The 144,179-nt window shown below is 38.6% G+C and overlaps 6 protein-coding genes and 1 long non-coding RNA gene across 8 annotated transcripts in view; 6 read left to right on the top strand and 1 right to left on the bottom strand.

The window, feature by feature from the left end:
* abhd12 (abhydrolase domain containing 12, lysophospholipase) overlaps window positions 1–23,708 on the top strand; it is a 35,416-nt gene extending 11,708 nt beyond the window's left edge. The window contains exons 2-13 of the mRNA XM_053510083.1: window positions 12,551–12,672; window positions 14,182–14,287; window positions 15,352–15,471; window positions 15,657–15,687; window positions 16,474–16,519; window positions 16,703–16,832; window positions 17,280–17,317; window positions 17,864–17,943; window positions 18,588–18,670; window positions 20,690–20,768; window positions 21,030–21,157; window positions 22,397–23,708. Of these exons, the coding sequence (XP_053366058.1) occupies window positions 12,551–12,672; window positions 14,182–14,287; window positions 15,352–15,471; window positions 15,657–15,687; window positions 16,474–16,519; window positions 16,703–16,832; window positions 17,280–17,317; window positions 17,864–17,943; window positions 18,588–18,670; window positions 20,690–20,768; window positions 21,030–21,157; window positions 22,397–22,430 (997 nt within the window). The 3' untranslated portion in view covers window positions 22,431–23,708. The remainder of the gene's footprint in view (window positions 1–12,550; window positions 12,673–14,181; window positions 14,288–15,351; window positions 15,472–15,656; window positions 15,688–16,473; window positions 16,520–16,702; window positions 16,833–17,279; window positions 17,318–17,863; window positions 17,944–18,587; window positions 18,671–20,689; window positions 20,769–21,029; window positions 21,158–22,396) is intronic.
* A 4,516-nt stretch (window positions 23,709–28,224) lies between these two features.
* Window positions 28,225–45,622, top strand: LOC128535714 (lysophosphatidylserine lipase ABHD12-like). The gene is made up of 12 exons (XM_053509761.1): window positions 28,225–28,265; window positions 32,155–32,258; window positions 33,523–33,622; window positions 35,581–35,700; window positions 39,475–39,505; window positions 40,179–40,224; window positions 40,815–40,944; window positions 41,715–41,752; window positions 44,319–44,410; window positions 44,612–44,691; window positions 44,961–45,039; window positions 45,491–45,622. The coding sequence occupies exons 1-12, from the start codon at window positions 28,225–28,227 to the stop codon at window positions 45,620–45,622; spliced, it is 993 nt and encodes a 330-aa protein (XP_053365736.1).
* An 18,788-nt stretch (window positions 45,623–64,410) lies between these two features.
* Window positions 64,411–75,892, top strand: LOC128536273 (lysophosphatidylserine lipase ABHD12-like). Its single transcript, XM_053510468.1, has 13 exons — window positions 64,411–64,659; window positions 65,542–65,669; window positions 66,319–66,421; window positions 68,328–68,447; window positions 68,578–68,608; window positions 68,790–68,835; window positions 70,243–70,372; window positions 70,650–70,687; window positions 70,785–70,855; window positions 71,356–71,420; window positions 72,918–72,996; window positions 73,238–73,365; window positions 74,055–75,892. The coding sequence occupies exons 1-13, from the start codon at window positions 64,511–64,513 to the stop codon at window positions 74,110–74,112; spliced, it is 1,146 nt and encodes a 381-aa protein (XP_053366443.1). The 5' UTR covers window positions 64,411–64,510; the 3' UTR covers window positions 74,113–75,892.
* Window positions 75,893–82,899: 7,007 nt separating this feature from the next.
* LOC128535713 (lysophosphatidylserine lipase ABHD12-like) lies at window positions 82,900–94,395 on the top strand. Its single transcript, XM_053509760.1, has 8 exons — window positions 82,900–83,088; window positions 87,584–87,702; window positions 89,031–89,130; window positions 90,396–90,515; window positions 91,924–91,954; window positions 92,756–92,801; window positions 93,406–93,535; window positions 94,338–94,395. The coding sequence occupies exons 1-8, from the start codon at window positions 83,069–83,071 to the stop codon at window positions 94,393–94,395; spliced, it is 624 nt and encodes a 207-aa protein (XP_053365735.1). The 5' UTR covers window positions 82,900–83,068.
* A 2,079-nt stretch (window positions 94,396–96,474) lies between these two features.
* LOC128536056 (uncharacterized) lies at window positions 96,475–97,188 on the top strand. Its single transcript, XR_008361869.1, has 3 exons — window positions 96,475–96,556; window positions 96,778–96,857; window positions 97,110–97,188. It is a non-coding gene; the product is annotated as an uncharacterized LOC128536056 (long non-coding RNA).
* A 7,890-nt stretch (window positions 97,189–105,078) lies between these two features.
* On the bottom strand, window positions 105,079–122,729 carry rlf (RLF zinc finger). 2 transcript variants are annotated; one of them, XM_053509779.1, is made up of 8 exons: window positions 122,490–122,729; window positions 115,843–115,997; window positions 115,050–115,131; window positions 111,753–111,888; window positions 111,157–111,359; window positions 110,244–110,380; window positions 109,978–110,119; window positions 105,079–109,892 (listed from the first exon to the last, which is right to left on the bottom strand). In XM_053509779.1, the coding sequence occupies exons 1-8, from the start codon at window positions 122,664–122,666 to the stop codon at window positions 105,315–105,317; spliced, it is 5,610 nt and encodes a 1,869-aa protein (XP_053365754.1). In that variant the 5' UTR covers window positions 122,667–122,729; the 3' UTR covers window positions 105,079–105,314. The 2 variants fall into 2 exon arrangements, with proteins under 2 accessions (XP_053365754.1, XP_053365755.1); XM_053509780.1 differs by lacking the exon at window positions 122,490–122,729 and having other exon boundaries at window positions 115,050–115,167; window positions 115,843–115,959.
* A 3,284-nt stretch (window positions 122,730–126,013) lies between these two features.
* LOC128535489 (phospholipase B1, membrane-associated-like) lies at window positions 126,014–142,727 on the top strand. Its single transcript, XM_053509413.1, has 16 exons — window positions 126,014–126,164; window positions 126,651–126,712; window positions 128,146–128,236; window positions 129,442–129,500; window positions 131,018–131,085; window positions 131,847–131,890; window positions 131,996–132,116; window positions 133,733–133,784; window positions 133,915–133,995; window positions 135,820–135,885; window positions 137,512–137,603; window positions 137,731–137,812; window positions 139,427–139,528; window positions 141,424–141,519; window positions 142,141–142,212; window positions 142,308–142,727. The coding sequence occupies exons 1-16, from the start codon at window positions 126,110–126,112 to the stop codon at window positions 142,422–142,424; spliced, it is 1,260 nt and encodes a 419-aa protein (XP_053365388.1). The 5' UTR covers window positions 126,014–126,109; the 3' UTR covers window positions 142,425–142,727.
* The last annotated feature ends 1,452 nt before the right edge of the window (window positions 142,728–144,179 follow it).

Here is a 144,179-nt window from a genome sequence, read left to right as displayed (position 1 = left end):
TTTTTTTTTAAACACCAAGCAATGAATTCTGTTAACATCCACTTCGGTTGTCTTTTACTGCAGTCACGCATGGTGCTGAGCTTCTTTTAAAAATGTACCAAATTGTTTCCACTCCTAAAGTTTCTGCCCCCTTTTTGATACAGTAGGTCAGACCTTTCAGCTGAACGATGGAGAGCTTTACTTGCATTAACACCTCCATGGACTATTACGAGCCAAAAGCAAAATCTCTAGAAATCCACGCCAGACATTGTGTTTTAGTGATCTGTCAGAAAATAACAAAAAATAAAAATAAAAATAGGGCCATAAAACTGTAATTAGAGTCACTTTGTATAAATGAATGGCTAAATGGTGATGCAATATATTTGTTAAAACTTTTAAATTAAAGTTGAAAGTCCACATTTCAGTTACATCTTGATTGCTTCTTTTCAAATTATAGTGATGGTGTAAAGAGGCAAAAAGTATTTAAAAAAATTGTCCTTGTTTAAATACATGTAGACCAGCCTATACTGTATAAACACACACGCACACACACACCTACTATTTCCACCTTAGGCAATGATTCCTGAAAAAATAAAAAATAAATCTATATGGAAAATAGGTCTACATCTTAGCCCATTTTCAACATTAGCAGGTCTGGTGATATATATATATATATATATATATATATATATATATATATATATATATATATATACAGTGTATATAATATATATTATAATTTAATAGGCAGATCTCGTACTAATGAGGAATGACTTCTGTGTGGCTATTTAACTACATGTCCACATACAGTAAAGCCTTGTTCACACGGGCGTTAAAATCAAGCGTTTTTCATGCGTTCGTAGCGTCCGGTGAGCGCGGATCAAGCGCAGAGTGTTTTCTACACATGGAAGTCGATAAGAGTGTTCACACGGGCTTTGGTGATGTGCGTTTGTCCAGCTGCGCGTTTATACGGCATTAAAAAAACGTTGCATGCAGCTTTTTCTTGCCGTTCAAAACCTAACGAACGCAAGGAAACCACTTCTAGTTCGTTTTCTTCACGTTCATTTTTTACGCTTCGGAGGACCGGATATATCCCATGATCCTCCATGCTATACATAGGGAAATGCGGAAAAGGACAAAATTGAAAAAATTAATTGTTGAAAAACTTTAATTTTCGCATTTCTTCATATACCACAAAAAAAAAAAAAATTTATCCGACGTTGTGCTGACAGAGAGTGAACCCAGTAGTGGCGGGCTTTCATATCCAGTTCCCGACACACTGCCCCCACAGGTTAACACACAAACTACAATTTGGGCTGCAGGCTGACGTTAGACAGAGACAAACGAACGCCGGTGTAGAAGTAAATCGATCGCCACTACAAAACACAACATAAACGTCTAGAACGTTCAGAGCACGTTCGTTTATCCAAAAACTTAACGTCCGTGTGAACAAGGCCTAAGTCCCCTACATACAAACATTTCAGTTATGACATTTTAAAGATACAAACATGCAAAAGTTTACGGATGTTCAATCGCGGAAGTTAGATCACATGTCTGGCATACATTGTCACGTGCGTGCAGCGTGCATCCCAGGATGTTGTGATGCGATGAAGCTGGTACTGCTAAGACACGCCAAGCCATGGAGACAAAATTAAAAATAATTTAGACAGTGGCTCAAGGTGAAAAGATGGCAGACATTGCTCATTCTTTTAGCGTGAAACGTTCGGCCCTGGGCACGATTCTAAATAACACTGTACTGTAATATACACTGTGTATAGACAACTATGTTGGTATTCTAGAACCTAGACAGTATTTGTTGAACTTACGAACAGATTTGAACTTCGGGACTTACTGTAGTTTATGACACAGCTGACATAATGAAGTTCAGTGATATCTGACACCTTGAGAGGTTTTAATTTTGTATACTTTTGTCTTAAACCTAAAGAGGATTTCTTTTACAGTAGGTCCATATTTATATTTTAGAGTACTACATCATATTTTACAAGTAAGTACTTCACTGATCACAAAGCCATTTCAAACAATGTAATACTTGCACAGGGTCTAACCTAGATAGCAGTAATGTTTTACAATGTAGAATATATATGTACAGTATCTATTTTTCTGTTATTATTTCTAAATGGTTTAAACACGGATTCCAGAGCAAGAGCCACTGGTTGTTGCTTTTGTTCTGTGGCGTGAGGACACGAAGCTCTTCGCCGCTGCACGCTGAGTCACCCTCCATCTCCCCGGAGTGAATCCCAGACCTTTGAGACGTCTCCGTGTTACAGATTTAGCATCTTATTTCAGTTCTTCTTATTCCAGTGAGGACGCTCAGGCAGTGATTGTTCACGACGGGTGCAGCTTTTAAAAAAGCTACAGCAGGAAGGAGAAAGGAGTTTAACTCCCGTTTGACATAGAGATTGTACGTTGTGTGTTTAAATATGGTCTTTAAATTCCCGTATTTCATATTTACAGAGGTGACATTAACCGAAAGGTTATGGTAGTTCCAGCAGTCAGCAGCGAGACGGAAATGCCATTCAGCCTTGAATGCATGTTTTTGAAATGGCCAGGAAATCAGAGTACCAGGAGGAGACACAACATGCACCAGGAAAACAGACTAACTCTACACACTCAGACCAGAGGCAAGATACAAACCCCCATCCCTGGAGGTCTGAGCTGACAGTGCTAACAACAAAGCCACTTTGCCACCAGCATTCATTTGCTGAAGGTCATTTGGCATCTAAAAATATATCATGTGTTCAGCAGAGAATTCTGAACATCGCAGAAATTCACTTATTGTACGATAACAGCCTGTAAATACCGTACATTTGGGCAGAGAGGTTGCTTAACAGGATCAGATTTTAATGCTTAAGGCTGTAAAAACAGATTAGTATAATAAACTCTACATACAGAGGAACCTCGGATTACAAGTAACACGGTTTGCGAGTGTTCTGCAAGACGAGCAAAGATTTTTAATAAATTGTGACTTGGAAAACAAGCAAGCCTTGGTTTACGAGTACCGAGTATCATGTATCACGCATGTGCTTCTTGTTTTGACGCCAAGCGTCACGTGATCACAACAAAGCAGACGTTTTTTCTCTCTCGCGCGCTGCATGTGCTGTTTATTATAAAACGTGTGTGTGTGCACGTGTAAAGCAAAAGCAAGTGTCATCAGAGAGGTTAAAGATCCATTTTCTCTCGCTCTGTATCAGCCTGTCACACACACACACACACACACACACACACACACACACACACACAATCTCTGCTCTACACAGAAACACTGCTCTGTCGTGATTCTTTTTAAAGGTAAAGTTCTGGTTAATTTGTTTTACTTTACAGCAGTGATTCCATTAGTATGCGGTCACATGAGTGTCATTAGCAATGTTCCTTGTTAACTTTCCTGATAAAAGTCTTTCCGTTAGTGTGTGTGTGTGTGTGTGTGTGTGTATGTGTGTGTGTGTAAAACTTAAATAAGAGAGGAGGAGGGATTACCGTGTAAGATGAGAAGGGGGAGAGGGGGAGGGGCTGATGCATCCTCTTCTTTTACTTTAGCTTCACACACACACACACACACACACACACACACACACACACACACACACACTCACAGCGCCTGTGCGCATAAAAGGAACCAATTATCTATCTGGAATTTTTTTAAAGGTAAAGTGCAGGTTAATTTGTTTTATTTTTAAGTGTTTTGAAATACAAACCCGCTTCCAGAACGAATCATGCTTGTAATCCAAGGTTCCACTGTACTGTGGTATCCGTATGCCTGTAAATGCAGTCATGATACGTCAGAACACTCATTAACAAACTATATCAAACTATATGGCATTTCTGGACGGATTACAGTCCACTATACTGAGTAGAGAGCAGCTGCCTGCCAAAACCCACACGTTAAACCAATCGCTGAAGCACTTTCAGCAAGAAAACACATCTGATAAAGTTATGTCATCTTATGTCAGGCTGTCAGCTGCGCCCTCGTGACTACGACCGCATCACAGCCGCGCTGATATTCAGCACAACAGCACTGTTATGTGATATTGCTTAATTGACGCACAGAAGTTATGCTTGGTAGTGTAGGGTTTGGGATGTATTTATATTCAGAGATGAGTCCATGACTTGCGAGCTGGGATTGCTTTAGATGACATAAAAAAATTTAACTGGAAATAGTTTGTATTTTCACTAGCCAACATTTGAGAATCTCTTGTAGATTTGGAACACTGGCAGTTCATCATGTTTGTGATTTACAGGATATCTTCAGGGAAGAGCAGATGAAGAAACAGAGGACGTTAAAGGTGTCCTAAAGGGTTCTGAGTCAGCTGACTGGTCATTCCAGTCTACTGTGTGTGTGTGTTTGTGTGTGTAAGGGACAGAGACGGAGAAAGAGAGACTGGTTATATTACCGCAGCGTTGTATTGCGAATCAGAGCACTAACTCACTCGGGCGCATCTGTCAAAACAGATCTAGCAGCGTGCACTGAGCTCAGAGAAACTCTGATTTAGTTTTTTAAAATCTAATTTTTAGACTCACGCTGCAAAGTAACGTGGTACACCTGTTTATTTTATGACTTCATAATATCTTATGCTTAAACTAATACACTTAATGGACTTCATGCTTAATGCTTAACTAATAAATTGAAATGAAATACACACAACAACAAATTACAAGAATGAAATATGGCCCTTATAGTCAACAAAGGGTATATAACAAAGTATAAAGATGAAATGTAGTTATTGACCAAATACTTATTTTCCACCATAATTTGCAAATAAATTCTTAATGTGATTTTCTGGATTTTTTTTTCTTATTTTGTCCCTCATAGTTGAGGTATACCCATGATGAAAATTACAGGCTTCTCTGTATGTAAAGAAGCACTTGTTTTTTTTTTTTTTTTTTTTTTTACATAAAAAAGGTTTTGCATGCATGAAAAAAGCAGCAGGTGCAACAAATTCCTCTGAAGGACCGCATCTGGTTCTGCAGGATGTTCAGTAAAGCGTATTTCCTTATAATAATGCTCACATTGCGACTGAGATTATATTTTAAGTAAAAAGTTGTCACACACAATTATTGGCTTTAATTCATTAATTGCCGTTAACATTGAAATCTTTTAAAGCAGGTCATCGTTGTGTATAAGCATTAAACAGTAAAATTCATACTAAGACATTTTTTACACAATGACGTACAGCCAGTGCAGTGTTCAGCTCAGCACACACTCCGAGAAAACTAAAGAGGGGTATGCGGGCCATGTTTTTTTTCTGCTTTAAGCCCAGCTTCTGGCACTGGGGTTATGCAAGATTATAAATGATATGTACAAGGTCAAAGCATGACTTTTGATTGTGCAGAATAAAAGAACACAGTTATGAGAGTTAAACTCACTATATAATCCCCTTTTACACTAATGCTCTTATCCCAGTGTTCTACTAGTGCTTGGACACCATCAAGGTAGAACATTTTCTCAGTACGCCAGAACCATGATCGGACTGGCTGCCTGATTCACTTGCGTACAGTTCCCCCAGACAGATTTGTCTCTTGTCCGTCGGTTTTCAAGGATCAGGTGTTCCACTCGCTGAATGTTCACCAGAACGACTGCAGCGGGCTCCGAACCATCTCGGCTGGGATCCTCATTCACAGACGTACAGCCTTCTTTAAAAACGTTTGCACCGTATTGCACAAATATTTTACAGTCTTATTATTTACAAGAAATTTAATCACAAGTCCCAGTTTGACTTGAACACCTCTTGTAAGGAGCTTGTACACTAAATGAGGGAAAAACATAAGGAATCAGATTTGGCAAATCAGATTTAATGAGTTGCATGTCCCATTTTAATACAAAAATAATTAGAAAAGATTAGAGAAAATTTCTGTTTTGTTTTTGTTCCGTTGTTATTCAGAACTTCTTTTTTTTTCCCCCATATGATCTGAGCTTTCTTTTTGAACCCAGAGACACGGGAAGACCGAGACACAGACTTAACGCTCTTGTTAAAGAGAGAAATGAAGTGAGAGACAAAAGTGAGTCACTTTGAGATTTGAGATTGTTGGGATAGATGCCCATGTCTGAGAGGGGAGTCATTTAGGAACATAGTGATTCACATCACCTTCATTTCAGTTTTTAAGAGTAAACTGTGTGTCAAAACACACATTTGCGTACACGCTGTTCTAGCAGTAATTACCGGATTATCTCATAGACCCGCTAACATTTTTAAGACCCATAAAATGCTTTCGGGATTGTCATGGTCTGAAATAAATGTGACACAGTCGAGGAAAAGTTACATCTTTGTTTTAGAATGCACATGACTTCGCACGGCATTGCACAGAACTGGAAATATTGCTGTTCTACCGCTGTCCTCTGTGAACTCGGATTAAAGTCTGAGTGCTCGGCGCCACTTTGCAGAATCTGTTCCTCTATGTTTGCGTCTTTTTTACATTTCAACCACACTTCTTCCTCAAACATCATAACGAGCCCTAGTCATGTGACCAAGTGCGTCTTTTGGAAATGTTTGTAAGATATTTGCATTTGAGAAAACATTACCAAAAGACGTACTTATAGTATTCGCATGACTAACGTAACCACAAGTGCCACGTCTACTCTAGGTTTTGTTGTGCAGCTTGAACAGCTACTTATTTCAGCTGAACGTCCATTAGTTATTATAAATCTCAGATTTATTTTGAGCATCATATCCGTTCAGCACTAAAAATTAGCATGTGAATGTGACAAACCTCTTAAATCCAACTCCATTCAAAACTTTAGATCTCTAGTGTGAGTTTATCTGATATCAGAAATCGTCAGGTATATTGAGTAATATATCATGACCGTGTCAGTGGAGACTTGTATAGTCTTACAGTCATGTGATCAGTAAAGGTGTGTTGGGTCTACAGCGATTTGCTTGGCAGAGAACGTGATGAGATCGGCATGAAATCTATCTTTGCTTCATTTTATACTGGAAATGTTTCATGCCATTCTCTTGTTCTTGGCACATGGATTTTTTTTTATTTTTTATTTTTTTTATGCTTTGTCACTTGAAGTGAAACAAAGCATAATTTTTTGACTAGAAATACAGCACGAACATCTCTGTTAGAAACTGCATTACCTGCATAACTGGAGTTTCTGCTTCAAGGTGAAGACTTTGCACGTTCACATTAGGCATGATTGATTGCCGATTCCTTCCCCCTCCACACTCCCCACTCCCCCAGTTGCCAGCGTTCACATTATGTTTTTTCTCTGTTCTCGTGAACGCTTGCTATTTTCACTCTCCAGTACAGCAGGTGGCAGTATGCACGTGGGTGTGGTTTGCGAGCAGCCATTAAACACAAAGAGAAGACGAGAACCTTCAATTCTTCACGCTATGCCTAATAGTATTTAAATTTCAGGAAAAAAATAAAGTAAACCGCTCTCCCGTGCCTGTATCAGCTTTGGCTGTGTACGTCGGTTTTTTAGAGAAGATTGGCTTCCATAGCGGACTTGATTCGTGCCTGATTGTTCTTGAGAACACCTCTTCAAATGGATTTGTTCACAGTTCCCAAACGTGGAACGATGGTGTTCTCACTGATCAAAATGAACCAGACTTTGGGGTCAAGTTTTCTCAAAAACAATCCCGGGGCTCTGATGTGAAAACACCCTTGGAGACGTTCTGAAAACTGTGTAAACCTCCTAAGGCATTCACAAGTGTACACTTTCAAACCTGATCCTTAAAAATCCATGGATAACCTGTCTCCAACTTGTGGAAGAGATGCATCTGTCTGTGTGAACTCTACACACAGTCATTCACCAGCAGCACTTGCATGTTACAGGAACTCGCCTGGAAGTTATTGCCACATCCGCCGTACAGTCCTGACTACGGCTGTAGCTATCGAATATTTTAGTAATCGAGTATTCTAACAAAAATGTTATCGATTAATCGAGTAATCGGATAAAATGTACTTTGGCTTAAGTAAACAGCAATGTAAAATATATAAGACAAACATAGATTAATTGGTTTTCTTTTTAGAAAAATCTACATTTATTTTTTTAAAAACATACAGCATTTTATCAAAAATAAACATTGTCATTATTCACAATACAAGGAATAGTTTAAAGTTGAATGAGATGGATTAAGTGCATTACAGTGCCAGACATTCTTATTTTAAAGCCTTTTCTCAGATGCAAAAACTAAAAAAAAAGGTATTTCAACTGACTTTAAGTATCAAAAAAACTAAGGCACACATTAAAATAAATAATTATACAAAAACACTAAGTTGTGCAACTTAACTTTCAAAACTAAAAGTTTCTAAATCTACGCATAACATAAGCCTTTACTGACAATTTTTGTTGTTTTCTCTTGCTGGTTTTTTCTCGCTTATATTTTTATCGCTCCCTTCCATTTTGCAGCCCGCAGCAGAACGCTCCATTAAATCAATACACAGCTAACTGTTTACATCTCTTTCCGTTTTTTGGGTGACGTAATCGCTTCTTCTTCATCTGTATTTACATTTACATTTAGGCATTTGGCAGACGCTCTTATCCAGAGCGACTTACATTTTTTATCTCATTATACATCTGAGCAGTTGAGGGTTAAGAGCCTTGCTCAAGGGCCCAACAGTGGCAACTTGGTGGTTATGGGGTTTGAATCTGGATCTTCCAAACCAAGTAGTCCAATGCCTTAACCACTGAGCTACCCCTGACCATTTACTGGTGGCCAAACAATTAATTGCGGAAAAACATAACGCAAGCTTTTAAAATTAATTAAAAGAAGCTTTGAGGCAGAAGATCATTATTTGTCATTAGATTACTCGAGGAATTGTTTCAGGTCCTAGTCCTGACCTTGCACCAAGACATTTCCACATGTTTGGTCAAACATTAAAGGAGTTCCTGGGAGGCCGGCGTTTCGGACGTGAATCAGACAGACAGTCTCATCATGGCCCCGGCGAACTGAGAAAACTTTCTACTTTGATGGTGTCCAAGCACTAGTGAAACACTGGGATAAGTGCATTAGTGTAGAGGAGATTATATAGAGAAATAAAGGGAGTTATTCTACAGAATCAAAAGTCCAGGTTTGACTTAAACGCCTTGTACGCACGATACAGAACAACAAAGCCGTAAGAGTAGCCACTTTCCTGTTTTCACTGGGAATATATTATGAAGTCAGGATGGATTTACAGACTTGACGCACAAAAATACAAAACAGTTTGATGTATGCTGCTTCTTGTGTGTTTGTGTGTGTGTGTTTTTATTACACAAGTGCTGCTCTTTGATCGTGTGTATTGCTGTTGCCAAACCCTAACAGTTTCCAAGATACCAGATCTTCACATCCCAGCTAATATTCCAACCAGCCGTCACTATATCTGCTACAGAGTTTTATTTCGATACGATTTTCTGAATTGTCGCATCATTTTTAAGACAGAAAACCTACACAATCAAGTCGAGACGTGCATAGGTTTGTGTCTTTTCATGTTGTGTTTTTGTTCACATCAGGATTTGAAAAAATCGACAGAGGATTTTTGTGATGTGTCAGCATGAGTGTAGTCAAACCGTGATTTTCTTTTAAAGTGTGTAAGCTGTTTGCTGAACGCACCCTTGCAGGTCACATGATCACGGAGCTGGGCTCTGATGTAATCTTGGATTTTGGTTTAGTACTCTCATCGAGCCGTCAGATCGAGCAAATGACACTCGGTGGGACGCTGTAGCTTTTTAACATCTCAGTCTGGAATTTGATCTCTCTCTCACTCACACACACACACACACACACACACACACACACACACATGCAAAATGTTCCAGCACACTGTGTATGTGCTGCAGTACTTAATTGAATTCTCATTATTCAATAGAGTAACTTCAGTGTATCGTATTAGAACTTTATTACATTACCACACACACATACACACATGCATTAGTGTTGTATTGAACTGATATCAGTGATACTACAGTGTAAAGAAACACTCAGTCTAGCCTTGCAGCTTGAAAACATACAGTTTCTGCAAAATAAACTGGATGTAAAATAAGAGAAAACATCAAAGGGCTGAGATTATGAGCGATGTTTAACATCAATAAATTATGCCAAAAATGTTGCCTTTTTTTGTTGTTGTTTTTTTTGGTATAGTGTGTGTATTAAAATTAGTCGAATGCTGTTTAAAGCTGATTATTTATGTAATATAATGTGTGTAGTTGCAGGTTTGTACTGTAAATCAGTGTTTTTAATGATACAAGCATTGTAGAAAAATATCTCTACTATTTATTTAAATGAGGGCCGTTCAAGTCCATTCAAATGAGGAACTCAATTCTGAAGGTAAAAACTATCTCAGGAAACTTAGGGCACAAGGCGGTTGTACACCCTGGACAGGGTGCCAATCCATCACAGGGCACACACACACATATACAGTACATACAATCATACACTCATTTACATACTATAGGCAATTTGGGAACGGCAGTTAGTCTAATCTGCAGTGTAAGAGGAAACCTGGGTACCCGGAGGAAACCTACCATGCACGGGGAGAACATGCACACATGCAAACTCCATGCAAACCTGGCCAGGCATCGAACATGGACCCTTGGTGTGCAAGGCGACAGTGCTAAACACTACACCACCGTGCCGCCTAAAAACTGCCTTTATTTCTCTATATAATCCCCCGCTACACCAGTGTTGCACTAGTGCTTGGACACTATCAAGGTAGACATTTTTGTCAGTATGCCAAAACCATGATCAGACTGCCTGAAACGCTGGCCTCCCAGGAACTCCTTTAATGGCTCAAACATGGTGAACTGGCCTGGACCCTGCAGTTTCATTCCAACTCCCATTAGAAACAGAGTTACTTGTGTAACTGGTTTTTCTGCTTCAGGGTGTGGAAGCTTGATGAACCTGGTGCACTGTTCAGAAGTGCCAGTCAGGGTGTGAAAGTGTGATCTGAAAACTATGTAAACTACTTAAGCCATTCACAGCGTAGGTTGTCGATACAATTAGATTAGATTTTTTTGGCACTGCAATTTTCGATGTTGTTCAATAGCACTAATATGTATTCATTTGTATAAATAACCTCTATAAAAAAATTCTTTTTTTTTTTCCTTGACTTATGAAAACTGGGACTTGTCATGAAATTTCTTGCGAATGAAAAAAAAATCAAATTGATTGGCATTTACCGTGTGACATCATGAGACACTTAGTCACAGTAAAAGATCAGAATGGTGCAAAGGTTTTAAAAAGGGTCATGCGCCCATGAATGGTTCTAAAACCACTTCAGTCGTTCCCGTGAATATTCAGCGAGTAGAACGCTTGACCCTTGATGGTACCACTTGTACATTACTGGAACTCAGCTGGGAGTTATTTTCACATCCCCAGTAAAGTCTTGACCTCTCTCCAAGCCAACTCTTCCAAGTTTGGAACTCCTGGCAGGCCAGCGCATCAGAAGTGAATCAGAGCTCTGGCGTACTGATTACTCTCAGAACTTTTCCGTTATACTGCACAATCAGAGTTTGAATCAATCTCTATTGCTCTGTCACTCCTAAGGGGGACCTTTTTGGAGAGGAAATGAAGACAATAGTTCAAGAATTTTCCACAATCTTTGGGAAACTTCAGCAATTGATTTCGTTCCTGTTATTACTAACATTCTAACATTACAGCAGATGCAGTTCCTCACCAGATGGTTTTGGTTTTTTATTGCGGGGCTTAAACACGCGCACACACACTCGCTCACTCTCTCTCTCAATCACATACTAGGGGCAATTTGGAAATCTAAGTAACTTAGAAAAACCCATTAAGCTTGGGGAGAACATGCAAACTCTGCACACACAAACAGGATTCAAACCCTCTCACCCTGGAGGTGTGCGTCCCCAGTGCTGAACACAAAACCATCGTTCTGCTAAGAATTGACAACCGTATATAGTCAATTAAACATGTTTTATGCTGCGTATCTGCCATGCAAGTTACCGTGCATGACTGTGCGGACATATTACAGCTAGAACTACCATCAGAGCTGCTTTCTCGGAAAATATATCCACCCCCTGTAGCCAATCAGAATTAAGAATTCAGCAGCACAGTGAAGGATATAGGACACTTACAAAAAAATAATAATAATAAAAAAAACTACAAAGGGCTTTAATAAATCTTTAAAACAGGATTACACCAAAACATATTTCATATTCTTGGTATAATTTCATCATGTGTAAGTTGGCTGTGTGTCTTGCGAGTAGAAAAATCTATATATTCAGGAAGCGTGCAGTAACCGATCCTGTCTAGCGAGAGCTGAGAGCGGAAACGGACTCCTCGGCCCTCGTGACTGTCACCCTGGACTCCTTCATGTAATCGCTCTCTCCCTCTCTCGCTCTCTCGCTTTCTCTCTCATGTTACTAAACATAGATGATTCCTGCTTACAGTGCGCTTTTCTCACCTTCTCCTGTGATCTCTCGTATCATAATTGGATGACCTTAATTTCACATTTACACAAAACAGCAGTGTGTTTGTGTGTGTGTGCGAGAAAGAGGGAGTGTTGATGGTGTTAGTGATGTACAAAATATATGTGACAAGTATATGATTGTGTGTGTGTGTGTGTGTGTGTGTGTGTGTGTGTGTGTGTGTGTGTGTGTGATTTGCAGGGGTGGTTTGATGTGGAGGTTGAGGAGGATCTTCTTCTGGGTTTTGGGGATCTACGTGGCTATTCCATTCATCGTCAAGCTCTGTCCTTCCATCCAGGCCAAGCTGGTCTTTTTAAACTTTGGTGAGTAATTACATTTATTAAGCCTTAATAAATCAAAAATTATATATAGCTGTGTTTATAATATAATTTATTATAATAGTTCATATCTTCAGTAAGTCCTATCTAATGCATAAAATGAAGAGGTATAATTGAATTCGATTTGTGAACGCTTATGAATATGAACATTTTATTTATGTATCTTTCAAATGAGAAAAGTATTGGCACCTTAAGGAAAAAAACGAATTGCTACAATGGATTCAGGAATTAAGCTTAAATATGTTTCACCTGATGTGATTATATGTAAGGGGGAAAGAAAATGACCCAATTTGTAAGCTAGCTTATAGTACTGTTGAGCAGATCTCCAACACTGTAAAATGAAACTAAATCAGCTTTAACTTGAACTTGTTGCAAAGTCCTTCAGCTGTCACCTGTTGTTATCACAACCGTTTTTAATAGTGTTATAATTATATGTAAATATCACCCAGCCCTACACCTCCTTCAGGTACCTTCCAGTCAGAGATGGGGTACAGCAGTACCTCTGCATATGAATTTAATCTGTTTTAATAGTTCTTACAGTAAGGTTTCGTATTGTAAAACACATTTTTCCATAGGAAATAATGTAAATGCAGATAATTTGATCCAACCCCCCAAATATATTACCAATATTACCAATTTCCAACACTATAATCATGGAAATGGAGTAAAAAATTACATAAATAGACATTAAACCTCACTTAACCTTAATTTATCATTTCTCTTGGCACCACATACATTAATAACTAAACTGAAAGTGTCTCTCTTTTCTTCTTGCTATCGTCCCTGCTAAAATTCTCGAGAGTCATGGTGTTACATCTTTACTAAATCTTGCACAAAATGCGAAAACCCCACAAAAAAGAAACGTAAATTTCCTTCGCTTGGGTTTCCACTGACGCAAACAAGATTTAAACGGCTTACACGGCTTATTTGCCGTACGCGCAACTTAGCTGGCTCAGTTTGGTCACTCGTATGCCGAAAATGCGTCCACATGGAGAGCAACCTGATCTCAGAAGAGAAACTCAGACCCTGGACCTGTCCAGATAGCAACAATATTATCTTCAACATCATTCTGTACTTTTTTTTTTTGATTATGTGTCATTTACTAATAGAAAATAAACAAGTAAATACTTGACTGTATAAGTGGTCAGTCAATGTGTAGTGTAGAAGTGAAAGTGTGTGTGTGTGCATGTTTTCACAGGAAGCTTAGGACATGTGAATGTCTTCTTCTTAGTACTTCTGTTTTGCTGTAATTAGGTTGAGGTGATAAGGTTTTTTTTTGTTATTATTATTATCATCATTATTATCATTATTATTGCTAAAACCTCAAGGGTCCAAATTTTGACATTTCTCTTATCTGTTTTTGATGGGGATTTTCTGGCCACTCACACCAAAAATACTCAAAAATGTTTAAAGACAGTCTTTTAACTCGGCATCCTGTTCTTCACTGTTTCCCGCAACGCTTAGCCTCAATCCACTTTCTTATCTTCTTTTCAGTGAGGGTGCCGTATTTTATCGATCTCAAGAAGCCGCTCGATCAGGGCCTGAACCACACACGCAACTTCTACCTTCAGCCAGAGGAAGGCGTCAATATCGGAGTGTGGTAAGAGCGCCGTCATGCACAAACAAGCTGCATCATCACATTCAGCTCGTCATGTGCTTCGTGCTGTTTTTACACGTTTCTTTTCAGAGAAGACCGATCCTGAGAGTAACTGCAGTACACTCGTACACGATATTAGCTGTTAATCATTTACACATTATCTCTGTACTGATATTTCCTAATCTTACATTATGGAGATGTGCAATGCAACAAAACAACGCATGTATTGTGTTTAAATAATAAACTGATCTCTCAGAGTTTTCTGCGAGACAAAGAGACACCGACTATAGAAGTGTTGCCATATAAGGAATGAGGAGGAAGAGAGAGACGTGCAAAAGTTAACACATTCAAAGGAAAATGTCAGAAAAACCTAAAAAGTTCGTAACAATATATTCGCAGTGTGATAGTTTTGTGTATGACATGCAATATGTAAATTTTTTCAATAACAATCTGATGTCTCGATAAATGTGTCTTTTTTTTTAACCGGTTCACCAGTTTTCCTTCCTTGGACCACTTTTGGTATGTGGATGGAATATATTAGGCTGCAAGTGGCCGTGACGTTGATGTGTTGGAGGCACCAAAAATTTGATTTTGCATAAGGAGTTTTTCGATTTGTGATTGCTAGAGGACTGGATTAAAGCAACTCCAAAACTGCAGCTTTTGTTGAATGTTCCTGGTCTGCAGTGGTCAGGATCTACCAAAAGTGCTCCAAGGGAGGAAAACCAGTGAAGGCTCACTGATGCACATGGGGATTGAAAACTGGCCCTTGTAGTCCGATCCAATAGAAGCGATACTGTAGCTCAAACTACTGAAAAGGTTAATGCTGGTTCTGATAGAAAGGTGTCGAAGACACAGTCCTTCACTGTTTTGGTGGCAAAGGGGGGGACCTACTCAATATTAGTCAGATGATCATAATATTGTGGCTGATCTGTGTATGCTAATGTTACGTCAAAATTACTCATAAATGTTGAGAAACACCCTGGCATCTTGTGACCTAAGAGATGTTTGCTCAAAATGTGTCAGGGGTATAAGGAAGTACATCTTGTTTCTCTCTCTCTCTCTCTCAGGCACACAGTACCAGCACTGCTCTGGAAGGAGGCGCAGGAAAAAGAAGGAAGCTGGTACGAGAGCCAACTCCAGTCCACTCATCCTGTAATGCTCTATTTGCACGGCAATGCAGGGACCAGGTATACAAACACACATAGACACATGATTGTCCTACTATCCTTGTGAGAACCTTGCTTTCATGAAAATCTAACGCAAACAAGCCAAATATCCACAGAGTGTTTCAGATATTCCTATCCCATTTTAATCAGTCTTATTTTATCTTATGTGTATAATATTATCTCACTTGGTTATGGGTGTGTTTCAGGGGAGGAGACCACAGAGTGCAGCTCTATAAGGTAAAACACCTGACACACTCGCACCATTAACTACACATCAGGACTGTGTTGGTCTTTGTCTGTGAAACATCTGGGCAGTGTGCATGTGGCAGGTGGATCTCTGGAAACTTTACAGGGTTGAATGTGTTTCGTCTTTGTCCTTTGTTTAAGAACTATGGGCCAAACACGTGAGATGTTCCCGAGCCAGTATCCAAATCCAGGGCAAATAAAATAGTTTTCTTCTTTAAAGATTAATTCAGACTGTACAAGTACAAAATAAATAAGAAGAATATTCACATAAATCATGAGTGATACTTTTAGTATGCTAATTAGGTCCAACTTTACTTCCGTGGCACTGAGGTCACATGACCTAAAGCCAACTTGCAAAAAAAAAAAATAATAATTCACTTGTTTGGGTTTACGACATCTTGTTTGTTTTGACACCTTGTCACATGACCGTTGTATTTGCTTGCACATTAATATTCATTTGCATCTGCCAATTATGGGCGTGTTCACAGGCTCAGCCTCATCTGTGTTTCATTATTTTCATGTCTATACCTGCTTTAGTGACGTCAAAAAAATTCTTTATTTTTAAAAAACATGCTTACACATGTACTGTACTATACACAAATATGTTTACACTGTAGATCTTTACATTTAAGTAAGAAAAAATATATGATTTTGAAAACATGAATTAAATGACTTGAAGGCTAGCAAAATTATTTTATTATTTTTATAACAATTAAACATTTCTATAAATTGCATGTGAATTATCCATCTCTCTCATCTCTCTGTTTTGTCTTTCAGGTCCTTAGTTCATTAGGCTACCATGTAGTCACATTCGATTATAGAGGTAAGTAACTTTCTGCTTTTCTATGAACCTTGTCTAAAACTCAATTTATTCTACAATGTAAATAAATTTGCAAAATTAAAGAAAGATTATACCGCTTATGATTGCGTTATTGTTATACACTTACCTCTTATACGGTATGTATGTAGTGATATACTGTATGAACACATCCTATGTGTGTATCAGGATGGGGGGATTCAGAGGGCAGCCCTTCTGAGAGAGGGATGACGCAGGACGCACTCTTCCTCTACCAGTGGCTGAAACAGAGGATCGGCAACAATCCGCTCTACATCTGGGGCCACTCTCTGGGAACCGGGTGGGTCCCGCTGTTCTGTTACAGGACCCTGGAGCGATCCAGAGGTGTTCTGTCCAGCCATGGCTGTCGAACACTCCATCATTTAGATTTGGACCATTTAAAAGATGCTTTTATCCAGAGCAGCTTACAGATCCGCTCTCATGCTGGTACAAATACTGTATACGAGGGTTTAAGGATATAGTTAGAGATGTGTCAGTACAACAAGAATTCATTGTTTATGCTGTTTTAATGGTAAAAAATCTTAGTGTTAATGCTTTCAGGTATGTTTTTTTGTGCATGTTTTCATTTCTCATAAAAACAAAGCCCATAAACTAAACATCACCGATCAGGTTTTATGCGAGAGAGAATCGGTGGATTTTACAGCACAAAAATGTATATAAGTGTTTAAATAAAAGCATAATAAAAGGACAACGATAATTGTAACTGTGTTTATTTCTGTTTTTCCAGAGTGGCTACTAACTTAGCCAGGCGTCTGTGTGACAGAGGTGAGTGTGTGCAGATGTAATGAAACACATTCTAACAGGGCTGCATGGCGAAAATGCTGGGTTAAATATGTAGGTGAACCAGACGCAGATCAGAGTGGAAGTGATATTCTGGTTAAAAGATACTAAAAGATGATGAAAGTTTTCTATTTAGCTTGGTTCATTCAATCAGTGTAATGTTTGTATCATAGTTCAGCAGATCTTAAATTTCTAAGAATGAACCCGACACTTTGTCCATGAAACCAAGTTTAAGATAAATTAAATTAAAGCTGATCAGACATAACATTACAACGTGTAGGTTCCCCTTGTGCCACCAGGGCGGCTGCGGATGGGGTGTAATATGGGAACCTACACATTGTAACGTTATGTCCGACTATGGTATACATCTACCTCTACTTTCATCCGTCTCTATAATCCTACAGTTTTTTTTTTCTCTTTTTTTTTATGGAAATGTGTACAGACAGTTGCACCCTGTGTGTGTGCGTTTATTCTTGATGTAAAAGATTAATGATTTCATTCTGAAGCTGTGCTCACCTGCTGTGGTTACAGGTACGCCACCTGACGCTGTTATCCTGGAGTCTCCTTTTACCAACATCAGAGAGGAGGCGAAGAGCCATCCCTTCTCCATGGTGAGCCCATATCATATAGCACAGTGTGTGTACAAGAGGGTAGAAGAAGGATAGTCATGTAAAAGGGGTGTTCAAGTCAAACCCCACTTTTGATTGTGCAGGCAGAATACCACTTCTCTATATAATCCCTTGGGTCCCTAAGGTTTTCTCAGTACGCCAGAGCCAGGATCGGACTGCCTACTTTACACCTGAAACGCTGGCCTCCCAGAAATCCTTTAAAGGCCCACACATGTGGAAATACAGTAACTGGGAGTGAGATCAGGACTGTATATAACTCCTAGCCGAGTTCCTGTAACATGCAAGTGGTCTTTGTGAATGATTGGTGGAATGATCAGGTTCAACTTTGACTTTTGATCAGGTCCCAATTTGACTTGAAGACCCCTCATTGAAAAAAAAAAATAAATAAAAATCTTACACCATTTCCACATTTCTGAACCGCTTTTGTTTATATAGCCTTTCTGACACACCCAAAAAAGAATCAATAATAGTGTGTGACTACATTTATTAATTACTGTGGTTTGACCAATCCTTAGAGAAATGAACAATTAATGAGAATCGTCATCATTACTATATTTGTGTATGTGAGAAAAGGAAATTATACTGTATTGGGGTTTTTAATTGGTATTGCATGTGTAATGTTGTAGGTTTACAGGTATCTTCCAGGCTTCGACTGGTTCTTTTTGGACTCCATCACTGCCAACGACATCCGATTTCACAGCGATGAGAAGTAAGAGTTTGTGCTCGTCTCGGTTTCTCTCACTCTAACACCCAGATTTACTGTATGACTGCGTTGTCATTAATATACTGTAGCTGTGATCTCTAGAGCTGTGACTCATATGTAGATTTTTGTGCATTGTGATTTTTATTTTAAATTAAAATCAGTAGCATTAATGTTTATTGTATGATTTCTCTCAAGCAGCTACTAAACCTCTTACAGGTTTTAAAATACTTAAAAACAAACAAAAAAATGTAATAAGCATTGATCTGCTGTTGTCTCATACAAAGTGGTAATCCTTTTTTTTTTCTTTCCCTTCACCACACATCACATTTGTTAAATTTAAAAAACTCTAAAGTAGAACTCAAAAGTAGAAGAAGAGGAAGAAGCGATATGCTCCTAATTTCCTTATCTTTTTTTTTTTTTGCAAAAAACTGTTATATATTTTTTTATTGATCTATTTTACAGCATTAAACATTTAGATAATTCAAAAATCGAGACCCGTTTCTCAATTAAAACACTGATGCGCTGATCCACTTAATTAAATCGAGCCGTAAAATATTTAAATAAACTCAATAATCGATTCAATCGGAGAGCTTTAATGATCTCTTGTGTCTTATGAGCATTTATTTTTGTGACCCTGCGAGTCTCCTAGATTTTCACAGTCTGTAATTCCTTAATGAGGAACCACATTACTTAGATCAGATTCCAAAAAGTGTGCTAATCCTGAATCCTTTTAACATAACTGATAAAAAAGACCTTAGGTGACATTGTTTATGCAAAGGTATTTGATGCGAAGCTTAGATTGTTCATATAGATGTATATTATACAGTATATTACGTACTATAAATAACACCTAATAGAGTAAGAGTTTGGAGCAAGTACTGTAGAGCTGCAATAGATCAGATATTGATTAAGTTGTTTTGGCTATTAAACACATCAAAGCTGAAATCTGAATATTAAAAGAATTAAAAGAATATAAAAATGTTAAATATTAAAAGAGCTCAGGTTTTCATCCAGGCTGCTGATTATTAATATAACTGTAGCTGAGTAATACTGGCTTGTGCATCACTGACCAGTGTTATTTATAGACTATGTAATGTTCTGCATTAAGAGAAGGCGATCTGACTCATACTCGAACACTGGACACACACACACACACACGGTTCTGCAGAACACAGCTTTTGCAAAGGCGTAGCAGCAGAATTCTGAGCATTTTGTTTCCATGGTTGAGAATGGAAGAATGCAGGCACTCAATCACTCATGCAATTTAAGATTAAAATTCAATTATTTGCCACATGTACCTTACAGCACAGTGAAATGATTCCTTCACATATCCCAGGTAAAAGATTGCGGTCAGAGCGCAGGATCAGCCAGGATACAGCGCCCCCTGGAGGAGACAGGGTTAAGGACCTTGCTCAAAGGTTCGGATCAGTAACTCAGAGCCTCGACCTTTTGAGCCACCACTCTGCAATCACACTGCTGTACTATTCAGATTATATTATAAATTATATTGCGGTAGTAATACAAAATATTTTTTTAAATGGTAAAAAATAGTAATAAAAGTAAAGCTTTTATTATCTAGTTTCAGTTCTTATGTATTATTAGCCTATAAAAAATGACCAGCCTAATATCTTTTAGCATTTAAGCAGCAAACCATCATCACGTCTTGTTGAAGAAAAGTGCAAAATCGCTTTTGGCACATGTTTACATAAATAATGAAATTCCACCGTTTGATTTGCAAAACATAAAATTCTGTATGTGAGCGTCAACACCCCCAGTTATGGCAGCCATTAAATAAGGAAAAAAAAATAATAATAAAAAAGTGGGGGGATAAAATAGCAAAGAATGAATACGCACACCATTAGTTAAGGTTTTTAACTTTACAAGTTTTTAATATAACAGTGATGCCATCTTGGGATCTCTGACTTACTTTTAAAATGATCGCAGGCTGTGTTTTAGGAAATCTGTGCCTGATCATTCTTTTTTCTTCTTCTTCTTCTTCTTTTTCTTCTTTTGTTCGTCCTGTAGTGTAAATCATTTATCCTGTCCACTCCTGATTCTACATGCTGAAGACGATCCTGTCGTCCCCTTCCACTTAGGAAACAAGGTAAGAAGGAGATGACGGTAACACAGTGATATTTTCATAACTGATCCAGTTAATCAGTAGCCTGAAGATCAGAGCTGGGCTTTTTATTATATACTAATTAACTATAATTATTGTTAGCTTGGTGTACATGGAATGATGTGTAACACAGTTACTCAGTCGTCAATATCTAACTTACATTAACTGCTTTGTGTTTCCTGCTCTATTGTGACGCTTCCTGCTGCACACCTCCTCTCTCTCTAATGCCTTTGTCCTGTCCTTCAGCTGTACAACATCGCATCTCAGTCTAAGAGCCTGACTGGACATAAGTTGCAGTTTATTTCCTTCCCCAGCACTCATGGCTACAGGCACAAGTTTATCTACCGCAGCCCCCAGCTGCCTCACATACTCAGGTAAGCGAAAGACAAAACAAGGAAGAGATCTACGTAGGTTATGTAAAGCAAGAAATAGACAGTTTAAGCCAAAGAGAGAGAGAGAGAGAGAGGGGGGGGGGAGATAGGATGAGAGCAAGAGACTGACTGAAAGAGTTGCAAATAGAGACAGATAACGAGTTGAAAAACATCGAGATGGAAACAGAAATAGAGAGACACAGAGACAGAAGGGGGAGAGAGGCAGAGACAAAATGTATGTGAGTGAAAGAAATAGAGATATTATGTACATGTATGTATATTAGTGATGGCTTATTTATGAACGATTCGTTCTTTTTGAACGTGACTCAGAAGAACGAGTATCTCAGAGAGTGATTCGTTCATTTTCTACTGGAAATGAGTAGTTACAGTACCTCTGAGTTTTTTGGTCCAGATCGTTCGTTCTTTTGTCACGTAACCCCCATAGACGCTATGCAGTGCGATAGATTCAAAAGAATGAACGACTCGGACTAGAAGATATGAGAGGTGAGCTGCTCATTCTGTTTATCATAATATGTCCTTAGCTACATTGTCATATTTCAATTACTGGAACTATAGCCAAACTTGAACTAAATGGAAAAAAAAAAAAAAAAAAAAAAGATTTGTTCATTTTGATGAACAAGATTCAAAGAACCATTAAAATGATTCAAACTTCCCATCACTTATGTATAAATGCTTTTTTTATGTTCACGAGAGTCACTTTATCTTTGACTAAATATCTTTTACTCTTTTATTTCATATACTGTACATTTATTTATTATTACTCTTTCTATAATTTTTTTTTTTTTTTACTATTCACTTCCGTTATTTCACGTTGCTTATTTCTAAAACAAATGTAAATATTTGTCATATCAATAAAGCACCTTTGAATCTTTAATCTTGAGTCTAGGGAGACCTGGAGAGAGAAGACACGCAGTGAGAGAGAGAAATAGGGACAGAACTAGGGAGACCGAGGGTGAAAAAAGAAAGTTTTTCCAGTGAGAGACAGAAATTGAGAAAGACAGTGTAAATGACAGACAGAAAGATGGAGACAGAAAGAGAAACAAGGAGGAAAGAGAGAGAGAGAGATGGGGAATTCAGCAGTGAGTGATTTCTATTTGAATCGGTAAGTTGGACCATGGATGGATAAGTGTAAGAATGATGTTAAATAGATAGAATTAAGATAATTGCAAATGACGATGTAATCCTTTCTCTCTCTCTCTCTCTCTCTCTCTCTCTCCCTAGTGATTTTCTCAGCACGACTCATTCACACGTATAGTTGCAAGCTCTACCAGATCGCCCTCTCTTCCCCTCTTTCTCATACACACATCCTTCTGTGTCTGCACTCTACATGTACACACACACATGCACACACATACCCATGCATCATACACATTTTACCTCTGCATTCAATACTTCATTAATCGACCTGAAGAACAGCGAACAGCAGGTGAGAGGAAGAGAAGAAGAGAGGAAAGGCTGCTTGAGCACAACGTATGCAAAGAGATATGCAAACCTGCACTGAACAGAAACCGTGTGTTTGTGAGACACACACACACACACACACACACACACACACACAGTAGTGTAAATGATCATGTAATGGATGTGATGACGATATCATTCCCCTCTGCGGAAGCTGCTACACTACTCACATCATCACATGTAGAGTCTCCTGGACCTTTTATCTATTTGGTGTTAACGATTATCAAGTCAAGTTTAAAGCAAAGTAAACAGTTGGTTAGTATTAAAGAAAAAAATCACTATGATACATATAGATATTTTTTATCAATTAGAAATATTTATTTATTAATAAATATAAGAAAAAGAATATTTTTTAAAAAAGTCAACTTATTCTGTTTTAGATGACAATCTTGAAATTGGCAAAACTCATCTTTGACTTTTGTTTTAGTTTAAACGTGAGTGACATATTTCTCTGATTATATCGATTTTTATGTAAATATATTCTATGATAATCTACCGTAACACATTCCAAAAACTTGAATATTTAATAATATCTCATTTCTAAAAACGAGATTATTTCAACTCTTATAATTAACATGCAAATACATAAAAGTTGTTTTCCAGCAAATGGAGATTTACTGGACAGAATAACAATAATAATAATCTTCATCAATATCCAAGCCAATAATAATTATATTTACCAAAATATCATTAATGTATCTATATGCAGTATATGTATGAATCTATTGGGTCAGTTATTGGGAGGTGTTTAATTCCACGTCCTCTGAAATCACAAAGTATAAAAGTGGTAATACATGGGGTAATATTTATTTATGAGTAATCACATGGTTTAAAATTAGCACTATACGGATACAGTATATAACAGTTACACTATATATATATATATAGTGTAAAATTTATCTTAAAAACGAGCTTCCTACGTACAAGGGGCGTTCAAGTATAACTGGGACTTGTAATGACATTTCTGGTTAATGAATGTGTAAAAGCGATAGACTTTTAAAGAAGACTTCAAGCACTGTACGGTGATGAGACTCTTGGTCGCAGTAAAACATTTAAACGATAAAAAAAAAAAGTATTTTAAAAAGGTGTGAATGACGATCTGTGAATGACGATCCCGGCCAAGGTGGCTCTGAGCCCACAGCAGTCTTTACTGTGCACATTTAACGAGCGGAATCTGATCGTTGAAAAATTTACGGATAACTTGTCGCTAACTTGTAGAATGGATTAATCTTTCTGTAAAAACTGTACATACAATCATTCAACAAAACCACTTGCACATTACAGGAACCAGGCTGGGAGTATTTGCCACAACCCCAGTACGATCCTGACCTCACTCCACATGTTTGGGCCATTAAAGGAGTTCCTGGGAGGCCAGCGTATTAAATGTGAAGTCCGATCATGGCTCTGGCGCACTGAAAAAACTTTGATGGAATCCAAACACTAGTTAAACACTGGGATAAGTGCATTAGTGTAGCAGAGGATTGTAAAGAGAAATGAAACAGTTTTTAACTTTTATAACTTTGTTCTGTTATTCTGCACAATCAAAGGTCCCGGTTTAACTTGAACGCCCCTCGTATTTCATTAGCTACCGCTAAAGCGAAGCTACTACACCCATGCAGACTGCAATACGCTCGTTTTATTGATCAATCAACGTCTCTTGGTGTGTAGAGCAGTAATGTACTGTACTGGTTTTTTAGGAGAGGGAAAATGTACTCTGGGAGTCTGGGTGTGTTATAAACCGTAGGTCAATGAAATGTTCTGAATGTAGGATCATGCTGTATGTATCCTTTTTTAATTTTTTTATTTAACACAGTATGTACATGGATGATCAGGGGTTAGCTAACATGCTACTTTACATGTTGCTGAAGTCCTTTGCGCTTCGATTTGTTGAGCAGCGTTAGCGTTTCTATTAAGCCCTGCTATGCACTTCCACAGTAGAGGAATTACTCAAAAGTTACATAACAATGTGAGCTAAATGCCTGACAAGTAGAACATGAACGGGACTGTATGAAGCATACTTGTATGTGGGTGTGTGTGTGTGTACGCATGTTAGCTTTAGTGTTACTAGCCAGTGTGTCCCCTAGCCTCAAAGTCCATGTCCTCCACATACAGTATGACACGTGCATCACAAAAGCTAGAGTTCTTGTTATGATGTCTATTCTGGAGCTAGCTCATGGTGTGTGTGTGTGAGAGAGAGAGAGAGAAAATACCCAGGTTATTAAAGAAACCTGATCTGTAGCTTTATGCATTCTGCTTTATATTTTGTTCTGTATCAAAACTAATGCATCGTCCTGGGAATGGCGCCATATCAACGGATCATCAAAACTGCCTGGTTAAAGGAATCCCTGCAGTCAAGAACATTTAGCAAAGTGTCTGATTATCTAATAGAACTCTAGCATTTGGGACGCAGCCTGTTTCTCGTTTTTTTTCCCTTCCCTTTCTTTCCTAAGTGAGTGACCAAAGCCTTGAATATATCAACTGAAACTTTTTTCTTTAACTTGGTGTGGTATTAGACGCATGTTACTTTCTCAATCCATCACGATTATTTAATACAAGGTTTAAATAAATGATTTCAGTTTATTTCCTGTAATTTCTATTGACATTATGTTAAGAAAGTCTGAGCTTTCTGCTCGAATTCCCTTCAGCTGCCTTCGTCAAAGACCAAACACGACCTTCGAGCGTATCTTCAGTCTGTTTTAAATACTTTTATGAAATGTGTTGTTATTTAAAGTTAGTACTTTTTCTTTTCTTTTCTTGCAAAGTACCACGTGGTTTACAGATTTGTGTTGTTTTTAAGCTGCTAAACTTAACACTGTGTACTACTAGACTCACAACACGATTAGGTACAGTTTATGTTTGTACATAATAAAGGATTGAACTCACACCTGACTGGAGTTTTCACTACAGCTAGAGAGTCCCTGCTGGAAAACCGAGGTGTATTGGGGCAATTGATTGATTTGTAGAATTACAGTACTGTACAAAAGTCTTGAGCATGTTTTACTGCGGCAGTCTGTAAAATGCATAAAGATTTAACCATTTAAAAATTTGTTGTTTTTTGTAACAAACTCAGCAGCAACCTTATTTTCCTCTCTCATCTGTTCCAACCATTCAGCCTTTAGCATCCGTTTCTCACTGGTTCATGCTTAGAACTATTTCTAAATAGCATTTAAAATATGTAGACAGTCTGGACCCCCCTCATCATCTATATCGTGGGGGCCTGGAGCTTACAAGCAGTTTGGTCACGCCAGTCAGTCTAATCTGCATGGCCCGGTTTCTCGATAACGCATACTTTTCGCGCGCTAAGAAGACTCTTAAGATATATCTTACGTTAAGTGATAACTTTTCTAAGTGTATTTCTCGAGCTGTCCCTTAGGAGTCTTTTTAAGTCGCCGCCTCTTACGTCCGACGTTACAAGGCGCTGTCCACAGTGACGGTCCTGAATTAGCTGACATCGGTTGCTCAGGAATCGATTTTTGATTTCTTTTGCATGACAGCGTTAAGAAAGACGGCACTTTCTATGCAAATTAAACATGGCACCAAATTCTTTTAATAATGTTTATTTCGACATGGGTTTACTTATCAATAGCATGCCATAACAGACAAAGATATAAATGAAATCACCAAACTGTCGCTAATAGTTTCATGTAACCTTCGGCGGTGAAACGAACCGGGTATACAATCATAGTTGATTGACAAACAGCTGACAACACTCTTCACCAGCTTCTGAAACAGTGTAAAGCATGTCAGTGGTTGGGGTTGTATAGCGCACTATGGAATAAATACGATGAGATGACAGAGTAGAGGTTTAATACCCCTACAGTATCTCATCTACACGGTTTCACGCGGTGGCCGTAAGTACGGTTCATGATTCAGCGCGAGTTTTGGTGCCGTGGTTACGTTTCTATTTTACCACGCAAAAATATTAAACATGTTTCACATGCGGAAGCTCGCGGACCTTGCAGATCGAACGTCGGGCGGGCACTCGAGGTGGCTCACGGTGCCTAATACCCCTATCTCACCTGTGCGGCTTGACTCACGGTGAGATGCGATGTTAGACACTGTGAGCTGCCGCGATTGCCCGCGAATGTGTGCAATTTGAGGATTGAGCACATTAAAGGATATAGGCGCTCACTGTTTTGTTTCAAACATTGAACCACTGTAACCTGCATGGAAACAAATAACTGGTAAAAACTATACTATTATTATTATTATTATTATTATACAGTCTTTTATTAGCAATTCCTTCCTCCCCCCTCTCTCTATCTCACACACACACACACACACGTAAGTGACCTCCAACCTAGCAAGGATGAAGTTCTGCACAAAACTCATAGTCTACTATTAAATGTTTTTAAGTTTAACTGCAATAATTTGAGCATTTGCACAGTGTTAGCCTACAAATTTTCCAGATAGCTTACTATTTAGTAAAGATGTGGGCTACACTTAACATTTTCATTGTTAATTCCATGGGCTATCATCATTCTGCGTGTGTGTAGGCTTACGAGTGTCTACCTAGAAATTTGATAGTCAGCCATGTCATTTATATAACTCCAGGGGTTTATTTGTTGTACTGCGTGAAGATTTCGATCAATCGTGACAGACATAAGACCACTCGTTAATTTGATGAGGCTGGCAATGTACCTAATTGGCAGACGGTTCATTTGCGAGTAGCAGCTACAGTAGGTAGGCTAGTGGTGCAGGTTGTCGACAAACACTCAAATGCACGAGTGACACACACACCACAAAAAGCCCTCTGTCTTCCCTACATAAATGTCCCTCCCACTCTGCCAACAGTTCGGCTACTTCTTACAGGTGTTCCGGGAAATTCAGTTTCCCCGGGCGCGCGCAGTGCTCGCGCAGATTCGAATCACGACGTCACTCGCTACGTTTCCCATACCTAAATTGAAAGACTGTTTTTTTAAACATTTTGTGCATATTGTGTTACCTGTGCCCCATGTATACATGTCTTTGAGGCTATTTCAGACATCCCTGATACTTCCACAGCTAGTAGGGAGGGGGAAACCGATTTTCCTGATGATCAGGAAAATATGTTTCCCATACTTCAATTGAAAGACAGTGTTTTTTTAAAAAAAACACGTAGGGAAACTGAATTTCCCGGAACACCTGTTGGAGCTATATATCCCTTTTAGCCACGCCCATGACTCGAACACGCGAGGATGACGTCAGTAACCCGAGCCAACGCAGTAGAATGTTTAGAAAGAAATATTTGTAATATAGATATTTTACAGGAAAAGAATGGAATTTTAATATGAAGGATTATGTTGGCTGCTTTACTAAAATGCATTAGAAAGAACAATAGCGTTTAATAATAGCCTGTTATGATTCCGATAGAGGTCGTAACATAGCCTTTAAACAGGCAACTTGTGCAACCAATCATGAAGAGCTTTCGGCACGCCCCTTACCTTTCGACACGCCCCAACCCTTCGACACGCCCATTACTCCGAGCTGCAGCTATCCCTGTCTCAGAAATTTTCGTTTCAGTTTTTATCTGGACAGTTGGTTTCCATTTTTAACATTGCCTTACTGGTGTCGGTAAGTGGCTCATTTCCTGTACTTCCTGGTCGTACATGGGATTGCTAGAGGTCGTTTATTCAGCATCTGGGAACAGGTATGTACGTTTAGTAGTACATTTCATTGTCCTCTGTGGTATGCATATGTTTAATTTGTTTCATTTTGACCATTAGGAACTATAGGTCACAGTGGGTGCTTTGGACTAATGCATGATCGCTGCTGCTTTGCCTGAATGTTGCTTGGCCTGATCACTGCTTCATTTTGTTTTTGCGTTATTTTTGTTTTGCTTTACTGTCATTGGACAAATATATGCCATATAATTGCCTCACTGCTGTGTCATGTAACTGTTGCTTTTCATGGGAGTTGTTTGTCCCTTTCTCTCCGTCTCTCTCCGTTCTATTTTGTTGGTTGTACGTTTTATTTTAATGATTATAGGTACAGTACCAAATCTTGTAGAGCTGTGAGCTAAAGGTGGTGGCAGTGCGACGTGTTGGAGTTGTTTTCCCTTTTCCGCGTGCGTCTTGATTGTCACAGTGAATTGTGTGTGGATGTGATTCACGTGTGTTTGGGGTGACTCTTGCTTGGACATTCATCCCCTTCCTGTCTTTCATAGTCTGCTTATCCTTTGGTAAGCACCAGATGTTTATCACTCTTGGATTAGCATATCCTTGATGTTGCCAAACTAAAACTACTTTTTAGTATTGTTATACATAACGTTTGAACGACTACATTGTGTATGATTGTCTGTAAGAAAATAAAGATTTATGTACGAAATCTATGCCTTTTGCATGCTCAGTGAACGTACCTGGGTGCCTTAGTTATTTAATAATTAGGGTTGTTTATTTCCTTGGGTGCAATTCCCAAGGTGGCGTAATGGGCTACAGTTGTTAACATCTGGGAATCGGCAAAGTTCGAGCCAGCCCCCTACCACTCGCCACACCACAAACAGAACTTTTAGCCTTTGCTAAGCCATTTCCAAGAAGAGTTTATAGATGGTTTATTCAGTTTATGGAATGACTGTACCAATATTCTCATCTATGGAAATTATTCTTAGCACTATATACTATAATCATATAAACCTATTTTGGTTCAACATGTATTAGGAATATGTGGTAATTTATTAGCTGTAAACCCATTCAAAACTGTTTCAGAAATGAACTTAAAGCATCAAATTAATATCTTTTCTTACCGCTGGTGTGACACCCTCAGTGCCAAATGCATTAATATGGAGAACTGTAAACTGCTGTTAGCAGTGGGTGTGGCTAAAACACCTTCATGCATAATGAGTGTATGCCTCAAGCAGTTATCGCACAGACAAAGGCTAAATTCCAAAATGGCTCTACTTCATACATAGTGCACTAGGTGGGGTAGAAAAGACATTACATCATTACTATGTAGGGTACTAGATGGAAGCTGTTTGGGCAGAGACCTGTGACATAAAACAAACTCTGGAGGAACCTGTTGATCTGTGAGACCTGGGCAGAGTTTTGCATCAGAATCGCCATCTGTACACCCTGATTCATTGTTTTCATCCACTAATTGGTATCATCCTTTCATCTTTATTTTTTCCGCCTTTGGGCCTCTCCACTCATTTCAGCGACGAGAAGGCAGTAATTTGCCCTCTGCCTCTGATGAGCATGAACACTTTAAAACAGACACACTGCTGAACCTAGGGGACGAATCTGAAAGACAGGGGAGAAGGTGACAAAGAAAATGAGAGTCATTTGGCAAAAATGCAAAAGGTAAGACATGCACGATCCAGACCACAACTCGATTAATCTCTATGCTGACTATTGGTGTGTGACTGGATGTCTGATTGTATCAAATGTGTCTATTATTGAACTTTTGTCAGACAGTAATAAATATTCGGCTTTTTAAACCCTTATCCTAGCTCTAGTGTTTTGATTTGGATTTTTATGAAACAGAATCAGCAGGTTCTGACAGAGCACTGTGAGGACTTGTAATCCTGTTAATCTCATTTGGTTTAGCAAATTGATTTCTATTAGTCATGAACAACTGGAAGGCTTGTGCAACTCAAACGCAGACCCACTCATGTGTATTGTTGGTGTCTTTATATCTTTTCAGTGAAAGTTCTTGTTCAAAACAAAATGCACTGTCAGAACAAAAACTAGTAATGAGTACAAACTATGGCTATTAACCATTAGTTACTAATAATTGTAGAGAAGAAGTAAATTAAGCTATAAGTATTATGAATACATTGTTAATACTTTCTTCACTTTTGTTAAGTGAGCTGGAGGAATTGATTGCAGGAGAAATGAGTCGGCCTCACCTGTTTCAATAAATCGTCCGGAAGCACAATGATGGAAAATGGCTGTCCAAAAAAGTTCACAGTCCAATACAGAGTAATTCCATCTCAAATCAACCAGTGGAAGAGAAATTTTCCACCATCACTTCTCACCAATTGTTGGTGTTGGCATGAGAACAAAAAAAAAAACAATTTTTTTGTCACAACTCCCGCACGTTAAAAATGGCTGCCATCTTGATTTTTGGCCTCGACGCACTTCAAGACGTGCCACGCCCCCTTTTTGAAACTCCCCTTTCCTTGATAACTCACTTGTCATATGGAATCAGAATTTGGCTATCTCTTGTGGTTATGGAGATAAATATGAAAAAAACATTTTTTGGGGTACCCCTTTTTAACCCTCCAAAACCCAAGATCTGTACGTATATGTTACTCAAAAAATTTGAGGGTACTTCACATCACCTCATCTTGAAAATAAAAAAAAGGGTGTTCTGGGGGGTCGAAAAGGGGTACCCTCCAAAAATGTTTTTAAGAAATATCTTCATAACCACAAGAGATAGCCAAATTCTGATTGCTGAAATTCTGATTGGCGAAAAATCCGCCAAACAAGTTAGTTCATGTCATGACTTACTGTACGGCATATTTAAACAACCGTTTTTTAAACTGTGCACAGAGAGGTCAAGTAACGAAGTACAAATACTTCGTTACCTTACTTAAGTAGAAATTTTGGGTATCTATACTTTACTGGAGTAATTATTTTTTAGCCGACTTTTTACTTTTACTCCTTACATTTTCACGCAATTTTCTGTACTTTCTACTCCTTACATTTTAAAAATAGCCCCGTTACTCCTATTTTATTTCAGCTTGTCATTTAAGAAACAAAAAAAAAACAACACCTGGATAAATCGTGCCATTCGGAAGGAGCGAATTTGATTGTGGTTGGATGAGAAGTATAAACATACCATTCCGACACCCTGTTGGTTGGTATGCGATCCATCCCACCTGCACATGACGTCACGTCACACATTCCAGCAAAGACGTTTGAATAAAATAGCGTTTTCGGGTTGATAAGGTTGTGATAAGTAGACGAAGATGTCCGTGATAGAGACTCAAGATTCGAGCGAAATGTCACAACCAAGCACCAGCGAGGAAGGTAACAGCACCAGGAAGGTAACATACTGTAATATATATATAGAATTATTTATTAATTTTTTTTTGATTAATCAATTGGAATAGTCATTCATTCTGACAGCACTAATGTTTATTGGAACTAATTAGAGCGGCGACTACAACAGTACAGTACTCTGGTATAATTGATTTTCTTCTTGAATTCCAGACATCACGGTTAAAGGCTTTTCTTATTATAACAAGTGGATGTTTAACACTTACAAAGGCTTTAAATAAATACTTCTTATTCATTGCATCTCATACTTTGTAATAAGACAGAACATGTAGATCATTAACAAGAGGCCTGTAGCTTTAATTTAAGACCATAATTGCAACTTACAGTGGTGTTTGTATGTGTGTCAGATACTTTGCCTGGTATGAGTTATTCTCTAGTGTGTTTTTTCGGTTACATATGCAATTAAAGGATACAGGGTAGTTACTGATGCTGTCTCATGAGAGCTGAGAGCAGAAACCGACTCCTCTGGCATTGTGACTTTCACCCTAGAATTTTTAACCTTCTGCATTCTCATTTGATCTCTCTCTCTGTCTCTCTTAGGTGGTGCTTGATGCACTGGAAGTGGATGTTTATTGGGTTCATTGTTGTTCAACTCGTCATCAAGCTCTGTTCTTTGATCCTGGTCACCGTGGTCTTTGACAATAGTAAATAATTCCATTTATTTAGTCTTTCTAAACCAACAATTAGACAAAGCTATATTCATTTACTTCAATAATATAGCTTAGCTTTAATAACATAGCATTCAGTAAGTAAATTCTAATCCGAATTCTAATCTAAAAAAATAATTAACCTACAGTAGCAACTGCTGTAGGCTACAAATTAAAGAGGAAAGGCAGCTGAAATATAGCCGGGCACGGTGGCTTAGGGTAAGCCAGTGTCCTGGTTCTATTCCTGCCTCGGGTTTGCATGTTCTCCCCGTGCTTGGTAGGTTTCCTCCGGGTACTTCGGTTTTCTCCCACAGTCCAAAGATATGCAGATTAGGCTAATGGGTGTTTACAAATTGCTCATACTGTGTGAGTGTGCATATGTGTGTGCCATGCGATGGATTGGCACAATGTCCATGGTGTACCCCACCTCATGCAACTTCCCTGGGAAAGGCTCCAGGCCTCCCGCAACACTGTATACAGGATAAAGTGGTATAGGCAATAAGTAAGTGTGCTTAAATTCCACTTACTGTAGCATAAAGCATGTCTTTGGACTGTGGAGGAAACCCATCAAGCATGGAGAGAACATGCAAACTCCATGCACACAGAGGCAAGACAGGAATGAAACCCTCGACCCTGGAAATGTGAGGCTACAGCGCAAACCACTAAACCAGCACGGTGTCATAATTAATTTTTAGAAAAGTAAATATTTGCTTGTGTGAGCCACAGTCTAGCTGATGCAACCTTTAGTAAGACGTGAAAGTGTGTGTGTGTGTGTGTGTGTGTGTATGTCATTACAGGAAGAATGTCTTCTACTCGACTAATTTGTCAGTTTGACACTTCAGGTTAATCAGGTTGAGGTCACAAGGTTTTTATTGTTAAAACCTCATGAGACTGACTGTCATTTCTCTGATCTGTCTTTGATTCAGAATAAAAACAAACACTCTGAGTGCAACCAAAAACTTGTACCAAAAATAGTTAAATGTTAAAAGACTGCGAGAAAGTGGAGTGTGAATGTCCTTATTTGTACAGTATATATTTTTTAATCCTAGTTAAATTTATTTTCTATCGTATTTCTTTTTAAGTAAGAAATTTTATCTGTAAGCTTTTATTTTTTAAGGTCACTGGCGGTCGTATAAGCAGTTGACTGCATATCGAACTGTTTATAATAGTGTATGTGACAAATAAAATTTTAATTTAAAAAAAATTTCCTTCTGTGTTACACGGGTTGTATCAATGTTTTAATCTGTGCATCTTTTTTTAGGTCCAGATTTTATCGATCTTAAGAAGCCGCTCGATCAAGGCCTGAATCACACACACAACTTCTACCTTCAGCCAGAAGAAGGCGTCAGGATCGGAGTGTGGTAAGAGCGCTGTCATAAGAAGACTGATTCTAAGAATAACTGCAGTACACTCATACACAATATTAGCATGTTAATGCTAATAGGATTGATTTCTCAGAATCCTGCATTATACAAATAAATAGCCTAGACGTGAGCGACTGAAGCAACCCCAGATCATAACACTGCCTCCAGAGGCTTGTACAGTGGACACTATGCATGATGGGTGCACTTCATTCGCTTCCCTTCTTACCCTGACACGCCCATCATTTTGGAATAGGATAAATCTGGACTCATCAGGTCACATGACCTTTTCCTATCAGTTCAAAGTCCAATTTCTAGCAAACTGAAGCCCTTTTACAGATAAGTCTTACTAACAAGTGGTTTTCTTATGGACACAGATGTTTAATTCCAATTTTTTTTCTTTTTTCCAACCACATTTCCTCCACGATGCATACAGGTCAGCACCATCCTTTCAGATTATGATTATGTTGGGAGGTTCTTAATCCAATTCCAGTAGTTATAATGGCTCCTTTGTTTGACTCTTTAAGCCAAGGAGTGTGTGTAGAAGTAGAATTCAAATACAGTACCGAATTTCTCACATACAGTAATACGCGATATGCTGTGAAATGCTTATATGACAACCCGTGACCTTAAATTTAAAACCAATTAACAAGAAATACAAAATAAATAGCTTAAACTATAAGAAAATCGAACAAAATATAAAAATTTTCAAAAAATATATAAGAAATATGAAAACCTCTGTACAAAAGACAAAATAGAAAATAAAAAAAAATTAATGGAAATGACCAGAAAGTGTGCAAATGTGCATGTATGTGCAAATGTGCAATGTCCATAAATGAGTAAACAGATGAATAATGTCCATAAGTGTCCATTTCTGTGCGGTGTGCAAAAACATAGAGATGATTAGTCCTGTGTATTGATCTGGTTTAAAGACCGTGCAGGAAGTAGCTCCTCCTCAGTATTGGCCTTCAAGGAGCGGAATCGCTTTTCTGAACGCAACAGAGAGAACAGTCCATTGCTGGGGTGGCTGAGGTCAGGGGTAGCTCAGTGGTTAAGGCATTGGACTACGGTTCGGAAGATCCCAGGTTCAAAACCCACAACCACCAAGTTGCCACTGTTGGGCCCTTAGAGCAAGGCCCTTAACCCTGGGGCGTTGGCTAAGACATGTCCACCCATCCTTACTGCCTGTGGTCTGCCAGTTAGGAAATTAGAGAGCCACTGGCACAGAGATGAGCCGAGTCCCGGGTGCTCCAGCTTGATGTGTGATGACTGTGTTTCCCGGTGCAGGCGTTGTCTTCCTGTCTGCAGCCATTAGCGCTGCTAGCATTAGCATCACTAGCACCTTTAGCTGCAGCCTCGGGGCGAGGTTGGAAGGTGTTCAGCTCATCTGCCAGAGACATGTCTGCGTTTGTCATGGTCCGTTATTGTTCTTAGTCCCTGCCACAGGCTCCTAGAGTCACTCTGTTGCTACCTCCCATAGCGCTGCTTCGCCTCTTTCACTGCCTTCCGGACGTTGTATGACGCAGCCTTGTACAGGTCCATGCCCCCTGGCACAAGTCTAGCGTTAAAGGCAGCTGTGCGAGATCTCAGAGCAGCCACCAATACAAACTAAATGTCTTTATATTTTAGGCCGAGCTGATAGTAAAACTCAGTAATTCTCCCTTACCGGTCAAAAATCAAGTTTGGCATTACTGCCACGTACTGAACTAAATCGGTAATGCTAAAGAGTCAAGTTTTGCGAGGTCCCTTTTTTTCCCACCCATGTGTCATGTCCCGGTTTTTTTTTGTTTTTTCCTTAGATTTTTTTCCCCACCCATATGCCTCAAGGGGCTCCAGATAAACGAGAAGAAGAACTTAAGACAAAAAAGAAGAATTACAACTGTTTACTGTGTTAAATGTTTAAGGAAAAATATCCTTTTGTATCTCTCGCTCTCTCTTGCCCTCTATCTCTCTCTAAGGCACACAGTACCAGACCTCTTGTGGAATGAGGCACAGGGGAAAGAAGGAAACTGGTACCAGAGCAAACTCAACTCCTCTCATCCTGTCATACTCTATCTGCATAGCAATGGAGGGAATAGGTATACACACACACATACACATACACACTGGCCCACAGCAGCCCACCACATCATACAATTTTATGGGCCTATTGTGGAGATTTATTTTTAACACAACTTGCTACAGTAGTATAAAAATGTAACGCGATACAGAAATAAATGCTTTTTAAACATACTTCGAATGATATAGGGGCCAGGGGTAGCTCAGTGGTTAAGGCATTGGACTACGGTTCGGAAGATCCCAGGTTCAAACCCCACAACCACCAAGTGGCCACTGTTGGGCCCTTGAGCAAGTCACTCTTGATAAGAGCGTCTGCCAAATGCCTAAATGTAAATGTAATATCACTGAACATATATGCAGTCATATTTGTAAAACAAAAGGAAGAACATTAAGACAAACAACATATAAAGACAATTCTTTAGCAGGTCAGGAGGAATCATCTTGATGCAGTCAGTGTAAGATACACCACTTATAAGTGTAAGCTGCAAGTGCAGCAGGTCAGTGATGATGAACCAGTGCCTGCTGATGATAACACAACACCTCTCCCCTTCTCTGCCAGAGTGAAAATGATGCCAATCAAACTGAACAGGTAATCTGGAATAAAATCAGTAGCAGCAATAGCTCATGCTAGTAATTATTATTGTAGACAATATTAATTCAAAATTATATTTTCTATAATAAATAAATAATATTGACCATAATAATAATTAAAACAAGTAACTATTTTACTAGCCCAAGCTAATGATGCCACTGATTTTATTCCAGTTTATCTGTTCAGTTGATTGCTATCCTTTTCACTCGCCTCGGGTATAAAAGGGGAGAGGTGTTGGTCAACATCATCACTGACCCTGAGGCTGCTGGATCCAGACTTGCTATCCCTAACCATAATATTAGAGCTGTCAGAGCCTGCGGTACTGCAATTTCCCCTCATGCCAAAGAAATAATGTGCTAATTTGAAGAATTTCACAACATCTGCTTTTAAAGATTGTTTCTTCTTTTTGCGTAAATTTTCAGTTCCACTTTTTCTTTTTTTCATCCATGGTCATTATTCATTCTTTGCTCAGAAAAATTAGGTATCAAAAAGGATCCATATCCTTTGGTGGATCCTCAGAGCCAACAATAGCATTCAGCACAAAACCTTTATCAGCCTTTTTCAGCATCACAAAATTATAATACAAAACATAAGGTAAAAGTAAAGGAGTTCTCCCCTCCTCACGCGCACACCTCCGCAGCGCACATTTCGCAGCCACTCTAAAAGGGCAACATACTGTACATACATAATGTGGTATACAACATAGTAATGGCCTTTACAAAACACAAACTCTTTGTCAGTGGTGCCTGTACAATCGACGCACTCAACTATCTGCAGCAAAGAGAGATGCAATATTATGGTTTCCGTCATATTTTACATATATTTACGTACTAACTGGGCCGGCCCACATTGGTTAGCGGCCCACCGCGAAAAAGCCCGGTGCTCCAAATGGCCAGTCCGCCACTATATATATATACACACATATATACACACACATGTCCTTGAGCGAATACTTGGTCCTTACCAGTACAGTGGAACCTTGAATTAATAGCATAATTTGTTCTGGAAGCGTGCTTGTATTCCAAAAACACTTGTAAACCACATTTAATTTTCCCAAAAGAAATGATGGAAACTCAAACAATTCGTTTTACAGCCCAAAAAAATAAATATATAAAAATACATAATACAAAATATTAAGTAAAAAAAAAAAAAATTAACCTGCACTTCACCTAAAAAAAGTTTTTAAAAATCCCGACAGATAAGTGTTTCCGTTTAGGCGCTGTGTGTTTGTGTATGTGTGTAAAGCTAAAGTAAGAGGAGACTCTTACTTTTAGCCCCTCCTGTCTCCCCCTTCTCATCTTAGACAGTAATTCAATTAAATTTTATTTGTATAGCGCTTTTAACTATTTTTATTGTCGTAAAGCACCTTTAAACAATCAATAGAATTATGTAAGTTTGTATGGAATGTGTATGAATCAAAATGGTCAGATAGTCCCTGATGAGCAAGCCGAGGACTACAGTGGCAAGGAAATCTTTTTTAAAGAGTATGCATAATGATTTACAGTTTTTGGCGCTGCAATTACGTTTTCATCTTTCCGCGCGAAAACCATGTTTAAACATGTTTAATTTTTTTGGAGCTTCAAATGTAAGACTAGAATCTATAATCACACCGAGGTCTTTCACTGTTGCACTTAGTGGAACAGAAAGGCCATCTAAAGTTACAGTGTGATCTAAAATCTTGCTTCTTGCCGCATGCGGTCCTATGACTAGAACTTCTGTCTTATCAGGATTAGGCAAAAGGAAGTTAATTAACATCCAGTCTTTAATATCCTTTACGCATTGCTTAACTTTAGCAAGCTGGTTTTTCTCATCTGGTTTTGCTGAGACGTATAACTGTGTGTCATTAGCATAACAATGAAAACTATTACCATGCTTATGGATTATGTTGCTCAAAGGAAGCATGTAAAGGGAGAAAAGCAGTAGCCCTAAAACCGAACCTTGTGGATCACCAAACTCCGCTAGAGAACATGCAGAATAATCACCATTTATATCTACATACTGATAACGATCAGTCAAATAGGATCTGAGCCAGGAGAGGGCTGTTCCCTTAATTCCTACCACATTTTTTAATCTGTAAAGGAGAATACATGATCAATGGTGTCAAAAGCTGCACTAAGGTCAAGTAACACAAGCATAGTGATGCAACCCTGGTCAGAGGCCAATAAGAGGTAATTTAATACTTTAACGAGTGCTGTCTCTGTGCTGTGATGAGGCCTAAATCCTGACTGATACAGTTCATTTATGCCATTTCTATGTAGATATGAGCATAGCTGCTCTGCTACTATCTTTTCACAGTAAACTTTTCTCCTCTCTTATTTGAATTTTACACACACACATTAAAGGAAAGACTATTTTGTCGGAAAAATTTGCAAGGAACATTGCTAATGACACTCGTGTGAGCACATACTAAGGGAATCACTGCTGCAAAGTAAAACAGACAAACAGATAAACCTGCACTTTACCTTTGAAAAGAATCGCGACAGAGCAGTGTTTCTGTTTAGAGCAGAGTGTGTGTGCGCGTAATTTCACACTGGTTCACAAACTCACTCTCTCTCTCTCTCTCTCTCTCTCTCTCTCTCTCTCGCCTTTAGTGTGTGTGTGTGTGGCACCCCCTCTCTGCTTCACACACACTAAAGGCGGGAGAAAGAATGTGTGTGAACCGGCATGGTGTCAAATTACGCGCACGCACACATAACGGCAGGTTGTGGGAAAAAATGGTTAACCTCTCTAATGAGACTTTCTTTTGCTTTACACGTGCACACACGTGTGTTATAAGAAATAGTACCTGCGCGCTGTACACATGCGCTTACAAACAAAATAAAATATGTTTTACACACGTGGTCACAGTGTTACAGTAAACAGTACACTCGTGCACGGATGTTGATTATACCAGTAAGAGACCCAGCAGGGGAGACAATTACCCATAATTCCGCAGCACAAAAGAGAGAAAAACGTTGGCTCAGTTGTGATCACATGATGCTCGGCGTCATGCATCACGCATGCGTGATGCATGATACTCGGTACTCGTGAACCAAGACTTGCTCTTTTTTCAAGTAAAAATTGATTAAAAATCTTTGCTCGTCTTGCGGAACACTCACAAACCGCGTTACTCGCAATCCGAGGTTTTACTGTACCAGCCAAGCATTTTGTTCATGTCTTATCCTCTGTATATAATATTATCTCGCTCATGGGTGTGTTTCAGAGGATCTGACATCCGAGTGAAGATTTATAAGGTAAAACACCTGACACACTCACACCACCACCTACACCTCAGTACTGTTGTTGTTGTTGTTGTTTTAACCAGAAAAGAATTGCCAGTGAATAGTTTTCCTGCCTATTTTTTTTATACTGAGGAGTGTTTATGTAGGCACGTAATTTTTTTTTAAAATGCATGTGATTTGAGGCTGAGCTCTAATTGGATTTTTTTAAATCATCCTTGGGGCGCAGCACTGTGCGCCCTGAACCCCTTCCATTTTTGTTCTTAGCGAATCAGTATTGTTTTTAAATATTTGGGCTCATGTGATTGGACCATTCTCAGCGAGTCTTATTAACGGTCAGCAGATTGTTAGTTAATGTATTGAATAGTGATTGATGTGGAAGCCAGCTTAATATGAGAGAAAATTCTGTAATTTCTTTGCTAAAATACCCCTTTTCAAGACGATCAGGAGAAGAAGAAAAATAGTTAAAGAGCTTGGACCAGATCAACCTGATCTTCTAATTAAGCAGCAGTCAAAAGATCACGGCCGAGCTTACACTCTGTGCTTTTTCAGCACTTCTTTTGGCTATTTACAGGCGATTATTAAAAAATTTTATTTTAATTTTGTTCGCGACCCGCAAAATTTTTTTGCACCAGTCACCACTGGGACTGAACCATTTATCGTTGTTTTTTAATTCTTTTTTTCTCAGGTCTTTAGTTCCTTAGGCTACCATGTAGTAGCTGTTGATTATAGAGGTAAGCAGCTTCCTTTTCTACATTTGTCTGAGATTAATTTTATCCTACAATGTAAAAAAGAATGTAAAATGAAAGAAAGATTATAGTGCTTACAGATGTTAGGTTTTAATTGTGGCACTGTGGCTTGGTGGTTATGACTGTCGCCTTGCACCTTCAGGGGCTGGAGTCGATTCCCACCACGGCTTTGCGTACATGAAGTGTGCATGTTCTCCCCATGCTTGGTGGGTTTCCTCCCATTGTCCAAAGACATTCAGATTAGGCTAATTGGTGTTCCCAGATTGGACATAGTGTGTGTATAATAATTATCCCAGTTAGAGATTTGGGGCCAGAGCGCAGGGTCAGTCAGGATACAGCGGCCACCAGAGCAGACAGGGTTAAGAGCTTTGCTCAAGAGTTCAACAATGGATTAACCGATTTTGTGTCTGCCCTGATATGGATTGACACCCCATCCAGAGTGCATTTCATTGGCTTTTTACGTGTACTTTGCGCAATGACAATAAAGTTTAATCTAATCTAATTGAATTAAATAATTCTGCAATTACTTTTTTATGTCTGGTGATGTGTAAACTGTGGCTTTGTGTGTGTATCAGGATGGGGGGATTCAGAGGGAAGCTCTTCTGAGAGCGGGTTGACACAGGATGCACTCTACCTCTATGAGTGGCTGAAAAAGAGGATGGACAACAACTCTCTCTACATCTGGGGCCACTGTCTGGGAACTGGGTGGGTCTCGCTCTCCTGTTAATTAAAGGACCCTGGAAGCTTCCAGAAGTTTAAACATGGCTGGCAAACACTGGCTGAGTAACTTTTGTTGTCCATATTCATAATGCATGTTCTCCCTGTGTCCAAGAAAACTGTCTGCAGATAACACAGGCTATAATTACGTTGACATTCCTCATGGTTTATTCACTCTTAAGGTTATTTATTCTGACAGGGTCATGGGGGCCTGGAGCCTATCCCATTAGACTTGGGGCACGAGGCAGGGTACATCCTGGACAGAGTGCCAATTCCTCACACATGCACGCACATGCTCATTTACACACTATGGGCAATTTAGGAATGCCAATTAGCCTCATCTGCATGTCTTTGGACTATGGGAGGAAACCCACCAAGCATGGAAAGAACATGCAAACGCCATGCACAAAGACTCTGAGGCGGAAATCAAACTTTGTAGGTGCAAAGCGACAGTGATAACCACTGTGCCACCATGGCACGCCTTATTCATTATCAATGCTGTTGAAATGAGAGTTAGGAGAGCCATAGTGTTAATGCTTTTAGTTATCATTGTACTTTGCAGCATTTTTGTAAAACTTTTCATATCTAGTTCACAATCATGCCCTAATAGTTCATTTGCAAATTCAAAAGACAATAACATCAACTTCAGATACTGAACAGGTCTGATTAGAGCACCTATTAGAGCATAAATGTAAAGAAATGTTTAAATGGGGACAAAGATGATTGTAACTAAGAGTGTGTTTATTTCATTTTTCCAGAGTGGCCACTAACTTAGCCAAGTATCTGTGTGACAGAGGTAAGTGTGTGCATATGTGATAAAACTAACTGTAACACAGTCTAAAGACTGTTTAACCACGTAGTGGGAATGTTGGATTATTGTGTAAATAAGTGTTGACTGTCCAGAATGCCAAACGGAGTGTAATTGATATTTTGGTGAAAGGTACAAACAGGATTCCTGATGCATCCTAAAAAACCTGGAAAGAAATATTGGCCAGATTTTATTATTAAGCTTTTGAAGCACAGCACTTTTCTCTATATTATATTATTGTACTTACATTAATATACTTACATTAATATACTTATAATAAACACAATTCTAATTATATTCATGTAAGTATTATATTATAGCAAGGAAAAAAAAAAACATAAAGTGTACTACTACTGGAATTTGAGAATCACGTCACAAAAATGCAGAACTTTTTTTTTTTTTGGTCACAGAAACAACCGAAAACAATAATAAAAGCCTACGATCTTAGGGTGATTTCTTTGCTTATTTAACCCATTTTTTGTTAGTTTTTTTTTTTTTTTTTTGCTCTGTTATGTTTGTATAGTTGGCTAAAATTAAATAAAATTCTGTTCATTGGTACACCAAAGAGTAGTTAGTCTAACGACGTGAATCTCACGAGGGGCAGTAGCGCGCGAAAATGCTTTGCACTGTTTAGAACGGGCAGATCCGCGGGCTGCTACACCACGGTACTGAGTTCTGAACCGGTAAAGGCGCTGCGATTTATAGACGCGGTTGCTAGGCAACGCCGCCGCAAGGCAATCATTCTGTACGCCGCACCTGGCGCGTGTTTATTTAAGGGTCCTAATACGTCGGCACTTCGTTCGGCGATCATTTAGGTAGCACCGATAAGGTCTCGGTAACGGCATAAGCCCCGAGACCAAGAGCATATAGTTTTTGTTTTAGTTTTCAGAGCCCTGTCAGTTCTCACGTAGACAGCGGGGCTCTGTTTATTTTGTGTTTTCAGTTTTCTTTTATTTCCTTTTAAGTTTCTAATTAATAATCCTACGCTGTCTCCAAACGGAAAGGTCTTCCCGTGCGCATTACAAGCACTTTCACAAACTTCTTTTTCATTCGCCCCCTCTAAAGCCCTGTGTCAGGGCTCTTATAAACATAACTCCATACCGGTCTCTCCATACCGCACCACGTAACAAGTTAGTTGTTAATTTTCTTTTACTTGGTCTTACTCTTAACATACGGGTAGATGAAGTGGAGGGTTAGTAGATTAGATGTCTAAAATGGGCAATTAATAGAAATATCAAATAATCCAAAGGGGGCGCAGTTGAGCTGTTCTTTGACTGGAAAAATATGTGCATTAAAATAAACATCCTAATGAAATTTCTTTGTTTTTTCAATCCCTGTTAAACAATTAATTATTTGCTTCTTTGGACAAAATCATCAGCTTTTGTCTTTGGTGTGGGAAACCTAGAATCCATAATATCTTATTACAGAGATTTAAACTCAGTGCTGTATCTCTTTTTGAAGCTTTTTAGTTTTCCATAACATCAAAATTTTCAAAGAATTATGTATGACATAGTAGTCAATCTCTTATATACCCAAAATACATTAAATATATTTATCTATAAATCATTATCCTTTTTAAAATGTATAAAGATTTGCATGCCTTTCCAACAAGCATTTGAATGATGGCTGTAAAAAAAAAACATGCAATATTGTTTGCCTCTCTGAATTATGAAACATGTCAATATTTAATGTAAATCTTCGGAGTATCCTCCTCAACAGGGTAAACACGATGTAAAATCTTAAAGAATACTTTTTTCACTTTATTATTAATGCAATATAGAATATGACAATCTTTTTTCTACTGTAAATCACTCACAATAGAAGCTTAAAGGAATTTTGCTTCAGGAGTTCAGTGCAAGCAGCTCCTTATATAAGTTTCATATGTACTGTATTGCTAAGAATATTAATGTAATAAAAATGAACATTGATCGTTAGCTTACGGCTTCTCTACATATCCTTCACCTAAGATAACACAATTCTACAAACTGTCGATGAGTTGGTTTCATTTTGGCTCTTGAGTAAAAGTTCCACCTCGGTTGTCATTAAACGCCTGCCACATGTGTCGGGAGAGGTCGGGAGAGTAAGTGGGATGAGGCAGAATTTTGTACCCAAAGCCAACCAGTTTATCATGAACCTTCTTCACATTGTTTCCCTTCAACTGCAGGAAACAAATAACAACATACACTTGGTTTGACCCTGGCTAGTGGCATATTGTGGCATCATGCGGAACTATACCATGTTTTTTTTTTTTTATAAGATAATACGATAATGCAAATGTTATGACCTCCCCCAAGTTATAGCTATACTATCACATCACTTAAACTCTAGAATTCTGGGAGTGAAAAAGGAATAAGTGGTAGCAATCAGGGTAAATATATGTACAGAATGCAAGAAAATGACATCCTCAAACCATTAGGGGGATCCGGGAACATTCAGCATTAGTGTAAAAAACAATAACCTATTTGTCATACTATGTTGCACACTGTGTGTAGTTTCTTGATGAGGAAGATTATTGGTTTCATTCTTAAGCTGCACTCACCTGCTGTGGTTACAGGAACACCACCTGGCGCCGTTATCCTGGAGGCTCCTTTTACCAACATCAGAGAGGAGGCCAAGAGCTTTATCTTCCCCACGGTAAGCACTTATGTAGTGCATACATTGTGTGCATGTCTTTGTAATGAGGGTACAAGAATATTTTGTTCTGCTTAAGTGTTCAATTATACTGTAGGGCAGAAGAAATGTGAAATTTATGCAAATATAATCATCATGATATTGCATTTGTGTATGTGAAAGAAGTTAACTTTATTGTATTAGATGGTAATTGGGATTTCATGCATAATGTTGCAGAATGTCGCCGATCTGCTAGTTTTCGACTGGTTCATCAGGGCCATCACTCCCAATGACCTCCGATTTCCCAGTGATGAGAAGTAAGTGTTTGTGCAAGTGTAATCACTCCAGCTGTGATCTCCAGCATCTGGTTAACAAGTCATATTTATTACTCTGTTGGTCAGCATGTAAATATTAATAAGGAACCACATTATACCGTCAAAGTTCAGTGACGGACAACCACAAAGTTTGTCAAAAACGGATTTTGCTAAAATCTCATGACGTTTAACTTACACATTTATATTAACCTTTAAAAAAAACCAAGCAATCTGTGCTTAATCTTTTTTTTTTTCTTTTTCTTCTCACTAAGTTTGAATCATATCTCATGTCCACTCCTAATTCTTCATGCTGAAGACGATACTATCGTCCCCATTAAGTTTGGAGAAAAGGTAGGAAAGAGATGATGGTACCGGTTTTGTTTTTTCCAAATACACTTGATCCAGATAACCAGGAACCTGAAGAACAGAACTGGGATCCAGGGGACATTCAGCATTAGTGCACAGAACAATAACCTCTTTGTCATACTATGTACTGAAAATGTGGAAAATACTGGAAAAAGATTCCAAGAAAGGAAAGGGAACCCTGAATAAGACATACGAATACAAATTGTAGAGTATACAAATTGTAAGACAAATTACAGACATCTACATCTAACGTTACACACATCCAATGTAGTCCTACAATTTTATATATGTACAGACAGTTGTCAGATTGTTACATACTTTAGGGAGTGGAATGGTGTGTATCTACCTTACATTAACTGCTCTGTCTTTATTGTTCTACTGTGTTGTTCCTGTTGCACACATCATCTCTTACATGCTATTTTCCCCTTTCCTTTAGCTGTACAACATAGCAGCCCAGTCTAAGAGCCTGAATGGACACAAGGTGTGTTTTTGTACCTTCAACAGGATTCAGGGCTACAATCATATATACATCCACAGGAGCCCACAGCTGCCTCACATACTCGGGTAAGTAAAAGTGTGTGTGTGTGAGAGAGAGAGAGAGAGCGCGCAAAAAAAGAGTGACCTTTAAATAGAAAAAGAGACAGAGATAAAATGATAGATAAAGAGAGAGACTAAGAAACAGAACTAAAGAGATGATAATGGGTCAGTGAGTTAGATCAAGGTGTCGCGGAAAGGATGAAGATGTACAGACACATGATGGCATGAAAGAAGTAGATAATAAATAGAATGAAAAATGAATTTTGAAAAAATATGAAAGTGATGTTACAGTGGCTAACTGGTTAGCACTGTCAACTTGCACCTCCAGGGTCTGGGTTCGATTCAGATGGAATTCAGTGTTCTCCCCGTGCCTGGTGGGTTTCCTCCAGGTACACCGGTTTCCTCCCACAGTCCAAAGGCGTGTAGATTAGGCTAATTAGCATTGCCAAATTGCCCGTAGTGTGTGAATGAGCATGTGTGTGTGTGTCTGTGTGTGTGCCCTGTGCTGGATTGGTCACCTGTGCAGGGTATAACCTGCCTCATGCCCTAAGTCTCCTGGCATAGGCTCCAGGCCTCCGCGATAATATTAGTATAAAGTGGTATAGACAGTGAGTGAGTGAGTAAGTGAGAGTGAGTTGTTACACAGTTAAGTAGAAAGAATTATGATAGTATTGATTGATGAGTAGATCGATAAAATGAAGGTGATGGCCAAAGACAATCGTATTATTCTTACCTCTCTTTGCCTCTTTCTCTTTAGTGATTTTCTCAACATGAAACAGAAACCGTGTCCTTGTGAGACACACACTGCATGGTAGTGAACGTGACCATCCAATGGATTTGATGAACATGAAGTAGAGTCTCCTCAACCTTTTTTCTTGAAATTTGTAAATTTGAATATCATCTTTGAATTTAGTTTTACTAAATTGAAACTAATGTATGTGATGTATTCCAAACTAATGTATGTGATGTATTCCAAACAATCAGTAAAATTTCTAAAATGAGATTGTCAACTCCTATAATCAATATACAAATAGATAAAACTTGTGTGCAACAATAATTGGAGTCTTCACAAATATCTAGGTCAATAATATTAATATTTTTTGGTTTAAACTCTGCATTAAACAGATTTATAGCAGTTCAGTGTTTCCTGAAACAATATTTGAAGCACGATGCCAAGAGGATGATGAGGGTTTGCACATACAAGACTTTTGCTTGATTAGTGTACTACAGATATGTTGATTTGGACAGGCCAAGCCTTTTATTCAGTAATTGTTTTTTGATCAGCACTTATTAAAATAAAAAAATCTACTGTCGTTCATTGTCATGATATTATAAGTTGCACAAATAAAAGAACAGTTTTAAATTGGTAATGTATAATATAAACCAAGCAGAATTACCTAGAACAAAATGTTTGCTGCTTACAATTAATTTTGGACTTAATTTGAAGACACCTATCTTGCTTTTATTTCAATTTCAATTTTTTATTTGTATAGCGCTTTTAAAAATTGACATTGCCGCAAAGCAACTTTACACAGTTGAAAGAATTTATAAGTTTGTATAAGGTGTGAATTTGTATGAATCAAAATGATAAGGCGGTCTCTGATGAGCAAGCCGGGGATAACGACGACAGTGGCAAGGAAAATTATTGAGCCGCTTTGGGGTGTTTTGGAGGAGTGAGTCAAGAAACATTTTCCTCCACCAGCATCACTTAGTGACCTGGCCACTATTCTGCAAGAAGAATGTATTCTGTGCACGACTTGTATCTGTCATTCCCAAGACGATTTGATGCTGTATTGGCCGCAAAAGGAGGCCCTGCACCATACTAATGAGTTATTGTGGTCTAAAACCAGGTGTCTGTTTCATTGTCCAACCCCTGTGTATATATATATATATATATATATATATATACACACACACACACACACACACACACATACACACACATATATAGTAAATGCAATAAAGTTACCAGAAGTTCTCCAGCATGCTTAGTAAAATCTAACAGCTGTTTTCTTATAAAACTGCACAAATCTGTCTAAAACTCCTGATTTTAAGCAATGTGTTTTCACTCCAAAATATTGGAGTTTATTTCTAACTCTTTATTGCTCTTTATAGAAGTTTTTTTTATGCAGAAATGTTTTCAAAAGCATCTTTTGCTTATGCCATATTTTTGTATGCGCCCAGGAATTTTGCACAATACTATAAGTAAACTAGTTGTTAGGTTTTACTAGACATGATAAACATATACAGTTGTGTTTAAAATAATAGTGTGTCGAAAAAAGTGAGTAAAGCTTCATATCCATATAGTAAATTATAATTTAAATCACATAAATGCATTGGATACCCTGCAGGTTCTATTCTGAATCACAACATGAAGAAAAATGTGCTAAATGGATTATTAGTTTACAGAAAGTTAAGAAAAACAAATATTAGTCTGTTTAAAAAATATAGCAGTGTGGAGTTCATCTTTACAAAGTGATGAATTTACATTTAAACAAAAATGCTTAAAGTTTAATCTTTCTTGTGCATCTCTGAACTAATATTTAGTTGTATAACCATGTTTGGGGGTCACCTGACAAACTGTCTGTGGCCCCTAGACCCAAAAAAGACAAAAAAGCTTGCTTTCATCAGTCCACAAAATATTGCACCATTTTCTCTTTAGGCCAGTCAATGTGTTCTTTGGCGAACTGTAACCTCTTCAGCACATGTCTTTTTTTCAACAATGAGACTTCTTGTTGATAGCTTGGCTCCATCAGTGCTCAGACTGTCCGCAAAATGGAGGAGATGCACTGCAGTACTTCAAGCAGCTGGTGGCCACACCAGATACTGACTGGTACTTTTGATTTTGAGCCTCCCTTTATTCAGGGACACATTGTGAAACATTTTTAGTTTATGTCTTATGGTGTTGACTCTTTTACAAATATAATTACACATTAAGTTTACTGAAAGTAAAAACAGTTGAAAGTCAGAGGAAGTTTCTTTTTTTGCTGAGTATATATATATATATATAAAATCATCATCATCAATTATCACCACCTGCCTGAGTCCTGGTGGTGCCAATTCCTGGAGGACCTGTGCAGGGGGCCAGGGGTAGCTCAGTGGTTAAGGCATTGGACTACGGTTCGGAAGATCCCAGGTTCAAACCCCGCAACCACCAAGTTGCCACTGTTGGGCCCTTGAGCAACCTCAACCCTCAACCGCTCAGATGTGTAATGAGATTGAAAAATGTAAGTCGCTCTGGATAAGAGCGTCTGCCAAATGCTTAAATGTAAATGTAAATGCATGAGAACATGGTTGAGTTCCATCCTGTTAAAAGAACTTTCTGATCATAGGGTCTGGGGTTCAGGCTCCAGCAGCACCAGGCTACCAATGGCAAGCCCTTAATCTCTGGGGCACTGTATCTTGTGGTGTAAGGTACTTGTGATTAATAATTGAATATTGATCTTAATATCTACAGGATGGTCGTTTAAGAAATTAGTAGCTACTTATTTTTTTTTATTTTGGCCAGGCAAAGTACATTATTACATAAGAACAATCAGAGGTCATGAGGGGGAAAAACAGCACCAACTCCACATTTACCCCTCATTAAGAAATCCAGAGGCTATAATTATAAAAATGTAAAACGACCCCAACCCTCGTTACACATGTCCAGGCATGCATTTGCAACCAGATTGTGAACCAGGTATGTACAAGGTACAGAACCAGGTATGTACAAGATGGCGCCAGTGAGAATGGCTGCCATCGCTCAGTGTCCTCCTCAACTTTGCGTTTTTCTTATGTTTGCCATGTAATTTTTTTGTTTTTTTTGCAACCTGCAACTCTCTCATCTCCTATGACAGACAAACTCTCCTGGACATTTTACATAATTCGCAATCTGGAACTTCACAGACCGAATTTTTCTGTGAACGGAGGTGACTTACCTTGGCTACCTGGGCAGAAGAAACGCCAGAAAAGGGGGAAAAGAGCCGGGATCCTGGTCAGCCTGAGGAATAGACAACACCGTGCCCCGCTTCTCAGCATTCTTCTAGCGAACATCTAGTCTTTGGAAAACAAGCTGGATGAACTAAGAGCCAGGATAACCTTTCATAGGGACATTAAGTACTGCAACGTCTTTGTTTTTATAGAGAAATGGCTGGACCCTTCTGTCCCCGACTCGGCCATTGTCCCTGAGGAACTCTCAATTCACCGCCGGGATAGAACAATAGACTCGGGTAAATGCAGGGGAGGTGGCGTGTGTGTAATGACCAACAAATTGTGGTGTACTGATGTACAGAAATTTTAATCGGGGTCCTCTCCTAATCTTGAACATCTCATGATCAGATGCAGACCTTTTTACCTGCCCAGGGAGTTTTCAGCAATATTCTGTACCGCTGTTTATTTCCCCCCCCCCACGCTGACATCACACGCGCACTGGATAAACTGTTTGATGTTATCGACCGGCAGGGAAACCTTACACCCGGAGGCTGCTTTCATCGTGGCTGGCGATTTTAATAAATCCAACATGAAGAAAGTTCTGCCAAAGTTTTACCAGCACGTAAACTTTCCAGTGCGCGGTGAGAACATCTTGGACCATGTTTACACGCCGTACACACATGCTTACAAAGCCCACCCCGACCGGCCTTCGGCAAATCAGATCACTCCTCAGTCCTGCTGCTGCCAGCTTATAGGCAGAAGCTGAAATGCGAGCAGCCTATGACGCATTTAGTTCAGCACTGGACCGACCAATCAGACAGCGCCCTGCGTCACTGCTTTGACATCACGGACTGGGAAGTTTTCTGGACTGCCGCTGACAAGAACATCAACAACTACGCTGAATACGTAACGGACTTCATTCAGGCTTCTGAACTGTTAACATTCTTCACACACCAATATACACTCACCACAACTACTGGACTCTTAACAATGTCACTTTAACACTAGAAGCGCCGAGCAGCGGTCATTTGACCAAGTACCCCTGTCTGCAGCCTGCAGATCGGGGCGGGGCTGAATCCAGGGCGGGGCTGCACCTGCAGCCACACCCACATAGATTCTCATTGGTTGTAAATAAATTAATGACATTGACGCAACGTTTCTCCCACAATTCAATTCAATTCAATTCAATTTTATTTGTATAGCGCTTTTAGCAATTTTCATTGCCGCAAAGCAGCTTTACATAGTCAAAAGAATTATTTAGGTTTGTATGAAATGTGAATTTGTATGAATCAAAATGGTCAGTTTGTCCCTGGTGAGCAAGCCGAGGGCGACAGTGGCAAGGAAAAACTCCCTGAGATGGTAATAGGAAGAAACCTTGAGAGGAACCAGACTCAACAGGGAACCCATCCTCATTTGGGTGAAACAGAAAGCAGTAAATGATCTGCATTTATACAGTGTGTAGGGTGGGAGGCAGTTCAGCTATAATAGCTGATGTTAATTGATGTTAATATGGAGTCCAGGTAGTTATTGAAGACCCAGGTAGACTTGTAAGAAGTTCCAGTCATGAACTATCGAACTGTCAAGTCCCCAGAGAAACAGTTGCCAACACCAGTCAAGGCCAGAACCATTTTCTAGGTAGAGAGAATCATTCCCAGACACCAGACGCATCCCAGAGAGACACACGGGGCATCCATGTGACGAGATCTTCAGCCAGAAGCGGGGCACCAGGATGGGTCAGACAGGTCCGGAGGGCAGAGGGAGTCTGGATCACTGGCAGCTCAGGAACGACATGTGTAGCTCGACAGAGAGAGAGAGAAAGAGTGAAAGGGGGGGACAGGAGGAGAGAGGAAAAAGAAAGAGGGGGGAAAGAGAAGAAGAGGAGAGATAGCAGTTAGGTATGGTCACAGTCACACAATGTATAATGTGAATGTATATTACCTGTAGAGTGCAAGCAGAGACTCCGGCAGGACTAACTATGACAGCATAACTAAAAGGGAGAGCCAGAAGGAAACACAAACATGAGGGCTTCCTGACATGTAAAGCAAACAATCACCTCACCGTCATCAAACCTGAGTGATCAATGAGAGTGAGGAAGACAGCATCCAAACATACCAGTTCACCATAATACTCTACGTCCATGAGTCCCCCAGATCTGCTCCTTTACCTAAGGCTAATCTATTTATAAAAATGCTCGGCTAAATAAATAGGTTTTTAGCCTGGACTTAAACACTGAGACTGTGTCTGAGTCCCGAACACTATTTGGAAGACTATTCCATAACTTTGGGGCTTTGTAAGAAAAAGCTCTGCCCCCAGCTGTATTTTCAATAATACGCGCTACTGACAAGCAGCCTGCATCCTTTGATCGAAGTAGGCGTGGCGGATCGTAAGACACTAGCAGTTCGCTCAGGTACTGCGGCGCGAGACCATTTAATGCTTTATATGTCAAGAGTAGTATTTTAAAATCAATGCGAAATTTCACAGGGAGCCAATGGAGTGAAGATAAGATAGGGGTGATGTGCTCATATCTTCTGGTTCTGGTGAGGACTCTCGCTGCTGCATTCTGGACTAGCTGAAGCTTATTTATGCATCTAGCTGAACAACCAGACAGTAAGGCATTACAATAGTCCAACCTAGAGGTGATAAAAGCATGAACTAGTTTTTCTGCGTCATTTAGCGACAATAAATTTCTTATTCTGGCAATATTTCTGAGGTGAAAGAATGCTATCCTGGTAATATTATCTACATGTGCTTCAAATGAAAGGCTGGAATCAATAATCACACCAAGGTCTTTCACTGTTGCATTTGATGGAACAGAAAGGCCATCTAAAGTTACGGTGTGATCTAAAATTTTACTCCTAGCTGTATGCGGTCCTATGACTAGAACTTCTGTCTTATCCGGATTTAGCAGAAGGAAGTTAATTAGCATCCAATTTCTTATGTCCTGCACACATTGCTCAATTTTAGTAAGCTGTTTTTTCTCATCAGGTTTTGCTGAGACATATAACTGTGTATCGTCAGCATAACAATGAAAACTAATACCATGCTTACGGATTATGTTGCCCAGAGGAAGCATGTAAAGGGAAAAAAGCAGTGGACCTAAAACTGAACCCTGCGGAACGCCAAACTCCACTAGAGAACATGCAAAAATAATCACCATTTAAGTCTACATACTGATAACGATGGGTCAGATAGGATCTGAGCCAGGAGAGGGCTGTACCCTTAATTCCCACTACATTTTCTAATCTGTGAAGAAGAATAGCGTGATCAACAGTGTCAAAAGCTGCACTGAGGTCAAGTAATACAAGCATAGTTACACAACCCTGATCAGAGGCCAATAGAATGTCATTTACTACTTTAACGAGCGCTGTCTCTGTACTGTGATGAGGCCTAAATCCTGACTGATACAGTTCATGTATGCCATTTCTATGTATATATGAGCATAGCTGCTCTGCTACTATCTTTTCCAGGATCTTAGAGATAAAGGGGAGGTTTGATATTGGTCTGTAACTGGACAGCTGACAGGGGTCGAGGTCAGGTTTCTTAATTATTGGTTTGATAACTGCTAATTTAAAAGATTTTGGAACATATCCAATGCTGAGTGAAGAATTAATTATTCTCAACAGGGGTTCTATTATTGCTGGTACTATCTGTTTAAGAAAATGTGTCGGTACAGGATCTAATATACAGGTTGATGAATTTGAAGAAGAGATGAGTGAAATTAGTTCATTCTCTTCAAGGGGAGTAAAGTATTCTAGGTTCTGGTCTGACATGGCTAGATTAACATCTGCATCAATTACATTGTTCGGTTTCAAAACCTCAATTTTATGCCTAATATTTACAATTTTATTATTAAAAAAGTTCATGAAGTCCTCACTATTGCATGATGTTGTTGTGGAGATTTCTGCAGTGGTCTTATTTCTGGTTAATTTGGCTACAGCATTAAATAAGAATCTAGGATTATTTTTGTTATTTTCTATAAGAGTGGAGAAATATGTTGATCTAGCTACACTAAGAGCTTTTCTATAGTTCAGGATGCTCTCCTTCCATGCTATTTGAAATACTAGTAATTTAGTTTGATGCCATTTACGTTCTAATTTCCGAGCGGTCTGTTTTAAAGTGCGCGTGTGATCGTTATACCAGGGAGCAAGTTTTTTATCTCTAATAATTTTTCTTTTGACTGGAGCTACATTATCTAGGGTATAGCGAAATGTCGACTCTAAATATTTAGTCGCCTGATCGAGTTCTGTGGGGTCAGACGGTGATCTAATCGAAGTTGGGAACTCTGGGAGATTACTGATAAAACTCTGTTTGGTAGTTGATGTGAATGTACGTTTCATACGGTAGCGCGGCGCTGTGTGTACATTATTATTGTGACACACTTGAATTGAGACAAGATAGTGATCTGAGATAACTTCAGATAGTGGTATTGTGAATAAATTTCTTATACTTAATCCAAATAATATTATTAAATCTAAAGTGTGACCTGCTTTATGAGTGGGTCCTACTACACACTGATTTCCTGAGTCCAGTATAGACATAAATGCAGTTCTCAGAGGGTCTTCTGGGTTTTCAAAATGAATATTAAAATCTCCAGCAATTAACACTTTGTCTACAGAAACGACTAGGTTTGAGAGGAAATCTGCAAATTCACTAAGAAATTCCGAGTACGGCCCTGGAGGTCTGTAAATGACAATTAGCGGGATCGACTGAGCTGACTTAATATAGTTAAATACACTTATGTTACTATAAAGAATTTCAAATGAATTAAATTTGTGTCCGTGTTTTTGTACAATAGTCAAATTATCATTGTGAATAACTGCGACGCCTCCTCCTCTACCAGTTAACCGAGGCTGGTGTATGTAGCTGTATCCAGGAGGACTAGCTTCATTTAGAGCTACATACTCATCCTGTTTAATCCAGGTTTCTGTTAAACAGAGTATATCAAACTCCTGATCTGTGATAATTTCATTAACTATAACTGCTTTAGATGCGAGAGATCTAATATTTAACAGTCCTAGCTTCAGATCAGAGGTGCCGGCTGCGCATTCAGTCTGATCCAAGTTTGTGGTCTTTATGCTAATTAAATTACTAAAACAGACTTTCTGAGTCTTTCTAAATTTGATTTTAGCTCGGGGAACAGACACAGTCTCAATAGAGTGAACCCTGAGTGACGACTCTATGCAGCTAGCAGACGGTTGGTTTAGCCTGTCTGTCTGCTCCCTGGCCTGGGCTCTGGATTGTCACCGATTAACTAGGCCTCTTCTGAGACTATGAGCTATACTACAAGCAATGAGAGCAGCACCTTCCCGAGTGGGATGGACACCGTCCCGCCCTAACAGGCCAGCTTTGCCCTCAAAGGTCTTCCAATTATCAATAAAGCCCACGTTGTTTTCGGAGCACCACCTGGACATCCAGCGGTTCAGCGACCATAACCTGCTGTAAGTTATGTCACCACGTCTCATTGGGATGGGACCAGAGCATACTACTCCATCGGACATCGCCTTCGCTAATTTAAACACCTCTATAAAGTTATTCTTACTAACCTCTGACTGACGAAGGCGTATATCGTTAGCTCCAGCATGTACCACTATCTTGGAGAACCTGTGCTGTCCTAGAGCCCTAAGATTACCTGCTATGTCCGGTGCTCTGGCTCCCGGGATACACCTAACCACTGCCGCTGGCGCCCCTAAAGGTCTAGCTAATTTCACGTGTCTCAGTATAGAGTCTCCTATAACCAGAGCTCTTTCAGGTTTCTCAGTGGGTGCATCACTGAGGAGAGCAAACCTGTTGGACACGTGAAGCGCAGAAGAGGTGTGCTCCGGTGGGCTAGCCTTAGCGTTAGCTTTGGCTGAACGAGTATGCCGCCGAGTCGTCACCCACTCGCCCCGCTGTGAGGGCTCTAATGCCGGAGTCGGGGGCTGGTTATCTCCGCCTGCGGCACCCAGACTGTCCGCTACAGGAATAACACTGCTCTTACACTCTCTAACCCTCTCTAAAGTCTGGATGCGCTCCTCTAACGCTGATATCTTCTCCGTCAGAGTGCTCACTAACACACACCTATCACAAATAAAATTACCAATAACGACGGAGGAAGAATGTCTAAACATCCTGCACTTTACACACTGAACGAGCTGAATATTGTTTGGAGCTGAATTCCGTTTGTTGTTTTTAGAAAAAGAAACTCGCGTGTTCTCCAAAAAGCGCAGAAAAAGGCGAAGCCAAATAGTGAGAGATGTAAAAACTAGTTGCTATTAATATTATTATTGTATAAATGGAAAAAGTATGTAATTTAAACGCTAACACAAACGCAAACTTTCGCGGCAACGATACGAAAACAGGAAGCTACGTCACAACTCCTCTCATTGGTGGCAAAGTGATGACGTTGGAACTTCCAGTTCTTTGCTGCATGTTAAATAGGTGCACCGGGTACATTTTATGACTAAATTGTTAATTTAAAGTGCATCGTTAGTACGTAAAGTAAGTTTTTGTGTGTGTGCTTTTTAATGCATTTAAGATGATGCGTCTTCCCCAGTGCATGCGTGGTATGTCATGGATATAGTTTCCATCTATAACTGTTAGTAATTCATGCATATATATATACAATTTGCCGCCTGTCGCGGATGATGTTTCACTGTAAACGAGCCTCGATGTAATAAGTGTGTATCTTTATTACAACAGTATCTGTAAAGGGACTAACATTACTGAGTTCGTTTAAATGTATTTTTTTCCTTAGTAAATTAACTTAAATGGTTTAATTTTTAATGTTGTGATTTGGTTGACATCCCCATTAATATTTCCTGTGCACCACATTTTCTATTTTGTTTAACTTACACTACACTACCCCTCAATTCTCTTTGTTTTGTTTACATAACCCAAGGGCTCTTTTAAGAGCCATTTTCTTCGCAAACATGCATAAAACAGTGTTAAGCAAAGGGCAGTGTGAGCAGTATTTAAAAGACTGCTGCACCAATTGCCCTTTCTGCCCATACACCAGTATGCCACAGTTGGTGTACTACCACATAAAAAACCATTTCCAGTTGGCAGTGCACCATAATGCTGAGTTAAACAATTTTGCTTTTGTCACTTTAGTTTGTTTACTATGGTACCAAACCGGGCAGTAATGCTTTGTGCATGATTATGTATGTCTGAATTTGTAATGGAGTGTTTGTTTTATTTTAAGGCATTATATTGGCCGATGATTGGTGCAGCCCTACTTCATTGATTAAGGACCTTTCATTTAAACGCAAATAAATTTGCTTGTTATTTGACTGTCCACAGGCCAGAGTGAAAGACAAATTAAGTTTAGTATAGGCAATTATCTACAAATATATAGTAATGACTATTGTTTTTGTTTTGTATTTATATTATATCATCATAAAATGCAGTTTGAAATGTCGGGCAAAATCCCACTTTCTCTGCTGCTATTGTTCATTGACTGTGTTAACTCGGGCAAATTTACTAAAGCACATTGGCAGCCATTCTTCCACATCACCCCATCCTCAGTCGTCCTCCGTCCAGCAAACTCAGCCTCAGTTGTCCTGCGTCCAGCAAACTCAGCCTCAGTCGTCCTGCGTACAGCAGACTCAGCCTCATTCGTCCTGCGTCCAGCAGACTCAGCCTCAGTCGTCCTGCGTCCAGCAGACTCAGCCTCAGGCGTCCTGCGTCCAGCAGACTCATTCCTCCCAAAATGCTCAGCAAGAAGGACTGTAACTTGCAGCCAATGTAATGTAACCTTGCTGGCCAAGAATCTACAAACTCATATAAGGCGGCATCATACTGACAAAGAAAATGCAATTACACCTGAGAGGCACTTTCAATCTCAGTGCATTGATGAAAAGATTGGCCTTTTTGCAGTTGAAAAGGCTTTCCATGGTCAAGCAACACCCATACATGTCATAAAAAATACTTGGGGGCCAAACTATCATTCAGCTTGCGAAAATGATCAGTGTGTTTTAAATTCAGAGTTCGCGCACAACGCTGGGATCCTACCTTTCGAGTGCTGCCATCTCCAATCACTAACTTTCTGTAAAAAAGTTGACAAAACCAAAGTTGCACTATCAGAGAACAGTCTCTCACAGCTGGTGCAGGAGAAGTGGTTTGGAAAAGCAAGAAAAGCCCAACTGTTACTGTTGCAACAAGAGGCAAATACTGCAGAGACACCTTTGTCTTTCCAGGTCACTTGTGGAAGTTCATCAACAAAGTACTTCATTTCGGTCTTTGAACCAACAATGTCCTATTACAGCAGAATGGGAAGGGTGATGGTGGCTTATGATAAAAAGAAAAACAACTGGCATTGTTCTTGTGCCCGACCTCGGCAGTCATGCATACACAAAGCGACAGCAAAATGGCATCTTTTCCAGACGATGCAACAACTCTTCAAGAGAGTAAAGAGTTCAGAGGTCCTTAACATTGTCCATAAATCTGATGAGACCCACAGTCAGGATGTGTCATATCCCCCAAACTCTTCTGTTGTTAAAAAGATGATGGAATATTTGCTTGAAAATAAGAAAATTCCAGTGGAAATTTCACAGGACATCCTGCAAATGCCACACATTTCCAAAACATCTAGTGCCTGAGGAAGTTGAATGCAGATTATGCAAGGGAGTTTTGGGTGAGCCAGTAATGATAACTTGCCGGGCGAAGATAGTCACTTTTCACGGAGTGATTCGGGGTATGTCTTTTTTTAATTAATATTGCTTGGATAAATATTTTAAATGTTATTGTTTTGATAGATAATTTATTTATCAGTAAATAATTGTTTTCTCAGGTGTTGTCACGATTCCTCAATCGGTATGTGTGTGTGCGTGGCATAATTGCAGGAGGCGAGCTGGCGGTTCAATCAAGGTTTTTATTAACAAGGCAAAACACAAAACAAAACCTAAGCTCCTTTCTTTAGAGCACGTTGTGAAGCTTTAATATAAACCTTAACGAAAATCAACACCGACATTAGATCCTCGCCACCGTCCTGCCAGACCTCCTCGGCCCGAGCCTCTTGGCCGGTGCTTGGGACCTTGTATCTCCCCGCTGCCTCACATTTAAATGGCGTCCTTACCAACTTTGTCGCGCCCTTATCTCTCTCTGCTCCTCGTTGTCTTCCAGCCAGTCCGCCGGTTCGGCTTGCCTGCAGCCTTCCCAGCTCTGCCACAGCTCTCTCTCTCCTTCCTCCAGTCTGTGTCCTGCCAGAGAGTCCTTGTTAGCACCAAGCTATTAAGTATTGTTTGAGTTTGTTTGTTCTTTTGTTTGTTGGAGTCTTTACGTATACTTTTCTGTTTACCATCATTAAAAGACTCTTTTTTTGATTACACAACCCCTCTGCCTCTATGCCTGCTTTCTCTGCCCACGGCGATCAACACCTGCCACTACACCCAGTTCGTGACAGAATGCTCGACCAACCAAGGCATAGCAGAGGGGGCTGGGACTTCAAAGCTGCATCTTCGAGCCTCACGTGGAGGCCACAGATGCAGCGTCTTCGAGCCTCACGTGGAGCCACAGCTGCAGCGTCTTCGAGCCTCACGTGGAGGCCACAGCTGCAGCGTCTTCGAGCCTCACGTAGAGGCCACAGCTGCAGCAGCCACCGAGCGCCTCACGGGGAGGTCCCAGCAGCGTCTTGGAGCCTCACGGGGAGGTCCCAGCAGCACCAGCGAGCCTCTTGTGGAGGCCCCCACCTTTTACCCCCACCTTCGTCCAGTAGCCCTTATTCAAGGCTCGGCTCCTTCGGAGCGACATCCCAGCACTGCGTCCACCTGTACTGTAAGGGTCCACCACCAGAGGTCACTGTTTTTTATTTTGTAGTTTTTGTTGGCTGACTCAGTTTCCCAGCAGGCACCTCGGTCAGATAGTGCAAGTGCACACCTGAGCCGAGGTAGCCATTAAGCCATCTATAAATAACTGTTTAGTCTGGGAAACTGGGTCGAGCATTTTTGGTATCACCACTGTCATTTGTGTGGGCATTTTGTTTTAATTTGTTTTTGTTCTTTGTTTAGTTTATATTTTGATTTAAGTTGTGTTGACTTGGGCTCTCTTATTGGCAATGTTTCTGTGTATGTTCTGTGTTAGTGGAGCTGATTCAGTCCTGTCCTAAATTTATGTAAGTACTGTGGTTGTTGTCTTCCTGTGTTCCTGTGTCAGGTAAGTAGTTAGGTGTGTGTTTGGCTAGGAGTGTGCTTAGCTAAAATCTATGTTGAGTTACAGTAACTAGCATGCTTCTAGCCATAGCCCCTTTGTGTCTCTAGCTGTTCTGTGTTTCCTATCCCTCTAGTGCCCCAGTGCGATTAGCCTTAGAGTGCCGCCTCGCCTAGCCTTAGAGTGCCGCCTCGCCTAGCCTTAGAGTGCCGCCAAGCTTGTTAGTGCCGCCTCTCTTAGCCTTGGAGTGCCGCCTCGCCTAGCCTGGGAGGGCCGCCTCGCCTAGCCACTGGGTATATATAAAGAACAATTCTATTGATCTTAACAGCTTCTTTAATACTCAAGTTTTTGAGTATGGGAGTTTGGCGTGATTTTGGCCATCGTTAATGTACTATTGTGGGATAAAACACAAATTACTATGAAAAAAGTCCAATATATTACATTTTTGTGAGTCTCCCTCACGCCTACGTAATTTATCCGTAACATTTTTGTCCCAACAATTTTTATCACCATTCCGGTTTCCTCTCACAGTTCACATTCCATTTATTATTCTTAAATTCCAATTTTTTTCCAATACAATGTATGAAAGAAAACCAGAGTATCCAGAGGAAACCCAACAAACACAGGGAGAACCTGCAAACACCTCACACACAGACCTCACACCCGAGATAAGATTTGCTCCACCCCATTATTATTTCCAAGTGAGTAAAAATTACATCATACTTTATTTGTTTATATTTTACATTTAAGGTTTTGCAACATTCCCGAGGAAGAGTTGGCTCATGTTATTACGTGTATCATAACAGGTGTTGCCTCGCCAGACTTGCTGTTTCTGTGTTGGAGTTTATAAGATGACAAATCCAACTTGTCATGTAACAAAGACACTGCAAAGAACAAACATCTTTCCTGGGGATTTCCCCATAAATTAATTAAAATCATTACATGTTATTACTTTGTTTTTTGTTTGTTTTTGCAATACACTTACAGGTTTTAATGGATTTTGTGAAGTGTTTAATAAACAAATCCCTGTGAATCCATGAGTACGCTATAAAATAATAAGGTATAATAATGACCGCTTTGATATATTGTGCGACGATGTGCTTAAACCCAATGTGCTTAAGCCAATAATGCACAATTAATCAATTATAATTTGTTTCTTTAATAAACACACCCGAGATTAAACATTCACAGTAACAATGACTTGACTGACACAGCCACCAGACTACACTGTAGGATATTTTGTTCAACCCGGGAGTTCATTTTCCTCTCTGTAATGGAAAGTGGTCCAGGGCCTGATCATGATGCTCCCTCCTCCATAGTTCACCGTTAGGATTCTGTTTTAATATCAGTAAACTTTGCCCTTTTTCGCCATACATCCTGCAGAGTATTCTTCCCAAACATTTCGACTTTTGTTACTTCAGTCCAGAAACCATTTTCTCAGTAGTTTTGCAGTTTGCCAAGGTGTTGTTTCGGAAACTGTTTGTACAGTACAGTATGTGTGTAGCAATGATTTTTAAAAAGCAGCTTCTGTTCAATGACGTACAGTATGTACAGTATGGTAGACACATGAACAGAGACGGTTACCAGTTCCAGTGATGTGTTTAAGCCTTTTCTATTCTTTACCTCATTGAGGATTGTGTGTTGTACCTTTAGCGTCATCTTGGCTGAGCATTTCTAATAAGAGTAGCCACTGTCTCCATTTATTGACAATTTGACTGACTGTCCAATGATGGACATCTAAACCTTCCCAGCCTTATGCAGATCAACTACTCATGATCGTATGTTTTTATAGATCAAATTTTTTGCAAGGCATGAAGGTTCACATCAGCAGATGCAACTTATGAACAGCAAAATTAAAATGTTTGAGTGTCTTTTATCAATCAAAGTAGCTCCAAATTACACGAATCTCATTTTATTAATTGGACTCAAGGTGTGCGAGCTATTAACTCCAATCAGAGTGTTTAATGGGTGGGTTCCATAAAAGCATGAAAAATTATACATTTTTATCAGCTTAAGCAAATTGTGTTTGTCTATTACTGTGTTTGTCTATTATGTTATGGCAAAGTAATGAAGAAAACTGGTTCATTCCAATTTGGGAACGCCAATTAGCCTAACCTGCATATCTTTGGACTGTGGTAGGAAACCGGAGTACCCTGAGGAAACCCACCTAGCACAGAGAGAACATGCAATCTCCATGAGCACAGAGATGGGAATTGAGCCTGGCCAGGATTCGAACCTGGACCCTGGAAGATTTAATTTTATTTGTATAGCGCTTTTAACAACTGACATTGTCGCTAAGCAGCTTTAAACAATCAAAATAATTATTTAAGTTTGTATGAAGTGTGAATGTGTATGAAACTAAATGATAAGACTGTCACTGATGAGCAAGCCGAAGACGACGCCGACAGTGGCAAGGAAAAACTCCCTGAGATAGTAATAGGAAGAAACCTTGAGAGGAACCAGACTCAACAGGGAACCCATTCTCATCTATGTGAGGGCAGAACTTCACCAATCTAGAATCACAGTACAAAATGATGAAATTCTGCCCTCTAGTGGATTGAAAATATTACAGCAATACAATGTATACAATATGTACACGGTTTGATAAATGTTTGATCTAGTGAATGAAAACAATGTATACAATGTGTATACAGTTTAAAAGATGTTTGATTCATAAGCTGTTTCGGTTTAATAAATGCATAAAATACTCTTCTGAAATCACGACCAATCTAGAATCACAGTAAAAAATGGTAAAATACTAGTGCCCTAATTCACGCCCTCTAGTGGATGAAAATAGCACAGCAATACTAGAGAGTAAAATTTCACCAATTTGGAAACACAGTACAAAATGGTGAAATTCTGCCCTCTAGTGGATTGAAAACAGCACAGCAATACAATGTATACAATATGTATACGGTTTGGTAAATGTTTGATCTAGTGGATGAAAACAATGTATACAATATGTAACCAGTTTGATAAATCTAAAATCTCAGTACAAAATTGTGAAAGTCTGCCCTCTAGTGGAATAGCACAGCAATGCAATGTAGAAAAAATACAGTGACAAGTAGCCTTGTTGTGCTTACATTGTTTTTGACTTGTCGACACTTAAAAAAAATAATATAAATTACTTTTTTTATCACAATATGCACACTTATGCAATAAAAGATTTAGATAAAAGAACATTTAATTTTGATGGTTTTGCTTAAAGGATGCACTTTAATATTTAGGCTTGCTAAAGTAATATTTGCAAAAGAAATTTAAGCAGGGTGATTACACTACCATGCCTGTGAAATGTGTCACTGTGTTGTGTACAATGGCATGAGAGTCATGTGTGGGAATGCATTGCCCTGGGCAAGCCTGGTTCTTCAAGCGGGATTTCAATTGTTTTTAAAGGTAAAGTGCAGGTTAATTTGTTTTATTTTTACATTATAGTATCATTATAGATGTTCCTTGTTAATTTTTCCAATAAAACAGTGTTTCTGTTAGTGTGTGTGTGTGTGTGTGTGTGTGTGTGTGTGTGTGTGTGTGTGTGTGTGTGTGTGAAACTCAAATAAGAGAGGAGGAAGAGTACTGTGTAAAATGAGAAGAGGAAGAGGGGAGGGTCTTATTCCTCCTCTCCTCTTACTTTAGCTTCACACATACACACATACACAGCGCCTGTGTGCACAAACACTAATAGAAACACTTATCTGTCGGGATATATTATTTTTACTTTATCTTTTGTATTAATTATTTTCATGTCTTTTTTTTTTTTTAGGGGGGGGGGGGGGGAATAATCTGAGTGTCCATTATTTCTTATGGGGAAATTCTAGTACTGGTGACTAGATCTGAGAAAGTTTGTTTTAATTTGTTTGTTTACTTGCATTAAGTTGCAGGTCTTCTCTGTGGTTCGCCTACAGCGGAAGGGAATCACGACATTGCTGATTGGTTAATGTGCTGTTGTTGGGATGACGACTTTCGGAGGATGCCCTTCAGTGACGCGTTGGTTGCTTGGTTACCGATAGTGGAGCTCTTGAAGAGTGGATGACTCGATCGCTTGGTGGTGTGAGCACAGATCGGAGCGCAAGGGCGAAAGAGTGATGGCGGAGAGCACCTGCAAGGGCGATGACGAAGGAGGACAATGGTGAAAGAGTGACAAACCTGTTCAAACCTTGAGGTTTTAACCCCTTTAGAGTCGGTCTGTCCCATGGGTGCTTTTCCCAATTAGATGATGTGGCGGGGCTTAGCCACGTCCCGCACGGTTCCCTTTCCGTGCATACATTAGCCCAATGTTTGGCCTGTCAGGTGGGGAACATCTTGCTGAGGACTTTTATAAAGTATATTCTCATGAGCCCTGTTCACGCTACTAACTTTTCATACACAACAATGTTCTTTAAATAAAACAAGCTTGCATTCAAAACCAAACATCCCATATCTTGCATACTCATTAATACCCCCCCCCCCCTCCCTAAGTGAACAGTGAAACTGTTGCAAATCCCTTGATTGTTCAACAGTTTGCTGATTTACTGTTTGTTGGCTGTGGTTAACCCTAGCTATGTGGACTTCCCTTTTTTTAAGTGTTTTTTTTGTGTTTTTTGCAATGTGTAATAAAGAGATAAGGTTGTTAATATGGTGCCACACGCACTATGAGAGGCTTTTAGATCATGTGGGGTACTAGCATAGTGATATGGAAGCTGTTAGGGCACAGAAATGTGACGTGAAAAAACAATCTTGTTGCTGTGTCAGATCAGTGTTATAAACCTGGGCGGAGTTTTGGGTCATAATCATCATGAGTACATACGGAAATCCGATGCAGCCTGTTTATTTTTTTCATGTCAATAACTGGTCATACTAATCATCCTAGTTTCATCTTTTGAGCATCAGGTTCTCTTCTGTGATTTCAGCAATGCCAATGCAGGGTTACTTGCCCCCTGGCTTTAATGAGCATGAACACTCTGAAACAGTCAGGCTGCTGAACGTGGCTGGGACGGATCTAGAAGACAATAGAGGCAATGACACAAAGACGGAGAAAGCTAAGAGACAAAAATGCGGAAGGTAAGACATGCATAACGCAGCCCACAATTCGATTAATCGCCCAATTATTCGATGCAGTGCTGCGCCTGATGCCTTTAAACAGTCATGATGTATAACTAGAGTGTGACTAAGTGTCGGATTATATAAAAATTTTGCCTTCTGAGCCTGCATGTTGTTAGTTTTAATATGAGTGAAGACCAGATGGTGTGTCTGCCACTCCTTAATACACTTACAAACTGACTGCACCACAAATCAGACATCTTAGATCAGACATCTTAGGTCAGACATTTTAAATAAGAACAAAGAAGGATGTTGCCTAAATATCTGTCCAGACACAGGCTATAGAAATTATTGTCACATACAGTAAGGAACAAGTAAAAGTTTGGAAGGATTTGATACTGTCTGTTGGAGATGTGTGAATACAATACTGCATCAATTCAATTCAATTCAATTTTATTTGTATAGCGCTTTTAGCAATTTTCATTGCCGCAAAGCAGCTTTACATAGTCGAAAGAATTATTTAAGTTTGTATGAAATGTGAATTTGTATGAATCAAAATGGTCAGTTTGTCCCTGGTGAGCAAGCCGAGGGCGACAGTTGTGCATCAAGTAAAAAAAACAACTATAGAACGATAGTGGTAAAATCAGACAAAAAGCCTTCAAATCGCTCGGGAGGGAGAATGGACTGTGGAGCAGTGTTGTGGTTGGTCCTACAGTGATATGCTTTGCAGACAAGTGAACCGGACTGGAATTTCCTGTCTCTGGTAGAAACAGCTATAACTGTATAATCGGCATACTGTATCTGCTCAAGTGTAGAAACCCCCCTCTTTAGCACCCCGCCCAGAAAAGCACCATTCTGCTTTTACTTTTCTCTGCCGTTGACTCTCTCTCTCTCTCTCTTTAGGTGTGATTGTCAGTGTGTGGTCATTTGGGTGTTGGTGTTCACTGTTCTGTTTTTGGTGTTCATTGCTTTTAAACTCGTCATCAAGTTTGGTCCTTTGATCCTGGTCGACAAGGTCTTTAGCAACAATGGTAAATAATTCCATTTATTTAGTCTTTCCTAACCAACAATTAGATGAAGCTTCATTTATAATTTAATTTACTGAAATAATTCATATCTTCAGTAAGTAAATTCTTATCTGAATTCTAATATAATAAAATCGAATCTAAAAATCTAAATAGGAAAGGCAGCTTTAATATATTTCACATGATGTGATTATACATTTGGGAAAAAAAAAAACACAATTTATAGGGTAGACTGTGATACCATTCATCAGATCTCCATCTATAAAAAAATGAAACTAAATCAGCTTTAATTTGAACTTGTTAATTAATAAAACTTGACATAAGCTTTAGCTGTGTGCTTCTGCATCTCCTTCCAGTGTCACCTGTTATTATATTTTTTTAAATAGTGTTATAATTATTTGTAACACTACACCTACTTTGGGTACATCATAGTCTGACCCGCAGTAACTGCAGAGTTTCATGTTATCCTCAGGTCCGTGTGAATTTTCTCCAGCTTCTCCAGTTTCCTCCTTTCTCCCCAAAACATATAAGGCAGAGGACTGGCAACACTAAATCATTAAAATGAAACTGAGGATAAAGTGCTTACTGAAAAGGAAACATGGCTTGCCACAATGTTTAGAATTAATTAGTCCATCTTTTTTTTTTTTTTTTTAAGTTTTTCGAGATTCTGTCAATCTTAAGAAGCCGCTCGATCAAGGCCTGAACCACACACGCAACTTCTACCTTCAGCCAGAGGGAAGCGACAGTATCGGAGTGTGGTAAGACCGCCGTCATGCACAAACAAGCTGCATCGTCACTTTCAGTGCTTCATTTTTACTCTTTTATTTTGCAGTCTGTACAGGTCGTGTAAAGGAATCCTATACTGCAGTACACTTATATACTATATTAGCTGTTAATCATTAACACATTATTTCAGTTGTGATATCTCTGAATCCTGCACTATGCAAATTAACGAAACACACTGACATCTTATTATGTGTTTTGATTAACCATTTAATATAAGATTATATATTATATTTATTTAAATAAATATTTTAGATTATCAAATATTATATATTATATTTTAATAAATCTTTAAGATTACTTGATTAACCATTATATGTCCTTGATGACGTGCACATCACTCTGGGATAGGCTCAATCTGGACTCATCAGACTGCATGACATTTTTCTATCTCTCCAAAGTCCATTCTCACTAGCAAACTGAAGACTTTTTTTTTTCTGATGAGCCTCAGTAACAAGTGGTTTTCTTATGGACACACAGCACAGAGTTACTAGTCATGCTGTGTATGTGGAAATGCTATGGGAGTATAACAGTGCCAAAATCCTCAATTCCTTGGTGAAAAAATATTGACATTGTTAAATTGCTCACTCACTCTTCGTCGTCTATACCGCTTTATCCTGTATTCAGGGTTACACACTACGGGCAATGTGGGAACGCCAGTTATCCCAATCTGCATGTCTTTGGTCTGTGGGAGGAAACCCACAAAGTACGGGGAGAACAAACTCCATGCACACAGAGATGGGAATCGAGCCTGGCCGGTAATTAAACCCGGACCCTGGAGATGCAAGGCAATAGTGCTTGTCACTAGACCGCCGTGCCGACCCTGCTAAACTGCTGTTCAAAAGATTTTTTTTGTAGTGTTAAGAATATCATCTTCATTATTTTTCAACCTTACAAATTCAGGCTGCCAGAGTTCAGGTATAAAAATTCAGATCCTCACATCCAGGATATCACAGGAAGAGCAATGGATTGCCAATTGCTGGGGTCAAGGCAAATAATAAATGACTCCATACTAAATATAAACCTTAAACTAAAATGTTGTAGAGCAACTGCCTTGCATAAAATGTACAAAAAAAATCTTAGTATCTTGAGTGTCGTTATAAAAATTTAAATCAGAATGTCATTAAAACTTTGGACTATCTGAATTTGTTTTTCTTTACTGCAAAGCTGTTACTATTACATTGGCTCTTTCTGTGATATCCTGGATGATATTTTTAACACTAGTAAATATTTTCAGCTGTTTAGTAAGGTCAGTATTTTTAAATGCAGAGTTTTTAAATGCTTGACTTACATTTTCATTTGTATTATATTATACTGTACAATCACAATAAATTGCAGTGCCAAAAATTACAAGCATTCTTAATTTCCATTCAAAAATGCAGTGCAGAAAAAAATAAAACATTTTCATTGCAACAAGTTTTTGTTCAGTTCATGTAATTCAACATGCTATTTTGCTTTGAGGCATTTTGGTACTGTTATTTTTCAATAAAATGTTCTTACCTTCACTATTAAACAAAGCCTTGATTTTGACTGTAATTATACAAAATGAAATGTTTAAGCAAATGTATTCCTCATTTAATGCAGGTCAGTAAATTGTCTAAAGTGTCTTTTTTTTTTTTTTTTTTTTTTGGCCAGGCAGTGTACTTGAAAGTAAAAGTAAAATGTTATTTTAATAAAGTTCTAAATCTGATTAAATGATAATAGTATGCATTTTCACTATCATCACAATGACACTGTTTTTGTTTAATTCATTTTGTTGTGGATTTAACAAAAGTTGATAGAACACAATGATTAACATTTGCATCTGGTGACTTTTATCTTCTTCACGCACTTTGACTCTCTGTCTCTCTTTGTTTTTCTCTCTCTCTCTCTCTCTCTCAGGCACACAGTACCAGATCTGCTATGGAAGGAGGCACAAGGAAAAGAAGGAAGCTGGTATGAGAGCCAACTTCAGGCCCCTCACCCTGTTATGCTCTATCTGCATGGCAAAGGAGGGACCAGGTATATACACACACACACACACACACACACTTCAGATATTACTGTCATGTTTAGAATATTTTGTGTTTTACTGTGTGTGTGTGTGTGTGTGTGTGTAATATTGTCTCACTTGGTCACTGGTGTGTTTTAGAGTATCTGATGACCGAGTGCAGCTCTATAAGGTAAAACACCTGACATACTGTACTTACACCACAATATACCCCACAGTACTGTAACCCCGTGTTCTGCCTTTCTTTGAAACATTTGGTGGTGGTATGAATTTTTTGGTATGAAAGCTATTTTTTGTAAAAGGATACTGAATACTGAATTATCTCTTGCTCACCTCTTGGTTCTGTCTTCCAGGTACTTAGTTCATTCGGCTACCAAGTAGTCGCATTCGATTATAGAGGTAATTAACTTTCTTTTTCTGCTTTACAGTAAATGTTGTCTAAAATTAATTTTATTCTATAAAGTAAGTAAATGCATAAAATGAAAATATACACTTACCTAAAGGATTATTAGAAACACCACACTAATACGGGGTTTGACCCCCTTTCGCCTTCACAACTGCCTTAATTCTACGTGGCATTGATTCAACAAGGTGCTGAAAGCATTCTTTAGAAATGTTGGCCCTGATTGATAGGATAGCATCTTGCAGTTGATGAAGATTTGTGGGATGCACATCCAAGGGCACGAAGCTCCCGTTCCACCACATCCCAAAGATGCTCTATTGGGTTGACATCTGGTGACTGTGGGGGCCATTTTAGTACAGTGAACTCATTGTCATGTTCAAGAAACCAATTTGAAATGATTCGAGCTTTGTGACATGGTGCATTATCCTGCTGGAAATATCCATCAAAGGATGGGTACATGGTGGTCATAAAGGAATGGACATGGTCAGAAACAATGCTCAGGTAGCCCGTGGCATTTAAACGATGCCCAAAGTGTGCCAAGAAAACATCCCCCACACCATTACACCACCACCACCAGCCTGCACAGTGGTAACAAGTCATGATGGATCCAAGTTCTCATTCTGTTTATGCCAAATTCTGACTCTACCATTTGAATGTCTGAACAGAAATTGAGACTCATTAGACCAGGCAACATTTTTCCAGTCTTCAACTGTCCAATTTTGGTGAGCTCGTGCAAATTGTAGCCTCTTTTTTCTATTTGTAGTGGAGATGAGTGGTACCCGGTGGGGTCTTCTGCTGTTGTAGCCCATCCGCCTCAAGGTTGTGCGTCTTGTGGCTACACAAATGCTTTGCTGCATACCTCGGTTGTAACGAGTGGTTATTTCAGTCAAAGTTGCTCTTCTATCAGCTTGAATCAGTTGGCCCATTCTCCTCTGACCTCTAGCATCAACAAGGCATTTTCACCCACAGGACTGCCGCATACTGGATGTTTTTCCCTTTTCACACCATTCTTTCTAAACCCTAGAAATAGTTGTGCGTAAAAATCCCAGTAACTGAGCAGATTGTGAAATACTCAGACCGGCCCGTCTGGCACCAACAACCATGCCACGCTCAAAATTGCTTAAATCACTTTTCTTTCCCATTCTGACATTCAGTTTGGAGTTCAGGAGATTGTCTTGACCAGGACCACACCCCTAAATGCATTGAAGCAACTATCATGTGATTGGTTGATTAGATAATTGCATTAATGAGAAATTGAACAGGTGTTCCTAATAATCATTTAGGTGAGTGTATAGTGCTGATGAAAACAATATTGTTCCTAATACTTTTTAAATCATTTTCATAGTGCCATTTGTAAACCCATGGTGTGTGTGTGTGTGTGTGTGTGTGTGTGTGTGTATCAGGATGGGGAGATTCAGATGGCAACCCTTCTGAGAGCGGAATGATGCAGGATTCACTCTTCCTCTACCAGTGGCTGAAAAACAAGACTGGCAACAATTCACTGTACATCTGGGGACACTCTCTGGGAAGCGGGTACGTTTCCCTTTTCTGTTAAAGAATCCTAAAATCCTCCAGAATTTTTATCTAAACGTCTGCAAAACATACTCTAATTTATATTTACACACAGAGCTTTGTAGCCTTCATCAGAAATATATATTAATACAAATAGATCAAGGTCTAAGAAAATAATTAAGCTTTTGTTCGCTACATTGGCCTCATAAATTACAACACATGAATGTAGATGGAAGCATAATAGAAGGACAAAGATGATTGTACCTGACAGTGTGTGTGTTCCTTTTTGTTTTTTCAGAGCGGCCACTAACTTAGCCAGACGTCTGTGTGATAACGGTGAGTGTGTGTATATGTGATAAAACTAATTGTAATATGGTGGATTTATTTTTCTGTGTGGAAGATTAATGGTTTCGTTTTAAATCTGTGGTTACAGGAACACCACCTGACGCTGTTATCCTGGAGTCTCCTTTTACCAACATCAGAGAGGAGATTAACAGATACACAGTGAGCCCATTTCATATAGTACAGTGTGTGCATGTGTGTGTACAAGAGGGAACGCAAGTAAGTAGTTATTAGGTAAGTAAGTCAGATGGTCTGTAAGGTAAAGTAAATGAGTAAAGTAAGTAATTTATTGTTTTTAAATTTATTCCTGTTGTATTCCAGTAAAGTGTGTCCTATAAGTCAACCCCTAAAGGTTTACGTTCTATAAATACCGAAACTGTAGTCTGAACTGTGCTATATGAATTTAAAATCCACATTTGAAATCCATGACGTACATCCTACACCCATTGTCTAGAAAACTATGCATCAATGAGACCACCATTAGAAGAACCTTTTGAACAAAAAAAAAACTAAATAGTAATGTGACACATTGTGACTGGCCTGAAAAAAATGTGAAATCTAGGGAATATCATCAATATTTTACTGTATTTGTGTACGTGAGTAAAGGTAATTGTCCAGTATTGGATTGTAATTGACACTTAATGCATACTGTAATGTTTTAGGGAGTCCCCAACTGTTTAATCAGGATCATCACTCCCAATGACTTCCAATTTCCCAGCGATGAGAAGTAAGTGTTTACCCAAGCGTAATCAGCTGTGAACTTTTGCATCTTAAGTCATTTTTATCACTGTGTTGGCCTTGTAGAATTTACCAGCATGCAACTCTAATAAATAAATAGTACTATTATTCTACTATTTTATTATGCATTCTATAAATATTTCACTTTCGTCAAGCTTACAGTAATGCAGAAACGCATTCTCATTCATTCTCTATACCGCTTATCCTTTATACCGCTCGTGTGAACTCGTGAGAGCCATGGCAGGGTACATCCTGAACGGTGTGTCAATAAATTGCAGGACACACACACACACACATCCTGTGGGGGATTTGGGAACACAAGTTAACCTACTCTGGATGTCTTTGGACTGGTGCCCAGAGGAAATCCACTAAGAACAGGGAGAACATGCAAACTCCAAACATACAGACTGGAGACGGGAATCAAACCCTCGATCGAGGCCACAGTGCTAACCATTCTATATAAAGTACATTAACATGGCATTTCTAATATTTTTTTATCCAGATGCTATTTGTCCTTAGGCAATAATGCTATTTGCACTCTGAATGAATTTCACCCATGCGTACATACAGCGTTGCCAAAAGTATTTGATTTGATTTATTTTTATTTATTTATTCATTTATTTTGCATATGTGCCATACTTAGAGACTTGTAGTTTTGGAGTGGCCTAGTCAAAGTCCTGGCTTAAATCCAATTTAGATGACGTGAAACATGGTGTTCATGCTCAAAATCCTTTCAATGTGGCTAAATTACAACATAATTCCTCCACGGCGATGTGAAAGACTCACTGCCAGTTATCGAAAAAACACTTAATTGCAGTTGTTGCTGCCAAGGGTGGCACAATCAGTTATTAGGTTTAGGGGCAATTACTTTTTCACATAGAGCCAGGAAGATTTGACCAGCTTTTTTCCTTTAAATCTTTTACAAACTGCAGTTTGTATTTGCTCAGGTTATCTTTTTGTAATAGAATTTTTTTTTTATCATCTTAATCATTTAAGAGTGACAAATGTGCAATATATATCAGGAAAATACTTTTTTACAGCACTGTAATATCTCTTACCCTAACCTTGTATATTTTGGACGAGTTTCAAATATACAAACAATGAGAAAGCATAGCAGTGTTGGAAGGGGGCCCTTTTGGTTTAGTCACACAAAACAAACTAATAATAAAAAAAAAAATGTCCAGTTCCGAAAAAAATTAAACCAACAAGTAAGTGCCAAAATATGCAGTTCCTTGAATGTCCACTGGGGGCTGGTTTTAAATCGAGTCAATCACCATAGTAACCACAAGAAATGTAAGAGTTGATGCGGGGCGACCTGTAGGGTATGAATGATGGAGTAAATCAAATGCATTAGAACATAAATTAACATTAGTCCCCATAACAATTTGGCTAAGCTAAAGCTAAGTTCATTAAATTTTAACACCTATTGATCCTGCTAAAAAAATATATACCTGACCCTTTTATTCCACTCTCATTCCTCCTGTAGTATAAAGCATATCTCCTGTCCAGTCCTGATCCTCCATGCTGAAGATGATGATCTCGTCCCCTTTGAGTTTGGAAAGAAAGTAAGAAAGAGACAGTCATAACACAGTTTCTTTAGTCCAACTCTAACACACCTGATCCAGATACAGAACAGAGATAGACTTTTTATTACCGTGATAAATTGTTACAGTATGTTCCCTGTGGAATACAATGATGTGTGTGTTCTCAGTAGTCCACATTAGTTATTTTTTATTAACTAATTTAATTAACTGCCCTGTCTTTATTTCACTGTGGCTTCTTCTCTCAAATGCTTTTTTCTTTCAGCTGTATGATATAGCAGCTGCGTCTACGAGCCGGAAAGGACACAAGGTGTGCTTTCATCCCTTCCCCAGCAATGAGGGCTATGGGCATAGGTTCATCTACCGCAGCCCCCAGCTGCATCAGATAGTCAGGTAAAAACTGTGTGTGTGTGAGAGAGAGAAAGAGACCGTAACAAACAGAGAGAGGCGGAGGGAGGGACAGAGACAGAAGACATTAAAACATATAGCGAGAGATTGTGTGTGTGAGAGAGAGAGAGAGAGAGAGAGAGAGAGAGAGAAAACCCAGCAATGACACCAAGTTATAATTGAGTCAGTGAGTTAAACCAACCTGCTTCTAAAAGGATGAATATATAAAGACCTACTGTAGGAATGGAATTGAAGAAGCTGATCAAATCAAGTCCAGTAGGCTTGTGAAACGTAACGGCGTTTCTCCTAGACCAAGGTGCTACATACAAAAAACATAAATTAATGACATAAATGAACAAAACTAACTAGCTAAATAAGACACCTAATTAGCTGACTAGCTGAGACAGAACAGATTAACACTATAAATTTACAAAATACTATACAAAAAGACAACCTAAAGTGCACGGCAAATATGCAAACAAGAGCAACAACACGAAAAACAATATAACACAATCCAATACTGTTGTAATGAGGCAATGGATAGAGTGATACATATAAAACTGTACAGATAAAGTGGTGTTAGATGGATAAGTTGAAGTAATTGTTTATGAATGAATGAACTGATGAACATAAAGAGTAAATTATATTGTTTATAGATGGATAAACAATCTTATCATCTCTCTTTCTCTCTCTAGTGATTTTTTCAACATGACTCTGACACAGTGTGCTTGTAAGACACCCACTGCACAGTAGTGAGCAGGACCAGAAATTAGCACCTGATGGATTTGGTGATGTCGTCATTTTACTCTGCGGCGACTGCTACGCTGGACGAGTTATCTTAAATTTTTTTAATTTTTTTAATTTTTTATTTTCACTTTCATTAATCTATATGTAGGGTTAAATTTTATTATATGACGCAATTCTTTAAAAAAAATTTTGAATTGTCCCTCACACATTATTAATTTTACCTCCTTAACATACACATACATAAAACTTGTTTATCTTTCTTGCACTGTGGCTTCTTCGCTCACATGCTTTCTAATCCAGACCTAATTTTCTCCAGGTATGGTAACCCCTGACTTAGCTAGTCTTTCTTGAGGTCATCAACCCAAGGATTCACATACTTTTTTTCACTAGCACCTTTTATTGTTTTTTTATTAAGATCACATTTTATGACAAATTAATGCAGAAAACCATGAAATTCCAAAAGGTTCACATACTTTTTCTTGCCACTGTATTTATCACACGTTAATGATAGAGATCATCCAAAAAAAGTTTTATATCACACAAACATAATTCAAGTAAATACAAAATGCAGATTTGAAACTATGATAATTTTATTTATTAAGGGAAAAGACCTGTCCAAATCTAACTGGCCTTATGTGAAAAAGTAATTGCCCCCATGCAATTTCACCTGCCACACCCAGGCTTGATTACTGCCAGACCTGTTAAAAAAATAAATCACTTAAATAGAACCTGTCTGATAATGATGTGTCGGCTGTGAACGATGCAGCTATTAGAGCCGACTCCTGCCTGGGTGCCGCTTTTTCCTCTTCTTTTTCTGTTCAAGCCACACGTTAAGCGAGACACGAGAACGAGGAGGCATATAGGCGAGGTGTTGGTTTTGGAGAGAGAGAGAGGGAGATTATTTGTGATTTTGGCGTTTTTGATATTGGCTTGTGTATTCAGGTTTTGACTTTTTGCCTCCTTTTGACTTAAATTATTGCTTTGTTCCTTTGATTTGGTTGCTTGGTTGTTTGTACATATTTTGTAAATAATTTCACTGTATATTTGTGCACTCACCAGTAGTAGGGGTGTGGCTGCCATTTATTATGGGGTAAAGGGAATTTGTTCACTGTTTTTGGTTTAGGGAGATAGGTAAGGTATCTGTTTTTTTTTTTTTTTTTTTGTGTTTTGTTTTCTAGGTCACTAGCTTATAAAATACAGATACCCTTTCTGTTTATTATTTTGGCCTGGGTCCACCCTGAAGCCGATCCTGGTGTTGTGTATGTATCTTTATTTGCATGTCCTTAAGCAATACAAACTTTGTTTTTTTTGTAAGCAGATGTATCATACCGTACCATTGTATTCCACCTTCTCCAAACAGTTTTAAATAGAACCCCGAACCAATCACTTGCTGTACGGCGCCACCCTAGACTGGGACATAACAGGAGGGGAGGGGCTGGGTTACAGACACAGCAAACTGGAGGGAGCCAGCTCTTTGAGAGAAAAGGCGATACACAGTTGAGACGCTGGAAAAAGGATGTAAATGAGTGACAGGAGAAAACACAGTAAAATTAGGATCTGATTGTAAATAGTTACAACTGAATAAATAAAATGCAGTATATACAATCAGAATGGACTTTTTTGTCTGAGACAACATACTTTATAATTTTTTTTTGTAGCACTCTGCTCCATGTTGAGTATAATAAGCCATATAAATGATAAACATTTATTATAATGCAATTTTACATTAGAATTTCATTTTACACATAATTTTACATTATTTTTGATAATTGATTAATTTGGGCAAAAAAAAATTTGAGGAGCCGAAAGAGCCGGCTCTCTAAACAGAGTGTCTGACAAAGTGAAGCATGCTAAAAGATCTAAAAAAAGAAACATGAACGAATCATAAGAATTAAAAGAATCATGAATTATATGGAAATTATAATTGCTCTTAACTTGCCCATCAAGGACAAGCTGATAGTTATAGTCTATACATTTTTTGTATGTTTTCTAATTTATTTCCATATTTTTTTTAATTCTGTAAAGCTGCTTTGCAACATTGACCATTATTAAAAGAGCTATGCAAATTTAATTGAATAAATAGAATCTTTCATAGTTTATTAAATAGTCCTTCTTCATATCATTACTCTCAGATTAACAATATGCCAACCCCGGATACTGAACACAGCTGGCATCAGCTATTAAAACAAATATCGTACCAAATTGTAGCAAAATCAGTGATACTTAACTACAAAACTTCAATAAATATAACTTTGAGAATAGTGGGCTCAATTCTATTTCACTTTTTGTTTTAATCAGGCCCCCTTGAAAATACTAGATGAAGCTACAACCTCAGATTAAACAATTCAACAAATTTCCTTATTTTTAAAATTCTTTTTATTTTACAATTTTATTTATTTAACAATTGTCAGTTACTTGTCAGCTCCTATAACAGTCCAAACAGGCCAAGATTGAGGTCTTAATATTTACTTTATGAAACAGGTTATTATTATGTTCAGGTCTTAAAGACTGAATGTAGTTTTTAAAGTTTAAAGCAGTTTAATCAGTTGAAGAATGTAAACATAACTCTTGTGATCTGTTAAGATTACGAGGGCTTGGTCATAATAACTGTACAGTGGAACCTCGGATTACGAGCATAATTCATTCCGGAAGAGGGCTCGTACTCCATAACACTAAATTAACCAAATTAAATTTTCCTATAAGAAATAATGGAAACTTAAATTATTCATCCTACAGCCCAAATAATAAATACCTAAAAATAATTAATACAAAATATAAAGTAAAAAAAAAACAAATTAACCTGTACTTTAGCTTTCAAAAAAGTAAAAAATAAATCCTGGCAGATAAGTGTTTCCCTTTGTGCATGCAGGCGCTGTGTATGTGTGTGCGTGTTTGTGTGTATGTGTGTGTGTGTGTGTGAGGCTAGAGTAAGTGGAGACTCTTGCTTTCAGCCCCTCCTGTCTCCCCCTCCTCATCTTACACCTTAAAACTTTCTCCTCTCGTTTAAACAGACACACATTAACGGGAAAGACTGTTGTTCCCTGCTAAATTATTAAAGCTTCTCCGCTTTTTTTTATGTTGCTCGCGACAGCGTAACAGCTCGTTAATCCATGCTCGTGTAATGATGAGACGGACAAACTGCTCGATGCATGCCTGTTCTTTTATTTGCTACATTGTCAGGTTATAGTACAAACTTTTGGGTGGATCCTACACTTAAATACAACTAAAAAAACTACTGAAGAACAAAACTCAGACTCTATATCCTAACTTACATCTCGCATTCGCATTCACACACACCGAAATGCATTACCCACAATGCATTTCCTGCACTGGATTACACTCCCGTAAACAGCGGTCATAAATCAACGTCTCTCTCCCGCTGCACTGTTTTATCTGAAAATTTGCAATAAACATCGCTAATGACACTCGTGTGAGCGCAAACTAACAGAATCACTGCTGTAAAGTAAAACAATCAAACAAATGAACCAGCACCTTACCTCTGAAAAGATTTGCAACAGAGCAGTATTTCTTCGAAGAACAGAGTGTGTCTCTCGCCTCTGTGTGTGTGTGTGTTTGTGAATGAAGGTTTCACACACACACACACACAGCCTGCACAGTGTCAAATTACGCTCACGCGCACACACACGCACACTGCGATGAGGAAGAAAATAGATTTTTAACCTCTGTATTGAGAATTTGTTTTGCTTTACTCGCGCGCGCACACGTGTGTTATAAGAAACAGTACACGCGCTGTACACACGCGCATTCGAACACAAAATGTTTTACACACACACAGGGTCACAGTGTTATAGTAAACAGTACACGCATGCAGGGTGTTGATTATACCAGTAAGAGACGAGCACTAAGACCCAGCAGGGGAGATGATTCCGCAGTGCAAGAGAGTGAAAAATATGGAGTTAATTATGTGCCATAATTTAACAAACAAACACAATCTGCTTTGCAAAGAAAAAAATTGACTTTCTCACAAATGCGCCAACCTATTTTCTCACAAATGCAATGGAGCAACTTCCTCTTCCAAAACAGCAGATGGCGCTATCAGTCAATTTACTCTATTTTCCCGAGACCTCAAACAACGTGTTTATATGATTTACCCTTATGTCCCAGAGGAATATGAGCGGGGAACAGTTTTAAGGTGTCTATTATATATCCAGACAGTCAGACATATTAACAATCCACTATCTTTAGGATAGAGCCCTGTAGGGGAATACAGTTATATCAAACCACAGTTGCATTTTAATTAACTATTGAAGGCTGAAAGAACTGCCATTGGCTTTTTATATAACGGACATATGCGACATGATGCATCAAAATCTTTTATAATCAGTGATCATATCTACATTTAAATAAGTCTTTTAGCAGAAAATGCAAAACTCTAGAAACCACATAAGTTGCATCTACATGTTGGTATAACAGATAAAGAAAATTTATAAACAAATACAATGAGAGGAAATATTTGATTTATAAATTGTTCTGTGTTTTTAAATACAAAATAATAAAATAATTTATTCTAAAACAAAGACCAATCCAGTGTACTCTGTTTACTTTAATCACAATAAAATAAAATAAAAATCATTTAAAAAACGTAACATTGTGCCCTCTTGTGGATGCAAGGCAGCACAGCAATACGAAGTATAAAATATGTATATAGTAGCCTATAGTAGCCTGCTAAAATATTTGTTGTGCTTACATTGTTTTTGATTTTTGGAAATTTTACAAAAAATACATTTCTCCTTCCATAACCATATGCACACCTACAAAATATTTAGATAAAAGATCAAGTTTAATATAGAATATTTACTGATGAATATAAACAGTTATGGAGCAAAACAAGATAAAGATCATTTCCAGACCTTAATACCAATTTAGGTAATTATCCACAGACATACAAGGTTGTCTATACCAAAACAATTTAGTTGACAATGCACTTACACGTGCTTTTCTGCATTTGGACACAATGATGCGTTAGGCCTACTAATGTATTGTAGCGTTTTTACGCCGGGAAGAATGCTGGAGAGACGAGTGAGCTTATTTGCTACCCAATGCAATGGCTGGGAGTACTTTATTAAGCACACAGCATATAAGGCATGAGCAGCACCTTCACTCAGGAGCCTACAGCCAATTCAGCACTAGCTTGAACTGGAGCACATTTCACACGTCACACACCCCTCACACAAACAGGGCCGAAGCCACCAACCCAAACACCTTTCCCCAACATGGTGAACACACACCGACATCCCCGCAAGGCATGCTGGTCGTCAGCCGCCGCCCCGCCCACGCCACACTGCCCCCACCCGAGCTGTGACCGTCCCTGGTCACCATGAAGAACTTTGTTTCGGAAGCGTGGAGGCGGTCGGCGCTGACGGTGGGAACGCCGGCGTCCTTTGGCAGGTGAGAGATGAACGCAAACGTAGTCCTGAGGCGGTCCGGCCTCCACAGAGTTCAATGTTTCCCCGGCGTGCGGCTGGCAAGGCGCAAGACGGTCGCGGTGGAGCAAAACTCGTGCCCGCCCCGCCAACCGCACCCGGTAGATGACATCGGAGAGCCGAGCTATTACCGTACAGGGGCCCACCCAGTGAGACACACGCCCGGTCGAGAGCCCCCTCCTTCTCCTTCCGGAGGAACACACCCACACCTGCTCGCCAGCAGCAAAATCTCGCCCCTGGCTGTGAGTGTCCACGCCCATTCGCCCCATAGGTGCCCCCACCCGAAAGTCTTGCAGCGGTGCCCGCGAGCGCTGGGTGGGGCCCTTCTGCCTGGCGAGGAGCGGTTCACAGTTCAGCTGTGAGACCGGCGGAGCGACTGCGGGTGACGCTGTAAGACGGCTGCATGCTGGTTTGGACGGCTGATCACCACGGGAGGGCCTAGAGGACTGCACGGGGGAAATGTTCGGCGTCGAGGGTTCTACGTCGTCACGGCGCTCCACTCGCTCGCAGCACCGAGGGTTTCCCGCTCGGTCTGCTACCGGAAGTTCCGCCCCCCGGGTGTGTGCTGCTAACCTGTCCGACTGTGGCTTGGGTCCGAGCAACCTGGCTACCCCGAAGTTACCACGCAGAGTCCCGCCAGACAAGTTCAGCACCGCACCCCATCTCTCTAAAATGTCCAACCCTAAAACGCAGTCCTCCTCGACATTCCCCACTAAGAACTGGTGTGTAAAAGTTCGACCACCCACCTGGACTCGCGCTGTGCGACACGCCCGTACCTTGACGTAGCCCCCAGCAACGGTGCGGATGCTGAAGGCAGGATCAGGCCGTCGGCGAACACGCTTGCTTTGCCCCAGTACTCCAGAGCGCAGCAGCGAAACAGTGGAGCCGGTGTCCACGAGCGCCCGCAGTAAGACGCCATCCAGCACACAGTCAATGTAGAGCCCAGCGCGGCTTACCACGCGTCCTCCCGGCGCTAGTCTAGCGGCTGCTGGTGTACGCTGTCCCGTGCCTCGGCCTCGCCGCGAAACGTCGGAGCGCTGCTCGTTGCCTAGCCGCGACGGGTAGCCCTGTCCCCGGCTAGGTTCACGAACCGAGCGCCACTGAGCTGCGGGCGGTCGCTCGGCTCTTCCGCCGTGATGTACCGCCGATATGGGCTCAGCGCGCTCGGCCTCGCGCAGCGGCAGGACGCTTTGCCGGCTAACAGCGCACGGAGCTGTAGCTTGCTCCGGCGCAGTGCCAGCCTCCGCCCCGAGATCCAGCGCCGGGATTTTATTCTTCCCGCTCCGCGTTGGCTGACGTGGTGTGCTCGCGCTAGCTCCGTCAGGAAAGCACTTCTTCCGTGCGAGTAGTCGCTCTGCTACTCGGCGGCCCGCTTGGATTTTCAGTAGATCTTCCGTTGTGCGCTCGAACCCGTTACTCTCCATCCCACTTCTGACACCAATGTAGCGTTTTTACGCCGGGAAGAATGCTGGAGAGACGAGTGAGCTTATTTGTTACCCAATGCAATGGCTGGGAGTACTTTATTAAGCACACAGCATATAAGGCATGAGCAGCACCTTCACTCAGGAGCCTACAGCCAATTCAGCACTAGCTTGAACTGGAGCACATGTCACACACCCCTCACACAAACAGGGCCGAAGCCACCAACCCAAACACCTTTCCCCAACATGGTGAACACACACCGACATCCCCGCAAGGCATGCTGGTCGTCAGCCGCCGCCCCGCCCACGCCACAGTATTATTCGCAATAGAAAATTAACACTACAACAATCAGATGTTTGATTGCTTTGTGTACAAGAGACATGAGGCACATAAGATACACATGTTGTGTGTCGGAACGTGTTGCGTTTGGCACAGCTGGTTAGGTCTTTTACGTCTGGTTCTCCGATCAGGATTTCTCTACTTCATTAATTGAATTAAATAAAAATTTCATTAAAATGTATTTGTACAGCACTTTTAAAAATGGTCATTGTCATAAAGCAGCTTTATATTATAGAAATGAGTTTGAAAAGTTTAAGGAAATGCAGTCATATTTTAGTATAACAGGACATGTGTTTAAAAAAAAAAGTTAATATGGAGGTCACGTTTGTTATTGGAGTCTCAGGTACGACTCAGTTACAAAACTGTTTGTAGAAAATTCAGTCTATTGAGCAACTGCTGTCACAAGCCATCACAGAATAACTGCTTCAATCAGCCGATTCCAAGACCGTCTTCATGGTCACGTGGGACCATCCCCAGTCACCACACGCCTCCTGAGCAGACCACATGGGGCCTTCCTCGTTGAGCAAAAATTATACAATATTCACACTGATATAACTAAAATTATTTCGACAAAAAATGCCAGCTGTGATTTTTAATACATTTTAATATACACTGCACAAAATATTGTACCGTATAATATTTTCTTACTTTGTGTAATTAAACTATTACTATACTACTAATAAAACTATTTTATCTCAAAACTGCTAAAATGGAGATCTCATTTTGCTGTCAAACTGTTCACATGTTAATTACAGCCTAGGTAATATTTAAACTAAACATATTTGAAATATTTCTAGGTAAAGTTTTAACCTAATTTGAGACTCCACATTCCACATTTTTTTCCATTTCACTTTGTACAACAATGAATTTCAAATAGCTTTAATACCAGGAACAGAACTAGCCTTTGCTAAGCCTTTTCCAGTTTATAGAATGGTTTATTCAATTTATGGAATGACTGCGCATGCTACAAATATTATCATTTATGGAAATTATTCTTAGTGCTATATACTATAATTATATAAATGTATTTTAATTCAACATATATTAAGAAATTAAAAATATGTGGTAATTTATTAGCTGTGAACCCATTCAATACAGTTTCAGAAATAAACTTAAAGCACCAAATTAATATAGCTTTCCTTACCATTGGTGTGACGCCCTCAAGGGTATTTTATAAGATTTTTTAAAATCTTTATTTAATAGTGTATATAACGTTTAAAGACATTCCATTCCAGTGCCAAATGCATTAATATGGAGAACTGTAAACTGATTTTATGCAGCTGTTAGCAGTGGGTGTGCCTGAAACACCTTTATGCATAATGAGTGTATGTAAATTCCAAAATGCCTCTACTTTATACGTACTGCACTAGGTGGAGTAGAAAAGACATCACATCATTACTTATGTAGGGTACAAGACTAGTGAGATGAAAGCTGTTTGGGCAGAGAACTGTGACATGAAACAAACTCTGGAGCAACCTGTTGATCTGTCACATCAGCGTTGTAAGACCTGGGCGGAGTTTTGTATTAGAATTGCCATCTGTTCACTCTGATTCATTTTTCACGTCCACTAATTGGTATCATACTTTCCTCTTTATCTTTTCCGCCTTTGGGCCCCTGAGTCATTTCAGCGATGCGAAGGCGGGATAATTTGCCCTCTGCCTCTGATGAGCACGAACACTTTGAAACAGACACGCTGCTGAACCTGGGGGACGAATCTGAAAGACAAGGGAGAAGGTGACACAGAAACTGAGACAGTCATGAGGCAAAAATGCAAAAGGTAAGACATGCACGATGCAGACCACAACTCGGTTAATCACCCGATTAATCTCTACAATGCTGCGCGTAGACGCCTTTAAATAGTGATGATGTTGACTATTAGTGTGTGACTGAATGTCTGATTGCATCAAATGTGTCCTTTATTGAACTTTTGTCAGACAGTAATGGATATTCAGCTTTTTCAAACCCTTATCCAGGCTCTAGTGTTTTGATTTGGATTATTATGAAACAGAATCAGCAGGTTTTGACAGAGCACTGTGAGGACTTGTAATTCTGTTAATCTCATTTGGTTTAGCAAATTGATTTCCATTAGTCATGAACAACTGGAAGGCTTGTGCAACTCAAACACAGACCCACTCATGTGTATTGCTGGTGTCTTTATATCTTTTCAGTGAAAGTTCAAACAAAGAAAAACAAAATGCACTGCACTCTGCTTAGGCACAAAGACGTCTTTTAATAGGTCTGGGTGACAAGGTTGTGAACCTGTTGGATGCTTTCTCTTTAAATTAAACTATAATTCTGTAAATGGTAAGTAATAGATATAATAGAAGCTTTTTGTCTCTGAGAAAGTCCAGCTGCAGTTTGACCGACACCCCAGCATATTTGAAAATCTGAGATGTCTTTGGAATTGTCAATTGCGTGTGGTTAAGGATGGGATTACTTTAATTCTATGATGATTAATAAGGGGAGACCCAAAGGTGTGTCTGTCATTCCTCAATATACTTATATACAGAGCGAACCGGCTCTGTCGCTTTCCTGCCATTAGCTAAGATTAAGATAATTAACATGTTCTGGTAAGAACAACGAGAGAGGTGTGAAATCTGTCTGGACATAGGCTATAGGACATAAAAGGAATGAAGAAGAGTTTGAAAGGATGTGACACTGTCTATGGTTTTAGAAATACCCCTAGGAATGATTTATTTAGGACTGAAAATATTCCTAGCTCAGAGTAAAAGTTATTTATAAAGCTCCATACTCTTACTTTTAGCGAAGAGTAGGACTACAGATTTTTGTAGTTTTAAACAGCGGAAAATCCAAATGGTGGAAAAGCAAAATGGTGAAATCAGCGTCAGTTGTGTAAAAGCTTTGTGCACACAGCCCCAACCTCTTAACCTTAGCCCCTAACCTTATTTCAAATTCAAATTCAAATTTTATTTGTCACATACACAGTCAGTGAAATGCTTTAGACAACTGCCTGTGACCTTAAAATAAAAGACTATGAAATAGAAAAATAAATATGAAAAGGAATACAGAAGGTAAAGAAGGTAAATATTTATTTATTTGTTTATTTATTTATGTATTTGTAGTGCAACTTTTGAAAAAGCTAATAAAAGCATTTGTCTTCTATCTATCTATCTATTGTCAGATTTATTGCAAAGACTAATTGCAAGCTCCCCCTTTTTTCGCGAATTTATTAATTTATCTTTTTTTAAATTAATTATGTGATTGTTATGTAAGTTTTGGAAAATCAAATATCTATCTATCTATCTATCTATCACAGCCATTCCAACTCCTGCCTCTGTTAGAAGCAGCCTTACTTGTATAACTGGTGTATCTGCTTAATTGTGGTGAACTCTCCTTCATCTCCCTGACAGAAAAGCATTCCGCTTTAACTTTGTTCAGAAATTTTATTTAAGTGCAGTACGTCACTGACTTATGAACATTCGTGTTACGAAATTCCGCAGGTACAAACGGACCATGGATCTATGAACATTCGTAGAGGCGAACAAAATACGAAAATAGCTCTCTTGTATTGTACAAAAAATAGGCACTTCAGTACACCAGATACCAATATTTACAATAATATACAACATTTTCAGTGTGTAAGTGAATATATAAAATGTCCAAAGTCTGGTATATTGTACAGTGAAACATCAGATTGCAAGTAACTCGGTTTGCGAGTGTTCTGCAAGACGAGCAAAGATTTTAAATAAATTTTGTCTTGGAAAACGAACAAGTCTTGGTTTACGAGTACCGAGGAATCATGTATCACGCATGCGCTTCTTGTTTTGATGCCAAGCGTCATGTGATTACAACTGAGCCAACGTTCTTTCTCTCTTTTAGGATGCGGAATTGTGGGTAATCGTCTCCCCTGCTCCGTCTTAGTGCGCGTCTCTTACTGGTATAATCAACATCTGTGCACGCATGTACTGTTTCCTATAACACTGTGACCATGTGTGTGTGCGTAAAACACATTTTATTTTGTGTCTGTATGCATGTGTGTACAGCGCGTGTGTAAAACAAAAGTAAGTCTTATTAGAGAGGTTAAAAATCCATTTAACAGGGGAGCTTACTTTAGACACACACACATACCCAGTGCCTACACGCACAAATGGAAAAACTTATCTGTCCGGATTTATTTTTACTTTTTTTAAAGGTAAAGTGCAGGTTAATTTGTTTTATTTTTAGTTAATAGTTAATTATTTATATGTATTAATTTTTTTGGGATGTTGAATGAATAATTTAAGTTTCCATTATGTCTTTTGTGAAAATTTGATTTGGTTTACAAGTGTTTTGGAATACAAGCGAATTCCGGAGCAAATTATGCTCGTAATCAAGGTTCCACTGTATGTATATATATGTGTGTGTGTGTGTGTGGTTGGGGGATTGGTTGCAGAAGAAATGAGTCGGCCTCCCCTGTTTCAATAAATCAGTCCGGAAGCACCATGATGGAAAATGGCTGCCCAAAAAGTTCACAGTCCAATACAGCTTTAAGACATTGATTGATTTATTCAAGCGTGTAAACACCTCCTGGGTTGAATTTAAATTAGGTCAGCTGAATCGTTAGGCATGTTTGATGGCAGTGTGGGGAAAGGGGATAGATGCACCATTTGGATTTAGCCAAGTGGTTTGGTATGCTTTATATACTGTATATACGTATCAAAGGTGTATACAACTTATTTTGTTCGGTCCAAAGAACAAATCCAACTTATGAACATGCTCCCGGAACTTAATTTGTTCGTAAGTTAGGGACTTAGTGGATAGGCTATTATTTATAACACTATAAATCTTAATATGTAGAGGTAATGTAGATGTAACATAATGCACATAGATGAACGTTTAAGGTTTCCTGCAGCATTGGAAATTTCAGTTTTTCCAGCATTGGAGTTCATAGTTCGATTCCAGGCCAGACTCAATTCCTGTCTCTGTGTGCATGGAGTTTGCATGTTCTCCCCGTGTTTGGTGGGTTTCCTCCAGGTACTCCGGTTTGCCTCCCACAGTCCAAAGACATGCAGGTTAGGCTGATTGGCGTTCCCAAATTGCCAGTAGTGTGTAAGTGAGAGAGTGTGTGTGTGTGTGTGTGTGTGTGTGTGCGCCCTGCAATGGATTGGCACCCTGTCCAGGGTGTACCCTGCCTCATGCCCTAAGCTTCCTGGGATAGGCTCTAGGTCCCCACAACCCTGAATACAAAATAAAGCGTTAAAGTGAGTGAGTAAGTGTTGCTCAATATTGTTTAACAGCATTTTAAAACTGTGATATGCAAATGGAAAATTCAGAAATCATTATCAATATCCATTATTCCAATTTTGTCCTTAAGGTGTATTTAGGGGGGAAATAAAGTCAAAAGTCCAGCAAAAATGACCTCCAGTTATGAGAAAAAAATTTAAGAAGGTCTGCAGTCAGCCTGTATTTCACAACAACCATCTATCCATCCATCCATCTAGAAACCTCTGACACAGGAAGTATCTTGTCGAAAAATCCACAAAACAAGTTCATGCCATGACTTACTGTACGGCATATTTATACAAGCATTTTCTCACCAGAATCTTAATTTTTTTCTTTTCTTGAAAAAAGATAAAACTCATCAAGTAATCATATAAATTTACTATATATATATATGTATATATATATATATATATATATATATATATATATATATATATATATATTATAAACCATTAATCTAAAATGATACATGTTTTTAAAACTGTGCATATGCAACGTCTGCCATATTGTGAAATTGTTGTTATTAAAGATACAATAAAACTACAAAATTACAGTTTGGGCTGCTGTAAAAAAAAAAATGACTCAGGTTTCTAAATAATTAAAGCGGCGACTTTAACAGTACTCTGGTATAACTGGATTTTCTTCTTGAATTCCAGACATCAAGGTTAAAGTATTTCCTTATTACAAGAAGTACGTGATGTTTAACACTTACAAAGGCTCTAAATAAATACTTCTCATTCATCGAGTCTCATTCTTTGTAATAAGACAGAACATGTAGATCATTAACAACAGGCCTGTAGCTTTAATTTTAGACCATAATTGCAACTTAGTATTTGTATGAGTGTCAGATACTTCGCCTGGTATGAGTTAATCTCTAGTGTTTTTTTGTGGTTACATATGCAATTAAAGGGAAAAGGGCAATTACTGATGCTGTCTCGTGAGCTGAGAGCAGAAACCGACTCCTCTGGCATTGTGACTTTCACCCTAGGATTTTTAACCTTCTGCATTCTCATTTGATCTCTCTCTCTCTCTTTCTCTCTCTCTCTTAGGTGGTGCTTGGTGTGCTTGAAGAGGATGTTTATTGGGTTTTTGGTGCTCTTCATTGTTGGTCTACTCGTCATCAAGCTCTGTTCTTGGATCCTGGTCAACATGGTCTTTGGCAACTATAGTAAATAATTCCATTCATTTAGTCTTTCTAAACCAACGATTAGACAAAGCTACATTTATAATTTCATTTACTTTAATAATATAGCTTAGCTCTAATAACAATAACAGTTAGTAAATTCTAATCCGAATTACTGGCTTTATGGTAAGCCAGTGTCCTGGTTCGATACCTGTCTCAGGTTTGCATTTTCTTCCCATGCTTGGTAGGATTCCTCCAGGTACTCCGCTCCCCTACCCCCACAGTTCAAGAACATGCGCCATGCGATAGATTGGCACCACATCCAGGGTGTACCCCACCTCATGCACAAACTCCTCTGAGATAGGCTCCAGGCCCCCCGCAACACTGTACGCAACATTAAGTAGTATAGACAATAAATAAGTGTGCATAAATCTATCTCATATTCTTTTATAATAGTGTTATAATAGCATTAATTTAGGTACATTCTAGTTTTAGCTCAGATCCTGAGCTGGAGTAGTTGGACTGGGTGGATTTCCTGCAGTTTCCACCTGCATTTAAGTAGTAGGATTGGCTACACTAAAGCACCAAAATAAAAATAAAAATAGACCATTTAATGAAAGGGGATTTATTTTAAATCTACAGAAATTGACTCCCTTATCTTCTATACCGCTTTTCCTGTACTGGGTCACTGGATGCCTGAAGCCTATCCCAGGAAACGTGAGGCACTAGAAGGAGGACACCCTGGATGGGCTGTCAATCCATCTCAGAGCATGAGTACACACTCGCACTCCACGCAATTAGGGAATTCCACTTAGCATAAAGCATTTATTTGGACTGTGGGAGAAAACCGGAGTACCTGGAGGAAACCCATCAAGCACAAAGGGAACATGCAAACTCCATGCACACAGACCCAAGGCGGGAATCTAACCCTCGACCCTGGAAATGTCTGACCACAGTGCAAACCACTACACCAACATGCTGTCATAATTAATTTTTAGAAAAGTTAATATTTGCTTGTGTAAGCCACAGTCCAGCTGATGCAACCTTTAGTAAGAAGTGAAAGTGTGTGTGTATGTAATTACAAGAAGAATGTCTTCTACTTGACTAATTTGTCAGTTTGACACTTCAGGTGAATCAGGTTGAGGTCACAAGGTTTTAATTATTGTTAACACCTCATCAACCCGCCTGTCATTTCTCTGATCTGTCTTTGATTCACTATAATAAAAACAAACGCTCTGAGTACAACCAAAAACGTACCAAAAATAATTAAATGTTAAAAAACTGTGAGAAAGTGGAGCTGTTATCCTGTCCTTCTATGTTACACGGGTTGTCTCAATGTTTAGAGTTAATCAGTGCATCTTTTTTTTTTTTAGGTCCAGGTTTTATCGATCTTAAGAAGCCGCTCGATCAAGGCCTGAATCACACACACAACTTCTACCTTCAGCCAGAAGAAGGCGTCAGGATCGGAGTGTGGTAAGAGCGCTGTCATGAGAAAACTGATTCTAAGAATGACTGCAGTACGCTCATACACAATATAATCATTAACACGTTAATGCAGTACTGATATCTCAGAATTCTGCATACAAATGAACAAAACACACTGAGTCTAGACCTGAGTAACTGATCAACCCCAGATCATAACACTGTCTCCAGAGGCTTGTACAGTGGACACTATGCATGATGGGTGCATCGCTTTATGTTCTTCCCTTCTTACCCTGACACGCCCATCACTCTGGGATAGGCTCAATCTGGACTCATCAGGTCACATGACCCTTTTCCATCGGTCCAAAGTCCAATCATTATGCTCCCTAGCAAACTGAAGCCCTTTTACAGATGAGTCTCAGTAACAAGTGGTTTTCTTATGGACACACAGCTGTTTAGTCCCAATTCTGATTTTGTTTTTCAAAACCACATTTCCTCCACATTGCTTACAGTCCAGCACCAGCCTTCCAGATTCTGATAATATGCTGGGAAGTTCTTAATCCTACTTAATTCCAGTAGTTATAATGCTTTCTTTATTTGACTCTTTAAGCCAAGCATTGTGTGTAAAAGTAGAAACTGTAGTATAATTTTAAGACCTGTTTACACATACTGTATATGTACAGAGCCCCTAAGGGGACATGGGAAGAAAAAAAACAGGACATAAGGAAATAAATCGAGACCACATGACTCATATTTTCAGCTAAATCTTTCAGCGTCAAAATACGGAAGGGACAAGCTCTTTGTAGTACAAACTAAATGTCTTTACATTTTAGGCTGATAGTAAAACTCAGTAATTTCTCACCATGCTTAACAACGCATGTTTTAGCGGTTAGCAGCCAGTTTTTAGGTGCATTACTGACACCCACTGGACGGGATTGGTAACGCTTCCCTTCACAGTCAAAAATCAAGTTTGGCATTACTGCCACCTACTGAACTAAATTGGTAATGCTGAAGAGTCAAGTTTTGCGAGGTCCCTCATTCCCCCCCTTTTTTCCCCACCCATGTGTCAAGTCCCATTGTTTTGTTTTGTATTTTCTTCCTCAGATCCCCCCCCCCACCCCCCCATATGCCTTAAGGGGCATTAAAGAGTAGATAAAAAAAAGATAAAACTCTTTCTGATTCTGATTTTGATTCTTAAATAAGAAGAAGAACTTGTCAAGACAAAAAGAATTAATTGCAACCATTAGTGTTAAATGTTTAAGAAGAAATATCCTTCTATGTCTCTCGCTCTCTCTTGCCCTCCATCTCTCTCTAAGGCACACAGTACCAGACCTCTTGTGGAATGAGGCACAGGAGAAAGAAGGAAACTGGTACAAGAGAAAACTCAACTCCTCTCACCCTGTCATACTCTATCTGCATGGCAAAGCAGGGAATAGGTATACACACACACACACACACACACACACACACACACACATACATACATATATATATATATATATATATGCACTTACCTAAAGGATTATTAGAAACACCACACTAATACAGCGTTTGACCCCCTTTCGCCTTCAGAACTGCCTTAATTCTACGTGGTATTAATTCAACAAGGTGCTGAAAGAATTCTTTAGAAATGTTGGCCCATATTGATAGGATAGCATCTTGCAGTTGATGGAGATTTGTGGGATGCACATCCAGGGCACGAAGCTCCCGTTCCACCACATCCCAAAGATGCTCTATTGGGTTGACATCTGGTGACTGTGGGGGCCATTTTAGTACAGTGAAATCATAGTCATGTTCAAGAAACCAATTTGAAATGATTCGAGCTTTGTGACATGGTGCATTATCCTGCTGGAAGCAGCCATCAGAGGATGGGTACATGGTGGTCATAAAGGGTTGGACATGGTCAGAAACAATGCTCAGGTTGCCCGTGGCATTTAAACGATGCCCAAAGTGTGCCAAGAAAACATCCCCCACACCATTACACCACCACCACCAGCCTGCACAGTGGTAACAAGGCATGATGGATCCATTTTCTCATTCTGTTTACGCCAAATTCTGACTCTACCATTTGAATGTTTCAACAGAAATCGAGACTCATCAGACCAGGCAACATTTTTCCAGTCTTTAACTGTCCAATTTTGGTGAGCTCGTGCAAATTGAAGCCTCTTTTTCCTATTTGTAGTGGAGATGAGTGGTACCCGGTGGGGTCTTCTGCTGTCGTAGCCCATCCGCCTCAAGGTTGTGCGTGTTGTGGCTTCACAAATGCTTTGCTGCATACCTCGGTTGTAACAAGTGGTTATTTAAGTCAAAGTTGCTCTTCTATCAGCTTGAATCAGTCGGCCGATTCTCCTCTGACGTCTAGCATCAACAAGGCATTTTCGCCCACAGGACTGCCGCATACTGGATGTTTTTCCCTTTTCACACCATTCTTTGTAAACCCTAGAAATAGTTGTGCGTGAAAATCCCAGTAACTGAGCAGATTGTGAAATACTCAGACCGGCCCGTCTGGCACCAACAACCATGCCACGCTCAAAATTGCTTAAATCACCTTTCTTTCCCATTCTGACATTCAGTTTGGAGTTCAGGAGATTGTCTTGACCAGGACCACACCCCTAAATGCATTGAAGCAACTGTCATGTGATTGGTTGATTAGATAATTGCATTAATGAGAAATTGAACAATATTATTGTTCCTAATAATCCTTTAGGTGAGTGTATATATATATATATATATACTCCTGTCCTTGTGAGAATACTTGGTCTTTACCAGTACATGCCAAGCATTTTGTCCATGTCTTGTCCTGTGTATATAATATTATTCCGCTTGCTCATGGGTGTGTTTCAGAGGATCTGACGACCGAGTGAAGCTCTATAAGGTAAAATACCTGACATACTCACACCACCACCTACACCTCAGTATTGTTGTTGTTGTTGTTGTTTTAACCAGAAAAGAATTGCCAGTGAATAGTTTTCCTGCCTATTTTTTTTTTATCTAAGATTATACTGAGGACTGAACAGTGGGGGCCGGTCAATAAGGGCTTAAAGTTAGGCAGAGAAGAATGCTACTTTAATATGTAATTATTTAACATAATAATCATTTATTTGAAATAAAGTCATTTAGTCACAATATTCTGCTGTATTTCTAAATATAATTTATTTACAAAATCTAAACTGTATTATGTTCGTATTCGAGCTCTAATTGGGTTTTTTCAAATCATCCTTGAAGCGTAGCACTGTGCGCCCCGAACTCTCCCACTTTTGTTCTTAGCAAATTAATATTGTTTTCAAATATTTGGGCTCATGTGATTAGACCATTCTCAAGGAGTCTTATTAACAGTCAGCAGATTGTTAGTTAATGTATTGAATAGTGATTGATGTGAAAGCCAAATAAATATGAGAGAAAATTCTTCTTTGCTAAAATACCCCTTTGCAAGGCGATTGGACAAAGAAAGAAAGAAAAGTTAAAGAAGTTGGACCAGATCGACCTGATCTTCTAATTAAGCAGCAGTCAAGTAATCGCGGTCGAGCTTACACTGGGTGCCTTTCCAGCACTTCTTGTGGCTAATTACAGGCGATTATTAAAAGTTTAATTTTTATATTGTTCGCGCCCACCCAAAAAAATTTTTGCACCAGTCACCACTGGGACTGAACCATTTATCTTCTCTCGTTTTTTTCAGGTCTTTAGTTCCTTAGGCTACCATGTAGTCGCTGTTGATTATAGAGGTAAGCAGCTGTCTTTTCTACTTTTGTCTGAGATTCATTTTATTCTGCAATGTAAAAAAGAATGTAAAATGAAAGAAAGATTATAGTGCTTAAAGATGTTAGGTTTTAATAGTGGCACTGTGGCTTGGTGGTTATGGCTGTCGCATTGCAGCTCCAGGGGTCGGGGTCGATTCCCACCACGGCTTTGCGTATATGGAGTGTGCATGTTCTCCCCATGCTTGGTGGGTTTCCTCTCACGGTCCAAAGACATTCAGATTAGGCTAATTGGTGTTTCCAGATTGGACATAGTGTGTGTATAATAATAATTATAAATATTACAATTTCGCATATCCCAGTTAGAAATCTGGGGCCAAAGTGAAGGGTCACCCAGGATACAGCGCCCCCTGGAGCAGCGGGGTTAAGAGCCTTGCTCAAGGGTTCAACAGTGGATTAACCAATTGTGTGTCTGCCCTGGCCCATCCAGGGTGCATTTCATTGGCTCTGTATGTGTACTTTAAACAATGTCAGTACAGTTGACTCTAATCTAATTGAATTGAATAATTATGCAATTACTTTTTTTTATGTCTGGTGATGTGTAAACTGTGGCTTTTTCTGTGTGTATCAGGATGGGGGGATTCAGAGGGAAGCTCTTCTGAGAGCGGGTTGACACAGGATGCACTCTACCTCTATGAGTGGCTGAAAAAGAGGATGGACAACAACTCTCTCTACATCTGGGGCCACTCTCTGGGAACTGGGTGGGTCTCGCTCTCCTGTTAATTAAAGGACCCTGAAAGCTTCCAGAAGTTTAAACATGGCTGGCAAACACTGGCTGAGTTACTTTTGTTATGCATATTCATAATGCATGTTCTCCCTGTGTCGAAAAAAACTGTCTGCAGATAACACAGGCTATAATTACGTTGACGTTCCTCATGGTTTATTCACTCTTAAGGGTATTTATTATCACAGGGTCACGGGGGCCTGAAGCATCCCAGAAAAGGCAGTACACCCTGGATAGGGTGCCAATTCCTCAAAGGGCACACACACACACACACTCTTTTACACACTATGGGCAATTCAGGAATGCCAATTACCCTCATTTGCATGTCTTTGGACTATGGGAGGAAACCGGAGAACCAGGAGGAGGAAACCCACCAAGCACAGGAAGAACATGCAAACACGCAAACATGCACAAAGAGGCGGGAATTAAACCTGGACCCTGTAGGTGCAAAGCGACAGTGATAACCACTGTGCCACCATGCCACGCCTTATTTATTATAAATGCTGTTGGAATAAGAGTTAAAAGAACCATAGTGTTCATGCTTCCAGTTTGTACTTTCATTGTATCATTGTACTTTCCAGCATTTTTGTGCAACTATTCATATCTAGTTCACTATCATGCTCTAATAGTTCTTTTGCAAATTCAAAAGACAATAACATCAACTTCAGATACTGAACAGGTCTGATTAGAGCACCTATTAGAGCACATAAATGTAAAGAAATGTTTAAATGGAGACAAAGATGATTGTAACTAAGAGTGTGTTTATTTCATTTTTCCAGAGTGGCCACTAACTTAGCCAAGTATCTCTGTGACAGAGGTGAGTGTGTGCATATGTGATAAAACTAACTGTAACACAGTCCAAAGACTGTTTAAACACGTGGTAGAAATGTTGGAATATTATGTGACTGTCCAGAGTGTAACTGATATTCTGGTTAAAGGTACAAACAGGATTCCTGACGCATCCCAAAAAACCCGAAAAACCTGGAAAAAAATATTGGCCAAAGTTTAATATTAAGCTTTTGAAGCACAGCGCTTTTCTATATGTTACATTATTTTACTTCCATAAATATACTTATAATTGTATTATTCTAACATATTATAGCAAGAAATATTAACCCTAAAAACTGTAGTGACCAAAATTATCACTACTTAAAAACCATATAAATTGTACTGCTACTGGAATTTGGAAATGACGTCACAAAAATGCAGAACTTTTTTTTTTTTTTTTTGGTCACAGAAACTACCGAAAACAATAATAAATGCTTGTGATCTTATGAACCTGTACTATTTTTTTGCTTATGTGACCCATTTTTGTTAGTGTGTTTTTTTTTGTTTTTTTTGTCATGTTTGTATAGTTGACTGAAATGAAATCAAATTCTGTTCATCGTATTGCCTAGCTCTCGGAATGGAACACGTTCGTAAGCCGGGGACTACCGGTACACCAAAGAGTAGTTATTGTAACCACGTGAGTTTCACAAGCAAAAATGCTTTGCGCTGTTTAGAACAGGCAGATCCGCAGGCTTTATAGATGCGGTTGCCAGGCAACGCTGCCTCAAGGCAATCAGTCCGGATACCCCGCACCTAGCGGTAACACGTAACAAGTTAGTTGTTAATTTTCTCCTTTACTTGGTCTTACTCTTAACTTAGGGGTAGATGAAGTGGAGAGTTAGTAGATCGATCTCTAAAATGGGAAATTAATAGAAATATAAAATAATCCAAAGGGGGCGCAGTTGAGCTGTTCTTTGACTGGAAAAATATGTGCATTAAAATAAACATCCTAATGAAATTTCTTTGTTTTTTCAATCCCTGTCTAACAAATTCATTATTTGTTTTTTGTTTTGTTTTTTTGGACAAAATCATCAGCTTTTGTCTTTGGTGTGGGAAACCTAGAATCCTTAATATCTTATTACAGAGATGTAAACTCGGTGCTGGATGTTTTCTGCCTAATTTTCTAATATACTATTGGTCTGCACACATTCCAAATGTGCATTTCTGACCTCTCTTTTTGAAGCTTTTTTGTTTTTCATAACATTAAAATTTTCAAAGAATTATATAGGTAATATTAGTAGTCAATCTCTTATACAAAATATAAAAATACAACACATCAGATATATTTATCTGAACATCAATATCTATTTTTTTTTAAATGTATAAAGGTTTGCGTGCCTTTCCAACAAGCATTTGAATGATGGCTGTGAAAAAAAATTATGAAACATGTCAATATTTAATGTAAATCTTCAGAGTATCCTCCTCAACAGGGTAAACACGATGTAAAATCTTAAAGAATCCTTTTTTTATTTATTATTAATGCAATATAGAATATGACAATCTTTTTTCCACTGTAAATCAATCACAATAGAAGCTTGAAGAAGAATTTTGCTTCAGGGGTTTTGAAAGCAGCTCCCTATATAAGTTTCATATATACTGTAGGGGCGGTCATAAAATACTTATTATTGCTAAGAATATTAATGTAATAAAAATGAACGTTGATCAAGAGCTTAGGCCTTCTCAAGAAACGAGAAACAAATAACAACACACAAAATTTTTGGGTTTTGACCCTCTAGTGGCATCATTCGGAATATTTTTTAAAAACAAGATAATGCAATAATGCAAATGTTATGACCTCCCCCAAGTTATAGCTATACTAGCACATTACTTAAATTCTGGGATTCTGGGAGTGAAAGAGGAATAAACAGTAGCAATAAGGGTAAATATATGTACAGAATGCAAGAAAATGAAATCTCCAAACTATGAGGGGGATCCGGGGACATTCGGCATTAGTGTACAGAACAATAACCTCTTTGTCATACTATATACTAAAAATGTGAAAAAATACTGGAGAAAGATTTCAAGAAAGGAAAGGGAATGCTAAATATGCTGAATTGTTCTAAAGCTGCGCTCACCTGCTGTGGTTACAGGAACACCACCTGGCGCTGTTATCCTGGAGGCTCCTTTTACCAACATCAGAGAGCAGGCCAAAAGCTACACCTTCTCCACGGTCAGCACTTATGTAGTGCATACATTGTGTGCATGTCTTTGTAAAGAGGGTACAAGAATACTTTGTTCTGCTTAAGTGTTCAATTATACTGTAGGGCAGAAGAAATGTGAAATGTATGCAAATATAATCATCATCATGATATTGCATTTGTGTACAGTATGTGAAAGAAGGAAACTTTATTGTATTAGATGGTAATTGGGATTTTATGCATAATGTTGTAGAATGTCTCCGATCTGCTAGTTTTCGACTGGTTCATCAGGGCCATCACTCCCAATGACCTCCGATTTCCCAGTGATGAGAAGTAAGTGTTTGTGCAAGTGTAATCACTCCAGCTGTGATCTCCAGCATTTGGTTAACAAGTCATGTTTATTACTCTGTTGGTCAGCATGTTAATATTAATAAGGAACCACATTATACCGTCAAAGTTCAGTGACGGACAACCATCAAGTTCGTCATCTCATGACGTCCAACTTACACCCTTATATTGACGTTTAAAACTAAAAACAAGCAATCTGTGCTTGATCTTTTTTTTTTTTTCTTCTATCTTGTCAAGTTTGAATCATATCTCATGTCCAGTCCTGATTCTTCATGCTGAAGACGATACTGTCATCCCCTTCAAGTTTGGAGAAAAGGTAGGAAAGAGATGATGGTACCGTTTTTTTTTTTTTTTTCAATCCAGATTATCAGAAGCCTGAAGAACAGAGCTGGGTTTGTCAGATTGTTATGTACTTTATGGAGTGGAATGGTGTCTGTATCTACCGTACATTAACAGCTCACAGATCATCTCTTACATGCTCTTTTCCCCTTTCTTTTAGCTGTACAACATAGCAGCTGAGTCTGAGAGCCTGAATGGACACAAGGTGTGTTTTTGTACCTTCAACAGGACTCAGGGATACAAGCATATGCACATCCACAGGAGCCCACAGCTGCCTCACATACTCCGGTAAATAAAAGTGTGTGCATATGAGAGAGAGAGAGAGAGAGAGAGAGAGAAAGAGAACAAAAAAGAGAGACCTTAAAATAGAAAAAGAGACAGATACAAAATGATAGAATTATCTTTAATTCTTTTTTTTGTGAAGCTGCTTTGGGACAATGACCATTGTTAAAAGCGCTATATAAATAAAATTGAATTGAATTGAATTGAATAGATAAAGAGAGAGACAGTAACAGAAAGAGAGAAAGACTAAGAGGCAGAACTAAAGAGATGATAATGGGTCAGTGAGTTAGATCAAGGTGTCACGGAAAGATGTACAGACACATGATGGCATGAAAGAAGTAGACAATAGATAGAGTGATAAATAAATTGAAAAATAATATAAAAGTGTTGTTACAGTGGCTTACTGGTTAGCACTGTCGCCTTGCACCTCCAGGGTCTGAGTTCGATTCCAATGGAATTCAATGTTCTCGCCGTGCCTGGTGGGTTTCCTCCAGGGACACCGGTTTCCTCCCACAGTCCAAAGTCATGTAGATTAGGCTAATTAGCATTGACAAAATGCCCATAGTGTGTGAATAAGCATGTGTGTGTGTGTGTGTGTGCCCTGCGCTGGATTGGTCACCTGTGCAGGGTGTTACCTGCCTCATGCCCTAAGTCTCCTGGCATACAGTAGGCTCCAGGCCTCCGTGATAATAAAAGTATAAAGTGGTATAGACAGTGAGTGAGTGAAAGTGAGTTGTTACACAGTTAAATAGAAAGAATTATGATAGAATTGATTGATGAGTGGATCGATAGAATAAAGGTGATGGCAAAAGACAATCGTATTATCCTTACCTCTCTTTGCCTCTTTCTCTTTAGTGATTTTCTCAACAAGACACAGAAACCGTGTCCTTGTGAGACACACACTGCACGGTAGTGAACGTGACCATCCAGTGGATTTGATGAACATGAAGAAGTAGAGTCTCCTCATCCTTTTTCTTGAAATTTGTAAATTTGAAAATCTTTGAATTTAGCTTCACTGTAAACATAAGAGTGACATGTAAACATATTACAACAGTATTTTGTGATGTATTCCGAACAGTCAGTAAAATTGCTAAAAAGAGATTGTCAACTCCTACAATTAATATACAAATACATAAAACTGTTACTGAGCCTGCTGGAGAATATGAGTTCTTCTGGTAAATTTGTCACACTCCCTTTTTTTTTATGCAAATCCCAGGAGTGTACATTAGGTTTTTTGGTTTCTATCTGAAAACTGGTCTGTCTTGTACTATATTATTTTTCTTTACAGCCATGTAAATCTATTCTCCTGTAATGTTATTTATAAATGTTTGAGTTATATATGGAAATACTGAATGATTTTGTACATGATTATGCAGACATGATAAACATATATAACCATATATACCAAAATTGGTACAGCAAATAATATGGTGCCTGAGAATTTCGCACAGTACAGTACTGTGTATATTTACAGCCAGATTTCTGACCCTGAAGACCTGTTAATTTGCCTTTAAATAGTCCAGCTACACTCTGCTCATGATTCTAAATTAGTAGCACCTGTTTGAGATCGTAAGCTGTCATAAAGACATGCATGGGGTATCAATATTGCTAAGAATGGTGAAGAATCAGCCCAGAACTACACAGGAGGAGCTGGTCAATGCCGTGATGAGAGCTGTGACCATCGTTTCCAAGACTACTATCAGTAATACACTACGTCATGGTTTAAAATCTCGCATCGCACTGAAGGTTCCCCTGCTTAAATCAGCCCATGTCCAGGCCCGTCTGAAGTTTGCCAGGGACCATCTGGATGATCCAGAGGAGTCATGGGAGAAAGTCCTGTGGTCAGATGAGACCAAAGTAGAACTTTTTGTTCTTAACTCCGCCGTGTTTGGAGGAAGAAGAATGATGAGTATCATCCCAATGATACCATACCTAGAGTGAAGCATGGGGCTGGAAGCATCGTACTCTGTGGGGTGTTTTTCTGCACAGGGGACAGGACAACTGCATCGTATTAAGGAGAGGATGAACGGAGGTTATGTATTGTAACATATTCGGGCAAAAACCTCCTTCCCTCAGTCAGAGCATTAAAGATGGGTCGTGCCTGGGTCTTCCAACATGACAATGACCCAAAGCACACAGCCAGGAAAACCAAGGAGTGGCTCCGTAAGAAGCATATGGACTATTTAATAGCAGAATAACAGGTGTTTAAGGGGCAGAAATCTGCCTAATGAGCAAGTGATCAAATACTTATTTGACACAGTAATTCATAAATTGTTTAAAAAATCATACAATGTGATTTCCGGATTTTTCTTTTTAGATTCTGTCTCTCACAGTGGAAATGCACCTATGCTGAAAATTGTAGACCCTCCATGATTTCTAAGTAAAAGAACTTGCAAAATCGCAGGTTGATCAAATACTTATTGACCTCACTGTAGATATATAGATATATATAAATAAATACTTTATTTAAACTTTCTGTTGTGTCTGTCTGATTTAAATTTGTATTATACAAGTATATTTGCACATTTCCAAAGCTATATGCGATTTAACTAATACAGTAAACGTACATACTATATGTTACAAATGTACAGAAAACTATTGTACCTCATATGCACTGCTACAGAAACGAAATAATTGTTTATTAATATATCTTTAAGATGGTGTGTGTGGCGGGGTCATATATCCAGTAGCAATGAAGTTATGTTAATGATGGCTGAAATGAAAGAAATGTTATTTGTGCGTTGTCTGCTCGTACCGGCCCTGAGTTCGTGGAGAAAAAATATATTATAACCATTTACATACTTTCAGTAAATCGCTATATTCTGGTCAGGAACGCGGTGAATCCGGACCCTGTCCCATAAACACTGGTGTGATGCAGGAATACACCCAGAATGGGACATCAGTTTATTTCAGGAACAATATGAGACAAATTCACACAAGGAGCGTTTAAAGCAGCTACTCCATCTACTGGCATGGAAACCCTTGTGGACACTGTGAGAACATGCACCAAAACTGTACACAGGCGTGAGGATCAAACCCAGGACCTGCCGCCTCACTGTATCAAGTATCACTTAACTAAAGAGTTATTAAGTCAAATTTATTTTAAATACAGAGTGAGTCTTCTCTTCATGTCCTTCCCTGATTATGTACAAGCATTTGTTAAAGCCCATGCTACATGAATGTTGGGGAATTATGGAAACCAATTAACAGAAAAGCTTTACGTCACTAGACCAGTATGTCATTAGAACAGTAGTTTTCATTCCACAAGAGGGCGGTATTTCATGAGGTTAAAACCTGACACCTTCTTGGGTGTAAAACACACATTCACATATGCACACCACTCAGGAAGAATTCTCTCACACACAACCCACATGAAAGTGTGAAGTGTTTGCAGTTATATAATGAGGCTGTAAATTCATCCACTGGTGTAGACCTGTTTAAAAATGAACCGTTAAAAATGCATACAATAGCAATAAGTGCAAACAAATAAATGATTTGTCATGCAGTGAAACAAAGACATCATAAAGATTTATTTAGATGTAAATTCCTAAACTTTCCTCTGAGAGAAAACATTGGGTCCAAGGTATCATTGTTCATTGGTCTGTTTGTTTCCGACGTTCTGAGGTTTGAATTAAACTCATTCAAATCAAGGGATCAACCATGTAGTTATAATAACTGGTGGCATAACAATAAATAAATAAAGTGGTGGGCATTTGTGGCTCACCAAGGACACAAATGAATTTTCACTCATCATCTTTACCGCTTTATCCTCTGTACAGGGTTGCGGTGGGCTTGGAGCCTTTTCCAGGAGACTTGGGGCACGAGGCTGGATCGCAGGGCGCGCGCACACACACACACACACATTCACCCACTTTGGGTAATTTAGGTACACCAATTAGCCTAATCTGCATGTCTTTGGACTGAGGAAGGAAACCAGAGTACCTGGAGGAAACCCACCAAGCACGGAGAGAACAACATGCAAACTCCATGCATACAGAGACGGGAATCGAACCAGGACCCTGGAGGTGCAAGGAGACAGTTCTAACCATATAACAGATTGTTTGCTTCATTATTATGATTTTTTTTATTTTACTATTGTAGTTACTATGCTCCTTTAACAAAACAGGTCAAAATTTAGGTCCTGATATTTACTTTATGAAACAGGTTATTATTATTTTCAGGTCTTAGACACCGAAAGTTGTTTTTAAAGTTTGAAGGAGTTTAATCAGTTAAATGTAAACGCAGCTCTTGTGACCTTCAGACAAGCAGCAGGCACTGTTAAGATTACGAGCCTTGGTCATAATAACTGCATCTGTTTAAGGGAAACTCTCTCAGATCCAAGACATACAATAGGGAAAATAAAAAACAAGAAGAGGGAAAGTCACATACATTAAAATTGTGTTTACTTTTGATTATAGCTCACACATTGTTGGCAAATTAATAAATTCCTTTTAGGCTTTTACAAGTTAAAAGATTGTAAAGTTATGTCCGTGGTGAAAATAAATATGAATAAAACTGAAAAGCTGATGGAGCACAGGATCACGAATAAAAACAAACAACTTGAACCCTAATTAATTATTCCATGTGATAATCCTTCACTTTTCACATTTAGTGATTACAAATAATTCGCAAGATTAATTCTTGTATTATTTGTAGACTAGTTTTTTGGGGAAGGTATCTCACCTTAGTCCTTAAGCTTAGGCCAGCATTTAAGGTTTGCATTTTGTCTCTCTAAAAAACAAATTCTGTAGGGAAAGACCACTTATACAGTACTGGGCAAATTTTACCACTCATTTCTTTATATTTTTTCAATTCAAGAACACACTACCACTTAGGGGACGAATTGTAAATACTATTGCTATTAAAACATGTTAAATATGCCGTATCTCATAATAGACCATGACACCCAGTAATCACTGCAAATAAATTGTAAAAATAAACAAAAAAGGACAAAAAAAGGACTAAACAGAGGCAGCAAGTCACTTTAGTGCTTGTATTCGACCAAAACACGAAATTGGTGCTGATTCTTTTTGTTTGATTGTTTTTTGTGTTGTACACTTCTGAAATTTATGCAACATGAAAGTGACCAATATTGCTTCCCTAAAAATTTCAAGTTTGAGAGATGATTTTATATGTGCCCCTAAAATGTCCCATTCTTAAAGAATTAAAACAATAATTACAAATGCTAATTATCCATATTTTACTTCATGAGTATTGATACTAAAATTGCTGTAAGCTTCTAGAAGCATATGACCGTTAAAGACTTAAAAAAGCTTAAAAAGAAAAAATCTTTAGTGTCTGTAACCATGTCCAATTCATATTGCAATATCTTAATTTTGCATTTTATAATGATGCACATTTTCAGGTTTATGTATTTTCATGTGAAATCAAAAGTTTCACCTGTATGGCAATTAGGATCATTGAAAGATTTTAATTTTTTTTTTAAGTTACAGACACTACATAAAATGTCATGAAATTGTACTTGGCATATGCGTTTTTTTATCTGATAAAAATATAAAAGTGTACGAATATTAACAAGCATTAGGTATTATGGAAAATGGTGTTTTATGATCCTATCTAAAAATTCATTGTTTCACCTAGGTTTTGACAGATAATTTACACAGCTACCATAAAGGCTTTCTTACCTACAAGGTCTGTGACCTTCAGTTCAACTTAAACTCCTGCTACTGAAAGTGAGAGAAGCAAGTCATGGCTAAAACTCAGACTATTTAGAAACTAAAGTTGCAACACAGTTCAGACAGCTTGTTTCAAATGCAGTGGAAATACATCGCCCTACATCAAACTAGTGTCTTCTGGCTTAATGTTTTAAACCATTTCTAACTTTTGAATTTCGAATGAATCGTCAGAAAATTGTAAACCACTGCCTTCTAATGGTCTCTATTCAAAAAATTTATTTTTCAGGAATAGAACTGAACTGTGCAACGGCACCAGTTTTTCAGTCCAGAAACCCCAGTTTGGTGGCCTGCAGACATTATACACAGCCCAGCCAAAAAAACCTAACATTGCACACTGCATTTCATTCAACTTCAGCTTTAATTACAGCACCCAATTTTGTACTCAGTTCATGTGTTAAAATTATTTCTTATGCTCCCAAACCATTCTGTCACAATCTGAGTCCTGGAATATTCCTGTCATCAGTGGGGAAATCTTCATAGATGTGATAACCTGGTCTTATAGTACACATTCACCTTACTTCATTTTATTGCCACATTACTAAGCCTAAACCTGAGCAACTAAAGCAACACCAGATCATTACACGGTCCCTGGAGGCTTGTTCAGAAGGCACTATGTGTGACCTTTATGTGTAACGACGCTGACCTCATGAATGGCCTCCAAAAAGTCCAGATCTTAATCTGTGATCTCACTTTTTCTCCCTTTATGGGGCAACGCAAAGGAGGAGGTCTACAAGACAAAGCCTTAAACACTAGTGACTTCGGGCTTGGATTCAGAAGGTTCTCATCAATATCCCAAACAACTTCCTTTAAGAAGACGTGCATTCCATCCCTGGCCGTTTAAGAAAACTGGTTGAAGCCACTAGTGTCTATGTTGAAATTTAAAGATTTGCTTTCATTTTGGAATACAATTTGTTCCAATAAATTTGTATTAGAAATATGGATTTTATTGCCAATTGTTAATGCCTAGTTAATGTTCCCCCACCTTGTAAATGAATGCAAACTTACTGCAGTAGTATTAATTCATCTTCAGTGACTGCTAGATCTTCGTTAAGGTGAATACCAGAGACTAGAGAGTTCCAGGATCATTGGACATGAAGCATTATATTGGTATATATTCACATGCACAGCAAATAAGCATAACCAATCAACTTGAAAGACCTTTTTGTGAAGTTACAGAATGCCAAAGAACCCAAAGGAAAACCCCATGAGGATATTACTGTAAGCATTTTTTGAAGATCCCAGGTTAAAATCCAAGAACAATCATGTTGTACTGTTGTGCCCTTGAGCAAGGTCCTTAACCCTCAACAGCTCAGATGTTTAATGAAATAACATGTACATCATCTGAATAAGGGCATCTGCCAAATGCCGTAAATGTATTATACATGTGAATACATCTGTATAGATGTAACATAACGTTAAAACTCTGTAGCATGTACTACAGAACAGAATACACACTGCACTTAGACAGGTCATCTTTCTGCGCTCATGGTGAGAAACAACTGTCTAGATGATAACGTGGCCATCAAATACACACAGTCAAGGTCAGTGTAGGAACAGAAGTTATATGATTATATCAGGAGTAGTAACGATGTTCTCTGTGTGCATTTTTCATTTGGATTAAATGTACAGCATGTAGAGGTGGGGAAAATATTTTAAAAATAAAACAAGTTAACCAGTATTCCTAAATAAGGATAAGAATGAAAGTAATACTTTTATAGTTTACACTTTGCATTATTTACTTTGCCAACTAAATTTCATGTCTTTTAAATAAATGTGACAACAGTAATTCTCATGAAACCCATAGCATCAGCTTGGGCATAAATAATAATAATAAATAATGATTATAATAATAATTATAATAATAATAATAATAATAATAGTAATAATAATAATAAATATTAACAACTTAATTCCCAGATTTTTTTTTATTTGCTGTTTTTGACACATATAAACCTGTGACTATTAAGCAATCAAGGTACATCACCTTGGCAGTTTGGCCATTAACCAAGTTGTAATAATGACAATTAAAAAATACTGTGGAAGTATTTTGGATCACCAAAAACAAAAGGAAACAAAAACCATGAAGGGAAAACTCTACACAGTTCTAAGTAGCAGTGTGCGCAGTTTATGCTTGTGTTTCAGAGGGCAGAAGATCAAGCAGGGAAGCGGATGACTTGGGTCTTTCCAGGACCACTACAGGCTTGAGGAACTGAAGCTGCTTTATTGCCTGGTCACCACAACCCATTAAGGCTCTTTCCAAGATAAAACGCAGGTTTTGGATAGAACTACATTCTTCTGTGGAAAGCAGGGACTTTAAGGGGGACAAATGAGACATCCGAGTGTGACTGATGCCGGACCGTCTTAAGTTATTCTCCTTGACAGAGTAGTTGTGTCGGAAGGAACCACGTCGACGGGAAGCGTCGGGTTTATAGCAAGGGTTTAAGACTGTCCGCAGGGGGTCGAACTGAGATTTCTCTTCAGTCTCCTTTATAAACTTTAAAAAAGAGGACTCAAAACCCAATGGTTTGTAAGCCCCCATGTCGAATGCCCGTTGCCCTAGACTGGGTACCATGGTGTCTTTTTGAGCCAGTTGATGAGGTGAGGAGGGCAACGGTTCAGCGAGTTCTGAATTCTTCCCTCTTAGAGGCTGACGTGTCACAGAAGCATTCGTATGTATATAGATGGTAGCAGGAACACTAACAGCCTTGCTGTCTCGGTTTAAAGGATCCAGTGAAGCATTGTTGACGTTTATTCTAAGAGTAGACGGTGGAGAAAGATCAAGAGGTGGAGGGGGCACAAGAGGAGGCGCAGGAGAGTCTGTATGTCTTCGGTCCTCCTCAGTTAGGCTCTCTGCATGGCCATTAGACTCCCCATATAGCATATCATCCGCACCAATCATTACGCTGCATTTAGAAAGGGACCGCCTTGAGGAAGACGCCTCTTGATTCGTTTGCTCGGATTTGACAGAATGGAGGCTCATGGGAAGGCACGGTGCTGCAGAGTTCTCAGGCTTGGCTTGATACTCCATTTTCAGGACCCCATTGGGAGCCCTGTCTGAATCTGGCAAAGCGGATACAGTGGACTTCTTTTGTATCAGTTCTTCTAGTTGTTCAGCAGTATAAAAAAGGGTGTCTCTATTTGTCTTTACTTTGATGTGTAGCATTTTGTGACATTGTAGGTAATGTCGGTACAGGCTGCGCTTGCTGGTTACCACAGAATTGCAGCTCTGTACCATGCACGGAAAAGCCTCAGAAAAGCAGCGGTCTTGGCACATCTGCAAAGCCTCCTCAGGTGTACGGAACACAAACTTGCCCCATGTCTTTGGTTTTACACATTTGTTACCCGCCTCCTCCTCTGGGTTTTTTTTGTTGTGTTCGACATTCTGTTCGGCTTTAGGAGAGCATCTTAAAGATGGCCTTTTGGAGACTTTTAGAGACTGAGCACTAGGTGTGATGATGAGTTTTTTTTGGCAGCCACTATTGGAACTTTCTCGCTTGTGCGTACTTTGTAGACGCACCACAAGGGGACCTGAGTTGTCGTAGCGTTTGTAGACGTCTTTGAACTTGCAGACTGAAGATGGAGCCGCGGACTTCGGCAGAGCCTGAGCCTGGTGTGTTTGATTATTGTGGCGGATAAGGCTGCTCTTCAGGTGGTAGGTTGCATTGCACTTGGGAAAGGTACACTTGAACCTCGGAATGGGATCCTCGGATACTGGATGGACCTTACGGTAGTGTCTGTTTAGACTGCGTTGATGAATAAACCGCTTGTTACATCCATCATGTTTACAAGTGAAAGCCTTTTGCCAACAAACACTGGAACGGTGGTAATGCACAGCCTGTAGGTGGCGCAGAAGGTTGAACTTCCTAGTGAAGCCAGCGCTACAGCCTTTATGTAAACAACAATAGGGTTTGTCTTCATCTTCCTTCACTTTAGTCATCAGACGTTGACTAACCCTTCTGTTCACTGAGGCTGCATCACTACTAACATCTGTTTTATCCTTAGAAGTGCCTTCTTGGGATGATGACGACATCTGCTTACCCCTCAGACTTCTGTGTTCGGTCATAATTTTGCCATTGCTTCTTTCTGTGTTGTCTTTACACACACAGTGTTCTTCACTTAGAAGCAGGTTCTTCCCAATAAGCTCATCTTTTTTTTCGATCTTGACCTCCTTTGTCTTTAGAGGAGAGGATTGAGAATCATCCACTTTCCCTGCAAAAGAGCACAGAATTTCCTCGGCCGTATCCTTGCTCAGCTCATGTTTCTGAATATAATGGGCTTTCAACTCTTTCTTTTCTTTGTAACCCTTACAGCAGAGGTGGCATTTGAAAGGTCTGAACTTATGAGGGTTAAAAATGTCCATTCGTTTCACCTTCTCGTCGGAATACTCATGCTTTCTGACATAGTGCCTCATTAAAGCATTACTAGTCACACTCCCATAGACGCAGCCTTCCACTTCACAAGTGAAAGGTTTGATGCCGTTCAAAGTGGGATCCTTAACGGACGTCTGGGGCGATTCCGGCTGAGGTGGCGGAGAATTTAATTGCTGCCTCTGCAAATCAGCAGCCGCTTGATGAGATCCTAACTCCGTTTTAACTGCCGTTGCTTTGGTTTGCAATATAGTGTTCACAGTTTTAGGGCAGGCCACTTGTGGCACTTTAGATGCTGACGCATGTGAACTATGATTTGCTTTTTTGGAGGTGGTAGAATTAAGACTTAATTGATTAAGCCCAAGCACAATTTCAGTCAATGTGCCGGACAGTTGAGTGTGATGCACATGACTACTGGGTGGTGAAGTTCCTTGATCACATGGAACAGAATCTGTAGCCTGTTCCTCTTGACTAGATTCTTTTGTAGGACCTTTATCTTGATCTTTTACAGCTTTGGCCGCCATTAAATGCTTTTCATTTTCAGCTGTTTTGCATACTTTGTTTTCTTTTTTAAGCTGCCTGGGATGTACAATTTTTAAGTGCCTTTGAATATCTCTGGCTTTTTCGAATGTCCTGCCACATTTCTCCAAGCCACAAGTAAATGTTTTACCATCAAAACACACAGCTACAGAAGTCGGTAAACTCTTGGAGTCTTTGCCTTCCAAGTGCTGTGATGACAATGATGATGATGAGTTTGTTGCCTCACCATTTAAACCTTGCCCCTTCGATCCAAAGGATCCTTTCGTACCATCCTCCTCCTTTAAAACAGGCAGCATAAGTTTCCTTCTCGCTTTCCTCTGGGTCTCAAAGTCCTTTTCTGTGAAGGTGATGCCATGGGTGTCTGTGTGTTTCAGAAATTCCTGACGAGAGTAGTAAAACTTCTTGCAGCCTGGGCTGGTGCAGGTGTACGCGGCATCTCGGAAGTGCTGAGCCTCATGGTGGAATAGCTGACCCAAGTCACAGAAGGAGAGGCTACAACCTTTCAGTTCGCAGTGGTAGGACAGCCGAAAACTATGCATGTGCTTGTGCGTGATGAGTTTGTTGACTGTTTCGAAACGCGCATTGCAACCAGCAACTACGCACACGTAAGGACAGTCTCCATAATGTACGCTCCGGTGCTTCTGGTTATGATAGGCCGTCATAAACGTTCTCCGACAGAACATGCACTTCTCTCTACGATTATTCATCTCGATGTAATGTTTGACATTCGGGTCTGTATCATCGTGATCGTTCTTTAGATGAACACCTAAGTACTTGTAAAGTTTGAAGTTTTTCAAACAGTCAGTGGCGGGACAAGCATAAACCTCACGATCCTGTAACATATAGTGCGTATTTATGTAATCAAATGTGATGTAATCATCGTCTGCTTCCTTATCAGGCACAGCGGCAGGTGGCTCCGTGAAAAGACCAGAGGATGTGTCCAAACTTATCTCACCAGGTTCCAAGTCTTTTGAATCAACATCCACCGCCTGTTCACATTTCATCTTATTTTTAACTTTCTTTCTTTTCAGATGATATGCGGGCATCTGGAGGTGTGCTTTGGAATGTGACCCAAACTCCTCTTTGCTACCACATTTTTGCAGACACACAGGACACGTCCACGTGCCATTCTCCACGTGCTTCCTGGCATGATGAGACAACCGTGTTTCGATCACCTCCTTCTGGCATATCTCACAACGTACTTTGTATTGAAGCCACCTTTTGGATCTTTCTGAAGACCAGAGAATCACTTTTGAGCTTTTTTGTTGCAATAGCCCTTCATCTTTCTGGTCATGCTCACTCCTCTCTTCAGAATTGCTGCGTTCTGCATCCTCGAGCTTATCTTCGTTAACATGTTCTTCCTCTTCGTTTGCCTCAGTTGGCACACTAAGAACAGGCTCAGACACTGGACTGTCTTCTTCTTCAGGTTCCAGTCCAAGCAACTTCATACAGTAGCACTTTAGTGTCTTCCAGTCCCAGAACTCCGGGTCACACGGCCAGTGGGCCTTGAGCGCAAGCAGAAGTTCACAGCGTAACGAATTTGGGATTACGGCCTTCTCTTCAGCATACTTCTGATCCGGAAGCTTGTAAAGATCTTCAAGCGCTGAAAAAATCTCTGGGGAGGGACTTAAAAAGAACTCTGTGAGCTGGCATGCTCGCAGGATCTCTAAATCTTCCATGAGGAGACAGGCCACAGTTTCGCACACAGTGGTTTTGGTTTCTGGATACTCTTGCCTTGGAAGCTGAAGGGCCTTTACGCAAAGTTCAACAGAAACTGCCAGACCAAGGTGCATTACCTGAAAGGGGAGTAAAAAGGCAATTATCGTTTGTATAAAGCTGACGAGTAAAGTAAATGAAATGAACAATTCCATCATCACTCACCTCAGTCTGAATCACTCGAATCAGAAAGAGAAGATGATAAACAGTCTTTGCTATGGCCCCAAACTGAAGGCAGCGTTCTAGGAATGATTCAAGAGAACCATCAAGCCTCCTCTGCAGCTTACTCCAAAACAGTGTCAACTCCCTGGAAAAAAACAACAAATTGAATAAACAAACAAAAAATAATAATAAATAAATTATCAACTCACTCATCACCACAAGATTATAAAAGTAAGTTTTAAGCACAAAAAAAAAAAATTTAAACACACCAGGAACAGTAAAGGTTCCCTTTCTGCAGCTGCTGCGTCAAGTAAGTGGTGCAAAGGATGAAGGCCGTGTTCTCGTCACCTTCCGTCTCCATGTTGCAAATGATGTCCAAAACATCCTTCCCATCTAATGCAGAAATCTAACCAGATTGAGACAAGTGTATAAAAGTGAAGGAAACATGTGCAGCATACCACAGTGTCCTGGATGAGTCCAGTATACGTCTCTCACACCCACTCAAAGCTATTTCTGCGTTTAGAAAATGTACTGCTGAATAGGACCTTGCTCCTTCGAACCAACCTATTTAGGAGCAACAATCAACAACAACCCCTCTATCTGTTCTCTCTAGTATTCGCAGACGCTCTCTTATTAGAATGGCACGACGCAGGACAACAAAAGTGCTGTGAAATTTAATTACTGCGATGTTGCACAACACAATGGATAATGTCTGACTGGATGTAAAAAAAAAACTCAAATACTTTAATACTTCTTTAAAGATGTTAATTATTAACATGGCACACTGCCAAGCCACATGCTGTAATCTTGCTGAACAAAATACTTGAAAATTAAATATAGCGTGAACACGGTTGTTACGTAACACTTTAACCATATGTCTGCATCTCATCAGGGAACACGTTTGTCGTATATTTAATGCCCACCAACACACACCGAGACCCAATCTTGAATGACATTCAACTTCATGTGACATAATGAGACAAATGACCATTTGAGATTCAGCCACAATGGAACGGCAGAAAGCAGCATACTTATTTTTATCTAAACTGGTGATCTGTTTTTGGGGTAGCCCTCCATAGTAAAGACTTCGCTACAGGACTATTGTTGCTTGCATGTACATAAATGGATAAAAGTGTATTGTATCTAGCGCCAAACCCGTATACAAAGAGACGTATTGATTACCTCCTGCATGGCGTCCTCGCTGGGTAGTTGCCGACAGAGCTGTGTGACATAAGTTTGGCGAAAAGTGGACTGATTGGGCAAAAGGCTGCAGTTGCCGCAGGCTTTAGTCAGGATCAGAGCCTTCTGAACCTCTCCTACTTTCTCCAGATGCTTGATCCTCATCTCAAGAAAGTCCCCTCCTTCCAGACCCAGGTAGGCATTCACTGTTAAGTAGATGAACAGATTAATATCAATTACTTACATGAAAAGAGAGTTTGCATATGGAAGAATGATGTAATATTGTAATAGTAAGATATCCTTTTTTTTAAAAAAAAAATTGTAATAAACCCTTCTGTAGACAATGTGATTTATTTAAAACGGAATTTAACAAACTGATCCGTTAGAGTATAAATAAATAAGTGCTTAATATTTTAAGATATAACCATTAACCAGATACAGCCCTTTAAACCAGTGACGGTGAACTCCCCAGAGAATTTATCTCAGCCTTGACAAACGGCTCGTGAAGTGAACCAGGTGTAAAACCAAGAAAAACACTAAGCTATACACAGCAGCTGCAAGTATTTAAAAAAAAAAAAAGGAAATACAAAGCTGCTGACATTCATCTGCTTCTGTGGGCTGCTCGGTAAGGAGTGCGACCAGGGCGGGGTTACTCCATGCCCCGCCCTCTCCAGTGATCTGCACCAGCGCTTGTAAGTCTGTGCTCCCGTACTCCAGCATGGCTTCATGCGCCGCCTGCAGAGACAAACAAAAACTTTTAATTAAGCTAAAGACACCACAGTTTAGCCTCTGTAAAGCCTGAAGGCACCTTCTTCTGTTTGGCTAAACTAATCATACAGCTATGACTGATTAATTTGTTCATCCAGATGTGGGTTTAGTAATATGATCAAATATATTATGCTACATAAACTACATGAAACATACTTAATTTTCATTGACTTTGGGACGGTTCTCATGGCCTAGCTGTATATTATTATTTTAATACTAAAGAGACAAAAGCTACAAAAAAAGGGATAAAAGAATGTGTGGGTAATTTTTATCTTACACTTGTTAATGTTGCCCTTAATTCAAATATTAAACATATACTGTATCTCTAGTAAAAAAGAACCAAGGAAGGGCTCTGGACTCGTGCAGATCTGGATGAGGTATGGCAGGATTTATTGCAGCAATAAAACATACACATGTGACATACATGCTCATTTTATACAGTTTGCAAGGGGAGGGGCACACACTTAGTCCCCTCCTCTGTACACTTTTTTTTCATTCCTTATCAAATTATTAACCCATTATAATCCAACTTTTTCCAATAAATTCACTCATTATAATTAAAATTTTTCTACCTTGTTCTGTAACGTCATCTGACCCCACCTCATGCTTATTTTTTCTTTATTATAATTATTTTTTCTTACAAATTATTTTCTATTATCTTTGCACTTTTCTTGTTTAATTAAAAAAATATTGGGGTGGCGCTTATTTTTACTATACATTCCTAGTCTTTCCGGTTTACTCTACAGTTCTCAAGAGAGAGGCCATGGGTACGCATCTCTGTCGCTTTATTTGAATTACTTGTCTTATTTTTTTCCCAATTTGTTGTATTTACCTATTTTATTTTGAGCTTAAGCTAATTGCAATTGCTCACTACATCCCTCTGGACGACTCGGACAGCCATGGCATCCCGGATTACAACCTTACTGAGGATTACCACCCTACTGAACCTGTCATGGACCGGGCCTCGGTGAGTTTCATCCAGGATGAGTCTGAGCCATCTGGATCTTTGATGCAATTTCTGCAGGAGAGAGAGGGCTTACATATTTCAAGAAGGATGACTCCAAACACGATCCTTCTAAAAGACTGCGTCTGGAGGCAAATATCCCTTTCCTTCTCGTGCTTTTAGGCCTGTACAGCCAGAGTCTAGTACTACTCTAGCTCCGTCCGTCTTAAAGCCTGTTGAACATAAGTGTTGGCACTCAGACCGGTTTTAAGGTGTTTGTTGGTACCCAAACGGATTTTCCTCCCGCGCCTGTGCCAATTCTAAATCGCGGCATTTCTGCTTTTATTCCCCTCACTGACCTTCCTATTAGTGTTGTTCTGACTCAAAAAAGTTTGCCATGTGATTTATTCCATTGTTGATGCTTACCCAGGCCCCTGTATTTTTGTACTTTTATCTTGGGCCTCATACTTTGTTTTTTATATTACTCACTATGTGGATGCACATGCTATTTTATTTTTATGTCTACTCTTATTAAACACATTCTTAAAACCGATTGTGTTCCTTCCGATTATTTGTCTATTGCTCTTTATTCAGACATGTGTGCGCAGCTATGGGTGCACATGTTGCATGTGTATCCAACACCTGTTCTGCTGATATGGCATACTACTACGCATTATCTTTGTGTTGCTTGCTTTCGGCCTTGGACGCCATATGTTTGTATCGCTTGCATTTGCCCTTGGCTTACTTCCGTTTTCCTCACCTTGCCTCTATATTATTTTAATAAGATTAATATTCTGTCGATTACATTGCTGCATGCACAAGTATATTTAATTAAAATATGCTTACAAATGCCAGAGCAGTACATAGCGGCAGCATCATCCTCTGACCATAGGTATGGAGTTTATTCAGCAGTGTGTGTGTGTGTATATATTACACACACTACTGAATAAAGTCTATAGCACCTACTTTTTTTTTTCTTAAATGTTCCATTTAGTTAAAAAAAATATACAATTGTTTTAATGTTGGTAAAGCACTACACATATAAAGCTTTGTTTTAGCATTAAGATGCGTTATTTGGATATTTACAAGTAGTTCCTGACTTATGAACGAGTTCTGTTCCGGGAGCACGTTTATAAGTCGGATTTGTTCTTAAGTCCGACAAAGTAAGCCTTTTACGCCTTTAACATGAATATACAATGTAAAGCATACAAATACACATAACTAAATCTGTCCCCACACTGCCATCATGTGGCCAAGAAACATAATCGCACCTAAGAAAATGAATCTCACACGTCAAATGTAACACTGTTGTCTCTGCGCTTTTAAATTGCGATAGGAATCCTGGACGCCATTTTGTCTCAGAGTCTTCCACTGTATTGGACTGTGAACTCCGTTTTATTAAAGATTTTCCAAAACTAAAATTAATCACCATCAGGACAGCTTCACAGAACAGACATTTGTACATCATCGACTGATTCACTAAAACCGTTGAGGCGACTCATTTCGCCCGCACCTCCACATGGCAAACATACAATATACTGGGACTTTGGACATTTTTATACAAATCACTGACACACTAAAAATATTGTATATAATTGTAAATATTGGTAGCTGGTTCACTGCAATGTGTATTATTTGTACAATACATGTGAGCTATTTCTGTGATTTAACCGAAAGTAGAACCACGGTCCGTTCGTATCTGCGGAAATTCATAATTAAAATGTTTGTAAGTTGGGGACTACCTGTAGGAATAGGTTTTATCGAATAGAAGAAGACTCTGGCAAATTTTGTCAATAAAATTAATAATCCATCATAAACAATTACATTAAGACACCCAAGTTAAAAACAACAAGAAATGTCTGTCTCTATGAAACCTAATAAATCAGACGAGGCCGTAATTGGAGAAATCCCTAATCCTAAGAACAGTAGAAAAGCGTTCAGGTAAATGATGTTTTCAGGTTACATTATTTAGCTTCCTATTGAATAGTGAAAGAATTTTTCAAGAACAGAAAACAGACATTATAAAAAAGTGAAAGGTAAAAAGATTTCTTTGACATACAGATGTTCTCTTTCAACTTCTGCATTTTCAGTTCAGGTTTTGTTGTTTTTATGCTCCCTTCTTAAGTGTATTTTTTTTTTTTTTTTTTTTTTTTTTAAAAGGGGTAAAAACAGAGTCTCATCTCACCTGAACACAGCCATGAAACTGCAGCCAGGCTTCGAACGGGATCTCATTCTGAGGTACGGACAGAAGCAACTCAAAGCAGCTCCTAGTTAAAGCAGAACAGAGCAGCATTTAAGCAATGCTGGGGGGGAAAGAAACAATTAGTCAGTTATAGAGAAAAGAAAGATGTGGTGAAGGTTCACACGTGTGCTCGTATATTAAAGTTAGGACTAACTGTAAATCAAAAGTGGAAAAAATTAAACTTAGTACTAGACAAGACCAGATTATTTTTAATGATTCCAGTGACTACTGCGGCCAAGTGTTACTAGGGAGCAATAACAACAGCCATAAAAGTCATACCTGATTCGATTAGGACTGCAATTTTATACGCATCACGATTTTGATTAAAATTTTTCGTGATTGTGTTACATTTTTTTAGTTTATATTTGAGGTGGATTACCCGATCACGACTCAAAACCGTGAACAAACTGAAAACCAGCCATTTCTGTTCACTGGCTTGTCAACCAATTCATCTCTATTATTAAGTATAAAATAGTTAGTTTTTTTTTATCCATTTTGGCATCTATGCATGAATCACCACACGAAAGAATCACAATCTTCATAGCTGTGTGATTGAATGAGAAAGAAAAATAGGAAAGTGACAAAATAAGAAATTACATCCACAGACTCCACGATCATGATGTAATGTTTTAACTGCAGCCTCATAACATAACTAACACCACGCCTCCTCCTAAATGGCCCATGCTTAGAGCATTAATTATGAATCAACCAACAGTTCTCTGAAAACAATGCTTACAGTGCGAGTCTCTTTAGTACGAGGGCCACGCTGGACAAATTGGCCGTCAGGTGCGGCCTCGCTGATGCAAAGCAGTTGATGGAGAGACAGTAGACTTCCAGCAGCGTCAGTCCGTGCTCTGCCGAATTCCGACTCCCGGCGTAGTGCATGAGAGCCTGCGGAGAACAGAAATTCATTTGTTCATTACTCAGATTATCCGAGTTAATGTAAACCTACAGGCTTTTCTTCAATTTACCGTGAGAAATGGTGTTCATGGGGCTACGCACTGTTGGCGTGGTTGTGCCAAAGTCTCAAGCCGAGTTCACTGGACAGTTTACTGTGTATTAATGAATGACTTCCCTATTCATGTGTTAACTTGTTTTTTACTCAAGGTCATGGTGTTTAGCTAAAAATATCATTAATTGTTTGTATATTCCAGCACTTTTCTGCTCATATAGGAATATTTAGAGCAGTTTAATTCAACAGAAAAGATTCCATGCTATACAGTACGAGTCTTTATTTCTGTAAATGTCTAACACTTTCGAACAATATAGTAGCGCTGACATTAATGTGGAATATAAAGTAGGGATGCACCGAAATGAAAATTCTGGGCCGAAAACGAAACCGAAATTTTTGGATGCACTTGGCCGAAAACCGATACCGAAACCGAAAATGGCTTCAGTAAAAAACATGTTTAAAACATTTTCTTTTTGTTTGTATTAAAAAAATGTTGCATATTGCAACTTTGCTGTCCTCATCTGAAACTTTGAAGTGCTTCCAAACCGCCGACATACTCCGTGTTTGATGCGTAATGACAGCGCGAACGAGACGGGAGGATGGGAGAGGCGTGGCGACAATTTCGGCTTTTATTTTCGGCGCTTACTTACGTTTCGGCCGAAACCGATAATGCTATTTCGGCCGAAAATTTTCGGCGGCCGAAATTTCGGTGCATCCCTAATATAAAGTGTTCCTCTCACCACCCTGACGTTGATTATTTTAAAATACCAGCACAACCAAGCCTGGTTGATTTTTCTTATATACCCATTTGACAAACAACTGCCAACCTCTTTGATTTAAAGAGTAAAAATAAACAAAGAAAGACAGGAAAAAAGAGGGAGAAAAGCCTTTCCTGATAGTGGGGAGGAAGCAAAGTTTTCCGGCAAAAGTTGCATCTTCATCTTTGACTGTTACAAAGAACTGACATTTCACACTTCCCCCCAAAAAAAAAAAAAAAAAAAAAGGGCTCCCTTTAGGGAAGACTCGACTCAAACCATCAGTTAGATTTTTATCTTTTTTTTTATTTTTTATTTAGTTTAGTGATAAACACAACTTGTTAAAAGATAAAAAATAACTAAAAACGCCACATTGTTGCTAAACCTACTATCGAAGCTGCTGTTACAGAAAATTAATCAACACTTTCTGTACAACTGAAATGGTGCACCATCAACCGTGAATGAATCATAGTTTTGGCATTAAGCGAAAGGACTGTTGATTGCACAGTTGTAGGGAATATAAAATTAACAGAAGATCCCTGAGATAACAAAACAGTTAGGGCGGAGTCAAAATAACCATGACACAGACTTTAGTGTGGCAGAATACTAAGAAGCCACATTTCCTCTACTGTTAAGTTGCAAAACACAAAAATCTGCCGAGCTGCATCTGCCAAGAGAAGCTCGAAGAGAGTTTAATAAAGCACAGGATTGTGCAACATCCAGGCTGCAGAAGTGTGTGCGCGCATTACATAAATAATCTACCATCCCACTATAATCTATAATCTATCACACTGAGTGATAAATAAAAAAAGACATTAAAATTATTTTATTATTATTTTATTTTGTCACTAAATTGTACTTCATCACGTAAAGTTCTAACAACAAAAACAGGTCTTCCCCATTTAGATACACATCTCCCATCTGAATATCTGCATACGACTCGTTCACCATACACATTAAAAACACAACAGGCATTTATATGGGAAGCCATATTTAGCACTCCTAACAATAACCCATTATCAGTTAAGTTCAACAAGACACCATGTTTTATCACTGAGCAGCTAATGAGCTGCCAAACTCAGAAGAGACCGTGTGAGAAAATCCCCGATCGACCATTTTCACCTCTAACCATCTGCGCCATGCCATGCTGATTGGACCTTAGGGATCAGAACGGATGTACCTTGGGGGGGGGGGGATTTCCTCCTGGCCATTAATCTCATCTCTCTCTCACACACACATACACAGAGGGAATCCCTTTGCCGAACTCATAACCTGCTTGTGCGAACAGGTGGTGGTGCTGTGTTTAAGCTTCAAGGTTACTTGTAAGAAGTTCATGACAACCTGAGCATAGATTAAAGGGAGGGGGAGAATAATGTACTTACAGTAAAAAGACACTGTTTCTTTGATTTTTAAGATTTTATAGATCGAACAAGTTGAAATAACACGTTTAAAGCTCTTACTTTTGCTCATCCAAAAGTCAAAGCCCTTCCTCTATTATTGAAAAGCTGGTATCGTTTTATCAACTTTATCACCCATTAAGTTTTCTAAATATATATAAAAATTTATTTACTGAAAAGTGAACTGAAATGTCATTACAACGGTATACGTGACACTTAAAAATTAACACTTAGGAGTAAATGAGATAATGAGGACAGTTCTATGATGCATGATGTGTTTAATGACTTTGACAACACTCATTAACATTTTAACAGTCTTAGCCCTTGGGAGTCTTTTTTTGGCTGCTATTTTTATGCATTTGATGATTAAAAAACTAGTACACATACATATATACACACACACATATATTATGCACAAATACAAAGGTGAGTCAAAAATGATCTTTACTCTGACTATAAAATTTATTTTAATTAACTTTTGGAAAAGAAAACTACATAATTTTTCAACAATCTCCATACACTTTGTCCATCTGTCAACAAGGGCATCATATTCCCCTATTAAAAATGTTTTAAGTTGTCAAAAGACCAAACTGGTAAAAGTCTAAGAGCGAGATTAGGACTAAAAGGAGGATGATTTAACATCTCAAAATTAAATTTTTGCAAAATATCGACATTGTGAGCACAAGTGTGTGGTTGGGCATAGCAGTTTGGATATCAGTCCTCTGTGTTTAAACATCGATGAATTTTCCAGCTGATGGTTGACTTTTAAACTTTTTCTTTGAGAAAGTTTCGTTCCAAACACTACCATTTAGTCTCAAGCTCACAGTGATGAATCCGTGTTTCATCACCAGTAATTGTTCTCTTTAAGAAACTCTCACCTTCCTTAGAAAAATCGGTCCAATTTTTGTACAAACGCTTTCTCCATACTGTGCAAACAAAGTCTCAGATAAGGAACGACATCAGGTACACACTCAGAGCACCAAAAAAAAAAAAAAAAACATCACTGCACACTGCTCTTCTTTCAAGCAAATGATCCATTTTTGCTCGCAGCGCAGTTATAAATGAATTAATGTAACACGTTCACACCATCACAGCAGTTATAAAACTTTTTTAGCAAACAAACAATTGGTAATAGTTTAAAGTGTGACATCTGTAGGATGATAAGGGAACTGCAAGATTTAACTGCCTCAAATCCAAACATACAAATGTAGAATTAAAAAAATCCACATAGGAGTCAATGTGGCGATATATGCATTTAAAACCAAAAAAAAAGAAGGAAAAATAAAAAAATAATCACACGTATGCACAGTTTCGATGCCGGTTTTTCTTCCTCTTATCGTAAATTTCAAAACAGGGCATAAATCTCTCACTGAGGCAGATTAGATGTGTGAAGGAGTGATATTTGCACAATAAAAAGCAGCAGGTGGGACGCGTCAGGTTGAAATCTCAGTGGGTCTCTCCTACAGAGACACCCGTTAAGAGAGAGACCGGGAGCTGCGAGGGGGCACGGCATCTGGTGAAAGTGTATCAGGGCATCAGAATTAACCTCAAATGACTGCATGGATTATCAGAGCTTTTTGTTTTCTAAAAGCCTTACAATCGCCACTGAAACTACTTGCACACACAAATACACGCACGCACACTCAGTAACGTTCACCACATCCTCAAATCCCATTAAGCATTTATAACTCTTTCAATACTTAACTAGAAGAAATTCCTGCTTATTATATAAACATTAAAATATTGATTATTTATAAAACGCAAGAAACTATAGCTGTTACTCATTACAAGTAATGATTTCACAATTTTTTTTATCTAGTATAAATGTTAACGTTTCTAAAAACATAACACCATTCACTTCTGTTACAGGTGACTTTATTTCAGCTAGTACAGTATTCGCAGTTTTATACATTTAATGATATTTCAAGATGCATTCAGTTCATAACTCCCCAAAGTACATCGATAAAGTTAGAATAATTTCAATGGCTGATGTTTAAACTAATATTTATGTTAAGCATGTACCGATTTATCAAACATGCTTACGTTGGCATTCACCGATGGCGGTTGCAGATGTTTTTTTCTCTTGCGTGGCATCAGTGCTGTGTTGGTGAATTGTGGTCTGACTGGGATAACTGTAAGCTACCCAGCTGAAGCTTTGGAAAAGATCCCACAGCTGGCAACAGAATACCAACCAAAAACAGCCCCCTTTACCACAACGGTATAACGCAGCATGGCAATGGGTACGGCAGCCTGTATTTAACAACAGCACCAGGATAAAGTCGATAACTTTTTCATGTAGGGATTTCCACACTGTATTCTGACAAATTAAAACAGCATCCACACGAGTCCAGTATCCACGAGACTACATTCATAAAGTCAAACCTTTGGCGTTTTCGGTCCAGAATTTCACAATTTCTGCGCATCCTTAATTTATTTAGTCAAAACAATTTGAACAGCATGGCAAATCCCTCGAAAAAAACGAAAAAGAAAGGAGCATTTTCACAGGCATTTCTGAGAGCCGTTGTAATATTTAAGCAAGAAACACGGCTGACGCAAAAATGCAAGCAAACAGTAACAGATTCTGCAATGAAGAGATATAAACTCAGTCTGAACACTTTTTAGTTAACCCGCACAAAGGACGGGGGTTTAAAAATTGGCAGGCAGACAATTTTTGTGCACTTTGCATACATCTTAAATAAATTGCACATTTAGTGACACTCTTAATTTCGCTGCAAGTCATGCGTGTTTTAAAACGAAAACTCTTCTTTAATGTCTGCACTATAATTATTTACATGTTATTTTTAGAAACGGTTCAAATTCCCCAAAAGAGAGTTTTTTTTTTGGCTTTTACATCAATATGAAGCGAGATAAAAACAGGACTTTACTTTAACTAATATTAGATTTTAGCGCCTGTGCATTTGCATGTGTACCGTCACAGTCACTTATATGCAGCTGTACTTCAGCCATGCAGAACTTTTTCCTGAAGCATGCCAAGACCCTTTTAGACAGGAAATCACATATCAGAGAGGGTTTTTTTCTTTTTCGCCCTTTCAAGGGAAGCTGTCCAGGTCCCAAGTCCGGTAGGAGGCCGGGGGAGTTTGAACTCCATATGAAATGTGATCAGACTATGCAACTCATAAGTCAATACTATAAAACCTGCTAAATAATTCTAAACAGCCAATAGTTTACTTTCATTTATGCAAATCTGCTGCAAATGTTGGACATGTCAGGTGCATCAGCAAAAAAAAAAAGGGGGGGGAAGGAGGAACAAGGACCTGATGAGCAAATTTCGATATCAAAGCAAAATTAATTACAACAGTAAAAAGTTATAAACTGATTTTGCATTACATTAGTACTCAACAATGGTTTGCTCCAACTGTGAAATGTTAAGTTCGACACTTTTCTCATTGCTAATTAAAAGACACGAATACCAAAATATTAATATAAAAATAAAAAAACATCTGTGATATCTTACTTTTCTGTCAGATAAAAAGAGGAAACATTTGTGCAACTTTTAAAACTATGACCATGAAGATCTATACTGCAGCTTGGCTACTTTGCTACGTGACTGCTCTCACTCACACACATTTGTACTAGTGAACTTTACTTCACAAAGTTGTGCATGCACCAAACAAAAAGAAGGAGAAGAATGGGGGGGGTTGCAAAAAAGAAAAAAAAAATACAAATACAACTACAACAGACAAGATCATGGCTACAATTTGCCTGAATGCACAGACTAAAAACACACAGCAGCCCCACCCCACACTGACCAACTCAAGTCCAATATTAGAAATAAACACACAGATAATACAGGATACTTGGAATCTGGCATTTAAGCCTGCACGGTTGGTTTAAACAGATATTACAGAATGCAATGGAAATTGAATTTTTAAATGCATGCAATAAAAAAGAAAAAGGTTTGTGCAAACTGTGCCCCAGGGCATGGCACACTGGCTCCTAAAAATGCACTTGTGCACGAGGAGGGTCTTAAAAACTACATAAACACTACAACTAATGTTAAATAATAAATAAAAAATAGTAAATAAAATCGCTTGGAGATACAGACAGGATTCACAACAATGATAGCTTAAAAACAACACATGCACACATTGTGGAATTCAAAATGCATACCTATAATGTAGAGTTTAGCCTGCTAGCAGCGTTTAGCTAACGTTAGCTAGCATTAGCCCCCGGTGCGAAACAATCCCCCGTTTCGCTGCGTCGTTTGTTTTGCCTGTGGGTTTTTTTTTTTGTTGTTTGTTTGTTTGTTTTTTTTTACCTGACAGAAGTTGTCGCAGTACTCGCTGGACGACGCCTCCGAGATGTCTTGCTGTCTGAGGACGGCCTCGAAGTGCTGCAGCGTCGCCTGCAAACTCTCCATGGCGTAAAACGTGTCCTCGTCCGCCCAGCCTCGGCCACTCTGCTCCAGATCCCCGTCTGCACTCTCGTCCGCCATCTTCACTGCTGGCCCCGGCGCGTACGCATTCAGCGGGTCACGTGATCACAGCCAACCCCCGGACTCCAAAGCAAAACTGGGGGAGACCTGACTCCGAGTGGGCGGGTCCGAGTCGTGACGCGTCCAATCAGATAAGGGGTCCTCAGTGACCAATAGCAAAGCACGCAGAGTTACACCCCTGGCGTTAGGCAGTTAGGACACGCCCACTTCAGAGGCAGAGAGGGGGCTTCCCCACCCTCACATGCATACCATGCTGTGGAAAGGGAAAAAGAAGAGTACTGGGGTTTCTGGTTTATAAGCAAACTGGTGTTTTGGGGGTTTTTGTTTTTGGTTATTTTAACCAAAATGTAGTTTACATACGGTAAACCCCACCACCACCACCCCTTTCTAATCTATAGAAATTATTATGGTGAAGTAGTGATTAGCACTGTCGCCTTGCACCTTTTTGGTCAAGGTTCAATTCTCGCCTTGGTTCTGTGCGCATGGAGTTTGCATGTTCTCCTTGTGTTTGGTGAGTTTCCTCCCACTGTCCACAAATATGCAGATTAGGACATCTGGCGTTTCCAAATTGGCCGTAATGTGTAAATGCGTATGTGAATTTTGCCCGGAGGTCCTACCACAGTCATAAAAATAGTAATAAATACAATGATCACCATTCGCGTGCACAGGCCCAAACAAAGGTATACACCTTTAAGCAGTTGTTATTTATATATCTATATATCTATATTTATATATATATATATATATATATATATATATATATATAGTTCTAGAATTAAAAAAAATCGCAAAACATTAAATTACAAGCTCTGTCCAAATTTTTGACTGCCACTGTATATACGGTACATGTCAAGTGCATTTGCAAAACTCATTAAGCACCATCATGAAACTGGCTCTCATAAAGACCATCTCAGGAAACCAAGACCAAAACCTACCTCTCGTTGCAAAGGAGAAGTTCATTTGGAGTTACCAGCCTCAGAAATGACCAATTAACATACACACAAAAGAATTTGTGGGTTTAATTGGTTTAGGGCAGTTATGAAGGCTTTACAGAGCATAAGTAGCAGACAAATCTCAACATTGATTGTTCAAAGGAGATTTAAAAAAAAAAAAAAAAAAGCATTTCTTTATAATCCAAGGTGAGTTTGTATTACATCATGATTTCTATTATTGTGCCACAGAATTGGGTGATATTGAGTTTTTTTGTAGTTGTTGTTTTGGGAAGGCGGGGGGATTAGAGGTAGGGAAAAACACACAGTGTTCAGTGTTTTATTTAAGGCAAACAGATTAGGTCACAATATATATAAATGGAACAAAATAAAGTGAGCATTATGTGTAGGATCCTATGCAGGACCTAAATAAAATATAAATAGGAAACAGACAAATGACTAACCTATCACTGTACTGACACTTTCCCTTTTTGCCATAGCTATTTGAGTCTCATGCCACCCTGAACAATGCTGTTGGTCTGTATGTCAGGGCAAGCAACGATGGAGAACATTTTTTAGGGTCACATATTAATACAAACAAGATGTGTAGTGGTTAGCACTGTCGCCTTGCAACTCCACGGTCCGGGTTCACTTCCCAGGCTGTCTTGATTTCTGTCTCTGTGTGCATGGTGTTTGCATATTCTCCCTGTGCTTGGTGGGTTTTCTCTGGGTTATCTGGTTTTCTCCCTCAGTCCAAAGACATGCAGTTTCAGCTAATTTGCATTCCCAAATTTCCTGTAGTGTGTGTGTGCCCTGCGATGGATTGGCACTCTGTCCAGGGTGTACCCTGCTTTAGGATAGGCTCCAGGCTCCCCACGACACTGAATGCAGGATAAAGCGGTATAGACGATGAGTGAGTGAGTGAGAAGATGTGTATTGTGTACTGTACATGGATTAAAACTGACATCAGAAATGTTGCCTATACTAACCTCCTTACTAATACTTAGCTAAATTTTCCAGACCTTTCTCAGCTTGCCACACCTAAAGGCTATGAATGAATTTCACCGCCGCACACAGCAACCAGCAAATGTTATGTTAGTGGTTTCGGTGTAATACGTTGTCCCATAAACCTCATCTCGAACATGCTGAAAGTATTTTCTCTGTGACTGCATGTTCACTCTCACACACCCGGTCAGGAAGAAGCAGTTTTCGAAATGAGTGTTATAATGGAGCCGTCAGGTTGGCTTTTTGTGGGATGTTTCATGATTTTTGAATCATGGTTGATGGATGTCAGATTTTATGGCCTACCCTGGTTATTAAGCCCCTGCGTGGCATTATTTATATATTTTATCGAAACGCATTAGCAGAGGTAAATATTTTTTGCCTTTCTCATAAATCAGTAATAAGTTGGGGTAGTCAAGACCTGCATGTAATCTCTCCCATATAGCCATCTCTGTTGAAAGGATGGAAAATTAATGCTGAAAACTACTTAAGGTGCAGCAATGTGTCTTTGTGCATACATGAAACTTTCTTATATTTCACATAAACATGTGTACAACTTTTTGTACATTTGATCTGGAGGATTCCCTAGGTCTAAACATCCCTGGGTGACAGGTTTCCATGTCAACATAACAAATGCAAAATTCCTGATTCTGAATGATCAGGAGGTGTTGATTATTTTTCTATATCAGCAGATTTTTTGATAGAACTGGTTTCAAGTATCTGGACTTGTATATTATAATTGAAATATATTTAAAGGTATATATGGTAAACTTTAAGAACTTTTAGCGGCTATTTCTTTTTTTTTTAAGGTTTAAAAAAATAAAACAGCTGCTATAAAGTATGTTATTCAAATTAATAATTAACAATTTCTATTTTTTTTTTTAAATGACATTATACCTACATTTAGGCATTTGGCAGACGCTCTTATCCAGAGTGACTTACATTTTTTATCTCATTACACATCTGAGCACTTGCTCAAGGCCCCAACAGTGGCAACTTGATGGTTGTGGGGTTTGAACCTGGTATCTTCTGAACCGTAGTCCAATGCCTTAACCACTGAGCTACCCCTGGCCCATAACTAATACAAAGATTACTTTATTAGTCTTATTAAGTCATGCATTTCTCCTCAGCATGTAGCATGCTCCACAGGTTGATCAGCCATGCTTTGTTTTGTTTTGTTTTGTTTTGTTTTTACTGACCATGTGCAATATCTGAGGTTAATTTTGACCTGTTTGGAACTTAAATTACCCCTAATAAAACACTGGTTATATTGACTTGCATTTTGCCACACACTAATGCACGTAATAATTAATGATTGTCAAGTTATTGCACTTTGCGACATACTGTACAAATGCCAACTTTCAGGTGGGTGTTTAAGATAAAAAGTAATTGTAGCTGATAATAGCTTATACAAGTTCAGCTTTTGCCTGAGAGTTCTTGAGCGCTCTAATCACAACCTAGTACCGGGTCCTTATAGAAAAGTATTTGCCATACTGTAGATAATCAGAAATCATGAAGCTTTTTTTCTTTGCTGTAACCATACATTTCCTTCAGAGCGGTGTAAGTGGTGAGTAAAAAATGTTTTTTATAATGATAGCATATACTGTAGATATCTATTGTGTGACATCTTGGTTCTCGTTGGTTTTTAATGGATTTTTTCTGTTTGGATGATTTGGCCCTTATGATTGGAGCATGAGTTTTTCTTTCCACGGACAAGTGTGTACTAACCATCCAACTAGCCTTCATCAGTGTCAGTTTCTCACCTCAGCCCTGCTGTTAACTGGAAATTTGTTCACGGTGGTCCGTTTCCTGCATAAGCAGTGACATTGAGGTGGTTAAAAATGGTAACAGTGCTGTACAGCATACACAGCTGCTGTGCTAATAATGGTCAATCACCTAAATAATATCTGGTCAGATGGGCTGCAGTCTAAATTTGTGTCCCTATTAGGAAATAGGTGCACTTGATAAAACCACTGTGTGGCAATTTTCTTTTTGTTAATGCTGTTGTTTCCTTGTACACATGCATTGCAATATAGTCTTGTTTGTCTAAAAGGGAACTGGTGGATGGATTATGAAGAGAGCATAAAGCACATCAGTCAGAAAAGCCTCCATCAGGTAAGAGATCCTTGTTAGCATGCTAGATGACAGTTATTAACATTTGCACCATCTACAGTAAGAAAATCTGCCTCTATACCTAGAAAAGCATTACAAGCATTCTTTAAAAGTCTATCCTTTGGGAATTTGCTGTTGTGGCTTTCCTCTGATTTGCACTCTTAACAAAAAAAGGATTACAGGTTCTTTAGATGGTTAATCTTCCTAAGTGGTTCTACTTAGGAGCTTTTCTGGAAGCTTTTCTATTGTAGGGTTTTATAATGGCATTTGAAGAACAGGACCCCTTGGCGATTTCCAGCTTAACATTCCCTACTCTTGTAACATCATACGTTTATTTTTAACCATAGCTACTGAATAAATCATACAGGCTTTTAAATAGGATGCTTAAAAATTAATAATCTCTATTTTAAACCATATAAAAATAGTGATCCCATGCAATAGTGACCCTACACCTAATCATCTGTTTTAGAGCTAATTCTTTTAAGAAACTGAGGCCCCTTATTAAGGCCCCTAAGAAGGTTTAAAGAGCTGGAAATGACTGAATAATAATTTAAGACTTCAAGAAGTTCAAGAGGTCTAGGGATGCCTGGGATTCCTGAAGCAAACACACAGGGTTCATAAGTTTAAAAGAATTGTTATAGTAATGGAAATAACCTTTATCATTATAAGCGTGTTTAATCCAAACTAAAAACCAAGTTGGTGTATAAATAATGACCATGTGAACCAAATGGCAATAAAAAAATTAACTTATTTATGTTCAGTGTTCAGGAATTACAAGCTTCATGGCTCAGACGAATAACCAGGACATTATAGTACACGTATACTTAAATCAGCCATGACATTAACACATTAACACCGATGATAAATTATATATCAGTAAACATGTGACAGGATCATTTGCACCAAAAGCTTGTTTATGACTACAGGGACCAAAGGCTAGCTTGTCTAGTCTGATCCCACACACAAGCCAAAGGCAGCAAAAATCATTGGTCATTAAACTCTAAAAAGGCAACACATCTTGCCATGCATGGAGCCTGGCAGGCAAGGACCACAAGACTGGCAACCCGGTCTCCAACCAACTCTTCAGATCCCAATCCGATCGAGCACCCATGGGATGCGCCGACAAACAATTCTGATCCATGGAGACCCCACCCCGCAAGTTACAGCACCCAAAGGATCTGCTGCCAACATCCTGGCGCTAGACACCACAGCACACCCCCGGAGGTCAGAGCTCCGAGGGGGGCCGGAGCTTTCCATGTGGCACAAGGGGAACCTAAACAATAATGATTTGCATTGTAATGACATCTGATAGCTGATCGGTGTAAACAATATTTGTATATTTTCTGAAATGAAGAATCACTGATTAATTTGTTGCAACACAGACAACTCTCTTTGCAGGGGTTTTACGGGTGTTTTTAACTATTTCATACTTGCAGGAGTACCCAAATAAAGTTCGGCAGTCAGGTTTCCAGCATCCACCCTTCCAGTGCCCAGACATGAGCCCTTCTCCCACTGTACCGACGTCAGGTAACAACGGAACAGCTCCAAGATTTAGGTTGATTTACACCTCAACTAAGCTGAGAGATATGGTTTAGAAGCTGTAGCTTTACTTAGGAATATAGCAGTAGTATATTACATACAATGTATGTACATTGTACAGTATGGACCATAAACTTCTCTTCCTAGAATTTTCATGCAATAGTGGTTGACTCCACCCTGTAACTCTACTATCTTATAGTTCTTTTCAATTTATCCGATAATTCACCAATCTCCATATCTTATCTGAAGCTTACTATTAAGGATCTGATTTCACTATGCTTAGCTCACATGGAATCATGGAATTGTACCTTATTTTACATCCCCTCCAAACTTGGCAAAACCACATAGACCTGGCTTTATGCACACTTTATGCACATTTTTTTTGGCATCTTAGCTCCAGTGAAAGATGATTGCAATGCTTTCCTTTAGTATACAAAGATTGGGTAATTCTGTGCCCAATATGGCTGTGATGGTCAGGTGTCCGCAAACCTTTGGCCATATAGTGTGCGTTCCAGCTCTTTTAGGATGACTCAGTCCCACAGGCTTATCGGTTTTTATCAGATAAGACTGATCTCTGTACAAGCAACAAGCAACACACACTGTTTACATACTGAGGCTCATCTGAGATGTCATGACTATCATGACACACTTACCATCCAATGCTTTGGTTATTACCAACACCATACAATTCTGATCTCTTTGCTGCCAATATATACACATATAGTTGTCTACTTAGGGGCCCCTGACCCAAAAGCTAATTTAAGCCAAGCTAAATAAATAAAAAAATATATATTTAGATGTATTAAGTTGAATTATGTAAATTTAATTAGCAGTTTCTACAAAAAAGAAAGAAAAGATTTAAATTAATTGATATACCGTATGAACCTGTGATTTGCTATTATAAGAAATTAATTACCTTTTAATTAATCGAATTTGAGAATTTAACCTAAATGTGGTATAACATAAAACACCTAATTTTCCATCTTTTCTGTTTAATCTCTCGCTGTTTGCAGTTTAACTTAAAACAGTATAGATGTATAATAAATCCAACCCAATATATTTTTACACCATGTTCTCTGTCTTGTACTTCATATTTTATAATCTGTAAAAATATTTTACAGTTTATAAGGATTATACAGAGCAATCAAGTGAATTATTGTTTCTGAAAACTAACTAGTGTGTTTCTGTTGCAGTGGAAAAGGTGAAAGCAGCTGACATTAAAGTCATCGCCGCTTTGGGAGATTCTCTGACTGTAAGTAGAGAATCTTTGATCTTTGGTGCTTTGATTACTCTTTTAGCACTAAGACAAGCATATGACTGGAGGGAAACTTTGTTCACAATGTGAGACACACCCTGGACAGGGAGCCAATTCATCACCGGGCAATAGTTAATTTAAAATGATTACATTTAATTTGTATGTCTGTCTGGAAAAACCTACCACGTGTTGCCTTTGCTGAAAAACAGACAAAAATTATAAAACTTTCAAACCAAAAGGATGTGAAAATATTATTATTTAGGATACTTATTACCATTTTCTGGTTTGCCTGAAAAATATTCTTGCATATAGAGCCTGTTTTAGTCACCCTGCTTAAAAATCTATGTCATAAACATGGTTTTCTCATGCGATCAGTGAATGTCAGGCTTCTTATTGTTAGCTATGTGCCATAGAGGAATGGACCTAAACAATTTAGTTGTCGTTCTTTCAGCTGCACTCATCAAGGGGTCACCACAGCAAATAATCTGTTTCACATACAAATTGGCACAGGTTATGTGCAGGATGCCCTTCCTTATGCCACCCTCCCATTCCATTTAGGCTGAATTAGACTGGCATCTAAGGATGCCCTGCATCCAGTGGTTGGTTTTGGCTGGGAATCAAACTCAAGCCGTCTGCATGGCAGGTGAGAAGCCTACCACTGAGCCACCAATGCCCAAGTCTGAACAATTTACTAATCAATGTAATCGTAATGCAATAGCTAAATAACATCATTAAGAGAAGCAGAATGCCTAAACAATGTGTGGAAAACAGAAAGTTACAAAGCATTTAAGTAGAAGACAGAAGACGCAGTTACTATTATCTGCGGTTTTCAGAACTATAGTAGGAAATTCCCCTGTGAGGAGATTGTAATCTCTTTTTTTCTTCACACTCTATTTGAATAGAAAAATCTATTTCAGGGTATTTTTTTTCTGACAGCAGGTTTATGTTCCTTAGCAGGTACATAAAGGGATAGTTTTGTTTTCAATTCTGTCTTAAATCAAAGTTGAGGTGCATACACTGTAAGTACAGTACATTACACAAGGTCTCGGTTATTATACATTTTCCCGCTCTGCACACCAACCGTGAAAGTTTGTCACCTGAAGCGCGATTACAATGTTAGTAATTGGGGCCAAATTCCACAACGCTTCCCTTGTTTCATGCAAAAATGCATTCCAAAGATCAGCTGAGACTCGTATAAAGCTTCTGCAGTCCCACGGAGCTAAATTTTGAGGTGGTATCTTATCTAGAACAAAGTTATTTTGTTCCACGGCTTATATGCACCTTAATTTTAATTTAAGATTAGCCTTGATACAAATCTTAACGACCGTGTTAATCTTGTTTGTACCCAGAAGTATTAAAAATGTACATAAATATGATACTGCATGTTTCAGTTTAATGGGTATAAATTGTTAATTGTTAATTGTTATAAACTGAATAGGTACACTCATCTCACACTCTTGTGGCTCACAACTACATGGCTTGCTTTTTAAAAAATGTTCTGCCTTTGTTTTCAGACAGCCATTGGTGCAAATGCGTCTACAGTCTTAGGAGTGCCAATCGAATATCGTCATGTGTCATGGAGGTACCGAATCAATATAGGCATGACTTTTACATTTGTGTGTAGGATTGTGCATATGCATCTATCTTTATTATGATGCTTCATTTTGAATTTGTGTATCAGGCAACTTACATTTTTGAGTAAGACCGAATTCTGCTTACAGTTAAATTATAAAATAATCAAATTTCCAAACATAAATAGATTTTTAAAATTCAATTCAGATTCTAAATTATACAGTGCTACGTCAGAGCATTTTCGGCTAGAAAAAATATGTCATAGCCATTTTATATAATCAGCAAATAAGAAATGACTCCTGTCTCCGCATTTAATTACTTTACAATAGAATTTAATTGTTTGATCTCCTGGTAAATTAAATACTTTATAATATATTCACAATATTAAAATCCTTGTGACATAATTTTTTTTCCATATATATTCTGACTTATACTGAATAAATTTTACAAAATTACCCAAAATATATTATTTTTATTTAGTGTAAGTGTCATGGCTTTTGCAATCACCAAGAAACAAGTGATACCATTTCACCTCCTGCCCTCCCTCTCTCTCTCTCTCTCTCTCTCTCTCACTCATTCAACTTCTAAATGCAACGCCATTAACAGATCCTATTACCATCTAACTAAATTTACAGCGTGTAGTTTGACTAAATAACCTAACAATTATACTAATAAAATAAGACGTAACTGTATACATGATTGCGTTTTTGATATACTCACATGTCTTGATCAAATTAGCTTTATATTATAACTTTATCTTGCTGTGTGCAGTATTGGGGGCCATGGAACCTACCGTGATGTTATCACTCTCGCAAGTAAGATAAGTTATCTCAGGGTCAGAGGATATTTCTCTTCCTCTTTTTCTCTCACGCTTTCTCACTTGAGGTCTGGGTTTCTTTTCCCTATTCTCTTGTTTTCAGACATTGTGAAGCTTTTTAACCCGGATGTGATTTTTCCAGCGCCTATAATGACCTTAAACGATCACCCTTCGGCGCTCAACGAGACTGGCTTTAATTTAGCCGTCACGGGTCACAACACGGTGTAAGTGCAATGTCCAAACACTACATGCCTCTCCAATTCCACAGAAATAATTGCTTTAATTATTTAAAATGAATTTATATTTTAATACTTTGATTAATTTAAATTGTGTGTCTGAGAGGGAATCTTTATTTATTTATTATTATTATTATTATTATTATTATTATTATTGTTATTATTATTATTATATATACACAGGGATTTAATCAAGATTTTTTTTAGGACTTAGGTCAATATTAGTCACATTTGTTAAAAAAAAAAAAAGTTCTTCCTTGTATCTAATTATCCAGGATAATTTAGCCTCATATCTAGATTAGATTTATTAATATTAGTAATAAACGTATACACTGACCAACCTTAACCTTATTAAAGTGTAAGGTGAAGTAAAGATAACATGTTATCTCTTTATAAGGGATATATTAGGTAGCAAGTGCAAGGATCTGAGTGGCCTTGATAGGGCCCAAATAGTGATGGCTAGCCAACTGGGTCAGAGCATCTACAAAAACGGCAGGTCCTGTGGTGTGATCCCAGAATGCCAAGAAAGGACAATAGTTGGACTGGTGACAGGATCATGGGCATCCAAGGTTCATTGATGCTCACAAGGGAGCAAAGGCTAGTCTGTTTGGTTTGACCCCAAAGAAGAGCTACTGCGGCACTGTAGCACACATTTCCACCAAAAAAAAAAAAAAAAAAAAAAAAAAACGTTCTATAGGCACATAAACATTAGAATTGGACCATGGAGCAGTTTAAGAAGTTGTCCTGATGTGATGAATCAATTTTTTATAAACTTTATTTGGACAACCAGCTGTGAATGAAAATCACATGCTGGAAAACTTTAGATCTTAGACTGGTTAAAACAAAAGCAAAAACATCTACACTGTGCCGCAATTAAACTGACATTGCTATCAACCTTCTTCTTCTACCTTCGGCCGCTCCCGTTAGGAGTCAGACCATTTGTCCCCATTAAACCCATTGCTACAGTATCAACCTACATTCCTGAAATATGTGGGTATAAAAAGAAAAAAACTAAAGGACACTCTCAGAGCATTAGAACCTCTTCAAAGTCCCATCCCATAATAATCAGAGAGAAAAAGCTAAATTATTCATTGGGTTGGCTCCCACCATCCAAAAACATTAAGCTAACTAGCATGTAACACAAGGTTGAATCCTAAATGCCTGACTAACCCCAGATCAAGGGCACTATTTGCTGTGTAGAAAAAGGGATCGTTCACCCAACATAGTGCACTTGCTTTCCATTTAAAGCTATTTGTGATTTAACCCAAGGTCACATTAATTAAGAAACATCATGCTATCAATTTCAGCATGGCTCTGATGCAGTCACAGGCATTAGGGCACAGCCCAAGGGCTTCTGTGTGATATTGCATAATTAGTGTGACCTTGGAAACATATATACGCACATAGAAAAAACTCACACACACATACACCTTTTCAAAAGATGTTAAAGATGTTCAGTCTATCTATTAATCTGATAATTAATCTGCGGAAAGTCAGACTCTTCGCCATGAACATGCAAATATAAAGTATATGCATGCAGAAACATTTATCTTTCTGATGTTTCTACTTGTTTATCTGACTATTCAATTGCATACATTTTGTAGGAATTTTTCTGAACAGGTCAGGCACATGATCGACACCTTCAAAACCTACCCAGTAAGATTTCCGTCTACCATTTGACCCTAATACGTAATATGAATGCGTTATAATCTATAGTACTTAAAAATTTTTAGCAGTCTGCATTCATACATTTTTTAATCTTCATTTTTTTCTTTATTTTATTCAGGGGTTAAACTTTAAAGAGGACTGGAAGCTGGTGACCATTTTAATTGGCATGAATGACATATGTGATCATTGCAAGGACAAAGTAAGTCAACAATATTTTATCTGATCTTTTTAAGTTGCATTTAGAATGTACAGTACATATGATCACTGACCCTACATATTGCATAATACACAATTTTTGATGATCTACATGTGATCTCCAAATATATATACGTACTGTATAAAGATAATTAGGGCAGGTATAGTTTAGCGGTTAGGCTGTTGAATACAAATTAGACGGTCACAGGGGTAATAAAGTTGGATAAGGATCTGGATAAGGATCCCCTTATTTACATAATGTAACGTAAAATAATTTAAATAATTGGGTCAAACAACAGTAACTACACTGTCTAGTCTAAAAATGTCTGGAGTATCAAGCATCAAGCATGGCAAGCAAAGGATGAAATAAAATTCATTGAAATGGGTTAGGAACAGTCAAACGCATTATTAAATCCTGAAAGTATGTTGCAGAAGAACATAAGAAAAAGCAGATCACTTAAACAATTGGTGAAGTTAAATTTAAAAAAGATCAAACATAGAAACAACACACACACGCACACGCACACTGGACCAGTCATGGATAGGCATAAAAACAAGAACCTTCAGCAATTAATTTCATGTCTGGAAACAAGAAGCTCTCTTGAGGAGGTATTGTTATCATCATCATCATCATCATCATCTATCACGTATAATTTCATTATCCTCTACACAGCTTTTTTTGGAACAAAACATGAAAGCCATTCCTTTTGTGGGAAATGTTCCTATTTGTCCCCATATGAATGCTGGAGGACATCAAAAGCTTTCTGATCACTTTGTCTAGTTTTCCTCTCCTTACTCTTTTGTCTTCTTTCATCTTGCTCTTTTACTATTTTACTCTGAATAAAAAAACGGTTCCTTCGGTCAAATTATAAGAAGGAGGTTTAGCCCTCTGGTGGCTGGTTCAGTAATCTTCCTGATTAAGTGTAATGAGAAATTTGAAGGAAACCTGACCTCTAAAGTGTCACCACTTCAGCCTCAACTCTGAAATGTTCTCCACCCCATCTTCTTTCAACCACTATCCCAACATTGTAACCCCGCCAAGTCTGGCAGTGGAGCCAGACGTGGTGGGGTTACAATGTTGAGATAGTGGTCGAAAGAAGATGGGGTGGAGAACATTTCAGAGTGGAGATTCCTGGTTAAATTCTCCAGAAGAATCAATGTTTGTGCATGATCATCCCCGTCGTCATCGTCATCATCGAGTAGGGGATGACATGGAGTTACCAGTACAGGAAGAAGCATCTTGTGCACTGGAAGCATAAAAAGATGCTCTTAGTTTTTGGCTAATAGGGAATATGATTTAAATGTATAAAATCTGGATTTTTAAGACAAAAACAACTGTCCCATATATCTTGAAGTGGGACACTGGAAAATCTGAATGGAATAAAATATCGGGAATATAGAGATTTTTTGTTACCATAATTAATATATTTTCTGATGGACGAAGATATTATGTATGCTCAAAAACTTTTTTCAAAACTATCTTGCAATTGTGGTTACAAAATGATTGTGCTGTTTTAAATTTTTAGAATTTCTAAAACGTAAATTAAGTTGTGTATACACTCAAAGTCACTATATTTATCGGCGCAAAGAGTAGGGAAACTCACATGTAAGGCAAATTATGTTAGACGAATCTATATAATAAGTCAACAAATTATGTAACAGCACAAAATACATATTTATAGGTGAATATGTATATTTATTCAAATTATTTGTGTATACTTTACACAAATAATTTAAATAAGTCATTTTGACTTAAACATGTGAATGGATTTAACTAATTTTGAAGCAATATATCTTAGTTGTTTTTTTTTATTCTTTTTTGTTGCAGAATTTGTTTTCAGCTGACAACTTTATTAAGTACCTCACAGCCTCCCTGGACATGATGAAGAATGAGGTGATAATTTATGTATTTTCTTTCTGTTTTTTAGACATCCACATTTACCATTTACTGCTATACATCCTGTTGCATTTTTTGTCGTTTGTGATTACTTGACCCGAGCTTCATCAAGCTTTATTCAAGTTACATTTATAATATTGTGTTGCGAGCAAAAGAAAAGTTAAAAGTTAGAAAAGTGGAAAAGTTATTCAGGAAAGTACCACTTTTAAGCCACTGTTAAGGTTGATTACTAATGGTTTGAAGTCGTTTGTGGATCAGGCGCTCTTTCAATAGGATGGTTTGGACTAAACCCTGGAAAGGCTCACTCATGCCCGTAGGGACCGAAGGCCAGTCTGGCAGGTCTGATCCCACAGAAAAGCCAAAGCAGCACAAACTGCGGAAAAATGTCAATGCTAGCCATGAAAGCAGGGCACCAAAAGACACAGTGCACCACAGCACGCCATGCATATTGGCCCAGCAGGTAAAGAGCCCAAAGCCAGATTCCAATCCGATAAAGCGCCCATGGGATGCACTGGAAAAACAAGTCCAATCCACGGAGTGCAACCCACAGCGCCCAAACTACCTACTGACAATGTCCTGGTGCCAGACACCACAGCACACCCATGAGTGGTCTTGTTGTATGGTCATGTGGAGTCATGACCAAACTGCCCTGGTGGCACAAGGAGAACTTACACAATATTGGGCATAATGTTTTGGGTTGTAATGTTATGTCTGCTTGTGTGTGTATATAAACAGATATTACACTTTAAATAGATTTTGTCAAAGAGAGAAAGAGAGAGAGAGAGAGAGAGATGAAGAGTAAAAAATTATCCCTCAGGTTATATTAAGTTATTATTAAAACTTCTTTCCGCCACACTGTCTTATCAGCGCTTTCCGTTCAAGGCTACTGTCTCCCCAGTCACTCCTGTCCAGGTGTGAACGTGTTACATCAGTTTATTTGAAACTGCGGTGCGAGAAAAATGGATGCCACACTTGTGATTTACACAAAAGAAGAGCAGTGTGGTCTGAGAGTGTACCTGGTGCCATTATTTTTTTAAAAGACTTAGTCATTACCAGCGCAGTATGGATAAAGTGTTTGGATATCTGCTAACATTATTTAAAGATGAACGTTTCTTAAAGAGAATCATTAGTGGTAATAGGACATGGATACATCACTTCGAGTCTGAGAGTAAATGGTAGAGTATGGAACGGAAACATCCTCAATTTCCGATCAAGAAAAAGTTTTTAAAAAATGACCATCAGCTGAATAATGACAGATTTCTGGGATTCTCAGGGGGCCAGTATTGGTACATTATCAGGAAAAAGGTCTAACAATCAACAGTGCTCGTTTCAGTGAGACACTTAAACGTTAAAGCAAGCATCCTCCCTATAGTCCTGATCTGGCTCCATCAGTGTTTCACCTGCTTGATCTCCTGAAAGCAGAACTACGAGGAGAAAGATTTACTTCTGATGAAGAACTGAAAGCAGCGGTGCAGCTCATACTAACACTTATTTTAATGAGGGAATCTGAAAGGCTTGTTGACAGATGGATGAAGTGTATAGAACTTTTAACGTTAATGTTTAAAATTCATATATGTAAAACATTTATAAATGTAATATTTTTATGATATTATTTTTTGCCAGGTTCCTCGACTGATTGTGAACATGGTGCAGATTTTTACAATGAAGCCTTTAAGAGATGTTCAGAAGCCTTCTTTTGGCTGCATGCTCCAAAAGTATTCCCCCCCCCCTCTCTTCCCAGAGACACGTTAAAAATTTCACTTCTCCATCTTTTCTCACCTTTTCTCACATTTTATTTCTTACACTCTTTTTAAATTTTGTTCTCTCCTTATCACTCCATAGGAGTTTCTGCTCATGTTTGGTCAGGCCTGAAGAGAACTCCACTGAACTCGCAGAACTGGTTGAACTAAATGTGGAATTCCAGGTATATCAAATGGTCAAGTCCGTGCCACAATTATTAAAATAACATCTTTTTATTTATTTTTTTGTGAAAAATTAAAAGTTATTTTATTTTTTCATGGGATAAAATTTTGCATTTTGAGGGACAGTGTCTATACAATTCAGAAATCTTGAATACAAAAAAAATATATATTTCGGAATATATTGTATATAAAAATTTAAAATCAATAAGCCTGGTTACAACGAAGAATAAGATTCATGCCTAAAAATATTTACATTTAAGACAGAGTTTTCCCCAATATATTTAGTTAAACAAAAATAATTAATGGTAAAAAATTTTTTATACATTTAAGCCAATAATAAAATAAACAGACATCATATCAATATGTACAGAATGTTATAGACATAGATAGTTATATACAGTGTCTTGGATCTAGTCAATATTTCCAAATATTTCTTATTAGAAAATTACAATGTTTGTAATTTATATATATTATATATATTTTGTAATTATAATAATTCTATTGGCAGGTTATGTAATATATCTAGACATACTGTAGATATAATAATCTTATATTTGATCTATTGTAAGCTAAAAAAACTCTCATGATTGAAGGTTTCAATCTAATTGACATTTACAGAAGATTCAATTCAGTATTCAGTAATGCATTTAAATAGTGCAAACATTTTTGCACTATGCAAGGCTATACAGTGAATTAGCTGTACATAAAAGTAATTAAATATTATATCAAGACATTATCACTGGCAATAATAATAATAATAATAATAATAATAATATTAAATGACTCTGGCCTTGTGCCAGATTTATATATTAATATAATGTCTATTTTACTGCAATAAAAGTTTGCAATGCACTTAATTTTAATCTAAACAATATCGTTATTTACCTTCAATTTTTTTTTTCAACTTATATATTTTTCATAACTGGAATTTCTGTCCTTAATATAAGTATATTAATATGTGATTTTTTTTTTTCAGTGTAGGCTTAAAAATCTTTTTTAAAATGTACAGTACAGCAACTATGATGTACTGTAATTGTGAAATATTATTAGATTGTGATATTATATTAGATTTATGTTATTCATTTCCATTCAAAAGTTTGGGATCACTTTATTTATTTGGTTTTACAGAGCAGAAGTAGCAGATACATCTCAATATCAACTGTTTAAAGGAGATTATTGTGTATTTTGAATAAACAGCGTCAGCACTGTTTTACAGTGTAGAAAGAAAAAAAAATCAGGAACGACCATGAAGTTAGAAAGCGATCCCAAATTTCTGAGCGGTAGTGGATTTATGTGCAAAGATAGCACTTTATACAATAAAAGTGTGTGTGTGTGTGTGTGCATCATCAAGTATGCCATTCATCCTCTGATGTTAAATCAACACAAAAGTCAACCTTAAGTGTTTTTCTGCTGAAGCCATTAGGTTTTTATTGCAAGCACAAGTCTAGGCTCTGGAGTGTGACATCATGAGCTTGCCACTGTGAGAGTGTGTTTTTTAAATAGCAGTGAAAGCATTTTAATGGGACACTAAAGGCCTCTGGTTTGAGTAAAGAGCCTTTCATGCAGCACACTGTCATGTGAGTTAACAACTGGTTTGTGTGTGTTGTGGTTGTTAGAGGAGACTGGAGGAGTTGCTCGACAGCGATCGCTATTTTAAAGAGGATTTCGCTGTGGTTCTGCAGCCGTATGCAGGTCACGCCCAGCCACCCAGACTAGCTGTAAGTAGAACTTTGGAAAATAATAACAAAACCTAAAAATCTACATAGCTATAATCAATAACTGAGACATTTATCACAACAGATTTCATTTTAAATAAACATTGTGTATGTACATTTAAAAACCTGCATATTTACATCTACAGGACAAGTCAACACACATCTTTTAATTCAGTGGTTTTATTTTTATTTAGTAAAGATGTAAAAACTACGAATTTATACATATGCAACTATATAAAGAGAAATGTCCTTCCATCATCACTTGAAGACATGAAGGTCAAATGCACAGCATCTTCAAGTGCGGCTGTAAAAAAACAACAAATGCTGTGATGAAACTGAACCATCTCAGGAAAGGAAGACAGAGACTTCCCGCTGCTGTAGAACATATGCTGGTTTAGACTTTGCATGCTCAGAAATGATTAATTAACTCCCGGTATCTCAGCTGTTAGATGCTTTAAAAAGTGCAAGAAGCAGACAGAATATTATTGTTTCATATTTCAGTCATTGCTTCCGTCATTGTTCTACATTGTAGAGGATAATGAAGGTTAAGGCACACAAAAAAAAGATTTTTTTTTTTTGTATGGTATAGATTTCAGCTTTGACAAAAAAATATTTTCAGTTTAAATTAAATAAATTAAAGTATGTGTAATCATAATGTAGTGGTTTATTAGCATTATTGTGCAAATTTGGACTGTGATGTACACTGATCAGCCATAACATTAAAACCGTCGCCAGGTGGAACAAACAACATTAATAAACACATATATACCAGTGAACTGGTGGCAAGAATCATGAAAACCCAAGGCTCATCGGTGCCCACGGGGACGAAAGCCAGCCCGGCCTGTCTGATTTCACAGAAAAGCCAAGGCAGCACAAATGGCTAGGGAAAATAGAAAGGCATAAGAACGTAAAAGTGCAATACAGCCCACAATGCAACCCAGATAAAACACGGATGTGGGCCACTGCTGGTAAAGATGTGACTCAGTTGGTTAATATATACAGTGTTGTGAAAAACTATTTGCCCCCTTCCTGGTTTCTTATTCTTTTGCATGTTTGTCACACAAAATGTTTCTGATCATCAAACACATTTAACTATTAGTCAAAGATAACACACGTAAACACAAAATGCAGTTTTTAAATGATGGTTTTTATTATTTAGGGAGAAAAAAAATCCAAACCTACATGGCCCTGTGTGAAAAAGTAATTGCCCCCTCAACCTAATAACTGGTTGGGCCACCCTTAGCAGCAATAACTGCAATCAAGCGTTTGCGATAACTCCTATTTAAGTGATTTTTTGATTGAAACAGGTGTGGCAGTAATCAGGCCTGGGGGTGACTACAGAAATTGAACTCAGGTGTGATAAACCACAGTTAAGTTATTTTTTAACAAGGGGGGCAATCACTTTTTCACACAGGGCCATGTAGATTTGGAGGGTTTTTTTCTCCCTTAATAACGTAAACCTTCATTTAAAAACTGCATTTTGTGTTCAATTATGTTATCTTTGACTAATAGTTAACGGATTTTGATTAGCAGAAACATTTAAGTGTATCAAACATGCACAAGAATAAGAAATCAGGAAGGGGGCAAATAGTTTTTCACATCACTGTAGATAGATAAATAAATAAATAATATTTTAACGCACACAAATTCAAGGCATGCTTGCTTTGAATTGTTTTTAGACCCCACAAAAGTTCAATTGCATAGGAAATAGTGTGTTTAATCAATTTGTGTAATGAAATGTGGTTTTAAAATGATTGTAAAAAAAATAGTAGACTCTGTAAATATGAGTCACCCTAGTGGCACAAGGGGGAACCCACAACCTAAGTAGTTTTGATGTTAATAGTTTTAATGTTATCACTGACCAGTCTTTCCATGTGTTTTCCGATGGTTTCTTGCAGGATGGCAACATTGATTTTAGTTATTTCACTCCAGACTGCTTCCATTTCACCATAAAGGGTCACGAGGAGCTGGCCAAAGGCCTCTGGAACAACATGGTAAAGTTCTACTCTATATTAACTACTTTTACACCACAGCACGAAACAGATCAGAAGCTACTGAGTAATGTCATAAAGAAGCCGCTCTGAGAATATCTCTCAGTTATTCATTCAAATTGCAGGTTAATATTAACGCACTTAATGGTTCAGTCTTGTTTCTATAGTAACAAGCTCATTCCCAGAGATGTGTTAAAAATCAAAGCCTGCAAACTACCTCATTTTTGTTAAATGTGCTGTTGTTTGAAATAAAGATTGTCCAGTTGTTGCCATAGTGACTCCTCTGGTATGAAATGTTTATTGAGCATGTGTGTAAGGAGTCTCCAGTTCCAGTTTTCCTGCTTCTCTGTAACATTACAGGAGAAAAATGAATCCTGGTAAAGAACTGACTGTTTATAGCTGCTAGTGATAACAGGAACACATTTTTAAAAAAGATGTTTCCAAATGTTCAATGTAACTATAAATGAATAAATTGTACAATATGTATTTTTAAATTAATATCTAAATTAGCCTTAATGGAGCCTTGGATTGGATTGGGGCCTTGAGTCTTGTCCAGTGCACCATCCTATTGTTGATTATTTTTCTTAAACAGTGCGGTTGATCTGCACTCTTTATTTCTCACAGTTTCAACCTCCAGATAAGAAGGATTTAATCGAGACCTTCTCGGAATCAGTGAAACTCATCTGTCCATTAGAGGTAGGGTAACAAACAGTAAGAGTGCTTTTTAATTTTCACCCCAAAACTTCTACTGTATTATTATGTTCCCATTTATCTGCATTTTTTTTTCATAGGAGCATCCTTACATATATACCAGACCCAAAGCTCTGTCTTCTGCAAACCATCTGCAAGTCATCTGGACTCTTTTAACCCTTACAGGCCTCATTACTATCTACAACAGCATATATTAAGTGCATGCCTTATGATTTATCCTGTTCAATACACCCTTGTCAATTATTCTTTGTATGTATATAATACAACCCCGAGGTATATCATACATCACAGAAGCAGACACTTGAGGCATGAGTGAAGGAATTTTTTGGAAAATGAGTAGAGATGGGATAATCACCAAAGCATTAATGATCTTATGTTAAAATGGTTGGATCAAAGGTTTCCACGGTAAATAAACTAAGATTATTTAATCACATACTGTCATAAAACTTGCTAAACAGCTGTTTTTCAACTTTCTTAAATAAAATAAAAAAGTTACTTCAGCTGTCATGTAGTGATGGAGTAACTAACTATTAAAAAAAAAAAAAAAAAAAAAAAAAAACTTCCAAAAAAGTCCAAAACATAAAAAATTTAATTAGAAGGTTTAAATTCATAAATTTAATTAATTCTTATTTTTCTAAAAATCTGAAATTTCTACATGTGAACACACTATTCTCACACATAAAAGCCTACAAGGTATGCCACTTATAAAATAATTTAATAAAAATTCAAAATATACAAAAGAATTTATTAATAAAAATAACTTTATTATTGCTTATGAAGACTGAAAACCACTTAACTCTAATCTTACAAAACTTATAAAGACTTTATGGCATTGCAACAATAACAAGTGTTAACCATGATGAGATAAACCATTGTACCGAGCCACACCCTGTATGTGGTGTATTCTTTGTACTTTAGTTACTGTGAGCTTATCCCAAGCCTTATCATGGGCTTGAGCTGCAATTCTAAAGATAATGTTTATCAGTTTATTTTTTATTAATGCAAGTTTTTTAAATGTTCTTTTTACTGCTTACAAGCTCTGAGTGACTACCTAGTCTATACTAATCGCTGACTGAACAGACAAACTAATAGACATTCCTAATTTTGTAAAAGTTGTAACAGTCAGTTTCAGAAAATACATCAGCAATGCACTGTATATATTATTGTGTGAATACTATTTTTAAATTGTAATGTCATTATTGTATGACACAATAAATAAACAAATAAAATAATTGCTTTTCCGAAGACACTATGCTACAATGGGCGTTCGAGTCAAACCGGGACTTGTCATGACATTTATCGTGAATGAAGGCATTAAAGCCATTTACAGAAGACTTCAAGCACAGTACGGTGATGAGATCTTTAGCCGCGGTAACACATTTAAACAAGGCAAACTCGGGGAGTTTGTCTACATTACAGGAACTTGGTTAAGAGTTATTGCCACATCCCCTGCACAGTCCTGAGCTCGCTCCAAGCCATTTACACATGTTTGGGGCATTAAGGAGTTCCTGGGAGGCCAGCGTTTCAGAAGCGAATTTAGCAGGCAGTCCAATTATGACTTTGGCATACTAAGAAAACTTTCTACCTTGATGGTATCCAAGCACTAGTGATTCACAGGTGCATTAGTGTATCAGGGGATTATAAAGAGAAATAAAGGGAGACTTAAAGTACTTGAGTTACTGGTACTCAGGCATTTAAAAAAAATCTGAAATCTCCAATGAATTTATTGTACATGATTTGTGACTGTAGAGAATCTAATTAAAAAAAAAAAAAATCTAATAATAAATCATTTACCTGTGCTGCTTGTGTGCAACTTTTTTTCAACACCTCACTTAACTTGCAATACTAATGTTTACCAAGGGAGGGCAGTGTTGTATGTAAATTGATCCAACTTGAAGCCTTGTGTCTGTAGCCAAAGTGCACTGTGTAAACCCATAACCATACTCATTAAT

Source organism: Clarias gariepinus, chromosome 13, assembly GCF_024256425.1.
Source record: "Clarias gariepinus isolate MV-2021 ecotype Netherlands chromosome 13, CGAR_prim_01v2, whole genome shotgun sequence".
NCBI lineage: Eukaryota > Metazoa > Chordata > Actinopteri > Siluriformes > Clariidae > Clarias > Clarias gariepinus.
Note: the sequence above shows the minus strand (reverse complement) of the source record. Positions and strands in the feature narration are given on the sequence as shown.

Excerpts from the sequence above, each read along its gene's own strand:
- LOC128535714 (XM_053509761.1), top strand. The coding sequence starts at position 28,225 with ATGGGATTGCTAGAGGTCGTTTATTCAGCATCTGGGAACAG. Across the intron at positions 33,623-35,580 it reads GGCGTCAGGATCGGAGTGTG|GCACACAGTACCAGACCTCT; the intron begins GTAAGAGCGCTG and ends TCTCTCTCTAAG. Across the intron at positions 44,692-44,960 it reads CGATTTCCCAGTGATGAGAA|TTTGAATCATATCTCATGTC; the intron begins GTAAGTGTTTGT and ends CTTCTCACTAAG.
- LOC128536273 (XM_053510468.1), top strand. The coding sequence starts at position 64,511 with ATGCCAATGCAGGGTTACTTGCCCCCTGGCTTTAATGAGCATGAACAC. Across the intron at positions 66,422-68,327 it reads AGCGACAGTATCGGAGTGTG|GCACACAGTACCAGATCTGC; the intron begins GTAAGACCGCCG and ends TCTCTCTCTCAG. Across the intron at positions 70,373-70,649 it reads GGACACTCTCTGGGAAGCGG|AGCGGCCACTAACTTAGCCA; the intron begins GTACGTTTCCCT and ends TTGTTTTTTCAG.
- LOC128535713 (XM_053509760.1), top strand. The coding sequence starts at position 83,069 with ATGAGGCAAAAATGCAAAAG. Across the intron at positions 87,703-89,030 it reads CATGGTCTTTGGCAACTATA|GTCCAGGTTTTATCGATCTT; the intron begins GTAAATAATTCC and ends TTTTTTTTTTAG. Across the intron at positions 91,955-92,755 it reads ACCGAGTGAAGCTCTATAAG|GTCTTTAGTTCCTTAGGCTA; the intron begins GTAAAATACCTG and ends CGTTTTTTTCAG.
- rlf (XM_053509779.1), bottom strand. The coding sequence starts at position 122,666 with ATGGCGGACGAGAGTGCAGACGGGGATCTGGAGCAGAGTGGCCGAGGC. Across the intron at positions 110,120-110,243 it reads GGGAACCTTTACTGTTCCTG|GGAGTTGACACTGTTTTGGA; the intron begins GTGTGTTTAAAT and ends GTTTTTTTCCAG. Across the intron at positions 109,893-109,977 it reads TTCGAGTGATTCAGACTGAG|GTAATGCACCTTGGTCTGGC; the intron begins GTGAGTGATGAT and ends CTCCCCTTTCAG.
- LOC128535489 (XM_053509413.1), top strand. The coding sequence starts at position 126,110 with ATGAAGCTTTTTTTCTTTGCTGTAACCATACATTTCCTTCAGAGCGGT. Across the intron at positions 126,165-126,650 it reads CCTTCAGAGCGGTGTAAGTG|GGAACTGGTGGATGGATTAT; the intron begins GTGAGTAAAAAA and ends TTTGTCTAAAAG. Across the intron at positions 131,891-131,995 it reads TGATGTTATCACTCTCGCAA|ACATTGTGAAGCTTTTTAAC; the intron begins GTAAGATAAGTT and ends TCTTGTTTTCAG.